The following is a 141,009-nucleotide window of genomic DNA, read 5'->3' on the forward strand; positions in this document are numbered from 1 at the left end:
GGCTGGGCCGGGGACGCAGCGTGAGTCTGCAGATACATTTTAAACACGCAAATCAGGAGCAGGGAAGAGAGCGGAGAAACTGCCAGTCGTGGACTCCCTGGGGGCACACTGGAGGGGGAGGGAGGCCCTAGGGGCCTGCCGCACCCCTGTCTCTGCTGCGCTGACCCGGTGCCTGCCTCCTCTCCCTTCCCCAAACGTGTGTGATGTGCAGGGGGAGACGCTGCAGTTGGGAGAGGGAAGCAGCCCACGCGGGCCATCCGGGTGTCGCAGGAATCACCACCATAGCCCACGGCGAGGGCTTCAGAGCCCCGACGCCAGGCCTGGCACCATCAGGAGCCCTCTCCGGGAGTCAGCACATCTCATCCTCACACCGTCTGGCGCTCCGAGAGGCATCATCATCCCCACTGCACAGACAGGGAAACTGAGGTTCGCAGGGAAGCAACGTGGCCACAGTCGCCCTGCCAACAAGAGACGAGCCGAGGGTGGACGTCTATGCCGGGTGGAGGCTCTGCACAACCCCTGGATCCACAGTGGCCAAGGAAACACACCAGGCCTAGGAGAACCGGCTCCAGGAAAGAGCTGGAAGCCCCGGACACACGGTCCCGAAAGGAAGGAAGAAGCCAAGCGGAAGGCTTGTCCGGGATCCAGATTTCCGAGCCCAGCGGCCCTCGTCTCCTACATCCAAGGCCCAACAGGTTTTCAGGGAGCTCCTGCCTTCGTGGGGGGACTCTCCTCTTAGGTTTGCGGTCAGGGCTCTGTCTGCTTAGACCTTCCTGTGGCTTCCCCTGTGACCTGGGGATAAAATCCCCAGAGCTCGGTGTGGCCTGGGAGGCCCTGCCCCTCGGCCCTCCTGGGGCACTGGCTGCTCCCACTGCCCCGTTCCCAGTCCCTGGCCGCCGCCCCCTGAGACCCCGCCCTGACCCCGCCACTGTCATAATCCCAGTGCTCACCTCTGCCTGATGTGTCTCGTTCATGCTTTCTCTCTTCTCTTTGCCGTCTCTCCTGCGTACTGGAATGTCGGTTCCCGCGTGCAGGGAACGTGTGTGTCCTGCTCCCTTCTATGTCTCCAGCACCCAGAATCGTGCCTGGCGCATAGTAGGTGCTCAATAAACACCTGTTGAGGAACGGAGGTGGACCGTGCCCAGCCAAGTTTCCCGCGTGAGGTCAGGGCTCAGCACACAGGGAAACTGAGGCTCCCAGAGGCTGCCCCACGGTGGAGGACAGGGGCTTGGGGGGCAGGCTTGCCACAGAGCTGGGATCCTTCCGCTGCCCCGCATGCCTCCTTTCCACGCCACAGCCCCTCTCTCCCAACAAGAGGCTCATTTGTCCTTCCAGCCTGCCCGTCCACACCCTCAGCGTGGCTCAGACCCCGGGTCATTCCTTCCGGGTTCCTCGTCCCTCAGCCCAGCCTGGGGCTTGTGGCCCCCACACTCGCACACGTGCACACAAGTGCGTGCATGGGCAGCCGCGGACACACACGTGCACACACACAGCTGCAGAGCTGTGCCCGGGGAGATGCAACGCTGGAGTGCTCACACACACACAACACCCACTCACATGTGTGCACACGCAGACACACCCGTGTGCCCACGCCCGCACACCACACCTCTCACAGGTGCGCGCACACATGGACCACAGGTGTGAGCGTCCACACACGCAAGCTCATCCACAGGAATGCACACACCGGGGCCCTCTTTTGAGGCCTCCTCTCCCTCACACACCGCCAGCCCGGCAGACCCTCGTGCACGTCGGTTACAGGGAGGCACACGCGTGATTCGTGAACACATTCGGCACCACGCAGGTAGAGCTGAACAGACGTGTGCCCTCCACGTACCCCTGCGGACGCGTGCCCACGTGTGCGTCTGCACAACCATGTTCCCCACTCAGCTGTGTGTCCCACAAGGGCCTTCCCCAGCATGGTGATGGGCCACAGAGGGTGTGCCCAGAGGAGACCCCAAACCCTGCCAGGCCAGACAGCCAGACTGCCTGGAGCCAGGAGCCCCAGAAACCAGCAGCTGCTGTGAGGCCTTCCTTTGCCCGGGACTGGGGTCAACAGCACCATCTGCTGTCAACTTCCGGAACTGTCCTTCAGAGGGCCTCTGGCAGGCCGGCCCTCAGCTGGCTTTCCAGAAGGACCTGGGTCAGGGTCACGATCCTGAGAACAAACTGGGGTTGAGGGGACATCCCAATACCAAGGTCTAGAATAAGGCTCATCATCAGAACCTCCCGGGAAGGTTCGTACCCAAGCTGGGCACCCCTCTACGTTTATGAATGGGGAAACTGGGGCCCTAAATCAGGGAGTCACGAGATCACTAGTTATCCTGGGAAGAAAGGCACGGCACTGTCTTTCTTTCTTTTCTTTTCTTTTCTTTTTTTTTAATTTTACAGAGAGAGAGAGAGGGAACACAAGCAGAGGAAGAGGGAGAGGGAGAAGCAGGTTTCCTGACAAGTAGGGACCCAATGTGGGGCTCGATCCCATGACCCTGGGATCATGACCTGAGCTGAAGGCAGACGTTTAATGCCTGAGCCACCCAGGTTCCCCTAGACAATTTCACCAATGGAGTGCTTTCTCAAATTCCTCATTTTGTCTCCCATCTTAAGACTGGGTTCAACCGACTCCTTTGGGGGAGCCATGTGATGAAGCCAGCAGGATGCGGTGAGGCAGCAGGGGACACACTGGGCCCTGCCCTCGCCAGGAAGGCCGACGGTGGTCTCACCCAAATGGTGCACACACACTTGACCCCTGTGAGAGGAGCCGCTGAGGTGGGGGGCCTGGGCAGGAAACCGTGGAGGGACGAGAGACGTGAAGAAGACCAGGCCATAGTCCCATGGCCCAGGACCCTGGCCCAGTGGAGGAGGCAATGTGGTCCCCCACTCGGGGGACGGGGAGCCTGAGACCCATACGGTGGAGTGGTTCCCAAGGTTACGGGAACCAATGGCCAGCTGGGAATTGGTCCAGTTCCTCTGACTCCCAGTCCAGAGCTCTTGCTTTCCACATGACCGGCCCCCTCCTTCCTTTGGGCTCAGAATCATCCATTCCGGGGACGAGCAGCTCTTTCCGCATCCCTGGCAGCCATGGCTGCATGAGGCCCTGGAAGGGTCTGGCCAGCCTCCCTCCTAGACCAGAGGGCTTTAATGAGCCTCACGGTGCAGAGGGCCTAGAGACACAGTGGCCTTGAGTAGGTTTCTAAGCCAAGCCCTAGGCCAACCCATATCCCTGTCCCTGGTGGCCTCCTATGAAGTGGTCAATGTCACGGACTCTCAGGGGCTCAGGGATTCTGAACATTGGTGGTTAGATCACGGTAGCTACTGGTTATCAGGGAGTGTGGGGTCATCTCCCCACATGTGCACCCTTCTATCCCACTTATAGACCAGGAAAGCAAGCCATGGGAGCTGCAGGAGCCGCCCACCTGCACAGTACCCCAAGTGACTGCACCAGGACTCAGGGCTGGGACCCTCGCCCCAAGTCCAAGCCCCCCTCCCCGGCCCCCTGTGCCAGACCCAGGCCAGGGCCGTGCTTGCTTCTTTGAATCCATTCAGTGGTGCTGATGCCCCACTTCCACACAGGTATGCAAACACAGAGAAGTTCATTAGCAAGTAGTTATTAAGCACCTGCTGTATACCCAGCACAGTTCCACATGCTGCGGATACAGCAGAGAAGTAAACCAATAAAACTCTCTTCTACTGGGAGACAGACATGCAAGATGAATCAGTGAAAGACATGCCCCATGGTGATACAGACCGTAGAGCAAAGCAGAGCATGGAGGCAGGACAGGGAGCACGTATATGGGGTATGGCTGTGACCCTACACAGGAGGAGGCTCAGAGTGGTGCAACTGAGAAGGGACTGTTAGAGCAGGGACCCGAGGGAGGTGAAGGAACCAGCCAGAGAGACGTACCTTCCAGGCTGAGGACCTAGCATGTGCAAAGGCCCTGAGGCGGGAGAGCATGTGTGGTTAATGTGCACAAGAAACATCAAGGGGGCCAGTGTTGCCAGAGCAGAGTGAGCAGAGGGGAGAACAGGATGGAGTGAGAGCAGGGGGAGCAGGTAGAGTCTTGTGGGCCCTCATCAGGATTCCGGCTTCCACCCTGATGGGATGGGGAGCCATTCTGAGCAGGGCAAGGGCAAGATCTAACTTAGGTTTCAAAGGGCACTTTGATATTGTGTGCTTAACAGACTGTAGAGGGAACACAGGTAGAAGGAGACCAGTGAGGGGCCGCCCAGAAATCCAGGGGAGAGACAAGATCATGTTCTGAAGGTAGACACACACACACACACAAACACACACACACACACTCATAGGGGAAGGCATGAATGAAATCACCCTCAGCCCTAAAGGAACCAGCTATACCAAACCAGTCACTCTCTCTCACATGGTCCTCATGTGATCAAACTGCACCAGGACCCAGCCAGGCAAGCTGATGCCGGGGCCAGACAGGGTTACCAAGGGCCCCCAATGTGGACTTCCTGGGTCACTGTTGCCCCAGAGGCAATCCTGTGCCACTGTAAGAAACAACTTAATCCTTCAGCTCTTGTCCCATCCCCTCATTACCTAAGTGGGGAAACAGGCAAAGGGATCTACCAGTCATTCAGGGAATCAGAACCAGGACACAGTCTCCTGGCTCCTCGTCCAGTGCTCACTCTCTCTGTGCTGTGTGCCCAAGGTCTGCCCCAAGGATTATGGTGACAGAGGTCAGGGGCTTGGTCAGGCCTGCCCACCCTTTTCCACAGAAGAAGACTGAGGTGAGGACTGAAAAGGAACATAGCTTTGTCCACCAGAGTTCACCCCCATTCTATACCATCCATGTCTTTTTTTTTTTAATTTTTTCTAAGATTTTATTTATTTATTTGACAGAGAGAGATCACAAGTAGGCATAGAGGCAGGCAGAGAGAGAGAGAGAGGAGGAAGCAGGCTCCCTGCTGAGCAGAGAGCCCTATGCAGGACTCGATCCCAGGACCCTGAGATCATGACCTGAGCGGAAGGCAGCGGCTTAACTCACTGAGCCACCCAGGCGCCCACCATCCATGTCTTTGCCCCAGCCAGAATCTGGATGGATCTTCTAATGACCCAGATCTGACAAAGAGCGAAGTCTACTCCCTGCTGGCGTAAGCAAAAACAAAGAAGTGACCTTGGACTTTGGCCTCTAAATCAGAGGCTTAATGAAGGCATTCAGCCAGAAAGAAAAGGATCAGCATTAACATGGTCTTCGCTGTCACCACCACCACCACTGCCACCATCACCAACATCACCAGGTTAGTCACTGACATCACCAATTCAGCTAAGCCCTCACCACCACCACCACCATCACTAACATCACCAACACACCCAGCCCATCACCATCACCAGGACCAACACCACCACCACTATCACCATCACCAATACAACCAGCCCATCATCATCACCAATACCAATAAAATCACCACCACTACTATCACCGATATCAACATCACCAACAGCCATCACCATCACCACCAACGCCAATACAATCACCACCACCATGACCAACATCACCAAAACAACCAGCCCATCACCATTACCATCACCACCACCAACATCAGTACAACCAATACCAACACCACCAATACAACCAACCCATCACCATCCCCCAACACCAACGCCATTTACAACCACCACCACGACCATCACCAATATCACCAGGACAATCCCTGACGTCACCAATACAGCTAACCATCACCACCACTACCATCATCATCACCATCACCAATACGACCACGACCACCATCACCAACACAACCAACTCCTCACCATCACCAACACCAATACAACCACCACCAACAACAACGTCACCAATACAACTAACCCATCACCACCACCACCACCATCACCACCATCACCACCATCACCAAAACAACCAGCCCATCACCATCACTCACAATAGCATGACCACCAACATGAACAGTCAACGCAGCCATCACTGCCACCACCACCTTCACCCCCAGTATAAACACCATCATGATAGTCATCTTCATCCTCATCACCATCCACACCTTCCCACCACCATTGCTGAGTAGACCCGAGTTGGGTTGCACCACGGAGCTGAGGGAGGCCTCTGCAGGTGACATTGAACCCAGAAATCTAGCTGGAGAAGTGAGAGGGCTGAGATCCTGCCCCCCACCCCCAACCAGGGAGGGCCAGATGGCCTGATTAGTGGGAAAGAAAATGGAGCTGGGAAAACTGGAAAAGCTTAGTGCTGGAACTGAAGAGTAGAAGAAGACAGAACCTCTCCAGTGCAGGTGTCAGGCTGACCCCAGGGAGGAAGAACTAGGAGTCTGAGTAACTAGAAAGCAGGTGACAGTGGTTCAGATGGAGAGAGGAGACCAGCCCCCCGGAGCCTGCTCACGAGGCAGGGACTCAGAGTGAATGGCTACTCAGTTAGGGTTCAGTGGGCAGGGAAGCCTATGCCAGGGGAGCGAATACCGACCTTGAATGATCGTGGCTTTCTACTCCTATCATGGCCATAACCAGCACCATCACAATAAGTGGCCTTGTGACAGCGCGGCATATCTCATTACCCCACTATGAAGCCCTAAGCTGGTTGCTACTGCCTATCTGTGGCCGTTCTCCCTTCTTCCCTTAATGTACTTGATGGATGCCCTTCCAGATTCTTCTCCCCAGAAGCAGAGCCTGAGATGCACATAAGAGGAGGTTTATTGGGCAAAGGAGTGGGGTTGCGCCCAAAGAGAGACCAGGCTGCAATGCTGGCTCCACAAAGGTCTCGGCAGACCCCCACGAGGACCTCTTCACAGCAGTCCTGCATTGTACCTAGGAGACTTGGCCTTGATGTTCCTTGGTATTCCCACAGCATCTAGTCCCAGCATGCAAGCTGCTCTGTGGGGAGGCAGCTCTCCAGCCCGGAACCATTCTGGAGAGGGCTGACTATCGGCCGGCAGCCCTCCCAGCAGCTGCAGAAAGAAGTTCTTCAGTCCTTAAGGGGAATCTGGATGACGCATTATAATGTCCACCACAGATGCCCACTAAATATTACATTCCCACCTTCCCTCGCAGTTGGGTGTACTTAGGTGAATAAACTCTAGTCAATGGCATGTGAGAGAAAATTCTGTGTGTCCCTTCTAGGTTGTGCTTGAAAGGGAATTGTCATGTACTGCCCTTCCTCTTCTCATGCTCCCTGGCTGGGATGCAACTGTGAGGGTGGGAGCTAGAGCAGCCACTTTGGGCCCAGACAGTTGCTACATGTAGAGGGTGGCAGAGTCACCCATCAGTTCTCCACTGCACACCTCCACATTGTTACCTATAAGAGAAACAACTTCTGTTGTGTTTAAGCATTTTTGGGGGGGGGTGTCTCTTTGTTGTAGTCTGTTGTAGTAGCCTCCCTTACCCTGTTTAAGCAGCCACCACCTACATCATGATAGTATGACGTGTGTTACAATGTGGCCATAAGGATGAAACAAAATCGTAAACAGATGACAGGATCAGAAAGTGTTGCCCTCCCTCACTCCTCCCCACCCTGTGGTCTGCTGTCTCCTCCATGGTGGCTGTTGCTGTGGGGACTTTACCACGTTGCGTGTTGCCACTGCATCACTAGGAGGGCCACTCCATGGGTATCCCCACCACTAGAAGGATCACTGCTCCTTTCATGTAGTCACACCTAGATCCATCACCCCACAGGGACCCAGGACATCCCTGAGCCTCAGTCCTCTCATCCACAAAGTGGGGATAAGAACCCCCCAGTGGGAGGCTATGAGATTAAACGGGATAATGTGGGCGAGATGCTAGACGCAGCCCTGGCTCTCGGGACACACTCATTAATGGCACCCACCACTCTTGTCGTGGCTCCTTCCCGCCCCAGAACACTTGCTTCGATCAACGTGGGAAAGCCGTCCCTCAGCATCTTGCTGGGCCTTGGAAGTGTGCCTGGGGAGGTGGAGCGGGGGCCCGAAGTCCCACAGCTGGAGCCCACACCTTTGTGTCGTGTGACCTCCCCCCAGAGGTCCCCAGGGAGTGAGAATGGAGGTCCCCCCTCCACCACACCGAGAATCTCTCTGACTCTTGGATGTCCCAGCCATGGCCACGGCCACCAGGAAGCCGCCCGCCCGAGCACTCCCCTCTCCTCCTCAAGTTGGAGCTCGTGTGGGGAGCGCCGGGCCCCCCTCGTCGGTGCAGGGGGCAGAGGCAGAGCCACATCTGCCGGAGCTTCAAAGGTCTTTGACACTTGTTAATGTCTTCCCGCTTCCGTGCAAGAGGGTCTGGTTCGCATTAGCACCCCGGGCCCCGCGGTGGTCGGACGCAGGGCTTGGGCTCCGTCCAGAGAGTGTCAGACTCTGCGGGGGCTCCTCTGACTACTTATCTAACACGGAACATCGAATGGTTTGATCTGCCAATTAGGCTCACCCAGAGCTGCTAACTGGAAGCAGATGGGTCTATACGTTACTGTATGGAAGCCCCACATCTCCCTCTCCCCTCCAGTAGCCCTTCTCCGCCCGCCCACCCTGCACACACCCCCGGACAGCAGAAGGTCTGAGGGCCTCCTGGTGGGGGGGGGGTTGTTCTGGGGTGGGACACCTGACCAGGGAGGGTCGGCCTCGTCGGCTGGTCCCAGAGCTGGAGGATGCTGTGGTTGCTGGACGGGGAGTGAGCCGGGATGAGAACCCACCCACGCAGCCCCCAATTCCCAGAAAGTCTACAAGCAGCTGCCGGTTCCTCCTCCCAGGGCTTTAGGGAGCAGATCAGCCCTGGCCACGGGGCTGGGCACTGACTGCAAAGAGGCAGCGGTGGTATGAATGAAGGGGACCCCCTGTGGTCCAAACCACCCACAGACCACTTCTCCGGCCGCTCCTACCCACTCCAGGATCCCTCGAGGGCCCGCCTGTCACCAAGGAACACTGACACCCCAAGTCCATGGCACCACGGGTCCAGGCCACCGTCCTCGCTCAGCTGGACCTGGTGGCTGAGCCCCAAGGAGCCTCCCGCCTCCTGTCTCAGACCCATGCTCTTTAGTCATCTCTTGTAGGATAAAGTCCAAGTTCCTGACAATGACTGGAGCTAACACGTGACACTCGCTCTGTGCCAGGCATCTTGTGTTTCCGTGGGTCGCTTGTGTGCGACTTGGGGGGTGGGCACCGTGAGCATCACCCCATTCCACAGAGGAGAAAACTACAACCCAGGGCGGGGAGGGGTGTCCAGTGAACTCCAGAGTCACGCAGCCAGATGCCCCTCCCTCCCCCTTCTGTCTCTGTCTCTCTCTGCCCCCTCTGTCTCCTTTCTCCCTCCCTCTCTCTTTCTCTCTTTCCCCCTTATATCCCTCCACCTCTTCCAATCTCTCCCTTCATCTCCCTCCTTTTGGTGTCCCAAGTCCTCCACTGGGCACAGGGACCATCCTCTTGGGCGACACTGTATGCTCCACGCTGCAGGGGCCTAGTAGGGCTCATGACCCTAGTAGGGCTCATGAACCACTAGTTGAGTGAATGAACTAATGAGTGAGGGAATGAATGCACAAGGGAATGCCCCTTCCAGGACCCCTCCCTTGCTTGTGGACCTGGGCCACTCACCTTGACCATGACCTTCCTCCCCTCCCGACCTATGCCTGGTTCTCCTGGCTTCTGTCCACACAATCTGTAACAGTTCTGGCCCATTTGTTGATTCCTGTACTCAACCAGCATTTGCAGAGAGCCTTCTCGGTGCCGGGCACTCTTCTAGGTGCTCGGACTGCATCGGTGAACAAAACAGACAAAATTCCCCGCCCTCCAGGAGCTTATGGTCTACTAGGGGAGGAAAACAACACACAAGCCAAAGAAGCAAAATGTATAGCGTATTAGTGGTGAGAGTTAAGGGAAAAGGCTAAGCAGGAGGAACCAGCCCTGTGACAATCTGAGGAAGAGCATTTCAAGAAGAGGGAACAGCCAGTGCAAAGGTCCTGGGGCATATACATGGCACATCTGGGGATGGTGAGGAAACCACCGTGGCAGTAGAGGGGTGTGTGTGGGGGTGTGTCCATAGCAAAGTGGGAGAGGTGGCAGGGAGCCCCGTGGGTCTGATGCCAGCACAAGGACCACAGATCTTCATCTGAGACAGATGGGGAGCCTGGGCACTGGGCAAAGGAGGGATAAGAAGTGACTTAGGTTGTCAAAGGAACAGCCTGCATATTGTGGGGGCCAGGACAGAAGGGAGAGCAGCTAGGAGGCTGTTGCTGGAAGGCAGGCTTACCCTGGGATAGGAGTCTCCTCTGAAGGTAATGCCAACCATGTTGCCGACAGGCAAGACACAGGATGAGCGAGAGGAGTCAGGTGTGACTGAAGTTTCTGGTCGGAGCAGTGGAGAGGCTATCAAGTCTGCTACAAACCTGTCTTTGCCTGGGAGGCCCAGCTCCAGCTTTCTGCCTTCCCTAGGTCACCCTCTCCATTCTCCCAGCCACCAGGGAAAGCACATGTAGCCTGGCCCGGGCGCTGGGCCCCAGACCGTAGCCAGCTGCCATCAGCTCCTACCAGCTCCCACCAGCTCCCTCCAGCTTGGTGCCAACACTGCAAACGGCCAGGCCACCAAGTACCCAGCACCTCAAGCAGCAAATACATTGGAGGGGACATGACCGGTGAAACAAAGGCCACACAGAGCACAGCCTGCCCCTGACTCAGGTGGCCCCAGACCAGAAAGGCACATCAGCAGGACGAACGGGAGTTAAACTCAAGCAGTTCCCGGAGTACCAAGGATTTCCTCCCCTCCAAGACAGGCAACCCTTCCTCGGGGAGGAAGCACTGAAACTGGGCGTTGAGGGACCCGTGTGAGGCCAGCAGAGAGAAGTGAGAAGGGACGGCTTGAGCACAGGGGTGAAGCCAGGCAGGAGCCATCGGGAGGAATAGTCAGGCGCCCACCTGAGCCCCGGGCAGTGAGGCTGGAGAGGCCAGCACGAGCCGGGTTTCAAACCACCTGAGCGACACGCGAAGGAGGCCCTGGGGTGTTGTGTAGGCACTGGGGAGCCACGGAAGGGGTCAGAGCTGGGAGAGCCTGTGGCCGGGCGGGGTTCAGGGGACATTGCTCTGCTGGCCTGGTGTGGGGAGAGGGTCAGGGACCCAGGAGGGGGAAGCTCAAGAGAGGTTTACAGGTCAGAGTGTGCCCCAAAGAGAGGACTGGGACGGCACCCAAAATTGGGTCCTAAGAGCAACTGATGACCTTCAGACCGAAAAGAGATGATCTGAGAACACAAAACCATACCCCCCCATTCTCCAATTCCCAGCTCCCCGACTTACAAGCTGGTTGACCCTGAGCAAGGGCATCAGCCTCTCTGAGCATCCATTTCCTTCTCAGCGGGGTAAAGATGTGTTAGGCTGCCAGGACAGAAGACCCAACTCCAACTACCAGAAGCAGTCACGCATGGGAAGGGACCCAGGAAGACTTCAGCGGGGTTGCTGGCTTCAGGCAGGATCCGTCAGCTCCAAAGCTTCCAAGGACCCAGCTTCTCCACCCTCCCACTTTACCTTCTGCAGAGTCCAGCTCCCCTCCATGGCTGACTTGCCCTGTGGCCCCACAGGGCTGCTGTGTCTCATCCTCACTAGTTCCTACAGAAAGATTCCCCGTCCCAGAAGTCCTGAGACTCCCTCTGCTTAGAGCCAACCCCTGCCTGGGTCGTCTGCTGTACCCCCAGGAGCCAGGACAGAGTCAGCTTCCCCAGAACAATGTAGATCTCTTTTGGGAGGACAGGGGAGGTCAGGTAGGATGGAAGAGAGGAGGATGCATCAGCATGTGGCCACGGATGGGCCCAGGTACCCATCGGGCAGGGGCATCTCGGGGAATAGAGCTCGCGGTGCAAGGCACCTGTCACAGGGTTGGCAACCCCGGAGAGGCAATCATTCTTGTTGCCACTACGTACAAAAGACCATCATGGGAAAGAGGAATGAGATTGAATTTGTGGTCCCCAAAGATGAAACTAAGGTCCATAAATAGAGATCCCAAAGAGACGGGTTTGATTCAATCTAACAAAAATTTCGAGCAGCTGTCGTTGTCCTCTGTGAGCCTCCCGTCACTGGAGGGGAACAAGGAGGATGAGGAGCTCAGCTCAGGGCAGCTGTAGAACGAGGCGTGGAGCAGTTCTCTGAGGTCGGCAGGATTCCGGGATTCTCGCTCTAAGGGCGGTCCGCAAGGCAGACCAAGGAAAAGGAGGTCATTATCTCGTAAAAAAAAATTTTTAACCAAGGCCTCAGAAGCATGTAAGAAAAGAGAATTAAGAGCTTAAAAGTCCCTGAGCCTGACAATCTGGTCCCGAGGGCGCGGGGGACGGGACACAGACACATCCAGGAGCAGACGGCAGAGCGGCTCGCTGCAAGCTTGGGGCTGGGTGAGGTCTCCTCCTGGGACCCAGAAGCAGGGGACGGAGGAGGGATGGGCTCACACCGCGACCCATCCTGGGGGGCTTCCCCTACAGTCTGTAGCCGGGAAGCCAGGCCAGAGCTCTGGACTGTGGGAAGAGGACAGAGGTGAGGGACAGCCAGGAACAGCCTCTCGGGGGACCCAGGACATGGTCCTGTGTGCACAGACGCTGGCGGTGGGCACCAGGAAGACAAGGTCAGATGTCCGGTCAGGGTCCCCAACATCTAGCCACAGCTAGCTTTTCAAGCCTGGTTCTCACACCGGCCACCCTCAGCCCCCAGCCTCCTGGCACCCCACCTTTGCCCCGCTGTCTCCACGAGCTTTCCCCCACACTCAGACTCCTTGACTTCCGGGCACTTCTCTGCCCTTCATTGCTTTTTCCAGATGCCAGCTTCCCCCAGGGTCTTCCCCGGGCACCGCATCCACCAGCCGTCTCCCTAAAATCGAAGGCTCCCCAGCACACCATAACGCCTGGCGGAGAGACTGCATCCCCCCCAAATGTGATTACAGCCCCCCTCCCCTGCACCAACTCCGCAAGCAGAGTGTCTGGGTCTTACTCCACAGCAGGTCATGGCTCCGGGAATGGGCTGTGAAGGGCTAGGGAAGTTACGTGACCTCTTGGAGGGCCCTTCTCTCCCCATCTACAAAACAAGGACTCTAACAGTACGGATGGATAGAGTTTGATGAGGAAAGAGAATGAGGTAGCAAAGCCCGCAGGGAGGGTAATTCACGTTCACTGCTGTCCTCATCGATGATGAGCACGAGTGTTTGTTCTGCATTTCTCAGAGCCGCTCCGGCACCCAAGGCCATGAGAGATGCATGGAATTTACGATGCCGTGGCTGGAGGGAGCGGTGGAGAAGGAGAAGGGCAGGGAGAGGATGATTTAGCTGCTCCGTCAATACTCATGGAGCCCCTGCTACGGGCCAGCTCTGGCGAGAGAAGCGGGGACTGTCCCCACCGTGATGGAGAAGCAGCCCCACAACGTGAAGGCGGTTCCCCCAAACTCCAGGGGGTTCAAACCAGGATCCCACCACCCACCTCCTTGAAGCATGAGAGAGGTAAATTCAGGACAAGAAGAAGATGGTCCTGCCCTCCCGGCTGCAGATGAGCTTCCAGAAGTTGCTCCTGTTAGGGATGGTGTGGGGTCAGTCCAAAAACTGCACCCGGGGGCATTCTGAGACAGTCTCAAGGTCACCCCAGTCACCGAGTCTTCAGGAAGCCTGAGGCTCTGACACTCCAGCTCCCACCTTCTGGCTGGCCGCCCCTGAGCCGGTCACTCAGCCTCTCTGGGCAGCCTCTCTGGGCAGAAGCCTAAGCCCTGACATTCTGGCTCCCTGGGGAGCCTAGGAGGCAGAAAATTTGGGGCTCCTCCTGCTGTTGAGGGTGATGGGCATGGGCACAGCCACACCCAGAATGGCACCTTCTCCAAGCTTCGGCAGTGCCGAGATGCCAGTGCCATGGCCCACCCTGGCTCCAGAGCACACGTGAGACCCAAGCACCTGCTAGACACCCAGAATTCGCTGGGGGCCAAGCTAGTTTCCAACAGAGGCTGGTACCATAGACTGGAGTGTGTTCCATGGACATCTGGGTGTAAAAAGGAAACACAGTCTTCTTTTGACCCTGATCATTCAAGGGACATGTGGATTTGCAGTGGTTGGCATTTATTGAGTACCTACTGTATGCACCCCACGCCCATTCTCTCTGTTCCTTCAATGCCCCCACGAAGCAGCTATTGTCCCTATGATAGAGACGGGGAAGTAGAGGAAAGAATAAATAATGGGCCCAAAGGACACAGCTCAGAAGTGGCAATGCTGGGATAGAAACTGAAGGAAATCTTCTTTTTTGGAGGACCTCTGGAAACGAGAGGGAAACTCATTCACTTCACCCAAGTGCGTTTTATTCCCACACATTTATGAAGCAGCCCCAATGTCCAGCCGTTACTCAGAGAAGCTGGGTCCCGAGCTCTGAGGGAGTCTGGGCGGTGAGGCACAGACATGTGGGCAACTAGTGACTGCCCTCCCCTGCCATATCGGGGAAGACATCCCTCCTCACCAGCCTCAGCCCGGCCCTCTCCAGGGTGTCCTTCCCTCACTATGCGAACAGGACTTAAGGGGAAGGAGCCTGAACCCGCAGACACCAACTGTGACCACCAGATGGCGACTGTCAGCTGCCTAAATCCATCTCTGCCTTGGAGACCAACAGGTCACCCTGGGCGGTTTTCCTAGAATGGGGAAGAGCTATAGGTATAGAAAGCGGGTAAACGTGGCCAGGATGCAGAGAATCTGGGGGAGGAGGTCAAATCAGAGCAGGGTGAAGAGGTGACTGTTAGAGACGGTGTCCCTGTGCCCAGCTGGTGTTGAATAAGCAAGCCCCCAACCCACAGGCTCCATCACCCAAGGCTAAAGCCTCCGGCCTCCTGGGCAGCTCCACAGTTGGAGCTAGTCCTTCCCCATGGTGTAGCCCTGAATCATGCTGCTGAAATAGACTTGTGTGTTGCGCTCCGGGTAGAAGAGGACCATGTAGCATTTGGGACCAAAGTAGCCCAAGCTGATGCCCAGAAGGTTGAGCACGGTGAACAAGAGGTCCAGGATGGTGACCAAGACCCCCTCGTAGACAGACATGAAGGTGCAGAGGGAGATGGAGGAGGTGAAGTAGAAGGTCATGCAGAAAGTGATGAACTTGGCCTCGTTGTAGTTGGTGGGCAGCTCCTTGCCCATGTAGGCAAAGCTGAAGCCGGCCACGGACAGGAGCAGGTCCAGGCCGGTGTTGAACAGCAGTGCCTTGCGGTAGTTGCAGGACAGAACCATGATCTTGGGGTCATCGGGGTCGGGGCGGGCGGTAGGGTTGGCACTCATGGCCAACACGTTGCCCATCGTGATGACCACCTTGAGCGCCGTGAAGGATGCCACGAAGACATAGGGCCCGTGGTAGCGCACCCAGTAGCCATAGGCGCGTGGGAGGCGCCGGGCCATCTTGAAAATGCAGACGATCTGGAATGAGCGCACGGTGATGCAGGAGATGCAGATGGTGAAGCAGAGGGTGAAGAAGGTCTGGCGGCAGAGGCACGTGAAGAACGTGGGCCGCCCTACGTATGTGGGGACCATGGCGTAGGCCAGCAGCAGCGGCACCAACATCAGGAAGCACATGGGACCCCCAGCGGAGCGAACCATGGGTGTGTGCAGGTGTCTCCAGAAGACCACCACGATGGCCAGGGTGCTGAGGAAGCCCAGGAAGGACAGCATGGCCACGATGATGGTGGAGGCCTCATGCCATTCGAGGAAGGCCAGCCGCCGCTTGAAGCAGGACGTGTCATTCCTATGGGACCACTCGTAACTTGGGCAGGACTGGCAGTCATATTCATCTGCAAAAGCCCAGGGAAGCTTCCTTCATCCACACCCACCTTGCTGAGAGCCACATCCTCTGCACCTGCACCAGGTCGGGCCTCAGGGATGGGGGCTCGGGGGTGGGCAAGCAAAGGGCAATGCCTACAGTCCTAGCCACCCCTCTCTGCATCCCTTACATCCACTAGCCCATCCACTCCTCACCGCAAGCCCATTCCACAGATGAGGAACCTGAGGCTCATCCAGGCAGCCACAAAAGCTGTAAGTTACAGTAAGTTACAGCCGGTAAGTTACAGAGGCAAGATTTGAACCGACGTTCCCTTGACTCCGATCCTAACAACCACAATTCCTTCCTTCCAGGACCTTATCCTATGGTGGGATAGACATTTGCACTTGGAGAAAGAATTCATTCAACCAATGCTTTCTCGAGCACACTCCACGGTGATGAGCGCCTGAGGTAGGAGGCCACAGATGTGGGTAAAACTTAGCCTCCTGTCTTCAGGCTACTGGTCAACCAGGAGAGGAAAAGCCTGTGAAATCATCCAGCAAACTTTGGTTGAGCACCTACTCTGTGCCCTGGGTTCACTAGGTACATGATAAGTCCTCTGGTCGATGTCTATATCCACTCAATTTACTAATCAGGGAAGTCATGAACAAAGTAATTGGAGCCCCAACTGTGAACCGTGCTCAACACTAATACGGACAGAGAGAAGACATTGTCCCCACCTTCCTGGACTTTATGGTCTATAGGGGGAACTATTAATTTGTCTAATCAAGGATGTCACTTAATAAATATTCACTGAGCCCACATTATATGCTCTGAACTACGCTAGGCACAGGGAGGTCTGAGAGATAAATCAGATCCTATCCCCACCTGCCGGAAACATTTCTTCTATGGACAGAGACATTCATTTATTCACTCGTTCATCCATCCAGTGGACATTCTCTGGTCTGACACCCCTGGGTCCTTGGTTGGCTACGTGTGTGTGGAGTGGGGATCAGTGACAGCCTTGCCTGGTTGAGGGCTGTTCCTTCTCCCACCCTCCCTAACAGTGTGCACTGATTTTTCCCTAACAGTGTGCACTGGTTTTTCTCTACACCACCGCGTAAGGAGATACCCTGGAATCAGACACGGTCCCTGGGTGAGATTCCAGAAACCCTGCCAAAGATGAAAGGCCCTGAGAGCCCAGGAGAGGGTGGGATGGGGTGGGGCAGGGGTGCAGGTCTGCAAGTCCTACCTGCAGTTCGGTTGAGGAAGGTGCCAGGAAGGCAGTCAAGACACTCGAAGCAGCAGGGATGGATGCCTATGGGCTTCTTCCTTTGCCCAGGTTGGCAGTCTTTGGAACACATGGACACTGGGATCTAGAGGGAGGAGGACAAGAGATCCTGAGCCCAACTAGTGGGATGCTCAGGGGAGGGGAGCCTGGCCCCTGTCTGGGATGGGGAAGGAGGAGGAACTGCCATTAGAACCAGACCTTTGCAGGGACCCTTTTAGTTTGGCCTGCCTGACACCTAAGCTACCTTCTAACAGCAAGCACCCCACTGTTGAGATGGAGACTTCCTGAGGTTGCCAGGCAGATAGGATGTGACTCTGGGCTTGCTGACAGTCGCCTGTCTCCATGGAGGGGGAGCACTCCCAAGGAAGGAAATGAGATCTGGAGAGAGACCCTGAATCCAGCCATGCCTGAAGTCCGCACGGTCTACCCCTGGAGTTTTCAATGATGGGACGCAACAGCTTCACACTCTGCTTCCATCAGCTTCTGCCATGTGGGTCCAAGAGTAGCGTGAACATGGCCTTTGTGGAGGGGCAGGGTTTTCAGATGAACAGAGAACAGAAATATTCCCTACTTCTAGAGAACAGAGGAGCCCCCACTGATGGTTTATAGAACACAGGAATGAATTACAAGCAGACGGGACAGTAAGGATAGGGGAATAGAAGGGAGTCAGGAGGTCCCAGGAGTAGGGTGGAGGGTGGGAGAGCCACATCTCGAAGTCTCGTGTGGGGCACACTAAGAATGAAGGGGAGGTGGGAAGCAACGGTGGCTCCTGGAGGGGGGCAGCCTGTTTAGATCCAGGTGGGACAAAAATCATTCTGATGCACAAATAAGAGGGTGTTACAAGAACACGTGTGTGAAGGGCCAAGACCCAGACAAGAGGAGCCACAGTAGGACCACTTGGCCCCAGAGTCCCTCCCTTCTTGCCTCTGACAGGTCACCTGCCTTCCTGCTCCTCCCTTGTTGTCCCTCCTCCTCATGGCCATCATAAGACATCTCCAGACGTCTTGTTCTCCTGCCTGAAGCTCCTTCCTGGAAGAACCTCAGGGGCTCTCCATCAGCCAAAATGAAACGTGATTCCCTGCCAGCCTCTCCAGGTGGTCGGCAGTCTTCTCTGCCACCCGCGGGACCACACACGTGCACCCCAACACACATGCGTGCCTTATCCAGAATTACAGCTCACCACACCACCCACCATTATTGGTCCCCACCACCACCTTCCAAACCCATCTCTTCACTATTCCCTACATGACCAACTTCATCCTACTCTCACTTGTGGACTCTCAACCTGCCATTCATTCATTCATTCATTCATTCATTCAAAAAGGTACTGAGCTCATATGGATGCCAGGCGTTGGGAATACAGCAGTGAACCCGGTGAGGCCAAGTCTCTCTGTTCTTAAGGAATGAATACTTTCATGCAGAAAAGACACTATATACATAGAAATGCGTAACTTGACAGGTGGTGATCAATACCGGGTGGGCAAGTAGAGCCGGGCAGCGGGGATGGAAAGTGATAGAGGGGCTGAGTACACATTTGAAGGGTGAGGGCAGGGCTGGCCTCACTGAGCAGCTGACCCTGGAGCAGAAACCCAAAGGCTGTGAGGGACCAACCCATGAAGAGGTCTGTGCAGGCCAAGGGAACAGCATATGCAAAGGCCCTGTGGCAATGGGCACGTGCCATGGTCACTGAGCAGGAAGCCCCACAGAAGTTGAGTACAGTGAACACGAAGGACAGGACAGATCGATTCAAAGAGGTGGCATCAATACTCAGGCTTTTACTCCAAATGAAGTGAGAAACTATGATAGGATTCCACGCAGAGGATCAGCAGGACCCGACTTCCTTTCCACAGGACTGTCCTGGGTTCCTTGTTGACCTTAAACTGTGAGGGACCAGAGCAGAAGTGAGGGCGCAGGTAGGATACCATCCCAATAGCCCGGGAGAGAAACGTTGGCGGTTCTAGCTAAACAGGCAGCCACAGAACAGAGAAGGGGACAAAACACTTGCAAAAGAGATGAAGACCTGAGTAAATGGGAAGACATTCCACGTTCATGCCTTGGAAGACTTAACCCATGTCAATACATGTCAATACCACCCAAAGCAACCTGCAGATTGAGTGCACTCCCTATCAGAACCCCAGTGACTTTATGTATGTATGTATTTATTTATTTATCTATTTATTTTTGCAGGAATTAAAAAGCCCATCCTGAAATTCAGATGGAATCTCAAGGGACCCTGAAGACCCAAAACACTTCCTGAGAAAGAACAAAGCTAGAGGACTCACATTTCCTGATTTCAACACCTACTATGATACTATAGTAAAATAATAAATATAAATAAATAAAAATATAGTATCAAAGCACTGGGGTATGGACATAAGGACAAACATACAGACCGATAAAATAGAACAGGGTCCTGACACGAACCCTCACCCATAGGGTCAAGAGATTTTTGACAGGAGTTCTAAGACCATTCAGTGGGGGAAAGATCATTTTTCCAATGAACGGTGCTGGGAAAACTGGATATCCACGTACAAAAGAATCAAGTTGGACTGAACGCCGTATACGATTACCTCAAAATGGATCCTTGACTTCAGTGGTAGATGTAAAACCACAGAAACAGTGAGAAGAAAACATAGGGAACAAGTTTCATGAAGCTGGATCTGGCAATGATGTCCTGGATAGGATTTTGTGAAAATTTAAAAACTTCTGTCCATCAAATGACACTACCGAGAGCGTAAAAAGGCAACCCACAGAATGGGAAACAACACTTGTAAATCATATGTTTGACAAGGGATTAATATCCAGAATATAGAGACAACTCCTAGAATGTAGTAACTCAATTCAAAATGGACAAAGCAGGGGCGCCTGGGTGGCTCAGTGGGTTAAGCCGCTGCCTTCGGCTCAGGTCATGATCTCAGGGTCCTGGGATCAAGTCCCGCATCGGGCTCTCTGCTCAGCGGGGAGCCTGCTTCCCTCTCTCTCTCTCTGCCTGCCTCTCCATCTACTTGTGATTTCTCTCTGTTAAATAAATAAATAAAATCTTTAAAAAAAAAATGGACAAAGCATTTGAATAGGAATCCCGCAAAAGAAGAGATAGAAATGACGAATGAGCACTTGAAAAGATGCTCAGTCGTTAACCAGTAGAAAAATGCAAATCAAAACCACAGCGAGAGATGCCTCCCACCCATTAGGATGGCTACTTTGGAAAAAGCAAAAAACCAAAAGAAAAACAAACAAACAAACAGAACACAAGAGGTCTTGGAGAGGACGTGGAGGAACCAGAACCTCTTGTCCATGGCTGGGAATTGTCCAGTGCAGCCATTGTGGAAAACAATATGGCAGCCCCTCAAAAATTAAGAAGAGAATTAACACATGATCCAGTTTCCACTTCCGGGTCATACTCCAAAGAATTGAAAGCAGGGTCTCAAAGAGATACTTGCACACCCAGGCTGACAGCGGCATTATTCACAATAGCTTAAAGGTAGGCGCGCCCCGAGTGTGCCCATTGATGGATGAACGGAGAAGCAAAATGTGGTATTTTTTATTGGATCATGATTATTCATAACCATATAATCATAATCCATTGATTGAATGGATTATTTGGTCTAAAAAAGAAGGGGATTCTGACACACACTACAAAATGGATGAACCTCGAGGACATGATGCTGAGTGACATAAGCAGGTCACAAAAAGACAAATACCATGTGATTCCATTTACAGGAGGTTCTTAGTCACATTCACAGAAACGCAAAGCAGACAGGTGGTTTCCAGGGCTGGGGAGAGGCGGGAATGGGGGCTTGGTGTTTAACAGGTATAAAGTGTCCATTCTGTTAATGACGAGGTCCAGAGGTAAAGGCTGGTGGTCCTAGCACAAGAATGTGAATGTACCCAAGACCACCGAACTGTGCCCTTCAAGACGGTGAAGATGTAAACTATTTATGTATATCTTGCTGCAATAAAAAAAATTAAAAAAAAAACTTTGGAAAAAACTGGACAAGAAGGTGAATGTTATGTTATAGGGGTTTTTTTTAACCATAATTTAAATTCGTTTCAATTAATATATACCAAAGCGAAGGGGTGCCTGGGTGGCTCAGTGGGTTCAAGCCTCTGCCTTCGGCTCAGGTCATGATCCTAGGGTTCTGGGATTGAGCCCCACATGGGGCTCTCTGCTCAGCGGGGAGCCTGCTTCCCCACTACCCCGCACCACCTGCCTCTCTCCCTACTTGTGATCTCTGTCAAATAAATAAATAAAAATCTTTAAAATATATATATACCAAAGCTTATAGAACACAGTGAACATAGCACTTAGAGGGATAGATAGAGCTCTAAATGCCTACTGAAAGCAGAAGAAAAGTCTCAGATCAGAGGGAGACACGAGAAGTAGGGGCTCCACCTGGGACCTTCTGCAGCAAGCAGGGGCTGTGGGGGGTCCGCTCAGTTCCCACTGGAGGGACTGGGCTGGCTGCTGCCCTTCCACTGGGCTGGGGGAAGGACAGCATCACGGTGAGCAGAGCAAGGTGCATACATCCCTGTGGCCTCCCTCACGTCTTCTCAAACCTCCTTTTAGTCCTGCCACAGCAACAGCGACAGCATCGTGTGGGAGCTGCCTATCGGCATCTCACCTAAGCAGCACTCAGTCTCTTTCGCTCTCTGCCCCGGGGCCGGGGTGTGAGATGCTTGTGGGAAACTGCTGGGCACTCATGCATGTGTGACTCGGAAGCACAAGGGAGTTAACGCCCCATGGGGTGACCCTTGACCACAGCAGAAGGGGGTGGGGTGGTACAGACCCATGGATGCATCCCATCCTCTTCCCTCTCTTGGGGACAATTCTAAAGTGGCGGTTCAGAAGGTCCTGGTAAGACTCAGCTCACAGCACAGCCAGAGAACATTCTCTTCTACTGATGTTCCCTGTGTCCCTAATGAACTCTCCCCCATCACCTACTCCTGTTCCCGCATATCTTGGAACAAACTGTCTGTGCATAAACCCTTGCCTCAGGCTCTGCTTTCCAGGAGAAACCCAGGCAAAGACACTGTTATTTGTTGAATTGCCTCCCCTCAAAATTCAAATGTGACCTTATTTGGAAATAAGATCATTGCAGATATAATTAGTCAAGATGAGGTTCTAGCAGAGTCAGGTGAGCCCCTACTCCAAAGCGACCAAAGTCTTTATAAAAAGGGACATTGGGAGACAGACACACCCACAAGGAGAAGGCCATATGGAGGTGATGGCAGAGGTCAGGGGAGTCAACCCCAGCCAAGGAAAGCTGGAAATGGCCAACCAACCACTAGGAGGTGGGAGAGAGAGGCCCAGAACATTCTTCCTCACGCCCTAGAAGAAACCAACTCTCCTGACATCTTGAGCTGAACTGCCAGCCCCCAGAACTGGGAGAGAGTACATCTCCGTTGTTTTAGCCCGCCCCCCGCCTCCCAACTGTCGTCTCTTGGGACCGCAGACTCATAAATTAATGGAGACACCAACCCAACTGACTGCATCAAAATCCGCACGAAGTGCAGGAACCAGCAGCACCCAGCATCGCAGAAACAGGGTGGAGAGTGTGTGGGGGTAGGGAGGATGCCGATGAAGGCCCCTCAAGCTTTTATATCCCCGCCCCCTCCACACCAGACTGGGTCTCCGACCCTCCCCCACACCACCGCCATCCTGACAGCTTGTCTAAGAGGGTAAAACAAAGGAGCTTTCAAATCACAGATGGCAGGCACAGCAGAGGGTCCGGCGACCGCACCAAAAGCGTGAGCATTGGTTGATACGAGAATTGACATCCTTAGCACACGCATGGCCAGCAAACGTTCACTTGGCACAGCTCCTGAGCCCCTGGGTCCAGAGAAGCCAGAAAGCCCTAGATGTCCCCAGTGCTTGGTCACTGGGAGGGGCGAGGCCCAGACACTCCCCACACATATAGAGCCCCCACCGGCTATTGATAAGAGATCTCCGGTCCAAAGGGCCCCGGCCACCCCAGCCCGAGCTGGCGCCCAGCCCCAGGCCTCGGCGCCCCCGCAGCCATCCGAGAGCTGACCGTGTTGTTGGCGGTGTGCCAGGAGACGTTGTGGCCCATCTTCAGCTGCCGCAGTGCGGGGTAGTAGGAGGCAATGCTCAGGAACGGGTTCTGGCTCAGGTCCCATTGCCATTGGATGACCTCCAGGCTCATGAGCAGGTCCCCTTGCTTGTCAAAGAAGATTTCGTGGCCCAGGAGGGTGAAGTTGACCTTCCAGATTTCCTGAAGTAGCTAAAGGGGCCAAAGGGAAACGGAGGGAGGATGGCATCAGAGCCCAGGCCAGACCTGGGGGAAGTTCTCCCACCCCACCAGCCTTGATTTCCACAGCTGCACAAGGGGGCCATAGGACTGTGCAGGTGGCCTTCGGGGGCAGTGGCTGAGAGGGCCGGCTCTGGTCTCAGATACCTCTGGGTTTAGACACCAGCGTTGCCACCTGCTTGAGGCCTTGGACCTGCCGCTTGACCTTCATGAGCCCCGGTTTACTCTTCAGCACAGCAGGACAACACAAACCATGTCTCCTGGGCTCTGAAGCCATCAGTGAGTTAACCTGTGTTGGGAACTTAGCACAGTGCCTGAAACTAGTAAGTTCTAGGGGTGCCTGGGTGGCTCAGTGGGTTAAGCCTCTACCTTCAGCTCAGGTCATGGTCTCAGGGTCCTGGGATCGAGCCCCGTGTCGGGCTCTCTGCTCAGCAGGGAGCCTGCTTCCTCTTCTCTCTCTGCCTGCCTCTCTGCCTACTTGTGATCTGTCTGTCAAATAAATAAATAAAATCTTAAAAACAAACAAACAAAAAACTAGTGAGGACTCACCTCCCGCCCAGGTGTTGATAATATCCCTTCTCCCTGGAAGTCACCTCGGCCAACCCTCAGGGACCCAATATCTGGATCCCAGAGCCTGCTGCTTCTCTTACGCACAAGGGTCAGCAGCACCTGTCCCTGTCCCCTGGGTGCTTCCTGCCTCCCCACCATTTGAGGCCACTCTCCAATCTCTCTCCATACCGTCCCCCATCACTCTGAGTAGGCAGAAGCTGGTACAAACTGAAACATGCTTTGAATTGGGCATCCTGGGGCCTGAATTCCAACCTGAGCTCTTTTCTCAATTTGCTGTGTGACTTTGGGCAAGTCACTGAACCTCTCTGGGCTGACCCCAAAAGAACTTCCAGTTTAGATACTCCATCAGTCTGGCTCCTAGATTTTCCCTCCATAAATTAGAGAGTCTATTGAGCTGTATCTCAGGAGTCCGGACCTCCCCTCCCCTCTGGGACCGACAGACAGATAGCCAAGGACTTCGGGGCCCTAGCCTTCTCCCCACCCTGCACGGGGAGTGAGGTCCTGGCTCTGGAAGCTTCTCTGGAATTTGCTCATGTTGCTAGGACTAAGGGCAATGGTTTTGGGAGTTGAGAGGAGGGAGGCTCCTCCCAAGTGGTCCTGACTCTTTGGACCGGAGTCAGAATGATGGAGGCCCAAGGTTCTGGTGTCCAGGTCATATCCCAACACTGACCTGGCCAGGCCGGGCTGAGCAACCTGGGATTCCAGGGCTCCAAGGTAAGGGGTCGCAAAGGATCATCGCTGGGATGTCTGGGTGGCTCAGTTGGTTAAGCATCTGCCTTGGGCTCAGCTCATGACCCCAGGGTCCTGGGATCCATCTTGAATCAGGCTCCTGATGCTTCTCCTTTTGCCTGCCTCTCCCCCTGCGTCTGCTCTCTCTCTCCCCAACAAATAAATAAGTAGATCTTTTAAAAAGGAAGAAAGGGAGGGAGGGAGGGAGGGAAGGAAGGAAGGAAGGAAGGAAGGCAGGCAGGCGGGCTTTTTATAAAACAAAATGATTAGACCTGAAGAGTCTGAGAAGTACGTGCAAGTCCCACCTCTGTGATTCCATAAACTTCTGAACGTTTTCCCTGGGACTGCCAAAGCCCCTCCCCCCCATTCACCAGCCAGGATTTCCCCAGCCTGCCCTGAGCACACCCCCACTCCCCAACGCCACGGGCAGTGCGTCCCCACAGCTCCATTCCCAAGTCTCCCCATCACCCAAGGCCTCTCCCTCTGCCTCATCCCCTCCACCCCAGGGCTGCCCTCCCCTCCAGCGCCCCCCCCCCCCGTCCCCGCCCCTGTGCATCACCACCCCACCCCCACCCCATCGCTCCCTAGCGAGGTGATCATCACTTCTTTGAACCTATCTGTGGGAGAGCCATCATCGACTCACTGTGTCTACTCACAGCGTGTCTGGGGATCCAAGGCAACTGACATTAAGGGGTTAGTTAGCACACAGTAAGTGCTCATTCACTCGTTCCTTCAGTAAATATTCACCGAGAGTCAGCTTTGAGCCAGACCCAGTTCTAGCAGCTGGGGAGACCGCACTGAGCAGGACTGAAAGCTCCCTGTTCTCTCGGGCCTACATGTGAGGGGAGGAAGGAGGCAGGGTAGGGAGTAGCCAATAAACACGAAAACAAGTAAATAAACACAGTAGAAACAATGTAGGGTACGTGTTATGACAAAAATCAGTCGGGTGGCTCTCCCAGCCATAGTGGAGGGTCTGGCACAAGAGGGTCCATTAAGGCAAAGCAGAGGGAAAGCTGGAGCCCAGCTCACTCTCCTACCGAGCCACACCCCCTGTACGGCATCCAGGTCTAACGTGTCCGCACAAAGGGCGTCATTTCCTAATTTCCACGGTGACACTGTCCATGCCCGTGAAAGGCCTGGGTGACATTCACACGGGCTGCGCTGGGCTCCCTGCTCCACCGGTAGGGGAGGAAAGAAGTCGACTGGTCCTTCATCACGGCTCTTGGCACTCATGGCTGGGAGAGCTGAAGAGTGCAGGGAGCGGGGGCCAAAGGGCCGACCAGCATTCAAAGCCGTGGTCTGCCCCTTACCACTGAAACCATCCCTCATGGGTCACCTTGACTCCCTGCCTCAGCCTTCCTCTCTGTAGATTACCAACCTCCTGGGACGGTCATGAGTTAGGGCGATGTATACCAGGCCCTCGGCACCTACTGAGGCTCAAAAAACGGTAAAGCACAAGACACGTGATAATTACGTATATTATTAACATAGCAGTGCATATAATAAAATATAGTATTTCGCTGGCTGGCACTAGAATTTCTTTTTTTTTTTAAGATTTTATTTATTCATTTGACAGAGAGAGACACAGCAAAAGAGGGAACATAAGCATGGGGAGTGGAGAGGGAGAAGCAGGTTCCCGCTGAGCAGAGAGCCCGATGCGGGGCTCAATCCCAGGGTACTGAGGTCATGACCTGAGCTGACAGCAGACACCTAACCGACTGAGCTACCAGGCGCCCCTAGAACTCCTTTTAAAGAATAATTGCATTTTTTAAAAAAAATCAAGCACTTAGGGTTGCAAGGTTGGGCTCTGAGATTATGGGGTAGAGGGATACAAATAAAGAGGTTAAGGGAAGGGGGAATTTTTTTACAGAATTAACTAAGTTGCTCTGTGAAGGAAGTGAACAGATATTGGGGATCCAGAAAAAGGGAGGAAGGGGAGAATAAAGACAGAATACAGGCAAAGTTTGGGGGAGCCTGAATGCCAAACTATGAATAAGCCAAGGGACCATTCAAGCAGAGAGATGCTGGAGAGCAAGGTATGAAGTGAGTATCTCTGATGTAAATCCCCTCCGCTCCGACAGAGCCTCAGGAAAACCTTCTAGCCCCACGAAGACTTCCTGGTTTAGAGTGTGTGTGTGTGTGTGTGCGTGCGCACACGCACGCAGAAATCAGAAAAACACAAATTGAAACTGCAAGTCTGAATCCAGACAACACAAACCTAGAACAAGAGAAGATCCATAACCCTGAAGCAGGGCCTCAGAGAGCGGAGAGAAAACACCAGTTGACCCCCAGGGTCTCCAGCCCGGTGGGAGACAGAGAGACGATGGCAGGGGACCTGGGACGCCTATGGCCTCCCAGACTTCCTTCCAGGGAATTTCACCCACCTCTCCTCCCAACACAAGCCATCTTGGAGGGCAATGATTACATAAATTGAGAAAAGGAGTTTTGTTACCATCAAGGACTTCTGTCCGGTTCTGTGCATCTGGACGCAGGGCGTGGTCCTATGGCCTCTCCCACCAATTTGCCCAGAACACAGCAAGAGACGGGAAGGCTAGCGCGGAGCACGGGCACCAGCGGTTTCCATGGCAACCACTCCATACCTGCCCCAGGGTGGGGGGCCCTGACTACCCACGGGCGGGGCCTCACCTCCCAGGGGTAGACCACCCTCTTGGAGCAGGTGGTCCGGGTGCAGCGGAGGAGACTGTGTAGAGCATGGGCCACGGCGTAGACAGCCGAGTACACGCTGTAGACCACGCGCTCGCCGGAGAGCGTGAGGATGGTGCTGAAGGACGCGGTGGTGTCCTGGCAGCTGTCGCACTCCTGGTTGCAGGTGGCCCCCAGGCTGGTCCGGGTGGACGCGGGCGGCCCAGCCTGCGGGGGGCGCGTGCGGAACTCGCTGAAGCCCGGGATGGGCACGCTCTGGGCGGTGATGCCCAGGAAGGTGCCCGTGTTGCGCAGCTCGGTCAGGTTGTGCAGGACCAGGTCGATGGCCCAGGACTCGGAAGCGATCCACACAGCGCCCGTGAAGTTCTGGCGGAGCACCTCGCGGAAGAAGTTGTTCAGGGCCAGGTCGGGCGAGAACAGGACCACGACGCGTGCCGAGCTCTGCTGTATCTTGTCCACGATGGCCTCCAGGCGCTGGCGCTCCCACTGCGTCACCTCCTGGTTGGGCTGTGGCAGGGGCAGTGTCTCCTGGAAGGCGATGCAGATGTCGCGGGTGGCCAGGCGCGCGTTGAGCAGCTGGCCGTTGTAGCGGCCATAGTCGTCGCTGCTCACCAGCAGGATGATCCAGTTCCAGCGGAAGTAAAGCATGAGCTGCACCATGGCCTCGACCTGGTGGTCCGCGCCCGGCACCGTGCGCAGCAAGGAGGGGAAGCGGTTCTTGTCGCGCAGATCGTCACTGATGGCGCTGTAGGTGATCTGCCCGACGGGACCGCCGCCGGCGTGAGCGAGGGGCTCCCCGGGCCACCGTCGCCCCACCTGGGTCCCCACAGCATCGCCCCATCCTTCCCGCCGCGGCCTCTGCTGACCGTGGCAGCCAGGGGACCCAGCACACAGGGGTCAGTCCCCTCACCCCTCCGCTCAAAACCCTTCAACAGCTCCAAAAGTCACTCAGGGACAGCCAGAGTCCTTACGGGCCCCCAAGGGGCTCCATCACGGACCCCAGCCCTCACCTCTCTGACCTCATCTCCTGCTACTCTCCCCGGGGTCCCAGTTCTGCTCACAGGTCCTGTGAACACAGTAGGCACCAACCGGCCTCCCCATTTTCTGTCTCCTCGTCCCGGAGGGCTCTTCCAGACACCCACATAGCTCCCTCCCCTCTTCACCTCCCTCGGGTCTTTGTCCAATGGTCAGCGAGACCCGCCTGACCACCCTGCTGGAAGCTGCAGTCCCCCTCTACCCGTTCTACCTGCCCACGGACCTGTCCAGCCTTCCTCACCCTGCTTGCCTTCTGCTTCTGTGCACTGCCCTCCCCACTTTCCAGCAGCCTTATCATGTGGTTACTGACATGGCCTGTCTCCCCCAGGAGATGGGCTCTTAGGTTTCGTCCCTTGCTGTATCCCCAGCCCCACAACAGTACCTCACCCAGGAGGGGCTCAGTAAATATTGGTCAAATGAATGAAAGAATGAGTTACATCCTGAACTAGATGCCTCACGTAAGTGTACTAACATTTACTAAGCACCTACCATGGGTCAGACCCTTGGAGTTTACATAATAAAAATGACAGCAAAAATGATAGTATTTGTACCTATCTACCTACTGTGAGCTGTCTTCTTATGCTAGCTGTTCCTTAATGCATGAAAATCTCAGGCCAATGCTGGTCGCAGTGTTTTCAATCATGAGGACAAAGACACCGTAACAATACCAATACGAATGGCCCTTTTTTGAGGACCTACTGTGTGGCAGACCCTATGCTAGGCAACCATATGGGATAATAGAACTTTATGAGTCTTCGTTTTTGCGCAAGGTACTTTACATAATGACCATTGCATCATCGACGAGCCATTGTACCCCACAGACTCCAGAGAGGTTAGACACTTGGACCTTCAGATAATCCTGGGATGGAACTCTTAACTCTTATCATCCTATTGTACAACTGGGGAAGCTGAGACTCAGAAGGGTTAAGAGATTCGCTCAAGGCCTCACAATAGCCAAGACTCAGAGCCAAGGTGCACAACATGAGCTCTTAACCAGTCAGCCAGGCTGCATTCCCAGGGCTGGGGTTGACATCCCAACCCTGCTTCCCGCCTCCTCCTACCCCCATTACTATGGGGGGCGCCCTCCCCACCTCCTTCCCGCAGGAGCCAGGGGCCTCACCTGCGGAAGGAGGAAGAGGGATAGGAAGTGGGCCACGATTGTGGCGGACTCGGAGTTGTCGGGGCCAATGACGGCCACCACGCGGGGCACATAGTGGCTGTAGTCCTCCTGGATGGGCAGGGAATAGTCTTCCCGAGCCAAAAAGTAGAGCACGGGCTGGATGTTGTTGGAGATGTAGCAGACGTCCACCATCTCGTAGCCCAGCAGCACACCCGGCAGCAGGCTGCTCTGATTGTTGATCTCCTCCACCGCAAAGCGCATGGCCTGCAGTAGGTTGTAGCCCAGCACCTTCATTTCATACCTGGGGGGGAGGGGCCACATGGGGTGGGGTGGGAAGCACGTGCAGAGTGAGAAGGGAAAGGGATGCGAGAGCCAGCTTGTTCCCTCTGCCTCCCATAGGAAAACCCGGGAGCTGTCCAAGAAGGAGCCGCTCCAGAAGATTCTGGCATTTTTATCACATCACGGTCCCCATACCATACCAAATCTCTAGAATCACTGTCATCCCTATGACCACCTCTGACACTGTGATCTACCACTATGGCCTTCCCCATGATCTCTACCACCACGCTACCAACACCCACCAATGTGATCACCATTACCCTCTACAATCTCTCATCCCTCGAGTCGCCGTCATACCTGCTATTCCTAGGAACAATATCATCACCTCTGCCGCCACTAAAACCACGTGTCTGTGACCACCACCACGAATGCCACCATCCCTGCTAGCACCATATCTTCAACACCATCATCGCCATCATCATCTTCACCAACATCGTCATCGTCATGATGACGTCATGATGGCGCATCACCGCCATCACCACCACCATCATTATTATCATCTTCATCACCGTCACCCCCACTGTCACCACCATCATCATCTTCGTCACCATCACTACCACCATCACCGTCACCACCGTCACTTCACTGGACTCCCCACCATTATCACAGGCATCGGAACGTTCAAGAATGTGCCCAGTACCATCCCTGGCACCATCACCCTCCCATTCCCAAACCAGCACATAACCTCCCCCACCATCACGTACAGGGTGCATTTCTTAGAGTCGGCCCTTTATCATCTCCTTTGCACACTCTTTCCTGTATCCCTCTCTTTCAGATTGCCTTCGCCTTCTCTGCACCAGGCCACTAATTCAAATCTCATGCTTGCATGAAGGCGGCTCACCTAATCTGGAGTGCTGCCGCCACCCCACAGGGCTCACAGGGGAAGGGCGAGCAAGGAAAATCCCTTGCGGTCCTGGAAACACCCCCCACCCACCACCACCACTGCCTAACCGCAGTCCTAGGGAAATGCAAACCTTCCCCTCCAGCCTGAGAACCTGCTACAGAAAAACCACATTCCTGCCTTCCAAAGGCATACCTAGACTGGACCTCGACACAGACTCCCTTGCCAAAGTAGATGGGGGTGGTTTGGATTGTCTCTACAACCCCTCGCCCCCAGGCTCAAGTATGCTAGAAGTCTTTTTTTTTTTTTTTTCTTTCAAGTATGCTAGAAGTCTTTACTGAGAGATGTGACACGGGACACCCAGGCCTCCGTGTTTCAGGACTCAATTGCCAAAGATCTTGGTAACGTGAACTGTGTGGGTTCCCCCTGCAGGCCAGTAGGGGTGATCCAGGACGAGGGATTGGCAATGAATGAGGAGGAGCATTTTGAGCCCTGGGTCACAGCTTGGTCCCCCAAGGACCACGGAACCAGCTCAGGCTTCCCACCCCATCCCCATCACCACATCCAGCCTCACATGGGAGACTCACTCCTTGCACTGGGGCACCTGCAGGAAGTTGAGGTGGACGATGCCCTTCACGTTGGCATGGAGGGAGAAGAGACCACCCAGGAGGTAATCCCCAGCCAGGTAGAAGTCTGAGTTCTCAGCCGGCGCAGGCAGGACCCACAGCAGGATGAACAGAGAGCAGACCGCCCTGGCCCGGGGTCCCATGGCTGGGAAGTAGGGGTCCCGGAGGTGGCCCTGCCTCATCAGAGAGCTGGCAGCTTGACACCAGGGGATTTGCACAGACATTTACATAGTGACCGCCCTGTCTTGGCCCTTGGGGCGGGGAAAGCACCTGGGACAAGTAGAGAGGTCTAAGAACTCAGGGAGGAAAAGGAGGAGGCTATAACTAGGAGGACTGCCTCCCAGGACATGGTGGGACCTGGGTGGTCTGGGAGAACCCCATCTGGAAGTAGAGAAAGCACGTCCTGCTAACTTGGACACTCCCTAGCCTGCCACTTGTTGAAGACCGGTCTTATGCCCCTAACGTTTCCAACATTTGGGAGTCAGGGACACAAATACTCACCCAGGAGACAGAGCAGGCCGACAAAAGGATCCCAAGCTTCAGACCCTGATCAAGTGGAGGCTGGCATGTGGTCATTCACATATGGCATCTGACCCACAGCAGGTGTTCCAGAAGTAACAGCCGTTGTCAATAAGAACCAGGCGTCGCGATGCGTGTTTGCCGTTCACCGTCTCGTTCAACGCTCATGATAACCAGGACCATTACCGGTCCCATTTCACAGATGAGGAAACCGAGGCACAGAGACGTTAAGAAACCCACCCTGGGTTGCACAGCCAGCAAAGCCAGGATTCAAATCCCACGTCAGATTCTAGGACCTGGCTCTTCATCTCCATCTTCACATCGTGAAGTTACTTCCTTTGAGAAAAAAACAGAGCAGCAGCAAAGAGAATGGAGGGTGGGCAGCTTCCCTCTACCAGCCCAACAATCAGTCAGTCAGCTCTGCTGAGTGAGCCCCCTCGGGGCACCCCCTTTGCACCCAGCTCCAAGAGGCAGGGTACGGTCAAAAAGGAAAGCTGAACATTTCTAAAGTCCAAGGTGACTACCCCATGTGGGATGGAAGGGGGATGGTTCCAGCAAACCAGGCACCGGTTTGAATCAGAGACCCTGTCCATGGAATGCCGTGTGGTCCTTGCCAGCCCAGACGATGCGTGGCCCGGCAGGAGCCTGGGGGCACCCAGGGGCTCAAAGCAGACAGGTCCCACCAGGGCCCCTGGGGTCCAGGGCTATGAGGAGAGGAGGCTTCAAGGCACCAAAAGCTGACCCCAAACCCCACCGTCCTGCCCTGTCCCACTCCAGCCAAGCCCGGCTCTTCCTTCAAGGGCTTCATCATGGGGCACGGGTCCCAGTCGTCACGGGGCACGGCTCACAGCCTTATGTGGCTGACAGGCTCCCACCGACGGCTATGTCCACATCGAGGCAGCTGGAGACGACATGACTCCGGCCAACCTGGACTGAACTTCAGCTGTTTGCTGTGCGCTCCCAGGTGGTACTAACCTCTCTGAGCCTCTGTTCTCTCCCGTCCCGAAATGGGGATAGTAATTCCAGCCTCGTGGGATGGGTGTGGGGATTACGTAAAATGGCACGTGGGAACTGCGGGTGCAGAGCAGACCCCAGAGAAAGGTAAATCGACCAAAGAGCAACATTTTCCTTTCCTGTAAAGGAAGGAACTGCCATGGGGTTCGCGCGGGGGTGGGCGCCACAGAAGCTGTACCTTGCAGGAAGAGCCCAAAGCTTCACGAAGCTTCCCTGTAAGGTGCTAGGTATCTTTGGCAACTTCAGGGGTGGGGCACCCCTCCCCAGGGGGGGCACCCTTCCCCGGGGGGGGCACCCCTCCCCACCCGGGCCCCTCCTGGGATGGAGTCATCCCACAGACATTTAGAATGACCGGAAAAGCCTCCTGGTGCTGTGGAAACGTGCAGATTTGCTGTGTGATCTTGGGCCTGTCCCTGCCCCTCTCTGGGCCGATGTCAACCAGTGCTCGGGAGGGGAGACCCAGCCCATAACACAAAAGGAAGAACCGTGCCTGGCTCTCTGGAGGGGTGGGTTCTGGGCCTGGCTCTCAACTCTCCGGGCCTCAGTTTCCTCGTCTGTACAAGGGGAAGCCCTCTTTGGATTGCCTTTATCCTCCATTCCCCCCAACCACGCCGTCAGCAAGTCAAAAGCCCCAGCCTGATTTCATCCTCGGTCCCGCCGACGCACAGGATTCTCTCCAGACCCCTCCCCCTCTTGCCACACCCAAGTTCAGACCCACGTCACCTCCTTTCTAGACCTCTGTCACCCGACCCTGACAGTTCGGAACACAGCTCTACCCCTCCTCACTCTACCACCTCCTGGATTCCCCATTGCCTGCACGATCACGGCTGGGCTCCTGGCCTTGGCGTTGGAGGCCTCCCCAGCCTGGCCCCAGCCCAGCCATCTTCTGTGACCCTGCGTGTGCAGCCTGCCCCAAACCACAGTGGCCTCCTAGGAATGGGGTCCCCAGAGGCTGTTCCCAGGATGGCCGGCCGGAGCCTCCGAGACCAGTCACCTGCTGGCCGGACACTTGGGCAGTGGGGAGGGTAACAAAAGAGCACATTTGCAGGGTGTGGTATAGGCCAGGCATCACGTCAAGCACTTTATGTACATTATATCATTTAAATCTCTCAAATACTCTGTGAAGCAACCATTATTATTTTTTTAAAGATTTTATTTATTTATTTGACAGAGAGAGATCACAAGTAGGCAGAGAGGCAGGCAGAGAGAGAGGAAGGGAAGCAGGCTCCCTGCTGAGCAGAGAGCCCGATGCGGGACTCGATCCCAGGACCCTGAGATCATGAACCGAGCTGAAGGCAGCAGCTTAACCCACGGAGCCACCCACCCAGGTGCCCCAAAGCAGCCATTATTAAATCCCACTTTAAAAACAAGGAAACTGGGGCACCTGGGTGGCTCCGTTGGTTAAGTGACTGCCTTCGGCTCCGGTCATGATCCTGGGGTCCTGGGATCGGGCCCCGCATCAGGCTCCCTGCTTCCCCCGCTGACCTCTCTCCTCTCATTCACTCTCTTTCTCTCTCTCTCTCTCAAATAAATAAAATCTTTAAAAAATAAAAAATAAAATAAACATAAAAACAAGGAAACTGAGGGGCACTTGGATGGCTCAGTGGGTTCCGCCTCTGCCTTTGGCTCAGGTCACAATCCCAGGGTCCCGGGACGGAGCCTCACGTCAGGTTCCCTGCTCAGTGGGGAGTCGGCTTCTCTCTCTCCCTCTGCCCCTCTCCCTGCGCATGCTCTCTTTCTCTCTCAAATAAATAAATAAATAAAATCTTAAAACAAACCAACAAACAAGGAAACTGAGGCTGAAAGGTTAACCAACTTGCCAAGAGTCACACAGCTAATAGGATTTAGAGCCAGGCCGGCGCTGGAGAAGGATCAGTCAGGCATTCCAGGGCACAATGACTACACGCGGCAGTTCTGAGGAGGGACAACCAAGATGCCGGTTGCTGAAAGACTCTGGAACATTCTGGAGACTTCCAGCAAAATCAGCCAGGCTGGGGGTGGGTTGGTGGGTGGGGAAGGAGATGGTAGAGAAAGAAAGCATCCCTGGGTGCAGGCCATTCACCCAGCCGGCACTGGCGAGCCCGCCATGTGGCAGGGCTGGGTGGGACCCAAGGGACGCAGCAGGGACACACAGGGATGGGCTTCTGCAGGGGAGGCAGGGTCTGCACCACATGGCCTGGGAGGACAGTGGTGGCGATGCGCACGGTCACCTCCTTTGCTAACATGTTCTGCAGGCTCACGACGTGCCGAGCACTGAGTGGAGCCCTCCCCATCTCCCTCATGCTTCCGATGTGCTACTGTTATGTCTCCACTTGGCAGATAAGGAGGATGAGGTTCAGAGAGGGACAGTAACTTATCCAAAGCCACACAGCGAATATGTGGACTGGAGCAATCCGAGATCCTGGTGGGGGCTTCTGGGGGTGGTGGCACCTGAGGGGCTCCAATGAGAAAGGAATAAGGGGCCCCCTTGACAGGGATGATCTCTCTGAAGGCCGAAGTCTGAGGAAGGAGCACTGGACAGAGAGTCAGGAGTCTTGGCTTCCGGGCCCGCTCTGCCCAACTACCCGTAGGCAAGTCACTGTTAGTCTTTGGGCTGCAGTCTCCCTCCCCGTAAAACGGACTCAGGGCTTCTTAGCATTTCAGGGGCGAGAATCCCTCTGAGATTCTGATGAAAGCCCCGGACACGGATGCATACAGAGGGGCAAGTGGGTGAGGCTGGGGTGCTGGCCGCCCTGAGGACAGGTGCCCGGGGACCCTGCACCACCGGCACTCTCGTTCGGGGTGCACACACTCCGAGGTGGCCAGGGCCCAGCACGACTGAAGCCCTGATGGCCCAGTCCAGGTCCAAGTCCCCACGTTCACACCTGCGTGGCCATCGGTGGCCAGGGTGGCAGAGACCATGACAGGTTTATGCAAAGGATGTGGAGGAGAGGGGACAAGGACACAGGGGTCAGGAAAAGCTGCCCATTTGCCTTGCATCTGCTTCCCCCAGGGCTCGCAGAAAGAAACTGGCCACATTTGCTTTGGGTTGGAAAGAGCTCCCTGAACCTCACTCCTCCCCCCATGGTGTCTGGAGGGGGGATGGGGCACAGGGGCCTCCCCGAAGAGAGGCCTGACCCCCATGACTGGGGCGCTGCCTCAGCTCCTCCCCTCCACCTGACCCTCCAACCTCTCTACAGATTTGCACATGGTTCCCCTTGCTGCTCTGCACCCAACCCCCTCCCACCCCCTCTCCCAGCATTTTCCTTCTCTTTCTTTCCTGCCTATGCTGCCTCCTCCAGGACAAAATTGGGCAGCTGGAAACCTAGCTCAGCGGGGGACACGGGCGGCAGGACCTCCGCCCCTGGGAAGGTCTGGCGGACGCGGGGCCCCAGCCAGCCTGGTTCAGAGACAACCGGGGAGAGGGTCCCTGGGCAGGGGAGCCTCGGAGCCAGTTCCCAGGGACCCCAGCCTTAATCAGTCACTCCTCTGAGAGACGTTCCAAAGGCAAAAGCAGAGCAAGCAGATGGTGTGGCCCCTGGAGAAGCCCCTGGATGGAGGAAGAAGCAGAAACCGTGTCCCGTGGGAGCAGATGAAGGAATGAGGACGTTGAACCCAGGGAGGAAGCCTCAGGGAGCTCTTGCCAGGAGTGGAAAGGGCCGGGATGGGGAAGGGGGCGGTCCTGTTCCTGCACCTGTAAGGGCCCAGCCTAGCCGAGGGGGACCAGGGGTCAGGCGGCGGCTCTGACTCCTCTCTGCTTCCCTGCCTCTGAAGCGGCCACAGCCACCGTCGGTGAGGTTGAGTAAATGAGATGAACACGTCAGAAATCTGCCTGGTGCACGAGAGCAAACACCAGAACCACAGTGTCGTGGCGTTCTTGATTTTAACCCGGATAGAAAGTTGGGCTCTAGGACTCTGTACGACCCTCCTAGGGCTCAGATCTGCCCAGCCTGGCTGCCGACCCTGGCTCTGCCTCTTACTGGCTGTGTGAACATCCCAGGCACGTCCCTCTCTGAGCCCCACTCTGCTCCCGATGCCTGCCTCGATGCGCATCATGGAGCGGGCACCCGACAGGTCCTCTGCTCCCTCGCCCTGCCCCGGCCCCTTGTGCCAAGTGCTCCAGGGACGGAGTGTGACTGCCTGGGCTCATGGGGCCTGGAGGGAGGACACGCCAGAGCCCTTGGGCAGAATTCCGATGTATGCCGGACACCTAGGGGTCATGTGGCCCGTTCCACCATCCAGGGAGGCTGCCGACACCCCGAGAGTGGAGGTGGGCCGCTTGTGCTTGGAGCCACAGGGACGGCCATGCCTCATCCGTCCCCTCCCTGGATGGTTCCCACCTGGAAGCTGCTGGGTTCCTGCAAGGGACCAGGCCAAAGGGACCACGGGGTGCTGGTATGGTCACCAGAAGAGTTCTGTCCCTGGCTCATACTGAGTGGGTCTTCCTTCTTGGGGGCTCTTTCCTCATCTGGGAAATGGCTAGAAGAACACTGCCTCCCTCACAGGCCCGTCTGGCTCCAGGTAACCAGCGGGAGCGGCTGACCCGGTGACAGGTGCTCGGTGGCGCCTGGGCACAGGAAACCAGGACAGAGGTGGGAGGCAGGAGTGGATAACAGGCACTTATTCACCCAGCACCTCAGTCTGTAGGGAACAGGTCACGTGATCCTCAGCTCCCCGAGAAGTGCCAAGCCTCAGGTTGGGCGTGGGGGCCAAGGCTCGGGGAAGGGGCACGAACATGCGTCGGGAACCCGAGCCCACCTGACCCCAGGGCTGTGTGCGCTCCCAGGCGCCGCTGCGGCACTTAAGAGCAAAGGCCTGGTAGGTGGACACGGGGACCACGTCCTGCTGGTGTGTAGTTACTTCACCCACCCATGCCTCGGTCTCCCCATCTGCAAAAGGGGAGTAGCACATGGACCTTCGGGGGTTGCAGTGAGGCTCTGAAGATGTGGCACAAGGCCTGGTGCACAGGCTGCAGCCACGTAGCATGGCTCTTGCTATTTCTCGAGCCGGCCTGACAGACCACGTGCAGGAACCACACCCGCAACAGCTTCATGGAAACAAATACACAAGCTGGTGCGAAGACGGTGGGTCTCCATCCTGCCTCTTCCTGGAGTGCCCCCACCCCCAGCCCAGGAGCTCGGGGTCAGCCTGGCGGCTGAGAGCCAGCACAGGTGGTTCATTTCCCTAGAGCGCACGGCCCGCTGGCAGCCCTCGTGACAGCGGTGGCAGGGACATCCGGCCTCAGTCAAATGGTTCATGCTCTGAGCCCGCACTGGTGGCGGCCCCCGACCACCGCAGGGAAATGAAGAGGTTCCTCGGGTCACTGCGGACATGGGCACTGGCTGGGTGGCCATGCCAGGAGGGTGGGCACCAGGTGACAGGCCCCCATCCCCATTAAAAGGAGGCAAAGGCACCCGGTACAGGGGTGGGCAGAGGAAGAGGGGCCACGGGCAGGGGGCAGGGCCTGTGGGCACCCACCCACGGGCTCAAACCCCAGTCCCCTACGAACCAGACATGTGACCCCTACTAGTCCTTCTACAGAAGGCAGGTAACGGCCAGTAAGGTCAATGTCAGGCTAGATGAGACCAGGCAGAGAATGCCAACTTGGCCGTGTCCGTGTGACCTTGAGCAAGTCAGTCCATTTGCTAGAAAACATTAATAGCTCTACCCTTCGTCTGTAGATGCAGCTGCCTCCTCTGTCACCCAGGAGCCCCAGCCGGGGCCCTCTTGGGGCCACCCTATGTCCCTGAGTGAAGCAGCCTCTCTGGCACAAAGCCCCTGGGGAAGCCAGGTGGGGGCACTGCCAAGGGCAGAGTCTCCATCCCTCCACACAGCTCTGGGATCCTGCCCCCAACAGCCCGGATCAGTGGGTTCCGGGACAGGGAGGGGTCACGTGGCCAGGAGCTCTTCCTCTGTCCTTTGCAGGCAGCCCAGGACAGTTTCCCTTCCAAGTCAGCCGGCCCATGTGGACTTAGACCCACAGATTCTGGGCACAAGCTAGCTGGCCGTGGTTCCTTGCCGCTCCCCGCCCCACCCCAATTTGGTCAGCTGAGGTCTTCCCAAGGCAGGTCAGTGCCATGTATGGACATCTGGGGGGAGGACAGGGAATGGGTTTGGGAATCAGAATCCCCACGACAGGCCACAGCCTTGGCAAGTCCCTTCACCCCCTCTGTACCCGTTTCCTCTTCTGTGAAATGGGGGCACAGCAGTGTGCACTCCACCCAGTTGCTGTGAAAAAACAAAGTCCCCCAGAGAAAACGGAACAGAATATAGACTTATTGTAAGGAAACTGCTAACACAATCTTGGAGGCTTGGTAAGTACAAAATCGGCAGAGCGGGTCAGTGGGCTGAAGGCCCAGGTAAGAGTCACAGCTGAGTTCAAAGGCTGTCGGTTGGCAGAATTCCTTTTTGCTTGGAGGAGGTCAGTCTTTGTTCTATGAAGACCTTCAACTGATTAGACGAGGCCCACCCACAGTACAGAAGACAATGGGCTTTAACCTGGGAGTCCATTGATTTAAATGTCAATCTCATCCAAAACACACTTTCATAGAAATATTCAGAATAACGTTTAACTAAATACCTGGGCACCATAGCCCAGCTCAGTTTTCACATAAACTTAAACCATCACAACATGGTAATGGTGGCTGTTACAATGTATACATGGCTGAATCATTCATTCTGTATTTAGCATTATTCTAAACAATTACATGAATTAATTCACTCAGTCGTCACGACAATCTGCGTGCATGTGTGCTCGTGAGTATGTGTATTATTACCCAGCTCACAGAGAAAGGGACAGATCAGAGGTCAAATAACTTTCTGGAGGCAGAGAGCCGGGATTTGAACCCACCCGACTCCAGAGTTCTCGTACCTCCAGCCCACATTCCCAAACCTCAGTGCCCGCCCTTCCCTCCACCCCACCGAGGCCCCCACACTCCTGGCATCAAGGACAGGGGAGCAATATACACCGCACACATCAGCCTTTGTCTGAAGAAGCTGGCCTCCCAGTCCCGCCAGAAACACCCACAATCTAAGTAACAAGCATTCACGAGGGTGTCTGCAGAGAGAAGCCCACCGCCACCTCGCAATTTCACATCCGTGGAACCAGGACCACCTCCAGCACCTCCCCCCAGGTGGCCTCTCCCAGCAGCCATGGAGAACTTGGAAGGAAGCAGAACTATGCCCTGTCCCAGCAGCATGCCCACCAGCCTGCAGGCCACAGTGTACAACCACGGTACTTGGGGACAGCCCCACAGGGGACCCGTGCCAGCTGTCCTCGGCAAAGGACCAGGACCCTTAAAAACGGTCCTCTGAAGTCACCCCTTATCGGTCTCCAGCCCCCTGCGATCCAATTCAATGTCCCCCAATTCAATCCAATTCTGAGTGTCCCCCCAGCTGGCTCTGTCGAAGATTGGGCCGCCTGGGGGCTAGTCCACACAGAGCTACTTCTGTGCCAGGGAGGGAAGGTTCTATGGGGCAATCCTTAGCCTGGGCTGGACGGGAACCCCAGGCTAGTTCTCGGGGCTGGGAGAAGGTGGGAGCAGTCTCCCCAGGCCTGTTCTACCATAGCTGGAGGGGACCAAGCTCCTGTAGGAAGCCCTGGGCCCACACAGGTGGGGAGCCATGAGCCAACAGCAAGCTGAGTTGGCATGAAGGCCCCCTCCCCTCCCCAGGGGTTTTACGAAACCACAGCCCAAACGGGAAGGCCCACCCAATCCTTTACCTCGACAGAGAGCCTCTGCTAGCCCCACAAGCCCACACAGAAAGACCGCCAGGAGTCACATGGGCCTCTGGAGAACATGGGCGCCCTGGACAAAGGCACAGGGGTGTCTACGGCACCAGATCAGGCCCAGGTACCCACTGGCCCAGGTGGGCATGGGCCAACTGCTGGGGAGGAAGGTGGGCAGCCCAGACCAGGGAGGGTCAGGCGAGCTCGTGCGCCCATGCCTACAGACACTCTGGGTCATAGCTAATCCTGGAGCCCTGGAGGAGCCAAGGCCAAGGCCAAGGCCCGGAGTCTCTGTGGATGCTCAGGTTCACCAAGGGGTCCAGAGCTGCCCTCTGGTCCCTAAGGGATCTTGGAAGGCACTTTACTGCCATTCCCCAGGTGCCCGAGCCACTGGGCCACAGTGCACAGAGAAAGAAGACAGGCAGAGAATCTGCCAGACAGAATCTTCAGGACAGCCGTGAGAGAAGGGGTGGCAGCCCCGTTCCCCTCCAACAGGTCTCAAATCAGAGCTGGCACCTGCCCCTGAGGGGTGTGGGACAGGCCAGGATAAAGCCCAGTCGGGGCAAGGGGGCAGTCCCACGGGGAGCAGGTCGAACGGGCCAGAGCGGGGCGAGGGCTCTGAGGTGGGTTGTCCGGACAGACAGGTGGACAGACAGCAGAGGCACCGGGTGAGGCTCACTGCATGTAGGCGTAGCGCCAATCCCCCAGGGGCTCGTGGGTCTCCTTGATGACCTGGGGCGACGTCCACCGCAGCACGTAGTGAGGCCCCCCCGGCTTGTCATTGGTTCCTGTGGGAAAGACAGCTCTGCTTGCCTCCGAAAAGATACGGCAGCCCCGGGGCAGTCCCTGGCAACCCAGCCGAAGGAAAAGGGAGTGGGTAGAGCTGACCGACTAACCGGGCACCAGCAATGGCAATAAGCAGCTCAACAGAAACTAAACGTGTCCATGAGGCCAGGGCTCCTGAGCAAGGCCAGGGGAGGCAGGACCCACGTTCCCCAGGGCCATGCGCCCTGCCTGCAAGGGGGTGTCCGGGAGCACCGTGAAGAACGCGCTCCACTGGGAGCCAGGAGCCCTGGGTCTGGCCCTGGCTCTGCGCCAAGGCAGCTGGGACCTCAGTTTACCCCTCTGTCAAATGGGAAGAACTACCTGCCTTAGCTCCGGCCCACAGTGTTGGCTATTACTCTTAACACTCCTGATGTGAGGGCTGAAGAGTCTTCTGACAGAACTTGCCCCCCACCCTTGGGGGGCACCCTTGCCCCCTTGCAGAGTAGGGACCCACTCACCAGAGGCTCGGGCCCCCCCAAAGGGCTGCTGGCCCACCACCGAGCCAGTGGACTTGTCGTTGATGTAGAAGTTGCCAGCTGTGTTCCTCAACAACGTTGTGGCCTCCTGAACAACATCCCTGCACAGTAGGGCAGTGGTCAGAGGGGAGCCGGCTTGCCTGCCCCCCCCGCCCCAGGTCTGCCCGCCACCAACCAGCCCAGCCCGCAGTGGCTCCCAGCTGATGGGGACCGGCCTAGCCCATACCAGCTGCCCAGCTGACAGGATCTGGCCACAGGGCTCTAGACCCCTTGGGCAGGGTCTGAGAGCCTCTGAGCACCCCCGTTCTGGGAAGTGGTTAGTACACCTCCCTCGCAGGGCTGCCGCAGGAGCTGAATGGGTAGGAGAGGGTCCTGCCATGGGCACTCAGGGAGTGGCCCATCCTGGTCCCATTTTCCTGTCCCCTCCTCTGCCCCGGGGAGCTGGAGGAACCCCCAAGACCCCCACCCCCCGCCCCCAAGTCCCAATCTCATCTCCATGATCTCGAGGAAGACGGGGCAGCAGCTAGTGCACGGAGGAAGGGAAAGCCAAGGGTTTAGCATTATGGCCTCCGGGTTCAAAGGCACCCTCGGCAGGTGCCTTCTGGGACCCCAGAATATGCATCTCAGTGAAGAGCCCGGGTGCCAGTGTCCCCGTGCTTGGGAGGCCTGCCTACTTGCCGGTTGGGGTTGAAGTGAGGGCAAGGGACGGCATTAGGACTAGGATCCTCATCCAGGAGGTTGGTTGAGGAACGGGATGGGGTGTCCTGACACCAGGCCAAGAGCAGAAGGGCGGAGGCGACTCACTTATCCTTGGCGAACACTGCCCCCGTGAGGCCGTAGCTGGTGGTGCTGTCGACCAGCCGCAGCGTCTCCTTGTACTCTTCGTCCGGGTAGACGTAGACGGTCAGCACGGGCCCGAAGATCTCCTGACACAAAAGCCCAGGTCACACCCGCCCTGGACCTGAGCCCCGAGGCCTCCCAGTCCCCCTGCTCTGGTCTCCACGTCTCCCCCGTCCCCCCGGCCTCGGGCCACAGCTCAGCACCTGTAAGAAGGGCTGGGTGCCTCCCACTGCTGGGCTCCCTCCGGTGAGCAACACACGGGTTCCTGCCATGCCAACCCCATCCCAACCTGGCAGGAGGTCCCAGGATACTTTCTCCGCGCCAGCCAAACCCCCACCCTGGCAGTACGCGGCACAGGAACAGCCCAGCAATATCACTGTCCTCTGGGCCCTGCACTGCCATCCTGGGCAAGTGCTTTCACCCCTCAGAGCCTCAGTTTCTCATCTATAAAATGGGTATATCAGCTCTCCTCTCAGTCCAGGGCCCAGCTGTGGCCGGCTCAGAGGTAAGATGGGGACTGTGGCCTCGTGGAAGTGCTAGGACACCGCCAGGCTCCGCAGCGTCAAAGACAGAGCCCTGGATTGGGGTCAGGAAGCCGGAAAGCCAGGCCTGGCTCTGTTCTCACTGGGAGGGAGAGACCCCCTTTCCAGAACCTCACACTCCAGCTGCGGGTTTGGGTAGCACCGCAAGCGGGAAGCCACACACAAGGATCCCACGTGCGCTGGGCTCAGCGGAAAGTCTGGTCTGTGCCCCCAGCTGCCCGCCCCACTCACTTCCTTCATGATGGGTTCCTGAGGGTCTTGGCTCTCAACGATGCAGGGCTCCACAAAGTAGCCCACGGAGTCGTCACACTTGCCCCCGGCCAGGATGCTGAGGCTGGGGGAGGAGCGGGCGTGCTCCAGCCATTTCTTGATGCGGCTGAAGGACTGCGGTAGGAGGGGAGGAAGGGAGGTCCGAGACTGGCCGGGAGGCTGTGCCCGGCAGCAGGGCCCCCAACACGCTCACCCCAGCACATCTGTCCCTGAAGGGTCCAAATTCTGGCATGGGGGGATGGGGAGAGGGCCAAGCCAGGGTCCGGCCGAGGCACGGCAGAAACAAGGGCAGACAAGCATGTGTGTCTGTGGACCACAATTACACTTACAGAAACACAACACACACAAGAATGTACACATGGGCATGTGCATGGCCACGAGCCTTCATGCTGAAGTACCTGTGTATGGGCAAGCCCGTGTTACACACACACACACACACACACACAACAAATGCAGACAATGCCCATCTATATACATACAGACACACGTGAACACACATGGGTATCATGTGTAGTGTATACACGGATGTATACACTATACATGTATAGTGTATACATGGGTAGTGTATCATGTATGTGGGTGTGTCTGCTCCTGCCGCTGACCCAGGTGACTGCCTACACACCGAGCCTGTCTGTGTTCATGGGCATGCACGCACACAAGTGTGTGGGCGCAGGCTGTGGCCCTGCAGGCCTGTCTGAGCACGTGTGTGGACCTGCACTCAGCGGGGGCTGGTCAAGCCTGGCCGCAGGAAGCAAGCTGTCTGCTTACGGATGTTTCTGCAGGTTTCAAAGCTCGGGGTTGGGGCGTCTGTGCGGCCGTCGGACTGCCTTGCCTGAGGCAGTGGGGCTGGGTGACCCCCATCAAGGCCCCCACGTCTTCTCCTCCATCTCCCACCCAGGCCAGGGTCTGCCCCCCCCAGAATACCTGCTTCTTGCCCGTACCTTGGCATCAATCACGGCTGAGAAGAAGGTCCCAAAATCCTCTGCTGGCTGGAGGACGGGAGGCCCCAAAGGAGCTCGAGTGAGTCACCATAGGCCCGAAACAAAGGGAGCCCCTTCCCCGAGCACCCCAGCCCCGCCCCCCCCACCAGCATCCAATCCCATCAACCTCCCACTGGGCTGCGGCAGGAGGACGCCACTCACGTTGCCCACTTTGATCCTGCCATGCTCCTCCAGCAGCCGCCCTTTGATCTGCGGCCACAGCGACCTGGGCACGTAGAGGCGGGAGCAGGCCGAGCACTTCTGGCCGCCGTACTCGAAGGCCGAGCGCAGGGTCCCGCTCACCACGCTGTCCACGTCGGCAGAGCGGTGCACGAAGTGGAAGTTCTTCCCGCCACACTCTGAAGGGGAGGGGGGTGTGAGGGGAGCCGGGTCCCCGGCCGGCCCGCCATCCCACCTGTGCACAGGTGCGCGCAGCCCCAACCCCGGGTCACGGCTGGACAGCGCCCCGGAAGCCGGCGAGCCAGACCCATCTCCCACCCCATGGCTGGGGAAACCAAGGCTAGGGCAGGGGCGTGCCCACCATCAAGGCAGGTGGACCAGCATCCGAGCCTCGCAGGAGCCAATCCATTCCCAGAAGCACACACAGCTTTCTCCGCCCCTTCCCGACCCCCAGGCCAGTGAGAGGAGAGGGCAGGGCTCCTCCACTCCACACTGGCTTCCAGGGTTGGTCCCTCTTTCCTACCCATGGGAGCTAACCAACTCCCCCCCACCCGTTTTCTCAGCCCCTGGGCCCTGGTTCCTCCCTCCCTGAAACACAAGTGACCAGCAGCTCCCTGACCAGCAGCTCCCAGTCACAAAGCACTAATCACCTGCCAAGCTCTGCTCAAAACACTTCCTGCTTTGTCTCAGCAAAGCCTCAAACCAACCCTCTTATCCCCATTTTAAAGACAAAAAAATTGAGTGCCTGGATGGCTCAGTCAGAAGAGCACGCAACTCTTGATCTCTGGGTCATGAGGTCAAGCCCCATGTTGGGCGCAGAAATTACTTAAATAAAAACTTAAGAAAAAAAGAAAACGGCGCCTGGGTGGCTCAGTGGGTTAAGCCTCTGCCTTTGGTCCAGGTCATGATCCCAGCCGGGGTCCTGGATTCAAGGTCCACATCAGGATCTCTGCTCAGCAGGGAGCCTGCTTCCCCCCCCCTCTCTGCCTGCCTCTCTGCCTACCTATCATCTCTCTGTCAAATAAATCAATAAAATCTTAAAAAAAAAAAAAACTGAGACACAGAGAGATTAAGTCTGGAGCCTGGGAGGTGGCAGGGAAGTGGTATGGTAGTCTCCCTTCCTTGGGGCACAGCAGAAAGGGGGCAGGGAACAGAAACCCAGATCCAGCGCACTGTCCCCACTTTGTGAAGGGTGGATTGGGGTAGAGATGCCGCCCCTTCCTTGAATCCCCATCAGAGCGCCCACCAGCTCAGGAGTGGGTCCAGTTTCCCCGTGGGCCCCACTTCATCCATTAGAGAAGGAATGCTGAACCACCAGCCCCTGCTCTGTGGCTGCTATGCTGTGCTGTGGGACCCTGGACAGCCCTCTCTCAGGGGCTCAGCCTTTTCCCCAAAAAAATCCTGATCCATGGGAGCCTCCACAAAAATGGGGTTCTGTGAGCCAGAGAGTGTGGGAAACACGTATCACTCCTGATTCCTAAAGAAACGTCGTACCTTTAAAAGCATTAAAGGCTCTGAAAAGTCCTGCAGCGAAGGATTCTGTTTTGCTTCTACACAGAAATCTCAACCATGTGGGTGTTTCTTTGTGGGAACATTCGTAGTATTGCTATAAGCTCCAGCCATGCTGAGCTCTCAGGCCCCTGTCCTGCTGGCCCCCTGCCTCCCTATGCCACCTACACTGGCCTCATTCCGACCCCCTGGCCTCCGGACCAGCAGGTCCCTCTGCCTTGATCCCAGTAAGTAGCCGCTGCCAGATGCATGTAGCCATTTATATTCACGCTAATTTAAACGAAGCAGAACAAGCCGTTCACTTCCATGGTCATACCGGGCGCCTGTCAAGTGCTCGACAGGCACCCGTGGGCCCCCGCCCAGGCCGCATGGACAAGGAACTTTCACATCACCGTACGAAGCTCTACTGCACAGCGCCGGGGCCCGCAACAGCTCGGCCTCCCCAGATCTTTGTCAGGCTGACTTCCTCTCTGGGTCCAGGTCTCAGCTCAAAGGCTCCTTCCTTGAGAAGGACCACCCCCCCAGCCACCGCGCCCAGCCCCAGGGACTCTGCACGCCAACTCTCTCTCTGTGGATTCTGCCCATCACTGTGTGCCCACTATCTGCCTGCTGGCATGGAACACGAGCTCCTGAGGGCTGGCTCTGCATCTCTTGCCCTCACAGCACCCCTGGTGTCCAGAATGCCTATGTAGTTCCTTAGTGTTTCATCTGCTGAATGACAAATGAATGAACTACACATTCGAGGGCACAGGCCCCAGGTCCTAGCAGAGCTGAGGCTCCACCCCTAAGGCCCCTCCCTGCTCAGCTCCTCCAGGGCTGGCCCCCCACCCTGCCATGGGGGCATCACCGTCTTCCTCTTTCATGAATCAGGGAGGGGTGCCCGGGAGCCACAGGGAGGGCACCAGGGAGAAGGGACCCTCACCTCCGGCCAGGCGTGGGAAAGTGCGGAACCGGTCCAGGTTCTGGGCCACCTGCTTCCACAGGTGTTTGAAGGTGCTGAAAGCAGAGGACAGGGCAAGGATTAGGAAGTGAGGCTCAGGCCCCTGGGACAGTGAGGGTCCTGGGGAGTGGGGAGAAGGCTCTACTAGAGGAAGGGGCCCCAAAGCCCAGCAGGTGGGGGCAGGGGTCAGAGCGAGGGTTGGACAAGGGAACGGAGTAGGCAGGGGCAGCTGGCAGAGTACATTTGGGACCCGTGGTGGGAAGCAAAGGTAGGCTTGGCTGCAAGATGAGGCCGACAAGGCCAGGGGCCCCGATTCCGACACCCATGGCCACGGGACCTCACACTCATCACTCAACCTCAAATGGCGCTGCTCCTCGGGGACCTGGAGAGAACATTCCCACGTGGCAGCGCTGCTCTGCCGTGGCTCCAGCGGGAGTCACGCGCCTCGGTCAGTGCCAGACACGCTGCAGGTGCCGGCCGGGGGACAGACACGGCCACGGAGAGTCGCGCCCCCAGCCCAGCGCCCCAGCTCCAGAGGCCAAACCAAGGAGGGTCCTGGGAGACGGAGCGCAGGCCCCCACCTCCTCCCCAAGCTCCAAGTGTGACCAACCTCAGCACCACAAAACAATAAAAATGCTAATCACCAGGCAGCCTGCGACACAGTAGCTAATACTAATTTATGACTTTCCTACCTTTACGCCCGCTGCTCATCAGAGCATGGCTAATGGGGGCCAGGCCTGCTCCGCCCGCTAACAGGCAGGGACCCGTGGGGCCCACGCTGGCAGAGGGGGCCTTTTTGGAAAACGGTCCTCCTCAGCAATTTTAACGCTGCCATCACGCCCGGCAAAGCCTGGGAAGGGGGGTGTAGGAGGGCCTGAGGCCAGGCAAGGGAGACAAAGCCACGGCAGGTGTCCCCAGGGTCACCAGGAAGGACCCCCTAGTGTAAACCCTGATATCGCCACTCAGATGACCCTTGGGCACCTCCCCACACTCAAAGTGACCAGCATGGGACTTGTCATGTCCACCCACGCCTTCCAGAAGCCCCTCCGCCCAGCCCCTGGACTTTCCCATGGACCCCCAGCCATCCACTGACCCAATCCCATGGACACACAATCGTGTCTCCCTGCCACCTGCTCACCTGAACCCAACCCCACCTCTCTACCCTGGTTTGGTCCTCTGCTGTCCCCTCCTGGACAGGGGTGGTCTCCTCACTGGTGTCCTGCTCTGGCCATTGGGGACTTATGCACAGAGAAGCCAGAACAATCATCTGGGACAGAGACTACAAAGGCAGGGCCCCAGTGGGGCCAGACTAGGAAAAAAATGACCATGTACGCAGAGGCCCTGGGCCCGCTGAGGCTGGCAGGGATTGGAGAGCACTAAACCCCTACCTCCGGCCAGGGGTGCCCCATGGACAAGCAGGCCCAGACGGGCAGGTTCTCAAAAGCAGCCTGAAATCTCAAAAAGATTTCTGCATGAAACCGTCCCAACTGTACGAGGTTGGTCCATCTCAGTTAGGGGTCAGAGTAGACAAGGCCACTTGCCAGGTCCAACTAGAGCTACTACCACCGGCAGACTCTGCTTGAAAAGCAGCTGCTTCATGAACACCCTGGGTGAAAACCTTCGTTGGCTCCCAATCACCTTTGGGATAAGGTCTAGACACCTCTGTGGGCTCACAGGGCCTTACAGTCATGGGACTCAACCCTCCGAGACTTGCCCACATGTTCACCGGACGTATATACCTGCTCGTTACTGAATAAACGATTGAACCGTTTCCTGCGCCCACTCTTCCCGCGGCCCCGGCACCCCACACTCCAGCCCCACGGAACCACCACCGGCTCCCCGAGCACGGGAGCTTTAGCCTTGAGGTCTTGCAGGTACTGTTCCCTCTCCCACAGCACTCTCCCTACCCCCTCTTTGCTTGGCTATCACCTCTGCCTACATACCACCTCCTTCAAGAAGCCTTCCTGCTTCCTCCAATCCATTCCAAGCTCCCTTGTGCCCTTCCCAGTGAGAGAGGTGGCATCAAAATCAGCACCACCAAACGCCTGTAGGCTGCTTCCAGCCTGTGACGTCCTTCCTCTTGGATCATTCACTGGAACCTCACAATCGCCCTGCGAGGTAGGGACCCTGTTCCTCTTGAACAGGTCAAGAAATGAAGGCTCAGAGAGGTGAAGCGGGCCACCTAAGGCCACACAGCGAGTCCGTAGGTATGATCTGTGCCTGACCTCTGGCTCCCAGATCGCCTGGAACGTCCCCATGCCCCTGGCCCACCATGCCCCGGGGACTCACGGCACGCTGCCTGTGAAGTTGATACCGCAGAGGTGCTCCGAGCTCGTGACCGTGTTGCCAAACGTGGGCCCGTCAGCTGGCACAAACTGGATGATGTTGGGGGGCAGGCCTGCCTCCCGGAGGATGCGGTAGACGGCATAGCTGGCCAGCATGGCGGTGTCGCTGGGCTTCCACAGGACCACGTTGCCCTGCCCGGGAGTCACGGCAATGACACACAAAGCAGGGGTCACCACCCTGCTGTCCCTCCACCCTGAAACATGGCTATCCCTCAAGTGGAGCCACCAGGCCCTTTGGTAGGCCAGGATGTCCCACGGTTCCAGGTGTCGGGCACGGTGTTCCAAACACCCTCGCCAGTGAGACCACACCCTGCCCCCTCTGTTCCCTCGCTCTGGCTAAGGTCGCCTTCTTCCGGAAGCCTGTACTGACGGGTCCTGCCAACGCGCCTCCGGCAGGTCTGTTCTGGGTGTTTCCACGCCGCTGGGTGCTCACTGGGCGTGGCAGGCAAGTGCTCACAGGTATGTCTCTGCATGTGTCCTGGCTGAGGACATGGGGGCACCTGGGTGTGTGCATGTCTGTCTCTGCACAGATGCACAGGATGAGGACAGCCCTGGGCAGAAGCAGCCTCGAGACTAGCCAGCTGCCCCATGGGGGGCCCAGGCCCCTGCCACCTGCCATTGCCCCACGAGCCACCCAGACCCTCCAAGAGCATGACCGCATCACCCCCCACTTTGGTGGGGGTTCACGAGGGCGACAGCCACCTTCTCCCTGACAAGGGCAGGGTAGCCAGGGACTTGGAAGCTAAGACCGAATCTTTACTGTGTGGTCACTTCCCAGACTTGACAGGTCACTTGTAGGGCACACAGTAGGCACTAGAAAGGGATCTGCCATCACCGTCAACCTTCCCTGAAGCCCGTACCAGGCCAGACATGTCCCACGTGCGTGTCCTACACAGGTTCCCCACAACCCTGTACTCTGGGCTCTCCTACTAGATTTCTACTTTAAGGAGGAAGAAACCACCTCAGAAAAGTTCGGGGGCTTGCCTGGGGATTCCCCAGCACGGGGCAGAGCTGGGATCCAAATCAGTCTTGGACCCCAAAGCCTTTCTAGGGGCCCGCACGGCTTCCACCTTCTGGGTGTCTCCCCACAGCTGGGGCTGGGCCACTGCTGTCTGCGGGGGCAGGGAGGAGAGCCGCCCGCCCCATCGCACCATCCAGGTCATCGGCTCACCATCAAGGCCGGCGCCCCCGCCAGGTTGCCGCCGATCGCCGTGAAGTTAAAGGGGGAGATGGCCGCCACGAAGCCCTGGGGGAGGGGGAGGTGGTGAGGCCAAGCTCTTGGCTTCCTCCAGCAGGTTTCTGCCCGCCCCACTGCCTGTGGGTACCTCCAGGCCCCGGTACACGACGCTGTTGGTGCTGGGCGGCACGCTGAGGGGCTGCTGGCCCTCTAGCTCCATGGCAAACTTGGCATTGAACCGGAAGAAGTCGATGAGCTCGGCCGCCGCGTCGATCTCTGCCTGGATCACCGTCTTTCCCTGCGTGCAGGACCACCAGAGGGTCAGTGGGGACCAACGTGCCTCCCAAGGGCTTCTGCCAACACCGACTGTGCGCCCATGGTGCTGGCGGCTCTCTTCTCCCAGGGGGAGCAGGTGCCCTCACTGGGAGCACTTGGAACAAACAGCAGGAGCCCCAAAAGCGGCCAACATTTCCTTCACTGCCCGTTCCTCCCGACAGACAGGAGGGTGCAGGGAGGACCTCTGGGCTGCAAGAATGGGGTTTTTCCAGATCAGGGCAGCCCCTCCTTGGCACACAGTCACTGTCAACAGCCACCCTGCTCGGGACCTGCAGCCACAGCAGCTAAGACGCCCTGCCCGGCTCTGTGAGGTCACCACGCTTCTGAGAAGCTCCTGAGACTTTAGTCCAATAAAGCACCTTAATCTGGCCGCCGAGTGTGTGTGTCACCGGGGACACTGCGGAGCCCACAACCACCGCACGGGCTGCTGAGAACCAGGAGACAGACTCTTAGCCGGCAAGGAGCTGTCATACCACCTCCATGCAGCAGAGGGGGCTCTCAGCACAGGACGGGGATGGGGCGGGGGGGGGGGGAGTGGGGGGGTGCACCGGGTGGGGTGGGGTGGTGGGGAGCTGGCCAGGACCAGGTGACCCAAGAGCCTAAGGCTTCCTCCTGGGGACAGCGAAATTAACCCTCTCCCCCCCCAGGCTCCCTTCCCCACTTGGAGCTGCTGGTGCTCTCCCTGGCTGCCCACGCACGCAATCCGAAAACATCCCTCAGGACCTATGACTACCGGAAGATGTGCTGTGAGCCCGGGAAGAGGGAGAACAGCTAAATCCATTTCTTCCCCCAAAAAAGCTTATAAAGAGGTGATATGCACACAGGAACTCACTGTACCCAACAGGACCTGAGCTATAACGGACAAACGAACAGCACACTATGGGAGCGCAGAAGTGGGATGAATCCTTTAGGACAGAGAAGATTCTGGAAGGCTCACAGAGGAGGTGATGTCCGGGCAGGAGCCCGAAGGGAAGAGTTCACAGGACAGAGAAGAGAGGGAGCATGCCAGGCAGGGCCACCAGGGAGAGGCAGGGAGAAGGGATGCCCGGGGTCCAGGATCTTGCTAAATCCAGACTGGTGACCTCACCGGCAGAGCAGTCGGCAAGTTGGACACGGGCCCGGAAACAGAGGGCCCTGAGCACAGGACTTGGACATGATTGGCAGTTTGTGAGCCTCTGCTAGAGGTGTCAGAAAGGCCCCTCAGAGGGCTGCGGAGGACTGCAGAGGGCTGACTAAGCCTAGAGGCCGGCACGGGGTCTCGGGACATCTCTCGGTCTCCAGCACAGAGCTCGGCCCGGCACCCAAAACAGCTCAGCTCAAGGCTACTATATTGGATGGTGTGTGACCACAGCCTCCCACCCCACCCCGACTGTGCCCACGGGCACCTCACCTGTCCCACCATGGTCTTGGCCAGGACCTCTGCCCGGCGCGGCCCGCTGAGCATGTCTGCCGCCTTCAGGAAGATCTGGGCCCGGTCTGTGACAGGCTTCAGGTCCCACTCTTTCCTGGCGGCCAACGCAGCCCCAATGGCTTTGTTGAGTACACCCTAATGAAGAGGAACAGGTTCAGGTCTGTCTCCCACTGCAGGAAGGGCCCCAGGGGAACGGGAAAGGGAGACTGGAGGTCCCCCTCCACCCAGGGACCCGTGGCTCCCTCAGCGTCAGTGCTCCCCCCGCCCCCACATACACAGTAGCAAACACAGTGTCCCACCTGCCAGCTCACCCCAGGCTCTGGGCCTTTCCTGCGGCCATCTGGAGGTCTGAAGGACCTGCCAGGAAGGTCTGCATGCTGGGGACTTGCTGCCAAGTCCCCCAGCTGATAAGCTAGCTCTGCTTTCTCTTGTGGTCTCCTTGGGGCCTCACCTTCTTCCCAGGGCCCCCAAGCCCACCAGCCAGAGCCTCCAGCCCTCAAGGTCAGGTGCACAGAACCACAGCCTGAGACTTTCATCCTGACACCAGCATGCCCTCGCTGCCCCATGACGCCAGCTCCTAGACCCCCTGCCACGGGGCACCCCAACCCCTCCAACTGCCCCCCATGATGCAGACCCTCTACCTTCCCATCCTTGGTGTTTCCAATGTCCCTGACTCAGCCTTGCAGAATCTGCTCCCCTTGGAAACCAGGCTGCCTCATGGCATAGGCATGTCAGGGGATGTCAGCCCCCGCCTGCGCAGCTCTCATCTGGCTTGAATGAAAGACTCCGCCCACCACGGCCAGAGAGGGAAGCAGACACTGAAGCCCGCCTCCATGCCAGCAGCCAGAAGGCAACAGAGGGCCAGCAGCCCAACCCGAAGTCGCCAGGGCCTTACCTTGTCTGCATAGCAGAACTTGGCCACCTTGTGTCCATGGTTGAAGGGCTGGAGACGAGAAGAGAGTGAGGTCACCGCCCAGCCGGGAGATGCCAGGACAGGTGGGCACGTGGCCGGCCACAAAGCTCACCTACCAGGCAACAGCCCTCAGCACCCTTGCCCTCTCCCCTCCGATCCCCACATCCGTCTCTCTGACTAAGGGTTACAAAGCACCTGCGGCTCGGTGAGTAAGTCCATCCCTGCTCTGGAAGGTTCACAGTCTCCAAGAAAGGCATGGACCACACAGTCTTTCAGGGAAAGTGTGGACTTTGTGGCCAGACAGACACGGGTTCACTCTCAGCTCTGCCGGCTGGAGGCCGGAGTAAAGTGAGTTCCCCTTTCCATGTCTCCCTCTGTGGGAAATGGGGACACTCCCTACCCCCACCCCCGCCTCACCGCATGGGGAGTAGGACCAAGTGGGTTCACAGGTGAAAACACCGCCAGAGCGGGTGTGGCTCGCGGCTGGGGCTCAGGTGTGGGCACGGTCCCCTGCGAGGCCCCACGCGATGCGTCGGAGTTGAGACCCGCTCAGGATTTCTGTGGTCCCCCCAGAATGCCTGGGGGTACAGGCCAACAGCTTCTCTAGCCCCTGGCCCGGGACCCAGATATACACTCATTGAAAAGACCCTCCACAAACATTTACAAACAGAAGCCAACAGCACCAGATGCTAGAGTGAGCAACATGACGGAGCAATTTCCCTTCTTTCCACCACACTTCAACACTTTTGCCACCAAGCAGTCTGCCAATGGGCCGTTTGCAGCTTTCCTTTCTAACACGGCAGCCACGAGCCATGTGCCTGCTGACATTTCAACCCCATTCCTCAGCCACACCTGCCACATTCCACGGGCTGGACGGCCACGCACCGCCCATGGCCGCGGTAGTGGGACAGCATGCAGATACTGGTCACCAGAACTGCAGAAAGTTCTACTGGGTGGTGCTGGTCTAGGGCTCAGGACAAAGTGGCCCTTTGCCCCTCATTCCAACCACCAGCAGAGTCACCTGTATCCTGTCTGCGCCCCGAGTCTGGCATGTCTTATGATGCTCAGGGCCTGAGGCGGCAGCTCGGACCCTGCCCCTTTGACCCAGCACATCCCCATGGACCGCAGCTCCCTGACGCCAGCAGCCACGTGCCAGCAACTACCTCCCATGCCTGGGCTCCCCCAGTTCCCATGTGGCCAAGTCCGTGAGGCACCACAGGCCGTGAGAATGGAAGTGCCCGCCCAGAGGGTTATCGGAATCCTAGCTGGCAGGTGGCACAGCGCTGAGGGACCGGGTGACCTGCGTGATGTGGGGCTGTGCTCCCAGGGCTCCAGGTGTCGTGCCCTCTGGTTGCTGACCCAGTAGTGGGCGCTCTGGCCAGCATGGAGTGACAGTGTGCAAAAGGCATCCTTTGGGCATGAGCTGAAACTCAGGCAGTTTGTCCTGATGCCCTCGGGAGCAATTTCTCTCCGGGCCTCCTATGGGGAAGGGCTGTACTTCTCCCAAGGTGCAGCTGGAATTTATTTCGAGAACACTCTGACTGGTGTAAGTGACATGCTGGCTTCCCTGCGGTCACCAGGAGGCCTCAAGGCAAGTCCAGGCGGTCTCCTGCACCAGGGCTTTCTATGACCAGAGGCCACAGCTAGATGACCCCACTGCACTTTGAATTACTATGCCCCTTCCAAATCCTCCCCAGAAAATGCACCAGAATCAACACCAACAGGGTGTGGTTCTGGAGAACAAGGATTAATCAGTCCTTTTCCAGATCTAACTGTGCCGCCCTAGCTGGGTCATTTAGTGTCTCTGAGCCTGACCCTTGATCTCCAAAATGGGCAGCTAACTCCCCTGCTCTTCCTCCCTCAAAGAGAAGTGGCAAGAGACGAGCCCCCGCAGATGGACAGACCTCTCAGATGTGTCTGTAGGAGTGTGGCTCCAGCTGGAGGACTTCTAGGAGGAGGGGACACCTGGCCGGACAACGGGCCCACGCTCTGGGGGCTCGCCTCAGAGGAGCTTATCTTCCCCGAGGGCAGCAGTTCCAAAATAGAGGGTAGGGCTTTGGAGACTGTCTGATTCTCTGGAAGGATTACCTTCAAGTCTGCCATTCTGCCCTTTCTCTCTGCCCTCTAGGTGGCCAATGGGTCCACCTTTCTAAAAAGACGGCAAAGCCGGTGGCCATCACCGTTTTAACTCCCTCTTGACTGGTGTGAAATCGGCATCTTTCACGACAAGACCCCCAAGACTACTTTTGGAGGTTTTATACTGGCACGCAGAATGCAAAATCAGGGAACGGACTATAAACTCTGCGGGCAGAGAGTCCCGTGGGATCTGTTTCCTGAGAGATGGGACCCCAGGTTCGGGGAGAAACTGAGCCCCGCCGCCCACAGGACTCACCGACACCTGGTACCGCACATCTGACGTCCACACCTCTTCGTCCCCCACCACACATGGAATGGCTTCCGTCCGGCCCTTCAGGTCCTTCAAGGCCTGCAGAGGGGACAACTGGGGGGTTGGGTATTTCCTCCCCGCTCTCTGCCCCACCTAAAAACCCCAGGGGCAGAGCGTGCAAACACAGATCCCTAGGCAGGAACAGAAATACTGAAGGGCCAGGCTCTGAGGGCAGAAAGCATCTGCTCTGCTCAGGGCGGGCAGCAGGACTCAGCCCCCCTCCACCGTCACTTCCTGTTCTGCTGGAGGGGAAGCCAGTGCCGTCGGGGCCTCGAATTATAAACAGAAGAGAAAACCCCGCATCTGAAACGTACATGACATCTCACGATTTTTAAAATGCTGACAATTAACGGGACAATGTTTGTAAGCAGAAAACAAACGTCTGTGGGCTGACCATCCCTAACCTGGAGGAAGCCCCAAAAGTGTCCAGACCCCAAAGTGGCCTGGCTTCCACCCCCCTCCCCCCATGCTGCCTCCAGCCTCTCCCGTCCTCCAGACGCATGGCCATCCCTGATCTGGGCTCCTTCCAAGGCTGGAGGCAGGCACATCAGCGGGTGAGGGCTGTAGGCACAGAGAGGCATCCTGGGGGTGCTGCTGGAGGCTGTCCTCACCTGCCCCCACTGGCCATTACCTTTTGTAGCGCATCTCGCTCGGGGCTACCCCGCGTGAATGCCAAGACCGGCTCGTTGGCCACCTTCGGTGGGGACGACGTGTGCTTCCACCACAGCCTGGGGTCCAAGGGCAGGGAACAGAGGCAGACAGGTCAGTGGTGGCCGCCACCAGACCCGGCCCCTCTATCTCCAGTGGGGAAGGGAGATGTTCTAGGTTGGCCCAGAATTCTGAAATCCAGAGCAAATATAGAACTGGGGGGCAAGAACTAGCCCTGGGGTCCAAAATCCAAGTTCCAGGCCTAGACCTGCCCCTGTGTGTCCTCAGGTGTGTGAGACCTGCCTCCTCTGGGCTGGTTTCTGTATCTACTAAGTGAGAACCATCCTACGAACCCACAAGGCTGTTTGAAGCTTAAGTTCAGTCAACACAAAACTACTTCTAAGTGTTTTTTACATGGAGAGACGGTGGACTCTCCCGTTCCTTCCCCACAATGCAGCCCTTATCCCAAAGGGCCCCAAGTGACTGCTTTCTCTGGGCTGAAAAGGCAGCCTATTCCAGAGCTCAGCCCATCAGAATGGGACCCGGCTGGGATTCCCTTGGCACCAAGGGCTGAGCTCCCGTGGGCAGGAACATTCAATGTGGGCCAGGAACTTGGAGGAGTGCCCCGACTTCAGCTCGTAGCCATGGGGAGGTGGCTATCGGGGTTCAGGGTCTGATGCCAGGGTCCTGAGTTTCAAGAGCTCTTCATCCCGGAAACCTTGTTCAGTCTTGAACCTTAGGACCTCACTGACGGGTGGGTCCTCCAGGCCTCTGTGTCACTTGGGCAGTGACCGCTGGGGGGCACTTTTTATTCCTTCTCCCTGGGAAGGGATCTGGAGGCTCACAGACCCAGTCTAGAAGGCCTGGAGGAAGGACAGGAAAGCAGGGGCCATCAGGACTGGCCCTTCATTCATTCTAGAAGGTTCCTGGGTATCTGCTATGCCTGACGCCGCTGTAGACACGGGGGACAGAGCAGTGACCGTGACACCAAGGCCTCGGGCCGCATGGGCTGCAGAATTTCTTTCCCCTTGGTGCCCCGGGCTTCAAAGAATGAGGAGGTGGACCAGCAGTGGTGGCAGCAAAGCAAGGTTAATGACATGATAGCAAAGAGATCACACAAAGCTCGGGAGGAGGGAGGGGACAGAGAGGGTTACCACCAGTTTCTAAGTCCAGCAGTTTTTACCCTGCCTGCAGTGTGGCTGTTTTAATGTGATTAACACTCTCTGAGCCTATCATCCAATCAGTTTCTTGCCCTCTACCTATCACCAGTGGGGAAAGGATGGAGGCCCCCTCAGGGTGGTGTAAAATCCTTTTAGGGGTAGTTTCCTCCTAGGGTGGGAGGACCCCTCCCATTCCTACCTGCCTTTCTTCCAACTACCCTTCAACCCAAGCAGCTGACCTCCAGTGCGGACCACGGACCACGGCAAAGAACACGGTGAGGACAAGGGGTGAGAGAACAAGTAAGGGGAAGGGCAGGGCTGCTCCAGCCAAGGTGATCATGGAGGGCCTCTCAGGGGAGGTGTCCTCTCCGAGCACCATCTGGGATCTGAGAACTGGGAAGAGCATTCCAGGCACAAAGGAGAGCAAGTACAAAGGCCCAGAGCAGGAAACCAGACAGGAAGCACTGAGAGGTCCCCAGGCGGTCCAGGAGGGAAGAGGGCAGGGCCGGGTTGCCCAAGATTTTGCCTAATGGCTCTAAGTGAGGTAGGCCTTCTCCCTCCTCCCCACCCCCCACCTCCCAGGCAGCACCCACCCCACCCCAGGAGGCCCGTCACATTCCTCGGGCCCCACCCATCCCCTAACCAGGGCTAGAAATGTGGGGCTAGGCCAGCCTCCCACCAGCCCTTTCCTTGGGTTCCTCTCAGGAGCCTGGGAGACAATCACACAAAGCTACAGGTTTACCCCATAAATTCAAGTCCACACCGACCACCCCTCCAACCTAGAGCTGGAGAGGAACAAAGCCTCCATACCAGTCAGGAAAGCAGGAGGGGCATGTACCCCCAAGGGCCCTCTGGAAGTTTCCAGCAGCAGCACATCACCCGCAAGCCGTCAATCAGCTATAGCCAGGAGGGGTCCCGCTGAGGAGGGGTGTGGGCTGGGAGCCTGGACCCCGCTCGCGGGGCATGCAGAAAGCCCAGCTCTGTTAGCAGACAGCTATGGGACCAAAACCCCCATGGGCTCCGAGACATCAGCCCACTATGAGAAACTCGGCAGGTCTCAGAATGCCCACCTGAAAAGTGGGGGCAGTCCGTGTGCCCTTCAGGGGCATTGTGAGGTTAAAAGTGCTCGCCTTTCCTCACCCCTTGGGCTCTGTACTTCTAAGAATACTGTCTTCTTAGATGCGTCTCACAGATGTGTACGTATATATGTATACGTATGTATACATACACACACCCAGAACGTTACCGCACCAGGCCAGGTGTTCAAGGGCAAAATGGTTCTCAGACACCCCCCAGGTCACAACAATCAGGCCGGCCTGGGCACTCACCAGACAGTGCTGGAATAAACTTAGCACCGCATTCCACCCAGCCTAAAATGCAGCAGCTGCCAGGGAACCCCATTCCTTCCCAGGCAGTGTCAGAAGCAGAAGTCAACTTCTGCATTCTCTCTCTACCTTCCCTAGGGCGGAGGCCCACTGTGACCTCAGGATCATCACACTCCCCGCTGGCTTCCCCTCTGCCTGGAAAGTCTCCAAGCCCCAGCCCAGATGCCCATCAGTCCGAATGTGGGGAACAGAATTCAGAGACGAGCCTGAGTCAAATCTGAAGCCAAAAATAACCCGAGGACACCTGACAAAACCAACCCCCCCCAACCTTTTGTTTTGGCTCATGGGCCATGTGGGATGAGCACGAGCTCTTCCCTGGGCTCTGGAGAGGCAGAGAAGAATCGCTCACAGAACCTGGAGCCTCTGCGAGGGTCCGCTTGAGGCCCTTCCAGGCGGGACTCATTCCTTTCTCATGCGCACACATTGAATCGCACATCTCAAGGGCACAGAGACAGCTTGGGTACCACCAGTGACACCTGCCTACTCGGTGGCTTCTCATCTCTTCTCCAACAAAAAAAACTGGAATCCTTCCTGAGGCCTCCAGGCCTATTTCCCTCACCCCTCCCCAGTGCCCACTTTGCCGCGATCCGACCACCCGGGTCTTTCTGGAGTCCTCCTCTGGGGACGCCACCCTCTGGCGCCTGGATGGGCTGTGTATCAGGTCATCTCAGAGCCTACGCTCTGGTCACCGCACCACCAACACTGCTCTGCCTGTCCGTGGCTCCTGCCGGGCCGTCAGCCACCACCCCCGACCCCGACCCCGCCACTCACCCACAGACACCCCACCTGGCCCTCGGGAGCACTGGAGAAAAACCTTTTAAAACAAATAACACCCTGATAAACCTTTTATCAGACTCATCAAGAAAAAAAAAGAGGGGGGCAGACAAAAAGAAAAACAAGGAACACCCAAAGTGTTGTTGGAACAACAACAGCCCCCCCCACCCGCTCCCCGGACTAGACTCCCAGGCCAGTGCTCTTCTGCTAACACCTGGGCTGGATGCAGGTCCTGAGTGCCTGGGGCCAGGGTGAGCAAGCACGAGGAGAGGAGGAGAAAGGAAACTACCCTTGCTTCATTCAGCTTCCAGACTTTCCCAGCTGTTATCTAGGACCTGATAAGGCCAATCCTCCTTATCGTGGAGATAAGGGCGGTGAGCAGAGAGAAAGTGCGGGGCCCAAGCAGATTCAGGCCAAGCTTTATTGCCCCAGAACTTTATTGCCCCAGAAATATCAAGGAATACAGATTAAGTGCTTACAACAGGCCTGGCGAGACACCAAGTGATTATCTCCTGAATCCAGCTCTGAATGCATGAGAAAGAAGCCTGGATTACTATTACTATTACTATTACTATTACTATTACTATTACTATTACTATTACAGAGGAGAAAACCGACTTCTGGGATACTGCTGCTCTTCTGGGATACTGCTGCTCGCGCATGGCTCCAGGGCACAGCTCCCCACCCCACAGAGCAGCACCTGAACCCAGGGCCTCCTCTCTCACACAGCAGAAGCTCCTGCTGCCTGTCAAAGAGACCCAAGCAGTGGGGCCAGGGGGACGGGCTCGTCCTCCTCTTCACCCAGCTTGTGTCTCCTCCCTCCCAGCATTTCCCAGCTCCGGAGAGAGGAGGGCGGTGGTTTGCTGTTCGTGGGCGCTGTCTACTCCGTGCCAGGAAAGGAAAGGTGGGGGCAGGGTAGGAAACCCCCAAGATGGGCAGCTGTCTGAACCCCCCCCCGGGGGGGGGTGAGCAGGGTCTACCCCAACAGAAAGGGTTCTGAGGCGTCATTAGTGAGGGACAACGGAAAGGCACAGAGGGCACCCAAGCTCCACACCTGCCTCCATCATCCCTGTGCTGGCTGGGACCCTCGAGTCTGAATCTTCCTGGTCCAGGGTGATCACTCGGGACAGCCCATGACTAGGGAGAGGGATCAAAACAATAGTCAGAGCGACATTGTTGGGGCACCTGCATGGCTCTGTCCGTTAAGCAACTGCCTTGGGCTCAGGTCATGACCTTAGGGTCCTGGGATAGAACCCCAAGTCGGGCTCTCTGCTCAGCAGGGAGCCTACTTCTCCCTCTCCCTCTCCCTCTGCTCCCCCTGCTTGTGCTTTCCCCCTCTGTCCAATAAAGGAGTAAAATTAAAGGAAGAAAAAAAAAGCAACACTGTCCAGGAACAGATACTCTTCAAAGTGGTTTGTGTGTATGAACTCATCTCCTCTCAAGGCAATCCTAGGAGAGGGCTACTACTGTCTTTACCGCCTGGGAAAATGAGGCAGGAGGGAGGCTGAAGAGCCTGCCCAGGACCACAGAGCTGCTAAGAGGTGGGGCCAGAATCCACCCCACGCTGTCCTCTGGGCCATTCCAACAGCAAGCATCCAGTACCTACTATGTGCCGGGCCACGGCGGGGGGGTACCAGAAGCAGGTGCTCAGGGAGCACCAGGGACAACCGCAGCCCTAGTGGGGATTCCGTCAAGCTCTGAAGCCAGTATTAGCATCACTTCGTGCTGCTAGTTACCTAGTGAGCCCCTGTCACACCATCTCTAACCCTTCTGCTCCATGGCAGATGGGATTCTCCCCATTATACAGACAGGACAATGAAGGGCCAAAGGAGAGCCATACCATCAATGCCACAAAGCGCTGGGTGTGGGCTCACCAAGAGGGCAGGGGAGAACATTCCAGGCGAGAGGCACTGCCTGGGCTCTGCTAGGAGGACTGAGAGCAAAGCTTATGTCCAGGAAGCAATGGGATGGGCCAGCCCCCTGCCCAGCACAGCCTGTGCCCATTCCAGGGACAGGCAGGCTGGGACATGTGTTGGGGAGTTCTGAAATGCTACAAACTAAGCAGGTAGGTGGGCTGCGAGGAGTGACCCAGGACTCTTGCAGGGGACAGGACGGTAGCCAATTCCAGCCCACCCACCCCCTGATGGTGGGGGGACCCCTGGCACCCAGCAGCATCTAGTACAAAAATAATAGAGAAAAATTCACCATTGGTATAAACCTACGATGTGCCTGGGCTACTTTTTTTACTTATTAAATCTATACATAAATATAAATATGTATCTTGGTTCTTTCCAACAAGAATGTACAGAGACATAACTGAGGATAACCCTGATAAAGTCAACGAAATAGAGAAAAAAACCAGGTCAGGGTCCAGGGAGACAGGAGGCAGTCAACTGGGGGCCTGGTGTTTACTAGCTTAAAGCCTTAGATAAGTTTTCCTTAATTTTCAAGGGCTTTAGTTGTTTAATCCACGAAATGGGGAATAGTAATGCCTATAAAACTATCACAGGCTGCTAAGAAGCTCAGTAAAATCATCCATGTCATTAAAAGGTACGAGGCCACGGAGATAGTAAAATGGACAAGTCTACGAAATAAAAGTAAACTACAAAAAAGTGTTTGCAGATGAGCCCACCATTATACTGTTGGGGTTTGTTTTTATTTTAAGCGTATATATTTATGGAAAGTTAAAAGGATATTAAACGAAGGGAGTGCAGTGGTTACTTCCATGTGGTGAGATTCTAGGTCATTTTCATGTTTTTTGCTTTATCTGCACTTTTTCCAAAGGACACACGTTAATTAAAAAAAAAAAAAAGAGAGAGAGAGAGAAGGCATGAGGGTGCCTGGGTGGCTCCGTCGGTTAAGCACCAAACTCTTGAGCTCAGCATTGTGAGATAGAGCTCCGCACTGGGCACGGAGCCTGCTTGGGATTCTCTCATCCCCTCCCCACCAATCATGCATGTGCACCTGCATTCTCTCTCTAAATAAATAAATCTTTAAAAAAAAGAAAAAAGGCGGGGGGGAATGCATGATTAAGAGTATTTTTAGAGGGGGGACGCCTGGGTGGCTCAGTTGGTTAAGCGGTTGCCTTCGGCTCAGGTCATGATCCCAGCGTCTTGGGATCGAGTCCCACATCGGGTTCCTTGCTTGGCGGGTTCCTTGCTCTGCCTCTGCCTGCCATTCCACCTGCCTGTGCTCACTGTTTCACTCTGTCACGCTCTCTCACAAATAAATAAAATCTTAAAAAAAAAAAAAAAAGAGTATTTTTAGGGGTGCCTGGGTAGCTCAGGCTAGGTGAAGTGTCCAACTCTTGATTTCAACTCATGATCTCAGGGTCATTAAGGTGGAGCCTGCTTAAGGTTCTCACTTCCTGGGACGCCTGGGCGGCTCAATCAGTTAAGCTTTTTGGCTCAGGTCATGATCTCCAGGCTAATAAATAAAATCTTTAAAAAAAAAAATTTCTCTCTCCCTCTGTATCTCCCCCACTCCTTTAATAAACAAATAAATAAAATTTGGGGGCAAAAGTTTTTGTTTTTGTTTTGTTTTTAAAGATTTTATTTGACAGGGGGAGAGAGGGAACACAGGCAGGAGGAGCGGGAGAGGGAGAAAGCAGGCTTCCCGCTGAGCAGGGAGCCCCACACGGGGCTCAAGATCAAGACCCCGGGATCATGACCTGGAGGAAGGTAGATGTTTAATGACTGAGCCACTCAGGCACCACCCCCTACAAAAAAAAAAAAAAAAAAGATTTTTTTTAAAAATTCAGTTGAGATTCCTGGCACTCCAGGCAAAAAGGGAAACACTATGAACATCATCACCCACACCAGGTTCCTCAAAAGAGGTGATTTTCCTCAACATTAGTTCTATGAACAGGACACGGAGAGATACTATTAAACATGTTCTAAACGGTTTCTCCATAAATGGCCCAGGAGCATCCTAAATATTAGTTGAATAAACAAAAAAATGGCCCAACATCAGACCTGTTTTTCTAGCACAACGGCTATCTGCTAGGAGCAATTTTGGCCTCAGAGACGTTGGACAGTGTCTGACATTCCTATATGGATGTGCCAACTGTGGAGGGCTCGTGGCGTCTTGTGGGCAGAGGCCAGGAAAGCTGCCGAAAATTCTCCAAGGCCCAGGACAGCCCCTAACACACAGGGTTACCCAGCTCAAAATGTGAACAGTGCCAAGGTTGAGAAACCCTGTCTGGGGCTCTGGGCCAGCTGCTCTATTGAAAGAGGTAACCTGAGCCTTCAGATCTGGTTGCAAAAAAACGCTTTAGCTCCACTCGGGAGGCTCTGTAATTAAGAGCAGGAAGCGGGAGCCTGACTGCGATTTTAGCTCTCCATTGTTTTTAACTGGCAGATCAGTTTCCCATCTGTAAAAAAATAGGGATAATACAGTGCTTACCAGCACACTGCCAGGTCTATGGTTCTTGATCGCTTGATAGAGATTACTGCTGTTGTAAGCTTTTTTTTTTTTCCCTAGAATATGGATTGCTTTCTACCAGGTATTATAGGTTTTTATGGCTAAGCCTTCTCCCCCGCACCATTAAACTGAAAACTCTCCGAAGTCCCCATCCACGTATAAGTTCCCTGGGTACACCTCTCTTCCAGGGTTTAGCACATGGCACATGGTAGGTGCTCAGTAAATACATGAACTTATGGTCTTCCTCCCCCATGGTCAGGGGTGGGGGTGGGGGCGGAGGTTGGTGTCCGAGTCCACGGAGAAGCTTGCAAAAGAGATTGCACTGAAGGTGTGGCAAGTGTGGCCCCCGACCTTGGCTTGGGAGAGAAGTCCTCCCCCACGTGCTCTTCCTGTGCCCTTACCTAGGAAGCCCCCACCCACAAAGGACACCCAGAAGTGTTGAAACTGACCCATGCCCAGGGTGCGCCCCCCCCCATCCCTTGGGAAACTGATTAACTCAGAAAAGGCATAGCTCAGCAGGGAGACAGAGTTGGTCACAGTCCTAGGGGTCAGGCAAACAAAACTCAAACTGGGGGCGGGGGCTGCCCAAGCCTTGAAAGAGAGACCCACAGAAGTACCTGCCTGTCAGACTGAGCCTCTCTGGGACAGGGTCTGCGTCCTGCCTACCTCCCTCCACCCTCCACCTAGGGCAGAGGGGCTCTAAGAACATGTCACTGAGAGGCACCTGGGTGGCTCAGTGGGTTAAGCCTCTGCCTTCGGCTCAGGTCGTGATCTCAGGGTCCTGGGACTGAGGCCCGCATCGGGCTCCCTGCTCACTGGGGACCCTGCTTCCCTTTCTCTCTCCGCCTGCCTCTCTGCCCACTTGTGATCTCCCTCTCTGTGTCTGTCAAATAAATAAATAAAATCTTTTTTAAAAAGAAAAAGAACATGTCACTGAGTGGGCACGGGTCCAGGAACTCAACTCCACCGCTCCGGCATTTCCAGGGCTGATCTACCCCAAAACTGCACCTTGGTTTCCTCACCTGTAATTCGGAGTATCTCCCGCACAGCTTAAAAGAGAGTGATAATCGACTCTCTGCGTAGTAATAACTGGGTCTTAGGTGCCAGGCACTGTTCGATGCACTTTCCGTGCAGTGTCTCTCTCTCAGCAATCACAGTGCGGCATGCATCGAGCCCCTCGCCCAGCGTCTGGCCCATTACAAGCACTCCCTAAGTATTACTCTTCCACCTACCGGGAGGAAGGGTCCCTTTTCTGCCCAGGACTTAATTTGGAAAAGGGAGAAGAGGAAAGAGCAGTCCCGGTAGAAAGGGGACAGGAGACTCAGGGACTCCCAGAGGCGAGTCTTGAATGTGAGACCGTGGGAGGGGGCCTGAGAAGCGCTGTGCAAAAAATCGAGATGCACTCTGTCGGTGGGTTCCCTGGGAGGAGGAAGACGCGCGCAAAGGAGGTGACTTTCCGAGCGTGGGAGCCAGGAGGGGTCCACCTCGCGGAGGAGACCGGGGGGTGGGTCGCAGCGGGAGGAAGGCCTGGGTGAGGGGCAGAAGGCCAGAGGAGGCGACCCCCGGCGTGGGGAGCCCTCGCGATCGTCGCGGGTATCTGGCAGGGAGGGGCCCCCAGGCCCGCCGCAGACCCGGGGCGCACTCACCCGGGTTCCCTCCAGGGGCGGGCCAGCAGGGCACGGCGGAGCGCAGGCTGGAGCGACTGCATCCCGAGCTCGCAGAGGAACTGTTCGCACACGGTGAGCCCCGGAGTTGCTCACAGACCTTGAGCCCCGGGCGCGGCCAGAAGGCGGAGACCCGCCCGGAGCGCACGACCTTGGCGGGCGGGGGAGAGCGGATCACGGGGCTGTCTTCCGCGTAAGACACACCCGAAAAGCCTCCGTGTTTCCTCTTGGTAATGCGATCACTCTGATTCGAAGGCACTGGAGATGCAAGTATGCGAACTAGGACAAGGCAGCCCAAAAGGGAAGCTTTGGTATTTACACGTTTCCCCCTCGTCTTTTATGGTATGGCCCAGCCGCCCTCCGGGGGGCGGGGAGAGGGGGCGTGAGCCCCCTCGACCAATCAGAATGACACACCGAAGACTGTGAGCCAATCGGGTGGGCGGTCCTCCTGTAGCCTGCTCCGGGAGGGGCGGAAAGAGCCAATGAGAGAGCCGGAATGGGACAAGTGTAAGGAGCCGCGGAAGGACGGCGGGTCGGTGAGTCAGGTGTGGTGAGCGTCCCCGCCTGACGGTTTGGTCTCCCGTTGGCCGGGTGGCCATCAGACTCTTGGACCCCGTGGGGCCACACCGCGGCCAGCCCCGTGCCTCCACCCGGGGGGCAGCAGCCCCTGACATGAGCCCACAGACCCTGCCTCCAGCCTCCGCCTGGTGGGCACCCACCCAGCCTGCACCTCCGGGCCTGGCGCTTAGATAAACCGGCCTGCTTCCTGGCCAACTAGGATCAGCGAGAGAGAAAACCCAGCCGGTCCATGCTTAGCTTTTCCTTCAAAGCCCCTGACCTCGTGATGAAGAACGGTTGGAAGAAAGGCAGGTCAGGGCTGATCAGAGTAAAACAGCCGGCCAACCAGCCCATAAAGCCCCTAGATGGCCACCCTATCGGGTCCCCCTCCCCGCCCTTTGGGAGCTTTGTACTCTATCATCCAATAAACTTTACGATCGTTCAATAAACCTTGCTTTGCTGCCCACCACTCTGTGTGGTCTACCTCTTCCTTCTTCCAAGTGGCCTGACCAAGAACCAGGGGCACTGGAGGAAAAGAAATCCTGTAACACTCAGAACTGGTTGTCCCTGCGCTCCATCCCACCACTCCCCACCCCCAACCCGAGTCAAAATTTTGGCTTTCTCTTGGAGAAGTTGTTTGATTGAACACTTTATTCAAAATTGGGATTCTGCGGGTGCCTGGGTGGCTCAGTGGGTTAAGCGACCTACTTGGGATTTCAGATCCTGATCTTACGGTGGTGAGCTAGAGCCCCACATCAGGCTCTGCACTTAGCTGGGAGTCCATTTGAGGCTCTTTCCCTCTGCCCTTCCCCCTTCCCCCCCACCCCACCCTACCCTACCCTACCCCACCCACCCACTAGTACCAGCTCCCGGTCTCTCAAATAAATAAATACTTAAAAAAAGAAAAAAACGGATTCTGAAGACTTCCTGATGGCTGGCTCTTCAGGATTCATTCCATTCCTAAATTAGTTGGAGCTTTTAGAGCTCTCTTCTGAATTACCCGTTAATATTTTCTCCAAAGGCAACGGAGAACCTGGTGAGGAGTGAGAGTGCTATTGCTGACTGTGGTTCCTCCTTAGGACATTGGCAAAATACCTTATTTCCCTGGGACTCAGTTTCTATAGTTGGGGGGGGTATCGCCCGCATTATTTCATGTTACTCCTCTTTCTCCAAGTCACACCCTTTAAGACACTTTGGGGAATTTAAAGAGTGAGGAGAAAAGGAAGCTCTGTTAAGTGTAAGTTGTTTTGTTTTTTTTTTTGTTTGTTTGTTTGTTTGTTTATTTATTTATTTGAGAGAGAGAGACAGTGAGAGAGAGCATGAGCGAGGAGAAGGTCAGAGAGCGAAGCAGACTCCCCATGGAGCTGGGAGCCCGATGTGGGACTCGATCCCGGGACTCCAGGATCATGCCCTGAGCCGAAGGCAGTCGTCCAACCAACTGAGCCACCCAGGCGTTTTGTTTTGTTTTTAAGATTTTATTCATTTATTCATGAGAGACACAGAAAGAGGGAAGCAGAGGGAGAGGGAGAAGCAGGCTCCCACAGAGAAGGGAGCCCGACACAGGGCTTGATTGCAAAACCCTGGGATCATAACCCAAACCAAAGGCAGATGCTTAACGGACCGGGCAACCAGGCGCCCCTAAGCGCAAGTCTTAAAGATGGTAAAGAAATAGACTGGAATTGGTGTCTGTCCCTCTGAATCCTTGAAGAAAACCCTAGTGGGGAGCAGGGCAGCTCACAAGAAGCAGGGTCTCCCTAAATTTGGCTATTAATAGGAAGAAACTAGAACACTGGACAGGGTCAAATCTAGAGTCCCAGAAGGTGGCCCCTCATGGGCACCATAAAAGGAGGTTAAACAAAGGGGGGGTTATGATTAGCAGGACCTCAACTGCAAACCAGGCGATGCCAGTTACTCAGCCTGCGATTGCTCTGGCTTGCTCTTCCCCTTCCGTAAAGTGTGTACGGTAATAAAGTCTGCTCTATCGCCTGCCCTCCAAAGATTTCACCATGAGGTGCCCATATAACAAGGGATGTGAATTTCCCCATTTTATCGCCAGCTGGCTAATGGCTTTGTTTTGGTGTTTATGCAGCCCTCAGGCCTCTTGCCTTTTGCCCATCACTATTTTATCCTCAGTTAAAAAAAAAAAAAAAGAAAGAAAAAGCACCATCAATTCTAAGACATTTCACTTTATTTAAAAGAAGCCAATATACAGGATATAAAGGGCATGATATTTACAACAGTACAGTAAACAGGTTGGTTTCCGGTAGGATCAGTAGTCTTTCAATGAGTATAAACGCCCCCCTTTCCCCTTGACACTAGACCCAACTGGCAGACAAAAAGCAACAGTGGGGTGGGATGGGACTGAGGGATATAAAGTTTCCCTGGATGGAGCTAAAAATCAGGTAGATGCTAAAACGTCCACAAAGGGGTCTTACTGGGGATGGGGATGATGCCTTGCCTCATTTCTCTTGAGGGCCCGGCGGCGGGAATGGTGAGGGATTTGCCCAAGACTAACACACAGCCCAGGGCCAGTCCCGAACCTGGAAATCCTCCAGTCAAAGAAAATTCCCCTTCCAAGAGAATCAGCCTTTACCCATACCCACCCAGCTGCCTCCAGACTCCCCATGTCAGGAGGATTGCTTGGGGGTCTCAAGATGGTGGAACCCAGGTCTGAGGATGTCCCAGCACCCGGGTTCCTGCCCCAGACCCTGGAGGAACACATCAAGGACTGCAGCCCAGGCCTCGGCCTGGAGTGGGCACAGCTGGGGCTGGGTGGTGAGCATCTCCCAGCCCTTCCATTCCTGCTCCAGTTCCCGGACCACCCGGGACTCACTAGGGTCCAGGTCCCAAGGAAACCGAGCGCCCCCTGAACCAACAGTCCCATAGTCATCCACGGTCTGCTGCTTCTCAACCTCTCCCAAATACAGCTGACCTGGCAATGGACCTTGGCACACCAGACCCATGTCGCCAGACAGAGCCCACCCTCGGAGGCGGAGCTTGTCCCCTACCCGGTGCCCCCTCTCCTGTCCTCCCCACCAACCTCCATTCTGAATTCCCCGCCGCCCACCCACTCCCACAGGGCCCCCCCCCACCCCGAGACTTTCAAGGACCGAGGAGCTGGAGGGTGTGTCAAGGAACAGGGAAATGGGGTGAGGTGGGACGTACATAGGCTCTGCTAAAGCTGCTCACAGGTGCAGGGGTGGAGGGTGGGGAGGCCCGGGAGACGGGAGAGGCACTGATCAAATTCAGACCAGCAGTGACACGCGTCTTGTTCACGGGAGAACACCGGGCTACCAGAACTGCCTACCCTAGATTTAAAAACCCTTTCCTTTCATAAAAATAGATGAGAATCTCTTACTTTATAAATAGATTACATTTAGCTTAAGTTACACCTTATATTACTCCCTCCCCCACACCCTCTCCCCCCTTCCAAGCCCAAGTGGTTTGCTTCTCTGAAGGTCAGAGCTAAGTCCACGATGGACTGGCCCTTCAGAGACCTCAAGATATATTGCTACAAGAAAACAAATTGTGTTTACTTGCCAATGTTTTGTGGGTTTTTCCCCCGTTTGGAGTCTCAGAGGAGCATGTGTGTGTGTGTGTGTGCGTGCGTGCACGTGTGTCTTCCACAACCAGGGAGGCAAAAGGAAGCTACTCTCCCTGTCCCTCCCCAATCCTCTCTTTTTATAAAACCCCCAAAAATAGGAGAGTGAGAGAGGGCAGCACAGGAGAGCCCATCTGAGAACAACCTTAAGATACCAATGTCAATATGACACCGGGCTTAGAAATAGAAATTTGAGTATTTACAGCTTTACAAAGGACGGAGCAGTTTGTCCCAACCAGACCGGGGGCTGCCCCAGCGAGTGTTGGGGTCTCTCTTGGCAAGCTGTGGGCTCATGGCAGGGGCACGAGCAAGGGCCCACTGGCAACAAACTCAAAAAAGAACCTGGTGGGGAGAGAGGCAGCCGGGCTGGTCAGCCACATCCTTGCCGCCCCCAACACCCCGCGTCCACCTGCGCCAGATCCGAGCTCCCCAGGGCAGAGCAGCTCTGGAAAACCAGCAGGAAAAAGCTGCATGGCCAGCGTCCATGTCTGGCTATTGCCATTTCCACACTCCCTGGCACCCTAGTCCCAGAGGCAAACGTCCTATGTACATGAGCATAAATAATACCACTGGACACCGACAGCCATGGTCCCCTTAGGTACCCCCGAATACTTACACTGCTGCCTTGTCTTAACACTACAGACAGCTCGGTCCCCCTCCCCACCACTTGAGGAGTAACCCAAGCCTGGCCTCTGCTCTGCTTCCCAAACCAGGTCATTCCATGACCCCCCTCAGCCCCAGACAGAGGAGGCCTGGGGATGCGGTGGGGGGGGGGGCGGGGAGGGGTCCTCCCGGAAACGGAAAATCTTTCCAGCAGCTGAGGTCCACGCCCGACTTTGGTTAAAATAAAACTAGAACTAAAACTACAACACTAAGTACAATAATAATCAGGTATGTTTGAACCCTGTAACCTTTAGAACAAGGGTCAGTGAGGAGGAGGGCCAGGGGCTGTCTCTCCTCTGAAACCACTGTCCCTCTGCGTACCTACCCAGGGGCTGTCTAGCTGGGAACGGAAGCCTCAGGGCCAGACTGCCACAGGGGACCAGCAGGTTCCCTCAACAACCACAAAAGAAAAAGAAAAAAAAAGAGAGAGAGAGAGAGAGAGAAACTCACAATAAAGGCCACCAAGTTCTGATAAATAAAAATTACATACGGTCACTAACACACATGCTCTCTCTCTCATATATATATATATAATATGAATATTATGTACAATGGTTTTAAGACCGCAAAACAGGTGGAGAAACGGAAGAGAGAGAAGGCCCTTACAGTCGCTGGTACCCTGAGGAAGAAAGACAGGGGGCTGCCACCCGATTTACAGTCAAGAGGCCCTCCTCCGCCTCCATAGGAGAGAGGTAGGTGGGGAGTTCTGGGCCTCGGGCGCATTTTGCTTCTTGGACCTCCAGGGGGAGCTCCTGGGCCAATTAAAAAAATTTTTTTTAATTAAAAAGAAAAAAAACACAAAAATTGGCAATCACGCCCCCAGGAGTAGGTACAGAAAGAATTTTTTTTTAAAAAAAAGCAAAACCTGCTCATCTGGCTCCACACTGAGATTTGGCGGGTGGCCTCCACAAGGGGCCTTCTGACCCAAGCATTGGGGAGATACTGGCTCAGGTTAACTCCCCACACTGGTCGGTCAATCAAGTGATATATGGAAACAGGCTTGCATATGTCCATGAGCAGAACAAAGGATGGTTCTCACACTCCAGCTCCACTCCTGCCTCCTCCGATCTGCCAGCAGCCTTGCTGCCTCTCACCCCCTCCCTTTCCAGTGCCCCCCAGTGGCCGAACAGCCTGCGACTAGGGGCCGTAGAGAACCAAGCAAGACAGCGGCAGGCGGTGCCAACCCAGCCCCACTGCAGAGGGCTGGATACCAGGCCTCGCCCCCTCCAGGCTTTCTCACAGAGAAATTACAAATCTGTAGCCCCTTATCACTGGCTAGGAAGGGAGAGAGAAACATCAAGTCATCAGGGCAATAAAAGACCCCTCCCACCCCACATAGGTCCCAAGAAAGCAAGCAGTCAGGTGGGCCGATGGCCTTGCAGACCCCCCCCATAGCGACCTCACTACCAACCTTGACAGAACCCCTACTCCCAAGTCAGTGCTCACCTTCAGAGGCTGCGAGAGAGATCGCCCTAGCCTCTGCCTCCCTGCCAGCTCCAGCGAAAAACCAGGAGTCTGGGCAACGGCCTACCTTCCACAATGATATAAGGCAAGCTGCTTTTTTTTTTGTTTTGTTTTGTTTTGTTTTGCATAGTAGTTTAAACACAGTGAGACTCCACTTTCCCACACAGTGCCTTGTCCCTCCGCTGCGCTACTCGATCCAGAAAGAAAATAAAATTTTGTCTGTTCTCCCTCCTCCTATCTTTTCTCTCTTGTCAGTAAGTGAAAACACTGGGGAGACCCCCACCCAGGCCTGGAAAGGTTGCAGAGGCAAACAGCTCCTTCCTAGGGATGGGGAAGTGGACCACCCCTAGGCCAACTCAGGTCAGGCAGAGGAGGGGAGGGCAGAGCTCAGGGCCAATCAGAGAAGCAGGTGGGAGGGGAGAAATCCACATTAGATCAGGCCAGGGGCCCCCCCTGTCCCCACCTTAGAGTTTTGTATAAAAACACCTGCTAGGAAGAATTCTTTGGAGCTCAAAGTGGCTCAGCTTAAGGGAAAAGGCACAGTTAACACTGCATCGTCCGGACAGAAGTCTGCATTTGTAACGTGGAGAACAATAGAAATTGACAGCACCATTCCTTGGGTGGGTGGATGGAGGCGGGGCACTGGTTGGTGGTGGGGTAGAAGGAAGGAAGCAGCGGTCCCTCGGGGCCTCCAGAGAAGGGAGGGCAGAGGGAGTCTGTGTGGTGGGGACTGGAGCCCCACTCCAAGAAGCCTTCCTGGCCCCGTGGGGAGAGGGGCAGAGGCGCCATCACCAAGACCAGCAGGCACAGGGGGCCTCCGTCATCAGCTGACCATGGGTTCCACATCCGCCTCCCGCTCAAACTCATCCTGGATCTCGTCTGTACTTCCTGAGTCACTGCTGGCCACGGAGCTGGGAGATGGTGAATTCCTGGAAGGCACAAGAGAACAGGGGTCATGCAGAGGGCAGCCTGGGGACTCCTGAAGGGATCCAAGGGGCGGGAAGGACTGAGCTGCCCCTTGCATAAAATCTAATCATTGGTGATCCCGCCCTGAGACCCCGCCTTCACTCTGCTCTCCTTAGAATCTTCTAAGCTCACGGAGTTGATTGTGGCCCTCAAGACCTCTCGGGTCCCCCGCACAGCCTCTAAGGGCGCGGACAGTTCCCTGGGAGCAGGAACTATGGATCGAGCTCCGGTCCTACTTTCTCACCACCTAATACAGGTCCAGGCACACAGTAGGTGCTCAGTAAACCCTAAATAACTCAGAGCTCAGCAGGAGGCCACACGGGACAGCGGCTAGTAGTACTGGGTCCGGATCCTGGCCCTATCCTGGATGAGCAGGGGGGCCAGGAGCCAGCTGTTTAACCTGTTCCTCCGTCAGAACACGGAGGTGACGACAGTGGATTCCAGGGACAACAATGAGCTAAAGGTATCACATCCTAAGTCCAGCCCCTTCCCCCACTGAGCTGCCCCTCCCTCTTTTATAACCTGAACGACAGTCATAATAATAAGAACACGTACAATGAACACATCTGTGCTTCCTGCCCAGCATTTCTCATGTACCATCTCATGTTATTACTGGCGTATCTGTTTCCCCTAAAAGGCTGTGTTCCTTGAAGGCAGGAGCTCTGTCTTTGTTTTGGCATTCCCTGGCAAGCACAAGGGGCCTGAGGCATGTCAGTGTCCTGGGGACAGACCCAGTGGCCCTTGGTGGGAGGACAGGAAAGGAAGGGAAATTGCTTCCCACGGACACCAGGAGCCCCATCAGCAGTGATGCTGAGGAGTGCCCTGCGTCCCTCTTCTACCCGGCGACTGGGCAGAAAGTGGGGCATGAGCCCCAAGAGGGCGGGGGCTGCAGCTGTTCTGTTCATCACTGTCCCCGAGGTCTGGCATAGAGCAGGCCTTGGAAATGACAAGCTGCTGAGTCAGTGGGGGCAGGGCTACTGCGGGAGGTGCGTGGGATCACACGCCCAAGTCCTCCCTCACACAGCAGGTGGCTAATACTGGATGCGTGAATGGATGGACGGATGGGCTGGGCAGACCAAATGGACCAGGTGATAAGACGCAGCCCCACAAATCCCGGCCAAGGACGCCGCCACTGCACCCGCAGGGAGGAGGGGCCGGGCACCTGTCCGCAGAGCCTTTGATGAGCCGGCGGCAGGTCTCCATCTGCACGTCCAGCCCGCGTTTCATGCTGCACATCTCCATGTACTCGTGCAAGTGCCGGTTCATGTCGCTCTTGGCCGTGGCCAGCTCCAGCTGAAAGGCCACAAAGCAGGAGAAAGGTGAGGCCAAGTCCCCCACACTCAGGAGCCCTCAGCCACTTCCTCCGCACATCCTTGGTGGCTCTGAGGCCACCCTGGGACACCACGCCCTGCACTCTCCCCAGGCTGGACCCCAGCCTCAGAACTGCTTGCAGGAAACAGGGAACAGCTGCCCAGTGACTCGAGGGGCAGCCTGTATGGGGTCCCCCAACTCCACCCCGCCCAGCTTCCTGCCCTGCTTTATACAGACTTGCTTAGGACAGTTCTCAGGTCCCTGTTATGTTTCTGACCCTTCTCCTCTACCAAAGACCGAGCCCCCGGGGAAGGCTTGGCCTTCTCCCTCTCCAGCAGTCACTCTCACTGAAAGAGATGGCCAAGCACGGGCTCTACGGTGCAGACAGCCGGCCTGCAGGGTGCTTCCCGACAGGAGACCCTGTGCCAGCCAGGGTCTCGGTCAGTCTCCTCTCCTCTGCTGCTCTGTGTAACAGGGTACAGTACCCACTGGGCAGGCCGGAGACGCCCAACCACCCCTAGGCATGGACAGGGGCCTGTGAGTACTAGCGAGGCTTCCTGAGGGCCTAGCGTCCCTCGATGTCACTCAAACGTCTTCTCTCGTTGTCTGGGATCACCCTCTCTGTTGCAGAACATAAAAAACTCTCTGGGACAGACACGGATCACCACCCCCATGGTGGTGGGATCTATCTTATAGATCCCCATGGGATCTATCTTATACCAGGGAAAACTGAGGCCCTAGGAGGGGTAGGACCCGCAGGGAAACACAGGCCTCCAACTTGTGAACTTGTGCCCACCCCACCCCACCAGCCCCGCCCCCCATCCCCCTCGACTGCCATCAAGACCTCACGTCCCAGGAGCCTCACCAGGGGCTCGAGAGCCCGAGCCCTCACCTCGATCTGGCCAATCGTTTCCTGGTACTCCTTGTCTCTCGTCTTGAAGAAGGATTCTGTCTCGTGGATCAAGTTGCCCAAATTTTCCTCTTGCTGCGGACACAGAACAAAGGGGACCAATGAGTCGGGTGGCGCAGGCTGCCGGAACGAGTGAGGACGGGGCGGGCTGGCCGGCGTCTGAGCAGCCGGGCTGGGGGCTCACCTCGCCTTGCAGGTCGATGCTTGGGTTGCAGTTGGTGAAGTCTTCCCAGAGCAGCAGCGTATCTTCGTTCTCCTCCCACGTCAGGCTGTCACAGTCATCGTCAAAGTCAAAGGTCTCCCGCCTGTGGGATCACAGCAGAGGGCACCGCTGACCAGGAGCCCGGCTGCAGAGGCCAGGACCGGGGAAGAAAGGGCGCCGCCCCGATGGGTACGCTCGTGCCGGGGGGCCGTCCCACACAGATAGGGGTGCCAGCCAAAGGGGACACGTGCCCTAACCAGCAGGGGTTGGGGTGGGGGGCTGGTCAGCTCTTTTAACACACAAAAAAGCATTGCTATATTACTTATACCATTTAAAATGTCTCTTTGTAAAGATGCCAGTCTTTAATCAGCGAAGACTAAAGATATTTTCCCCCCAAATCCAATCTGGTGACAGTTTCATTCACATGACAGCTCATTTCTGGAGCCCCTACTTTCTAAGAGGCGATTTCTATAGCCTTCTCCGCAACTCAGGTTGATAATATGCCCATTTTACAGATGAGGAAATTGCAGCTCAGAAGAATAACCCACTTGTCCAATGTCACACTGCTAGCCTGTCACAGAAACTGGGGTGGAAAACCAGACATCTCCTACCGCCTTTTCTCCCCTGAGTAGGACACACCAAGCACCCATTATGTGCTGGGTGTGGGACCGGCCGCCAAGCATATGTTACACTGCCCTTTGTTCCCTCCTCCCAATATGCCTATGAGACAAGCATGATTCTTGGACCCATTTTACAGATGAGGAAACTGAAGGCTGCAGGGATTAGGTGGACTTCTGGACCAATGCATGATGGAAACTGGGCCCGGATTCAAAGCCTGAGTAACTTCGGGGCTTCCCGATTCACTGGAACTGGAAGCAGGGTAACGGACCACACGGGCTTGCCTGGGATGGAGGGTTTTCTGCTCTTGTTCCCCCAGCTGAAGGGAAAACTCGATCGGATGAGATGGGTGATGTCTGCAGGGCTTACTTAAATCATTTGATCGATCGAATCAGCCACAGAGGAGAATGGGGGTCCTAGGGCTCTCAGCCGATGTCTCCCCACCCCAATGCTCCAGGCCACTGCTCCCTTCCTTCCCATGATGGATCAGGCTTGGGGGCCACGGGGCAGGGCCCAAGAAAAATTTCTGGTTAAAAGCTGCCTAGAGGGGCGCCTGGGTGGCTCAGTGGGTTAAGCCTCTGCCTTAGGCTCGAGTCATATTCTCAGGGTCCTGGGATCAAACCCCACACCAGGCTCTCTGCTCAGGGGGGAAGCCTGCTTCCCCCCTCCCCTGCCTGCCTCTGCCTACTTGTGATCTCTCTCTCTCTCTGTATCTTTTAAAAAATAAAATAATAAAATAAAATAAATAAATAAAAGCTGCCTAGAGCACCTCCTGGAGGCTGGTCCCCCACCGCAAAGCAGTTCCTGCTGGAGCCTGTAGGTGGCCCCGGGAGCCCGGGGAACCAGAGCCAGGCCAGGGCTGCTGAGGAAGGCGCTGCTGGCCTGGACTTGTTCCAGATTAGCCCCTGGGGTCCACCGTCTCCGCAACACATACTCGACCGCTGACTTCACTTCCTTTCTAGCGTCTGGGATCTGAAGGAAACCCCAGCTGAGGAATGGGGAGCCAGAAAGGACAGGAAAACGGGCCAGAGAAAGGGGTTGCGAGATGGAGAGGGCGGGGCTGAGGAGCTGGCCATGGTGCAGGGAGAGTAGTGAATTCCTCCCCTTCTCCTTGGTCTGAAGCCGAAGCAACAGATTTTGATCAAAACAAAACAGCCCTGACACGGGGCACATTATTCAAAGACTTCAGTGGGACTGGCCGGGGGCAGCCTCTGGCTTGGGTCTTAGCCTGGCCAGTAGCCGGTGGAGACGCTGGGGGTGGGGCCAGCACCCTGAGAGGAGGGGGGGCAGGGGTCAGCATGGCCTTGGCCAGCCCTTCAGGGGGGGGGGGCAATCAGAGGATATATATAGAATATATATTTATTATTATTATTTTATATATATTTTAACCCAGGCCATGTCACAACCCAATAAATCCCATTGGATACTGAACCTAATTCAGGCCGGTCAACCCCAGGCACCCCGACTTTGCATCAGACCTCCTCTGTACAGCAGTAGCACAGCTGGTGGAGGCCCCAGACTAGCTCTTGCAACTGTCCCTTTCAGCCCACCCCATTCCCAGGCAGCCTAACTATCCCTTGGGGATTTTCTGCAAACGGGGACCGTTTCTTCAGTGAAGCCCTTTAATTCACCCGAATGAACCCAGCCTGGGTATGTGGGCTGGACAATTCTGCCTCAGGCCCAGGAATGCCCACTGCCCAGTACCACGTTTAGAAAACCTGGATCCCACCAAGGGCTCCCTTCCAAAGGCCCTGTCATCACCAAAAGATTGAGAATATGACATTTGGAGGGGATGTCAGAAGACGGAATCAGGAGTCCGGGAGTCTCTTTGTCACACTCTAACAGTAAGCCCCCAAGACACAGCGTCACCTCAGTTCTGTTCCCAGGGAATGACAAGTACCAGGAAGTGTCACACAAACCCATCCCAGCCCGGGTTGGACTCCTGCCTCCCTAAGTCACCTGGCTCAGCGGCAAAGAGACCGGGCAAGGGAGGATGGTTGCCAATAGGGTCGAAGGGGACTCTCTTCCGAGCGCAAAGACAGCTAGCTGGGGACAGAGGACTCCACTGTGGGTCAGGGGCCCAGCTCTACCCCAACTCCTGGCATGCCCCTCTGAACCTGACTTTCCCCATCGGAATGTGAAGGGGCTGGGCTGAGTGGCCTTTGGACTCTGTCATGCTAAGCCAGCCCCACGGCTCTGCAGGAAGCAGGAGGGAGACCCAAGACCTGGCTTCTGAACCAAGCATGAGGTCAGAGGCAACTGCCTAAAAGACAGGAGCTCCTAGGGAGGGGTTCTGTGGGGTTTTGTGACGAGCCCAGGGCTCAATCGTAGCTCTGCTGTTGGAAACAGCAGTCCTAGGGCAGGGAAAGTCTGAGTTCTCAGGGCCCAGGGGCCCAACCACAAGGGGCTGCAGACAGGGAACAGTTGGAGGGGCGGGAGGAAATAAATGTAGGCACCAGAGACCCTGTCCCAGCCCAACCCACTAAGTCCAGGCCCTCAGACAAGTCCCCTAATGCCCGCAGGTGCACCCTCCTCTTCCCTCCTGCAGCCCAAGTTAGGGGACCTTGTGGATTAGCATCAAAGGTGGGTCTGGATGGAGAATACAGACTGGACAGACCGAGGACGCTCGGTGTATGTCAGGAGCCGGCCTCAGTCCGCATGGTGGGCCCTGGTGCGGGGATCGACCCAGCGATCCCACCTCGGGGACAACCAGTGGGAGTGTAAGGCTCGAGCCGACAGGACCCAGCACTACCATTAAGCCTCTTCTGAAAATGTGAAAGTCCCCCAATTATGACCATTGAGGATAAATCCAAATTCTTTCGGAACCCCATGCTGGCCAGTCAAAGCACTGCCAGAGCAAGCCACCAGTTGGCAAGCTGGTGGAGTGGAGTGGAGCCCCGGAGGGCTGCGGCCGCAGAGATACTCACAGCTGGTTAAACATGCGTTTCATCTCATCTGTGATGTTCATGGAGCCGACCTCGTCATCCGAGAACCGGTTCACCTCCCCGTCCTGCTCGGAGATATCGTCATCCGAAGCCACCTTACGCTCTTTCTTTTTGGGCACCACCTGGCAGGGGAAGGAAGAGATGGAGGTTAAGTGGGAGGCTCTGCCGGGAGGGAGGGGAGGCTGGGAAGGGAGTAGGCATCCCACAGGGATGGATGGAGCGTGGCTGGGGCGGCCACTGCTGGGAAAGATGCGGAGCTCCGCTAAGAAGCAGGTGGCGTTAGCAGGAAGCGTGAGGCGGGACACATGCAGGAGGAAGGACAGACAGCCTGGACCCTTCCCTCCCCCGGTGGGCGGGCTGGCTCAACTCGGCCCTTCACCAGAGCGGCAGCCCCACAATCTGGGGAGAGGAGTGGGCCAGACCGGGGCACAGAGTCCTCGGGGATGTCTCAGAGCCAGCCAGAGAGACAGGGAACCCCTCACAGAGGCCCGAAGGGCTCCACGCTTTCAGAGCCCTCCTGCTCACATGCAAAGGCAAAGGGCAGGCAGCCCGAGGGTCCCCAAGCTTCCTCCATTCCAAGCAGACAAGACACAAGCAAACCAAACAAAGCCTGAAATGGTCACCCCTGCTTCCCAGCAGAGGGGCAGCAAGAAGGCACGGAGGCGGACGAGCCCAGATCGCTCACGCTACACCCAAAGTCACACACTTAAAGCGACAACACGCTGGACTGCCCTGGGTTCAAGCAAAAGCCAAACCACAACCCAGAATTCAAGAAGCAGCCTTTGGAGAATGACACGTGCCCTTCGGGCTGCTGGACTGGCCCCCGGGCCCTCCCCAGAGGACAGCCCACCAGGACTAACTGCCCCACCGCCCTCTCTCGGGACACAGCCTTGCTCCATGAGAGCTGGGGGTACACCCTGAGGGACTCTTCGGTGGAAACGCAAACCAGAGGCCACCAGATCCTCTTGGGAATTCTGAGACTCATCTGCCCGGTGCTCCCACAGCCGAACCAGGGCTCTCGACCTTGGCGACGGTGCCCCGCAGGCCTGTGGACCAAGCCCCAGGGGGTCAGGAGACCTGAGTGCCAGCCCCAGCAGGGCCTGTCCCTTCCTGAGCCCGTCACATCACGGGCTCCTCAGCCACAGGATGAAGCATTGAGCCTGACGAGCCTACGAGTCGCCACGTCCCTGACTCTGTGTCATCCTGGGAGGCCAGAGCGGGGGCCAACGCTAGCTCTGGGGGCAGGGGAGTGGACGAAACTGGAGGGGAAGAGGGCCTGGCCATGCACGGTGGAGGCCGGGCACTCCGGGAGGGTGCGGTGGCGGGGGTGCGGGGGGAGTGGCGGCCGGTGAGCAGGGTGACCCTATTCACCTGGAAGATCTTGGACACGTCTTCCGAGTTCCGCTGCTGTGCGACATCGCACAGCTTGGCCGTGATATCGATCCGGCGACAGATGTCCATGTCCACCTTCATGGCCTTTTCTTGGATCTTTGTGTCCAGGTCTGTCATGGGCTGCAGGGAGGACAGCAGGGGGGTTATGTGAGCGAGGGCTGGAGCGAGCATAGGGGAGGGCACGGGGCGGGGGCGTCGCTCCCAGGCTCCTACTGGGCAGAGGGGTGCACAGCCCCGAGTCTGAGGGGGGGCCTGGAGCTTCTCCGGGGCAGGGAAGGCGGGGCCAGCGCTGCTCAGGTTGGGGGAGGGGGTGGAGAGGTCACAGGAGCTAAAGGCTTTGACTCCGAGTGGACAATGTGAGACCATGTTTGCCGGCCTCCCTAAGCGCTGGAAGGCGTTCTCTTAACAGACACGGTGCTAGTGTTTATTTTGTCAGAGCAAGGAAAAAAGAAAGACACCTCCCACTCTTGAAAGACTTCCCTTCTCCCACCTTGTGTGCCCTGCCTGTCCCCCCACACAGAGGGGGGCCAAGGTGCCGAGGTGGCGCGCTCTCCCCAGGATTCCTCCCATGGCTGACCGCGGGGCCTCACCGAAGACGAGGGGCTCCCTTAGGACCCCGGCGAGGGGAAGCCAGGTGGGCTCCCCCTGCAGCAAGCCCCCCCCCGCCCCCCGCCAGAGGCTTCTGCCAGCCACACCCAGCTCCACAGCCCCCAGGACCAGAAGCCACACCAGGCTGAGTCACCCGCCATCGGGCTCCTTCTCCTTTCTGGCTACCCTCCCTACGTGCTGCCGCTGCTTGAAGGTGGCCGGAAACCCGGGTCCCCAGCAGGAAGGAGGCTTTGCCAACAGCCCCCCGCACCTACAGTCACTCAGAGAGGTTCCAGTCTTCAAAAGGATGCCGATGCTGGGGTTCCCCAACTTTACAAAGCAGCCCTACTGCAGACCGCAGGCCAGGGGAGCCCCCACAGCTGACACAGACCAGACCCGGGGGCCTCCTTCAACCTGCCACTGGGCCCTCCACGGTGCCCAGACATCGAGGCCACGGCCACCCCCTGCCCTCAGCGTGGTGAGCCAGGACCAGTTGGAGCAAACACACAGACTGTCAGAGGAGCCCGGGGGGAGGGCGGGATGGGTTAAGCAGCAGATTGATTAATGCATCTCTACTCAGACCAAGGGAAGCGGAAGTGGGGTGGGGGCTGGTCTCCGATGCATCCGTCATCCTCACGGGGCAAACGCAGCCAGCCAGGACTCTAACTAGAAGCCGAGCTCTGGAGCCTCGGAGTGAATGAAGCATTTTGCATGATGGGTGTTGGGGGGAGGGGGCGTCATGATGCCGGGGCGGCGGCCAGTGGCACTTACGTCACTCATGAGCCCCTTAAACACCACTAGCTCGGCCTTGAGCCGCTCAATCTTCTCGTTCATCTCCTCCTGGATGGCTTCGGCCTCCTGCGCCGCCTAGGGAGGACAGAGATCGGGAAGGGTGGTTTAGGGGACCGGGCACCCTGAGGGCTGGGAAGGGCTGGACACCTGCCATGCAACCAGGCCAGGCACACGCGTGCCAGCAAAGGGGTGCTGAGGACCTCCCCCCAGCCCGGCTTCCTGCTGAGCCCAGTTCACTGGCAGGGTACCACTCAGCGTGAAACACTTCTCCAAGGAATATTTATCCTATGGAAAAATCCCCAGCAGATATTAAGGGAAAAAAAGAACCAGTTAATATAACAAGTGATTCCAGTAGGTTAAAATGTGAGGTGGGTCCCTGTGAAATTGCCGATATTTGACCATCTCCCACCCCCAAAATGGCAAGGCCACGCGTGCCCACCTAACCAAACAAAGATACGTGGAATACATGTGTGTTTGTACAGAAAAGACGGTCACCCGGCAATCTGTCAACTGGCTATGTGGGGAGGGGGGTAGAACTGGAAGGGAGTTTTATTCTTTTCTCTACATTTCTGAGTTTTCCAAATATTTGACCGTGAACATGTCATGTTTGTAAACAGAAAGACTTCTGTTACAAACAAACGGAGGGCAGACATTCATCTTTTTCCGTGTCTTGACATTACTTGATTCTATCTCTTAGAAGATCCGTGCCTTAAATATCGGAAAGCAATGTTTAGAAACGTTTTAAAGAATTTTTCTTGTCTCTTCATGGGGTCGCTATTCAGAGGCGGAGAAGGTGAAGTTTGCCGCCCAGTGCACCCAGCAGGTGGGTGTGAAGCAGAGCCCAGACCCAGAGCTCCCAAGCCAGAACCACAAGAGAATATTCGCACCGGGAGCCCCCCACTCCAAGGCATAAGGCATTCAGCCCCCAGTCAGTTCTTGCAAGCTGGGATCGGGCAGCTCAAGAGACCATCCAGTCCTGAACTCAGGTGGGGAGGTGAGGGTTGGAAAGAGTCACAGGACCATCGCCCAGCAAGCAGGGGTCAGTGCTGGGACTTAGACCCAGACTTCTCTACTCCCGTCCCCAAGCTTTTCTACAACACTGTGCCAGGCCCTTCCTAGGTCCGAAGCAGGGGACAAGGAAGAGGCCTCGTGGCTCCACTTAGGAGCGACTGAGAGAGCAGGGGCAGCACAGTGCAGGGGCTCAGCAGGGACTGGCCTCCGACTTTGCCCCTCGGAGACTGTGCCCCTGGGCCACACGATTCCCACAAGCCTCTCGTGGTCAGGACCTCCGGGGGCGCTCACCTCCTGCAGCGTGTCCACCATGGTCTGCAAGTTCATGCGTTTGGCAAGCTCCTCCTCCCACCTGCAAGAGCCAAGAAGGACAGGTGGTCAGACAGTGGCCTCCCCATGCCAGTCCAGCCCTCAGACACCTTGCCAGCAGCCACCATGGGCCTGTCTCCAGGCTGGGCAAGCAAGGTGCTGCCGTGAATCCCTCCCTGCCTGCCCTCCGGGAGCTCCCGGTCAACAGGAAGGGGACAGCCAGGTCAACACATAACCATAATTTCAGGCAGGGGTGACAACTGCCAGGTTCCCAGCATGAGCACTGCACCCCGGGGAGACGAAGGCGGGAGGGACCACCATCTCCCCTTCACACAAACTATAAAGTGCCCTGCAAATGCCATTGCTCCTGCCATTGCTAAATGATCCCGTATGGCAGTGGGTGCTCAGGAGCCGGGCTGTAGCCAGCGCCACAAGAAAGAAGCTTCTATTGTGCCAGTGATCATCACGGTCCGCAGAAGTCTTTCTGTCCAGCAGCAATCCTCACCAGCCAAGAAATCCCCTACCTAGCTAAATATCCCTGTCTCACAGAGAAGGAAACTGAGGCTCAGAGAGGTTACGTGCCTTACCCAAAGACACTCAGCTGGCTAGCACATGGGGCTGGACTCCAAGCCCAGGTCTGTTTTATTACATTAAAACAAAAACAATAAATATAGCTCACACTTAGCGCCTCTGCCAGGCCCCGTTCCAGAGCTTTCTGTGTATTGTCTCATTCCAGCACACGCTGGTTAAAGCCGGACAGGAAAGAATAAAGGGCAGGAGGCACACGGGGGTTAACAGGGTACCCCCAACATGAACTGGAGGTAGAATGGAATGTTAATAATCATAATCACTGGGGGCGGCTGGGTAGCTCAGTCAGTTAAGTGTCCGAGCCTTGATTTCAGCTCAGGTCATGGTCTCAGGGTCATGAGATCGAGGCCCACATCGGGCTCTGTGTTCAGCCAGAAGTCTGTTTGAGGTTCTCTCTCTCCTTCTGTCCCTTTCCCCCATCGCCTCTCTTTCTCTCTCAAATAGATAAGGCTCAAAAAAAAAAAAAAAAATCATCATTAGCCTCCCAGCACCAGCTCACCCTAACTGAGAGCTTACTTTGTACCAGGAACCATTCCACGTGATATCATTCAATCTTCCTGACAACCCTCCAGCACAGCTGTACGGCTAGCCCATGTCACGGATGCAGAAAGCCGGGCACGGGTCAGGGGCCCAAGGTCAGGGTGAAGACAGGTGGAGTCAGGACTCGAACCCAGGCTAGAGGCTCCAGACTAAGCACAGGCAACCCTGCCAAGCTCCCCAGAGACCCAGGATCCATCAGAGCACCCCCCACCACCGCCGCCTGCGCTCCCCACCCAGCTCCCTTCCTTCCCCAGAGGGAGCCTGGGACAGGTTCCTTCCCTCCCCGCATCCTGGGACAGACAGATGAGCTCCATGCTCTCCTCAACCTCTGTCCACCTCCCTACATGGCCTCCAAGCAGGCAAGTCTGGAAGCCTTTTAGGATGCTGTTGGGGCCAGCTAAAAATAGGCCAGAAGGGAGGAAGGGATGAAGGGTGCGTTACGTCACTGGCTTTTAGAAACAAGAGAAAATGGATACTGTTTGCACACACAGAGGAAAATTCCTCCTCTCCCCCGCACACTCCCCTTCTTCCCGTTCCCTCTCTACCAGTTCCCCCGGCATTGGCAGCCAGGCCTAGACTTTCCATGGGCTCCGGGGTCCAACACCTGGCAGGCACAGGGCCAGGGCACCTGCCAGGGATGAAGGACACAGAGGAAGCTGAGGAGGGGCAGTGAGAGAATGTGAGGGTAGAACCCAGGTGAGACCATCTCACGGAGCACCCCCAGTGTACAAACAGGGAAACTGAGATCCAGAGCGTACAGGCAATTTGCCCAAGGTCACCAGGTACGTCCCAGGCCCACCATGGGAGAGAGGGGTCCCAGGTGGGGAGAGAGAGGTTCACAGGCCGCCCTCCATCTGCCCGGCAGCACGGGGCTCCCGGGCCTTCTGTCAAGGGAGGCCAAGGCCCAGAACACGGGTCCGAGCTGAATCATCTCTCTGGGCCCTGCTGCTCTGAGGGGGGCAGGGGACTCAGCTCCAAGCCGCCGAGACAAGCAGGTGCAGGGAAGGGCTGCGACCTGCCTTCCACAAACAGCAGGAGCCACAGAGAAGGGGGCAGCAAGGGGCAAAGGTGGGGCACCCAGGGGCTCCTCAGCCCTGCACAGCTGCTTCCCAGACAGGCTCCTGGAGATGCAGCCCAGTCCCTCTCACTTTTCCTTCAAGCAGGCTTCTAATGAGGTGCCTCGGGCTCCACAAACCCTTGGTACAGAGAGGGAACATGAGGCCCAGAGAAGGAAAGCGACTTGCCCCCAGTCAACCCCGAGAGAAAACACGATCCAGGCCTTGGGATCTCCAGACAGCAGCAGGAGCGCCCACCCCAGATGGGCCAGGCCGGTCTGTGCCCCGTGCCCTGCGCCCCGAGCTCAGTGCCTCACACACATCGGTTCTCACGAGAAGGATTATTAACCCGCTCGGGTAGAGAATTTTCCCCAACTCCATCCTGCGGTGTCAGAGCTGAGGTTCAGAGAGGCGAGGCAACTAGCCTTGGGTCACACAGCTAGCGAGCAGGGACGGGACGCATGCGCTGCCCATGCTCCCAAGCAGCAGTGAGTCTCGGTCTATCTGGGCACAGCAATCCCCTGGGGGTCGGGTCCGGGCTTGGCAGGCCCGGGGTAAGACAGACATGCCGCATTCCTGATGAGCTGCCCCTGACACACGCCCCACATCTCACTGGTGTTTCTAAGCTGGCCCCCGACAGATGAGCTTTGCACCAGTGATTTCACGGGCCTTTGTATTTCCAAAGCCGGGCTGGGTGGGCAGCCGGCGGGCCTGCTCCCAGAAGACCTGGGGCAGAGCCCCGCGTGCCTGCGGCAGCTGGCTGGCGGGCCCCATCCACGGCCCACAGTGCCGCGCCTCCTGGCCGCGGTGGAAAAAGCTGGCTCTGCCCGCACCGGCGTTGACGGTGCAGAACAGCGGTGCCCTTCAGCTGCTCCGGCTGACTGCGGCGGAAGGACAGCAGTGACAGACTGCTTCAGGGATCCCAGACGCCCCACGCTCGCTGCAGCCCAGCGCCGGAGGGAGCAGGCGGCTTAACTGAAAACTGGTCAACCAAGCTGCGGCCGCTTCGATTTCAACACCTGTCCCAGGGACGGCCCCCTCCCCCACCCTGGGTCTGCCCCAGGAATGCGGTTTCAGTAAGGACGGGTGTTTGGGGCAGAGGTGCCCACATAAGCGAAGACGGGCAGCACGAAGGCCAGGGAGCAGTCACTGCCACGGAGAAGGGGACACACTCACTGCAGGTCAGGGCTGGGTGGACATCGTGTCCTTTGCGGCTCTCCCACCCGGCCCCTGCTGAGCAAAGGCGCTCACACTGTCGGCTGTGAGGGTAAGGGGAACCCCCTGCCCCGTTTTACAGGTGAGAAAATGAAGGCCCAGAGCATGGAGATAACTCCAGCCAGGGCCGAGGTGGCCTGAATCACTCGGAGCCACCCCTGCCCCCCACCCGACCCACTGGCTCATGAAACTTCCAACTTCCCACATCCCAGGCCGCATGGCCATGGGACCTCATCCCACACGGCTCTCACCCAAAGAGCCAGCCACGATGAGGGGGACAGGGACAGACGGCCCTCCATCTTTTCCACCTCCAGAAAGTGCTCAGGGCCCCACCCCGGCATGCGTCTGCTGTGCCCCAGCCACACCACGGGGACCTGCTCTCGCCCCCCACCGCAGCCTCTCCCTTCCCCCCCTGCAGACACCCTCAGACAGCGGTCTCCAAGGCCAGCTCCTCCGAGGGCTCTCCGTCCACAGCCACGCACGGCGGCACCTGCAGCTGGCAGCAGACGACAATGGAGGAGGAGGAGGGTGAGAACGCAAACAGAGCCGTTAACACGAACCAAGCACGCACCCTGCCACGTGGCCTTCCTAGGGGCGTCACAGGCAAAACTCACTTAAACGAAACTCACGGTCACCTCTAGGCCCCATTATTATCTCCATGTTACTCATGAAGAAGCTGAAGGCGAAGACCATTACCCCAGATCCCACAGCTAGGAAGGTGGGGTCGTGTCTATGTCATCCCTTTACTCAGAGCATCTCCAAAAGTGAAGTCTGGAAGGGGCCAGAGTTCACCTAGTCTAACGACTCTGAGGGTAGAGTTAGGGAAACTGAGGCCCAGGGTCACACAGGGAGTAGATGGCTTAGTGCCTCCATTCCCTTAGCCCGGGCCATAGCTCACAAGGAGGGAGGAGGAGGGATGTGAGAATGAACACAGACTCAGCCTCTCCGAGCACCTGCCTCCATCTCTCAGAGCCTGGGTCTCTCCACCTGCACATGGGACAGAATGTGGCCCCAGCACAGACCAGGGCCACTCAAGAAAAACCCATCCAGTTCCCACACTCTCTGAAGGTCACGTGACCAGCCCTCAGCTCTGGCTGGACTGGACCTCAGGGCCCATCTCCCAGCCCCAGCCCAGGTTCCTGCCCCCCTGCAGCTCATTGTCCCAATCTCTCCACTGGCCTGTGCTCAAAGCCTCCCACTGCCTTGGAGTGAACAGGAAATCAAGACCCCAGAAAGGAAGGGGCTGATGCATGGCACCCCCGGAGCACGGCCCAGAGTGACCCACTGCACGGCAGCCGGATGGAGTAGTGTGCAAGGGCCGCCCTGGTGAGGGTCTCTGCACCAGGGCAGCGGGTAAGCAGGGGTAAGCAGGGGTTCAGACCTAGGAGTCCACAAATCGGGACAAATCGGGAACAGTGTGCAGCAGCACAGAGAGGCCCTCCAGCTCCCATCACAGAAGTTTTAAGACCCCTGTGCCCTGGCCAGATGGGGCATGAAGGAAACAGGAGTGAGAGGCCTGTTCTGGTGGGCGGAGAGGCTCAGAGGAGGGACGCCATCATACAAATCCTCCGAGGAGTTGGGCCTAAGGCTGGGGGTCCGGCCCTTCTGCCAGGGCCGAGAACTGGCTATAATTACCAGTGCTGTGCCCACTGCCCTCCCTACTCATGCTCCTAAAACCAGCCGGCGCTTGATAAGGAGCCTAACGGTTGTATGGATTTATTGAATGAATGAATGAATGAATGAATCCGAACCACATCACTCCTCAGCCCTCCTGCTCACTTCTGTCTGGAACATTCTCTGCCTACACCACACGGACCTAGGGGCTCCCAGGAGCTGAGTTCCCAGCACTGGGCTTCCGCTCAGCTCTGTCCACTCCAGGGAGAGGAAGGCCGGGGGAGGGGCCACCAGGGCAGGAAGGGGGCAGGGAAAAGGAGAAAGCTTCCCTCCCCCACTTGCCACCACCCTAGGGGCTGAAGAGCGGAGGCAGGGACGTTGGGACAAAGAGGGGCCAGGAGAGGAAATGACCCTACAAAGTGACTCGGAGACTGAGGTCTGGGACCTTGGCACCTACCTTAGCAGAAGGAGAACACGTGTGAGGCCAGGGGCAGGGACAAGGGTAGCGGCACCCGCCCCACCCAGATGTGGTCTCCCCGCATTCCAGAGGAGCCAGCACCAACCACAGGATGGACGAGAAGTCTAGCCGGCCACTGGCAGAGGTGGGGTGAAGTTTCACCACCAGCCTCCCCACCCCCACCTCCCAACCCCCAGCCAGGGTCTCCCCCCACCATCAACTCCAATGACACACAGAGCCTCAGGAAAGGGGCTGACAAAGCCTGGCCTGTTGGGGGTGGGGCGGAAAGCCAGGCTGAAGTCACTGGCAGAGGGACTGACTCACAGATTTTTCACTTCCTGTGCCGTCAGAGAAAGGAGGTCTGGGGCCCCTGGCTCCAGAGGAAAGTGGGTACAGCCCCAGAAATCTAATTAAGGCTTCAGGGAGAGTCCAGGGGGCTGCTGGGGAGAAAGTCCTGGAGATGCCTAGGCACCAAAGGACTCAGTTTGAATCCTTCCCCCCTCCACTTCCCAGCGGTGTGACCTCAGGCAAAACAATCACCCTCTCTGGGCCTCAGTTTCCTTATCTCTGACATACGAAGCACTCGACCCCTTTGCAGGGTGGTTGTGAGCACTACATAAGGTGGGCAGTGGAGGCGAAAACACCCAGTCCCGCCCCCCGCGAAGAGCAGACTAAATGTCTGGCAGCTCAGTGTGAACAACGATGGAACGCCACAGCTGGCTCCAGCGCCCAGATCTCAGAGAGCAGGGAGGGTGGCCCAGGAATGGTCCACACCTTTTCCACGGAAGGTAAGTGGCAGGCACACCCTGGCTGACTCACTCAGGTGAGGCTAGGTTAGAGCCCACAGTGGAAAACTTCGTTCTGGGCCAAGCAGGAGTCTGGCCTCCGGTGGAGGGCCGGTGGCAGAGAACAATTTCCACCCAGAAGGACGTGGAGCTCACCCCTTTGCAGCACAGCTGGGTGCAGAATGCCGTGACAGCCAGGGGCATGCCGGGGCCATTCTCCTGCCCACCTGTCTCCCTGGGCTCCACCTCGCTTCTGTGTAAGCCCCACTCAGATGGACCGGGTCCCACCCCTGGCCACACTACAGAGCCGGGGTCCAGACTAGCATGGGGGACAAGCCCATAGGCAGACCAGGGGGACCCTTTCTTCAAATCCAGCCTCCCCAAAGCCCACGGGCAAGAGATCAGAGTGGGCCAATGGAGCCCAACTTACAGATGAAGATCCGGAGCCCCCCCACCCTCTTAGCTTCCGCTGAGCCCCTCCGGAGAGCATCAGTGTCACACTGAGTCAGCTTCCCATGCCCCAGCCCCCCCTTGTGTCATATCACAAACAATTCCCACTTGTGGCAGAAAAGAAACACAGATGAGCAGGAAAGGCAGTGGGGGTGGGCGGGGCTGAGAAGACAGCCCTCCCCCCAGGCCACTAACAGCTCAAATTCCCCTCTCCATCCTGACTTCTTCCTCTCCTATGGCTCCCTCCAGCAGGAGGAGGGCTGGGTGCTCCCCTCTATGAGCAGAGACACCCCCCACTTCCCCGAGCCCCATGCTCACAGGTACCTCCTTGGCATGGCTCCCCTGAGGCTCACTGCCCTCCCCCTGCCTGTGCTCAGCCCCAGACCCCAGGGAAGGGACCCCGAACACATGTGCCCATCAGCATCCTGTCTGCCCAGCTGTACTCCGCCACTCGGAAGGAAACACAAATTAAATGCCAACTGATTGTCTCCACGGAGGAGGTATTAAATTAATGTGCACACTTACCCAGGGCAGCCGATTCCATTACGGGCAGGCAGTAATGGCCCAGAGAAGGCCCCGCGTAGGCTATGAGCTGCTGGTGGGCCATGGAACAGCAACCATGCCACGTGTGCACCCCTGCCCAGTATGTGCATACACACACACACACACACACTCGTGTACACGTGCACATGTGCACACACAGGGCAGCTTTCAACCTGGAAGGGCGGTCCCATCCAGGGAGCCCAGCGGACAGGGCTTGCCAAGAACAGCCTGGGTCTTCCAGAATCAAGGATGACAGGAGTCTCTGCGGACCCCACTAAGAAGAGCAGGCAAATTGAGGACGCCGGCTGCTGCTCTGTGATTCCTGGGGGCCCGCTAACCACGACCTAGGAGCCTCAGGTGCCCCATCTATGAAATGGGGGTGCGGTCCCACCTTGTGGGGTACATGGGCAGACTCAGTAAGCTCAAGGGAAGGGACACAGGCATGCTTGACGGACGATGGCCATTCTTACAACTCTTGTCACCCTGCCTGCACCTGCCTGGGGGAGGGAAACACAGGGTGGCACGACCCAGGCCGTAGGAGCAGGGGCACTTCCCCACCCCACCCGACTCTGGGGATCTGGAAGCCCTGTAGTTCAGCTGCCCATAGTTCTGCCAGCAAGCTGGTGAAAGCAGACCCTTTCCATGGACTGGGAGGTGAGCTGCATGAACTTGTCCACACTCTCCCTCCCTGTTCCCAGTCGCCAGAGGCACCCTGTGCGGGGCAGCTGGCTGACTTCTGGGGCTCTGCCTGGGAGCCACCAGGCCTTGAGACAGCTGGGAGGGAGAGGCTGGCAAGTCCTTGACTGGACCCCATTCCCCAGGCCCACACGTCCTCAGGCAACACAGCAGCCAGCGTTGTGCAGGAAGCCCTGAATCAGATCCTGTCTCTGTCCCTAACCTGCTGAGTGACCTTGGGCGAGTCCCTTCCCTCCTGAAGCATCACTTGCCCACTCTTAAAGCAATGGGGTCCAGCTGGATATATTTGAAGGGCCCAATTGGCCAGGCCAGGAAACGTTTTCTGTGGTCCCCCAGCAAAAAGGCCATGCTGACCACAAAGTGATCTGATAAACCAGGAAGTCTCAAGCCAGCTGGGGTATCAGTCTTTGAGCTCAAACCAACATATACCAGCATATGTAGCAGAGAGAAGGGCAGGGGCTGGGAAGGTCCTGGGATCAAACCCCAGCCGCATATCCTGGGACAGGCGACCAGTCCTCTCTGGGCGTTGGCAAGACCACCCAGGTAGGGCTGGTCTCGCAGGGCTTTTTGCAACTGTTCAGTGGACTCGTGTATGATAAGAACCTAGAACAGTGCCTGGCACACACACTGTCCCATGAGCATGCACTCGGTGTCCTCGTCCTCCTGATCTCCCAATGACAGATGGTCAGGGAGTTCCAGAGACTGACGGAGTGGTCCTGGACTGCACGGCAGGTGCTACACCGGAACCCAGAACTGGCTGACTCCGGAGCCACTGTGCCGCCATAATAATCAGGATGTTGGTGATGATGACGAGCTAGAGGCCACCATCATCTGGCTGGGCAACTGGAGGCACCTGGGGGTAGCGGTGGCAGAGGGAAAGGAGCCAGAAGCTGGTACTGCCAAGTCCACTGCCAGCAAGAGACCCAGCTGGTGTCCTGCCTCTGCCCTCCACACCCCAAGACCCTCCCCAAGAATGAATGGGCATGTGACCAGCATGTCTGTCCCTTTGTCTGTCCCGACAAAGGCCACCTGATGGCAAAAGAGACCAAGGCAGGAGACGTCTCACCAGCCTGAGCCCAGCTAGTCTCACAACACCACGCTGGCAGGCACAAGGCATACTCGTGGGCTCAGAGAAGCCCCCAGTTGCCCACCCAATGCCAATCTGAGGTTCTGGCCGATTCTACGAGTCCCATGTTCCAGTTACCCAGCGTCCATATTCGCCCAGATTCCTAGCGCCACTCCCACTTTGGTGGCATGTACTGAAACACCTACAGAGACTGGGCAGCTCTGCGAGCCTGTAACCCTGAGCTGCGTGCCGGACAGCACCCTCCTTCCATCGCCGCTGTCTGAAAACCACACCCGAGGAGGCTCTACTGTGCCCCCCCATAAAAAGCAGACCACTTCCAAGAAGGAAAGTGACTCAAAAGGCATCTCCTGGAGAGGAGGAACCTGCATCCCAAATTGTAGGCCACTATTTCTAACCTCTTCCAGGCTCGCTACACCTTCATCACCTCCTCCAGGGAGCCCTTCCTGACTTCCCCGGGTGAGTCACTAAGTTCATCAGGGGGTTCCAGTCCTGGTACATGCCTTCCTCATGGCATCCAGGGAGCTGTAAACGGCTACTTCCCTGCCTCTCCCATCACACTCACTCTGCTAGGAGAAGGGGAAGACTTACACTGACTGGAAAATGCTTATTATGTGCTGGTCTAGTCACTGTTCTCCCACCTGAGCTCCGTGAGCTAAGCGTTTGCGTGCCCACTTCACCGAGGAGCAAACAGAGGTCCAAGGGCAATGCCTGGCTCCAGGTCAAGCCTAGCCCATCTGACTTTCCAGGCTCAGCAGCCTCTCAGGGGTCCAGCTCCTTGAACCCCTCTCCCCACCATGCCCTCCAGCACACCCCAGGTTACCACCCAGGGTCTGACGCACAGATGTGGACTCGTGGGGTCTCGGTCACTGACTTGGAAAAGAGTTGCTTACCTGAGGCACCTGCTTTGCCTGTTTACTCACTTCCAAGACCCCAGAACCCAGGCGGAGAAAAGCCTGAGCATTCCACTACCAGCGGCCAAGTCTAATATGCGGCAGCCCCACCACCCAGCCACCCCGACCACTGGCACGTGACCAGCAAAAGAGCTGCGTTTGGAGTCAGATTGAAACAGGTTCAAATCCCAAAATGACCAGCCACAGGCTTCCAGGCAAATGATTTCTTGCCCCCGAGCCTCCTTATTTGAACATTGCGACATGGGGATCATGAAGGATCCTCCTCGGGGCTGCTCCAGTCTAGGAAAGAGGTGATAGATGTAGGCGCTGCTTCCCTGTCCTGTCCTGTCCTGTCCTGTCCTGCTGCCACAAGCCAGCTCTGAGCTCTCCCTGGGTCTCAGTCTCTTCATCTGTAAAATGGTCTGTTTCCTGTGACTCTGGGGCTCTACGGAAACCGTTGGCTTGTCATCAGGTCCCCAGATGCTTTGCCTCACCAGCCTGGGATGCTGGGAAGGGCAGGTGTGTGCTGCTGTATCAAGTCATGAAGCACTTAGTACAGAGCCCAGCTCCCAGTAAACACTGAACTGATGGAAGCTATGATTAGCCATGGTATGGGGTCTTCCTGCCACGGAGAAGGGGTGGGTGGCAGTCCACTAAGTGAACTGGCCACGGTCCCGGGGCACCAGACAGGGTACATGGAGGTCCAACTGAACCCCTGCTATCAATGCCTGGTAACACACAGAGCCATCGACCAAAGACACAGGAGGACTCATCATCACTCTGGCGTCCAACCCAGTACCACATCCCAGCTGCGACAGAAGACCTGGCCAGTACCAGGACGCCCCAGGGGATGAATGCTGGGTGTCTCAGGGTGCCAGAGCCCAACAGCCTCACAGCATCCACTGCTACCCAGCTGCGTCTTGCTGTTGGCTTGTACACCATCTTCCTTCCCCCACGAGAGTTTCAACAAACATTTCCCAAGTGCCTGCTCAGGGAGCCAAGTGCTGGCGTTGGGGGGCGGGGGACACAAAGAAGTGGATTCAGGGTATCCCCTCCCACTGAAGCAGAGAGGCTAGCTCCAGAGCTCTCTCTAGCTGGCATCTCTGACTCCCTTACCCTCAGGTCCTCAATCCCTTGGCCCCCAGGGCAGGAAGGTCTGCGCACCAGCTGCCTTATGACCCGGAAACAGGGAAAGAATGGGCCGTGGCTCCCGGGCTGTTAGGGCCAGGCAGCATCTTTGCTCTGCCCACAAGTGGAGGGGACCTGCCCCTGCCCATCAAACCCAGGAATCTACCCCCACACTGGAGACAGAGGGAACCACGTGGCTGGGGGATAGGGCTGGAAGGGAGACTGATCACTCTGTCCCTTGCTGTATCGTTTTTTTCTAAGTCATGGTAAAATGCAAATATAAAATTGGCCACCATAACCATTTGTAAGTGCCCAGTTCGGTGGCATTCCGTATACCGACTGTCTACCTCTGGAAGCTCTACACCTGTTAAACACTAACTCCCCACACCCCCGGGCACCCAGCTTTCTACTTTCTCTCTGTGAAACAGACTACTCTCCTAGGGACCTCGTGGAAGTGGAACCATCCAGTATTGGTCCTTTTGTGATTGGCTTAATGCACTTAGCATAATGTCCGTGGGATTTACCCATGCTGGAGTGGGTATGAGAATTTCCTCTCCTGTGTCTTTTCCATTTTCAGTGATGCAATGTGTCCATTGGTCAAAAAAATCAAAGGCATTTAAACTTTAAAAACACAAGAACACCTGCTCTCTCTCTGTTTGCTTTAGGTTGCATGTGTATTTCACAACAATTACACAGAAATAAAAAGAAATCAGGTAAATGAAACAAAACAATTAAAGCCGCACCCAGTTCCCCCCTTCCCCGAGAGAATCACCTTCACATAGGCGGCATGTCCTTCCCCATGCCTTCTTATGAAAGCTTATCTTTCACAAGTGAAACCAGGATCAGACTGACGTGGCATTCAAGCATGGTTTTTCCACTTAATATACACCAAGCATCCTTCTGGGTGGGTCACATGGCAGGAGGCCGTGACCCCACTGATCTAACGGGTCCTGCACTATCATTCCCAAGTCCTAACAATCTGAGCAACACCGAGAACATCTTGGTGTACACATATCTGTATATCTGTCCAGTTATCTGGGTGGAGTGAGTGGCTGGGTCAAGGGGGGACTGAAAAAAGGCTTGTGTGCCCCTCTAAAGCGCCGAGTGTGACAAGGCTGAACTCATGCTGGGTTTGGCAATTAATGAAGCCTGGATAGTTGATTGGGGAGCCAAGGAAGAGGAGGGTCCCTGGGTCCCCATCCTAGTCCCTGCAGCAGTACACTTTTATGCCTCAGTTTCCCAATTAATCAAAAGGCTGGTGGGGAGAGACCCCGCCATAAACACTGCCCTTCCTTACCCTCATTGGGGTGGCATTCTGCAACCCCCCAGGAGCAACACACTGGGCAATCAGGTTCATCTGAGAAATGGACTCGACCCTTCTCTTCCAAAAGGGTAGAGGTTTTCTACCCAGTGTGTGATAAGCCCTGGAGCAAGCGGCCTTAGGCCAACATGGGGCAAGATAAAACAGCAACCCCCACGGCACCCCAATGTGCCCCCAGTATGCCAACCCGCCTCACACTAGCAACGCCTTTGCACATTCTGTACACGCTGCCTGGAAGGTTCTGTTCTACATGCCCCCTTTGTCATCTCTCTCCTCCTCATCTTATCCCAATGTCAGGACCTAGCTTATATACCTCCTCCTCCAGGAAGCCTTCCCTGACTCTGGTCAAGGTCAAGTACCCTACCTCTGTACTCCAAAAGCCCTAGTCGCTTGCTACTCAAGTAGCCTCCCTATTTGACTCTCACAAGATCAGGCCAGTCTCTGGCTCCCAGCAGCAACTCGAGAGCCCAGCACAGAGCCAGGAACTGTAGGCACCAAAAAATGTTTTCTGGATAAAGGGTGCATTGAAGGTCAACTCCAGGGCCTTTCTTGGGACCCCCAATCTGGAGTCAGCGCAGCACTGATTCACTGTGTGACCTTGGGCATGACCTCCCTGTCTGCCCCTCCCCATCAGCCTCAGTTTCCCCAACCTCCATAGTCCCGGCCAGCTCCGCTCCTGTCCTCCAACGATGCTCTTCTCCCACCTGGTCACCTGTGAGGCAGATGACAGGAAGGTGAGCTCACAGCTCTCCAGCCCCAGGACCTTGCCTTTCTGCTCGGGCCTGGCCGAGCCCCCAGAGAGGCCCCCCACCACCACATCCCTCCCCAGCATCAGGCACTCGGAGCAGCTCTCTGATGCTGGGGCTCTAGCTGTTGCTAGAGTCCTGAAGCCAGCAGGGGTTCCAGGCACCCAGGCCGGGGAGGCCCCACCCAGAGCTATGTTTACAGCTTGGAAGAAAAACAGCAACTCCTGATGCTATTTTGGAACCCTAATGTGCACTCTGGGTCTCCCATTGTTTATCCCAAGTGACTGTGCCGCCCCGCAGGTAAGCGCGAGGCACTGTGGGTCTGCCACTCCGTGTAATCGCCCCCATCAAAGCCACATCATTCACTGGGAGGGTTTGTGCGCCTGGAGCAGCCCTGGGCCCGCGGCCTCGGAGAACAAGTCATCCTTAACATCTGCGACCTGCACAAATAAGGGGCTGAAGCCAAGGAGAGCCCACTGGACAGGAGCTGGCACGCACCCCACCTTGGATTTAAACCAAGCCTCTGCCGCCTTGCGCAAGTCCCCTGCCCAGGCCTCGGTCTCCTCATCCATGAAATGGGGGAGAAGGACCACCATCTGGGTTCTAAGAGGACAGACAATCATGTGTACAAAAACAACAACAACAACAACAAAAACCTCCAAACATGGGACCCCAGGATGTCAGAAGGGGATGCTCTGAAGTCTAGCCATTAGTCCATGGGAAGTCTGAAGCTCAGGGGGTGAAATGACAAGCCCAAGGTCACACACCCCGGCAGCAGCAGAGCAGGAACCAGAATCCAGAGCCCGGAGGCTTCCTGCCTCATTGCAGTAAGGGGAGGAAGACGTTCCTGAGCAGTCCCCGGGGAGGAAGGAGGGAAGAGTGACACCGACCCAGGAAGCTAATTACACGCAGGGCTTGTGAAACTGAGGATGGGCCGGGACAGACACTGCCTGTGCACACAGCATCCTAATTGTCACAGCTGGCCAGGGAGGCTGCAAGCATGGCCGGACAGGTGATTAGTGTGCCCTTGTCTGCACCCAGAGAGGGATTAGTGACTAAACACAGCTCGAGGGGACAGACTCATTGCTTAATACCAGCCTCCTGTCGTCATGCAGGCCCAGCCAGTGGGGAGGACACTGGGACACTGCACATGCATGCACACACACACACACACACACGCACACAGTGTCCCTCTTGCCCATGCAGGGGGCAAGGGCACCCCTCTCAGAAAACAGAGAGGTCAGCTCCCCCAAGGATAGAGGGGAAAGAAATGGAGCAGACACCCAGAGAACCCTCATGACAGTCAAGCCTCTGACAGAACTTACTATAGCCTCTAGTGTCTGCTGATAGGGAAACTGAGGCTCACAGAGAAGAGGTGGGTTGTCCAAGGCCACATAATCAAAACGGCCCACGTCGTGAAGGGGTAGTTCACAATGGACACTAGGAACTCCTTCAGTCCTCGCGACGGGCTTAGGATGTGGGCGCTTATTCCTCTGCCTGTTTTACAGATAAGGAAACCAAGGCCCAGGGAAGGGAAGCGACTTGTGCAAAGGCACAGAGTTCGAACCCAGGCAGTCTGGCTCTGGCCCCCAAGCTCAAGAAACCAGGTTCACCTGTTTCTGCTGACCTGATGGCGTGGCAAATGCTGGGGGACAACACGGTTTCTCCCGTCCCAAAGCCTGGGCTCCTCCCTCTGTGCCAGCTGGCCTCATAACAGGAGGGAGACGGTCAGAAAGTATGTATCTCGGTCTCCCAGGGGTCAGAATGGACCCGGAGTTGCATCACCTCCAAACCTCAAGGGCAAAGTGCTGAGGCTTCCATGCTGACCTGCCAGGCCGGGCCCAGCTTGGCCCTGACCATGTAGCCCCGGAAGTTCCCACAGGTCTGGCTCAGCCTCCAGAGCCCGTGGATGGACAGGAAGTCCTTTAGAGACCAGAGATCCTCCAAAGGGGGTAAAAGGGGTCCCCCAAGCATTGTTCAGATCCTGCCAGGTGGCCCACCAAGGAGGAAGCAGAGGGTCACCAGCCCCGGTCCTGCCAGGGAACCAGCCCGGCTTCTCTTCTCAGCTCAAAGCCAACTGGGGCCTCTCTGCTCCCTGGACTTGGCCCCTCCCTCCCAGCCACATAACCCCTGGCCCAGACTGAGCAAGAAGCCAAAAAGGAGATGGTCCATGACAGAGGGACAAGAAGGAACAGGCTGGGGGAGGGGACGAGGCCCTTCACACAGATCCCCTGACCCTTATCTCAAAACTCCTGGACATCAGACATACTCAGCCACTTCTAAACTGGCGACCTAGTAAAGGGAGCTTTACCTCTCTGAGCCTCAGTTTCCTCATCTGTGAAATGGGGCCAGCAACAATTCCTCCCTCCCGGCCTGTGGGAATGGTACAAAACGGTGAACACCAATCGTCATCTTAGTGAGCGGGCCCCACTTCCAGCAGCTGGGAGGGTGGTTCCAGGCCCAGGGTCCGAGGCTTGGCTGGGACGTGCTATCCTTCCCCACAGACAGTTCATCCTCTGGGCTCCCCACCCTCACCCTGGGATGGGGGCGCTGTCCGGTATCCAGACGCTCTAAGTGCCCGGCAGATAGTAGGTACTCAACTGGTATTTACTGGATGAATCTGCTTGGGAGCTGGAGGCATGGGGTAGAGCAGCGAGAGGGCCCGGGTGCGAGTCCTGCCTCTCCACCTGCACTGACACGCCGTGTGACCCTGGCCCAGCACCTCTCTGGACCTAGCTGCACAAGGAAGCCCTAACCGCCCGGGGAGCTTGGGTTTTCCCTCCTCTTGCCTCTGGGAAACCCGTGGGCCAGCCACCCCTGGGGCAGCCTGCCCAGAGGTGGGCCCTTTCCCAGCAGGCCTGGCTTCCTAGGGACAGACCGCCACGTGCATGCCCACCCCTGCCAGCCCACAAAGGCAGCAGGCGGCTTCCTCCGAGTGACTTTGCCTGGGGACAGATGGAACACCGTGTGGCGTCTGTCAAGCCAGATGGCCTGGTCGGCCTGAGGGGCCAGGACACCAGCTGGGTGTCCAGCCCCAGCAGGCAGAGCTGCTTAACCCCTTCTAGTCCCAGCCGTAGGAGTCAGTGTCCCCTTGGCAACTTAGTCACTGTTGTACACCCGGGCCTCCCGCCCTCCAGCCCTGGAGCTGAGCAGCCTCCCTGGGGCCAAAAGGGAGTCAGGGAGGCAGTGGGGTGAGAGGGAGCTATGGGACAGGTGGGAGTGGAGGAGGAGCCGCCTCGGGGCCCCGAAGGCAGTCCCGGACCGCCAGGAATGTGCCAACCCAAAGGGCAAGCAGGGGAGGGCACTGATTTCCTGGCCAGGGCGCCAAAGGGAGTTGTGCGGAGCCAGCCGCCCTGCTTCCAGGACACCCATGTGGGGCAGGGACTGCCAGGCCAGAAGGCCACCAGCCACCTTTACTGGGCCAGGAAAGCCACTCCCCAGCCCAAACCCCAGAATCAGGACTGCCTTGGCAAAGAGAAGACCCACCAGGCTGGCTGAATGGTCCTAGGTGTTGCTCAGCCTCTCTGGGCCTCTGTTTCCCCATCAAGAAAGGGCCACTTCCAGCTCCAAGGATTCCATGACTCCAGGAGAAGGCATGTGCCACTCCCTGGGAACTGATGGGATCTCAAAGGGACCAGATCGTTCCTACCCCAAGAGCGTGCCCTAAGAAGTGTGCATGAGTCAGGAGGGATTTTAGGAGGGAAAAGCGTAAGCTTAGGGGTTCAGAAGGGAGTGGTGCTTCCCCAGGCAGTGGATGCCCACCCATTCCCCTACTCCGTGAAAGGCCAAACAGGGGGATGCCACAAATGGGATTATGGCCAGAGACCAGGAAGCATTTTCCAATGGAGAGAGCCACAAGGCACGTCCAGGGGAAGACTCTGGAATGCCCTCCCCAAGCAGTAAGATCTCTAGGCAGGATTTGCAAAGGTCCAAACCTCAAGGAGAAGGAGGAACAGGTGCCTCTTGGAGATCCCTGGGCATAGCAAGCTGGTGTCCACAAGGAGAAGTAAAGCAGGGCGTCAGAGGCTCTGCACTCGGGGACCCAGCCAATCTGGTGTTCCAGACAGGCTGTCATCTCGGGGCGCAGCACAGCCACACTCAGCTCCAGCCGGCGACCAGCACACTGACCCAGCAGGCATCTTTGGGTGTCTTTCAGGACACAGGCTGCAAGGGACTCCAGCAAAGCCCAAGAACACATCAAAATAGGCGAGGAGGCAGGGCTGGGCAAGAGAGCTGTTGGCCGGGAGTGGAACCTCAGCCGGGCAGGAGGCGAGAACACAGGGTCGGGGGGCCACAGGCCTGGCCGTGAGACCTAGCTTTTCCACCAAGTTGCTGTGCAACCTTGGGCAAGCCACTGCCCGTCTCTGAAATGTGTGCTGGGGGAGAAACAAAACATCTGTTAGGACTCTTGCAGCTCTGACTTCACAGTCATTTGGCAAACTGGGTAGGAATGAGTCTGCCTTCCTGGTCCATGCAGCGTCATGACGGGGGTCCAAGCACAGGGCCTGAGCACAAGGGCCCCGCAAACAGATGGATGGATGGGTAGATGGATGGATGGCCAAGTGGGGTAATTCCCAAAAAAGGAAGAGCAGAAGGTCCTAGGCGTCCCCTAGGATGATTCCTTACACTTGCCCACAAGACCTCCTTGGATCGTTTTCCCACAACGACCTATCCTCCAGCCACCAACCCCCTTCTCTGTCTTACACGAACACACGCGCCTACTTGAATTCGCAACACATGCTCCAAGCACAGTGGCCCAGCTCTGAGTCCCGAGGACAGAAGCTCTAGACCCCCCAAGCCATGAGACTCATCTGCTCCAGCCAACCCCCAGGGCATCTTGGCTCTCTGAAGTGCACTCCCGGAGCTGGGTTTGAAATAAGATGCAACATCGTTGGACCCCAGTGGTGATCCTTGAAGCCCAAGAGAGGCCCAAGTTCCCGCGTCTGCTCTGCCGCTTTCTAGCTATTACAAGCAGCAGGCCACTTCAGCTGCCAAGACTCTGCACCCTCATCTGTACAATGGGCACGACCACACCCACCCTTCAAGAGCGCTGTGATCTCAAGAGAACGCATCCGTGAAGTTTGGAACCACACTGGGCACAAGAGATGCTCCTGGGAAACCACGCGAGGAGCGCTCTGGCATAATGAGATCCCGGCTTCGTTCTTGGAGGCACAGAGGATGAGCCACGCCTCCCAGCGCTTCTCTGTCTGGGCCCTGCAATCCCTTCCGTCTCCTTTCCCACCTTGGGGGGTGATGTGCCTGGGCTCAAACCAGGCAGAAGCTACAAAGCAGCCTTTGTCTCAGACGAAACTCTATACCAGCGGCCCTGACGTCACCTCTGGAACAACAATGCTAACACGGCCTTCGACGTCATCTCTCTGCCAAGGTCTGAAAGCGCAGGCTTCACCCACAAGGCCCCACAGAGGCCATCTGTGGGCTGGATCAGAACCCAGAAGCCATCCTCCCGTGGCATTACAGAGTTCCAGAAGCAAGAACAGCTGCCCCCTCCCCCACTGCTGAGAGGCCAGGGAGGCCTCAAGTCCCTGTCTCCTAGCTCCTCCATCTCAGCCCAGGGGCCCGGGGCTTGGGGGATGGGGGGGAGGGGAAGGAAACGTGCAGCCCATTGCCCAGCCTGGAAGACTGAGCCTGTGAGAGTGACGGGAAATAGTCCGGAAGAACCTGCCAGACTCAGGTTCAAATTCCAGCTCCGCCCTTGCTTCATGGTGAGACCTCAGGCCAGGGATGTGACCTCCTGAGGCTGCCTCCACATCCACACAAGGAGTCTGGGACAGAGAGGGCCCCTCCTCTGGGTGGCAGGAAGAGGGACACACTCTCCCACCCAACAGGGCCCCCGGAAGCCACAGGCTCCAGGCAACACACTCTGCTGGGCGGCTTTGAATGCTAGGTCCTGCCCTACCGGTGACCCTGTGCTGACAATCTGCTGGGGAAAAGAGGGGATGTGACCTCCTCCTTGCTGGTCAGCTTTGCTGGGGAAAGGAAGCGCTCTGAACACAAAGGGCCAGGCTGTTACGGGAGGGAGGAGGTCAAAACCTGGCATGCACTATTTTGCTGAACCTTCATTACAACCTTGTGAGTTCAGGATATCATCCCCATTTTACAGATGAGAGACCCGAGGCTCAGGGTGGTCTCAGATCAGAGTCGGGGCTCCCACCCAAGTGAAATCCTGTGGATTTATTACGCCTTAAGGCACAAAAAGGAACAGCCTAGGAGTTGGGGGTCCCCTGAACTTGCCACCAGGCAAATCCTGGCTCAATCCAGGCTGAAGTAGGGCCTCAGTTTCCCCAGCTTGGATAAGCCGTGATGGATTGAGTGTCAGCATTTTCTTTGAAGACAAGTGTAAAACCAGTCGCAACAGAATATTAAGACTCTCCGTACAGATCGGCGCAAACACAAAAAGTACTAGTTACTGACCACATCCCCAGAGCGCAGAGCTCCATGGGGCTGTAGGACCCGGCTTTCCGGTTCACACAACTCCAGCTCAGAAGACAAAGTTCTCCCACTTTTCCACGTCAGGGCCCACCCCGGAGGAAGGAGGATGGGAACAACCCTCCTGGGGCGAGGCTTATTGACAGCCCTTGGGGGCAGGGGGGTCTCGTCATCCCATTTATACAAGAGGAAACTGAGGCACAGAGAAATGATACAGTGAAGCACAAGGTGGCAGACAGGGCCAGTCAGGCAGTCAGTCAACTCCCCAAGACCATCGGGCTGAGGCCAGGGAAGTGCCTTTTGTTCTAAGGAGACAAGCCCAGGCTGCTCTCTGATGTCTCCTCCACACGCCCACCTGCTCAGGGGACCTGCATGCTGCCTCGGGGGCGGGGCTCAGCCTCCGTGGACGCCGCCTCACAGGCTCTGAGGCTTCTTCACCCGGAGAGCCTCAGCCTCCAGAAGTTTTCAAAAGCCCTCCTCAAATGCCCTTCAGACCTGGGACTCTGCTGACCTGACTCTGCTGTGTGACCTCAAGAGAACCGCTCTCCTTCTCTGGGCCTCAGTTTTCTCATCTGAAAGTGGTCACAGGTACGTGCGTGGGGGTGGAGAGAAAACTATAAAACACTGAGGGACGGACTCTCAAAAGGTCTTTTTCCAAAGACAAAGGCACATCTACTCATCGGCCTGGAGGCAGGGGGACAGACGGACAGACTGACCTCGGAGAACAGCTCACACCATCTGGGCCCACTGGGGGGTAAGATGAAGTCACAGGCCTGAGGGAGCCGGGACAGGCAGGGTGGGCAGGCCTGGGAGGCACAGCGAGCAGCCTAGCCCCCTGGCCCTCATGTCTCTGCCTATGTCTAATCCCAGGCTCATCTTTGAAGGGGGCTGGGAGCTGGAGGCTGAGGTCTCCCATGACCAGTGTTGACCTCCAAGATGCAACAGCTATCCCTTTCAGCAGAGAGCCTCTCCTGCCCCCCCACTATGATATACGAGGGGTAGTACAAAGGGACCGGGGTGGCCGAAGGCAGGGTCCTGACCCCAAGGGCTCCAAGTCTGCAGGGTGCAGGCCGAGGCTCCCAGACACGCGCCCGCGCACACACAGGCTCACAAAGCCCCAGCATCAGACAAAGAGCCCCCCACAGAGGCCTGGCATCGGGTGGCCCAGGGATAGGAACAGGACGCCCCTCACAGCCCTCCCCTGCCTCACACAGGGGATGGGGAGGTGAGAACCAGCCACAGTAAATGAAGGCCAAAGCAAGAAAGAAGGGAAAGGGGGAGAGGAGAGCGGATGAGAGGCAGCAAAATGGAACAAAGAACACCAGGAAGGGCGGGCGGAGGAAGGGAAGACAAGAAGGGGAAGAAGAATGGGCGGGCAGGCGAGGTCCTGCCTGAGCAGCAGGGTCTGGACTGCACACTGGCATGGCAACCTCACTTCCAGGCCTTCGCACAAGCTGTTCTCTCCACCTGGAGCCCCCTTCCCTTCTCTTCCACTCTTGCTAGACCTCCAAAACCCAACTCAGGTGACAGCTCCTCCAGGAAGGCTTCCTTGACTGGCCCAAAGCTGGCTCAGGCACCTTTCACAATCCCTGGGTTTTAAGCACTGCAGGGTCCCACCCAGAGCTTCAGGGCTGTGGTCTGACTTTGCAACCAGCTTTCCCCAAAGCTATTCCCGTCAGTCTCCCCCATCGCCGCCCAGCATGGCCTTCTGCCCATTACCGCAGCAGGCCAGGGGCGCAAAGGAGGCGCGGCTGGGCCCTGGGAAGATGTGCCGACCCTGCCCCGAGAGGAGCCTGTCTGCCGGGGAATTTCACAAGGTCCACTTAGACCAGCGGCTCTTCCCCTCCCCCAAGACAGCAAACAGGCGGCAGCAAGCCAAGTACCGTCTTAAATAACCCAAGTAATAAAAATGGCCAGTTAAGAGGGTGGAAGGCAGTGTCTCCACTGCGGGGGCGTCTCCTCATCTAGCAGCAGATGAGCGGGGGGCTGTGTGAACGGGCACATCCCGAAGTCAGAGCACGCAGGCCGGAGTGCACTGAGCCAGCATCTCCGAGAGAACTCAGAGACAGCCCTCACCCAGTGCAGCCGTGGGGTGGGGGAGGCGGGCTCCTGCCCAAGCCGGGGTCCAAAGGCCATTCAACCCGACCCCGCACCCTTGTTCCTCTCCCCAGAACCCCTAGTCTCGTTTAATAACCACAATGGCAGCTGCCAGCACCGCCGTCCCATTCACTCTTCCTGCTGCCCACGCCCCTTTCTCAGAGAAGTAAATGACTCTCTAAGTTCACGCAGCTGAGAAGCAACAGAAACACTCTTCAACTTCCTCCCTTCGGCGCTTCCAACTTGCACACAAATGCTCTGCTCTAAGCCGGCGAGTTCTGCAGGTTTCTGTCCAACATCCCAGCACACAGCTAGTCCCAGGATCCAGGGGCCACAGGAAGGTAAAGGCAAGAGGAGGACGGGAAAGGCTTCAAGGAGCCCCAGGCTTCAAGGGAAGCTGGGGAGGAGGCAGCCGCGTGCGTAGGCAGGACCCAGGCTTTTAATCCTTTTGACCCCAAGGGCAACCACTTGATAGTTTATAAAGTGCTTCCACAGACATCGCTTCATTTAATCTTGCAAATAGCTCCGTGAGGTCAGAGGTACTATCCCCATTTCACAGAAGTGAAAACTGAGGCTCAGAGAGCAACCGCTGTGTACAGTGGGTGTGCCCCTTGCTGGGTTATAGCACAAAAGGCTCAATCTGGGGCCTGACTTCCTGGATGAAACCTTCGCTTCCCACCTCCTGGCTGCCTCTGGGATCAGCTCTGTCCACGTCTCTCTGGCTCCGTTTCATTCTCTAAAACGGGCTAACGACAGCCCCCAACCTACAGGTTATTATGAGATTAAGTGAATCAAACGTCCCTAAATGGCTTTCAATGCGGCCTGACAAAGAGTAAATGCTAATTAAATATTTGTTTCATTAATTAATTAATATTTATTGCACCCTTATTGTGCACAGGAACCACCTGAGCTGGTACCTGTCACATCTGCCTGTGTCCCCAGACTCGGGGCTCCTCAGGGCAGGGCCTATGTCTGCTCTACCCTGGTGCCCAGCAAGGGACCTGGCTCACAGCGCCTGCCCAGCCACTGCTGGGAGAACAGAGCCTCCGCTTCTCAGCCGTCCACACCCAGCAGGCTCAGCTTCCCCAACAAGAGGCACAGAATGACTGTAACAAGTTCACAAGTTCCCTGTGCTGAGACAAGCTTCACGGAACCAACCAAAAGCACAGGTTCTCGAGACCCAACCCCAAGGCAGAGGCCAGTTACCCTCCAGTCACCAGAAGGGTCATTGCTCTCTCTCCTGCTTATAGCAGTTCATGAGAATCCCTGGCTGCTGCCTTGGGCAGGATTAGGTGCTGGGCATGATCAAAGGAGCCTTAACTTAGAATCTGAGACCTTCATCCAGCCCTGGCTTTGCTGTGTGACTCAGAGCAAGTTACTTTCCTGCTCTGAGCCTCGGTTTTCATCTGCACAGTTGGCACAAGTGCCAGACAGGTGATAATCCATGCTCCCCAGCCTCCCCTCCCCCATTCCTCCCCCCTGCCAGGCCCACCAGTTACGGTATGCCGGCCTCTCTGGCTGATCAGGAGCTCCCCGCAACCCACAGTCCAGTTCCCACCAGGATCACCTCCAGGGAGCGGGGGGGTGGGGGGAGGCTGGGGGGGGGGGCTGGACCGCCCTCTCTGGTGGCCCAGGAGGCTCACCTGCCTGCCGTTGCCAGTGACTCACTGGTTTCTCAAGAAATAATTACTGTCAAGTGACAGCAGGAAGTCTTCCCAGTGTAGCAGCCGCCCCCTGTTCTGCCACCTGTGGTGACAATATTGTGACAGGCGCGGGGGACACCCCATGCCTCAGCCTGCCTCCTCTCCCCGGACCAACCTGCAGCAGCCCTCAGGTGGCATGGAACCTGGCCAGCCTGTCCCCACTAGGAAGAACACTGAACTTGGGGTCTAGAGACCCACCATGCACTTGCCGCCAAGATCCGGGGCAGAGGTCTTCTGCCTCTCAGAACCTCTCCCCTTGGCTCAGTTGAGCTTCTAACTCTTGGTTTCCGCTCCGGTCATGATCTCAGGATCTCATCAGAGATCGAGCCCTGTGTCAGGCCCTATGCTGAGCGTGGAGTCTGCTTGTCCCTCTCCCTCTGCTCCTCCTCCTCCTCTCTCTAAGAAACAAAAGATCTTTAAAAAGGAGAAAAAAAGAACCTCTCACCTGTAAAATGGGCATAATTCCCACTCCTTGGGGTTGTCTGTTAATTAAATCTCACTTAAAGAAGTCATCACAGAGCCCAGAGCATAGTAGTTACTCAATCAGTGGCGGCTATTAAGTCATTATGATTTATTTTTAAACCTTTTTCAAAAGGCTTTCACACCATTACTTCAGGTGATTTTTATAGCAACCCTGGGAAGCAGAACTCATAAGGAAACGCAGCCCCATTTTACAGAATGACAAACTGAGGTACAAAAGATTGTATGGTACGTGGATTCCAGACCACTCCGATGAAGTTATAGAGAGAACAGGAGTCCCAGGGCACAGGCCGATCTTCCCACCACGCCCATTCCCAGGGGGGCAACCGGAAGCTCAGATCCTACCTAGGACCACGGCCTAGACTCCACAGGGCTCTAGCTGCCCCGTGCCACCAGCCACGGGCTCAACTAGGCCAGAACCCCCCAAGGGGACCAGAGGCATTTGCCAGGTTTACTGCTGGGTGACAACTACTATCTCCTGTACCAGGAACTAGGGTAAGTAACCACATCTTGCCCAGCAAGCTGAAGGTCCCGACCCCACTGGAGGCGGGAAGGTATTGCTCTGGCGGTCAGGCAGCAGCGTCAGAAATCTTCACCAGCCGCCCCTCCTCTGGCCCCGAATCCTCTAAGCCAGCAATGCCCAGAGGCTACATGACACCCCGATGCCACTGGCAAAGGCACGGCCATTTCCAGACTGATTCCTGACTTCTTTTTTTTTTTTTTTAAAGATTTTATTTATTTTTATTTGAAAGACAGAGTTCACAAGCACGCAGAGAAGCAGGCAGAGAGAGAGGAAGGGAAGCAGGCTCCCCGCTGAGCAGAGAGCCCGATGCGGGGCTTGATCCCAGGACCCTGGGACCACGACCTGAGCTGAAGGCAGAGACTTTAACCCACTGAGCCACCCAGGCGCCCCTGGTTCCTGACTTCTGTCCACTTCACAAAGCCAGTCCCCCTGACCCCTTAGGGTACCTGCATCACAGCGCATCTGCCCTATAAATCTCTTTTAGAACTTCCCCATTTATGAGCTGCACGACCCCATTTACCCTGCCCACGACTCTGGGATACCGATGAGGAAACGCAGACCCAGAGAGGCAAAGTGGCTAACCCAGTCTGGCTCAACTTTTAATGCCCATGCCAGGACCCCAGGTGATGGGTGTTATTCAAATTTGTTAAAACTGATGTGTGTGGTGGGGGGACCAAAGCTCGGGTCTCCTGACTCCAAATGCCCATCACCTGCATGGTGTGGTTCCCAGCCGCCCTGGGGACCTAGCGGCACGCGCAGTTGCCAGACACAGCGCCCTCCCTCACTGCGAAATGCTAGCTCAGCATGGACCCTGGCCAGGCCCGGGCTGGGCTCTGCCAGTACGGCGACCCGGAGCCGGCCCCCACAAGCTTACAGTCGGTGGGGGAGCAGACATCCCAGGCCCCTGAGATTCACAGGGTGCGCTGCCGTGACGGGAGAGGCAGTGGGCGCTCAGGGACGCCTGATGCTGGGTGGATCCTGGTGCTGGGCAGAGGGGATGATGGCATCTCTTCCCTGCCCCAGGACTTCAGCCCTCCGTGACATGGGAAATCAACAGAACACCAGCCTGGCTTCACCTCCCCGATGTGATTAAAAGCCAGGACTCCCAATGCAAAGTCCACAGCTGGCGGTATCACTGACACACAGAGCAGTTTAAATCAATTCCCCTGGAAGTCGCCGCATCTCCTTGCAGCAAAGAGCATGTTCAAATTCTGGATCTACCCTTCTGTGTCCTTCAAATACCGACACGTGTGGGGAGGCGGGCCACGGGCCTAGAGGGGCTGAGACCCTGTGAGCCCGGGTGTGCGTGTGCACGTGTGTGCGCACGCCCGCGTGCGATGGTTGGGGCGGGGGGGGGGGCACGGGCCCCGCATCCGGTGGCCAAGGCCAAAGCCCCGCCTCACATTCCTCAGGGAAGGAATCTTCAGCGTCAGCTGTCTCCCAGCTTCCTGCTTCCCTTTCTTTTCTGGGACCTCATTCCCCAGCCTCTGACTTGAGGCTCGGAAAATCCCTCCCAAATATGTCCCCAAAGAGAATGCCAGCACAGCCAAGAGACTCTGGGACACTGAGGAGCTGGATGGAGGGGGTTTGTGTGTTTCTTTCAACAGAGGTTGGAAGAAAGGGCGGGGGGCGGGGGTGGCCAGAGATTTCCGGAGGCACAAATCAACCGCTAAGAGTAGGAAGAACACCCTCCTTAGACGCCGGACAAAGAAGTAGCCCTTTTTCCCTCCGCCCCCAACACCATGTCTGGCGCCTTCCACGGCACAGAGAGAGCAGCGACGTGTCCTGAAATGGATGTGCGGGGTAGTCCAGCGCAGTGCCAGGAAATCCCTATAAAATGAAGGCAACATTGTAGGGGGCAGAGAGGGGACCCACTGGAGCCTACCAAGCCCCAGGTGCCTTAGCACAGGACCTCCTTCATTCCTCCCCGACTCCTAGGGGAACAATGCTATTCCCCCTCTATTACAGAAAGTGGTGGCTCTGGCAGCTCAGAGAGGTTAAGCAATTGCCCGCAGTCACACAGAGTAGCAGAGCCTGGACGGGAACCCTTTCCCCCCCATCCCAGGCTGCCTCCCTGAAAAATCAGAAACAAAGAATCCGTATTGGTGACAGCTTCAGAGATAACAGAAGTGGCAGGGATTGAAGCCTTGCGACCAGCTTTCCGGGGCAATCTTCTGGCTCTGGGGCACTCAGGGGCCAGCACACACCTGCTCAAGGGCCTCCCAGGGCGTGATGAGGAAAGGCAGGGGACACTCCAGCTGGCTTACCCACCAGCCCATTTTGGAGCCTTTCATTCAGGCTGCCAGCCCAGCCCCTTCCGGCTCATGATCAGAAATAGCTGGGACAAAAGTCCCTCCCACCCCTGAAAGTTGCTTTTTAAAAAATGCTTAAAGGCAGACAACACAAAAAGGTAGAGGAAACTCTACCAAACCCCAGCAGAGGCCGGATGACGTGAGCATCCCCTCAGAGTCGTGGGGAAAGATTCCAACAGCAGGCAAGGTCTTCCCAACTTGGCTTTGTGGGTCAGCTCCCTCCGGGCCTCAGTTTCCCCATCTTAAAAATGAAAGTAACTCAGCTGAATCAGCATTTTCTCTCTCTCTCTTTTTTTTTTCTTCTAAGCTGTAGAACTCTGTTTTCCGATGGAAGCTTCCCCAGACAACCAATCTGGCAGTCATGGAAATAGGGCTGCTATGGTTGATGGGGGCCAGATCCCAGGTGCTCAGCACCCCCCACTCACTGTCCCAGAATTGCCCCCAACGCACCCAGCTCTGGATCCCATGGCTCTAAAGGGCCCGCCTGGGAACCATCAGGCTAAATGATCACTGTGGTCTCTCCTGGCTCTCAAGCAAAGCTCCGATCACCCAACCACCCCAACCACCGGGGAGAAACAAAGCAAGCCCTTCATGCTGACTTGAGTCAGGGGCACAGACACTTGGCAACCTGCAGAGGGAGGGAGAGAAACCCAGACAGTTCCAAACCACGCTGGGCCTGGGGGAGGAGAGGGGAAGAACTGCCAGTCTGTGAGACAGGAAGAACAGCCCTGGCCCGGACCCCTTTGAGTCACAGAGCAAAGTATAGGGCGAGTTGGGAGGGGTCACCAGAAGGAATCCCCTCCCGTAAAGGTGGAGGACCTAAGGCTCAGAGAGGGTAGCAGCTGGCCTGAGGTCACACAGCACCTAGTAGCAGAGCCTGACCTGGAGTCTGGGTCTCTGAGAAGCAATGCAGAGAAATCCCCCCTAGTTTAAAGTTCAGACAGACTCAGCAGGAATCTCCAGGGGAAAGCCCCCAGCTTGCAAACTCGGAGTAGGACATTTTGGTGGCACTGGGTGGTGACAGGGCAGAGATGTTTGTTTTGGTTTCCAAATCAATGCATGACAACCTTGTCCACGGTACAGTTTGGGCAACCACAGTTCCCTCATGGTAAAGAGCTCAGAGCTGGTTGGCCAGAGGGGAAACCCAAGCCGTAGCGAACAGAGCCCAGGGCCCAGGGCCCAGGCACCCCAGGCCAGGAGCTCTGGTTTGGGTCGGTGTTTCCAAAGCATGGTTCCCATAGCACTCAAGGCCCCTGAGACAATGTGAGGTGGCACAAATGACTCTTTGCATTTAAATTCTACAGACTGCAGAGGTGAACCAATAAACTATGGTTTGTCTGCACAGCGGAAAATTGTTCACGAGTCTAAAGGAATGTACTATTGAAACACACTATGACGTGGTTGAACCTACAAAACATTATCTAGGTGCAAGAAGCCAGACACAGAAGACTATAAATGATACGACGACACTGACTTGGAGTGTCCAGAAAAGGCGAATCTATAGAAACCGAAAGCACATCAGTGTTGCCTGGGCTGGGGTGGGAAGGGAGATTCACTGCAAATGGGCATGAAGGCTCTTTTTAGGATGATGCAATTTTTCTACAACTCAGTTGTGGTGATGGTTGCACAACTCTGCATTTACTAAAAAAAAAAAAAATCACTGAATAGTGAGCTTAAGAGGATTTTATGATATGCAAATTACACCTCAAGAAAGCTGGTGAAGAATGTTTTTCTTTTTTTTTTTAAAGATTATTTATTTATTTATTTGACAGCGAGAGATCACAAGTAGGCAGAGAGGCAGGCAGAGAGAGAGAGAGAGGAGGAAGCAGGCTCCCCGCTGAGCAGAGAGCCCGATGCCGGACTCGATCCCAGGACCCTGAGATCATGACCCGAGCCAAAGGCAGCGGCTTAACCCACTGAGCCACCCAGGCGCCCCAAGAATGTTTTTCTTAAGTCAAAATAGTGATGGTGGTGGTACATGGTTCTGGCCGCAGATCCCAGAGGAGGAACCCAAATGCCTCCAGCTTGGAGAACACAGAGTTACACGCACCAGTCACATGTACTCTGCAGAAGCAAGTGGGGGTGTCTGAGGCTGTGACTTCCTCCAGGTAGACGGGAGGAAACCCTAGAACCTTTCCTTTCCGGGCACAGGTCCCTTCCACTGGTCACTGCCTGCGGCTCCGTGCTAGGCAGCCCCAAAGCATCTAATGCCTTCGGTGGCCCAAGCAAACACCGTGGTCCCATCCCTTAGACAATGACTTCTCTCATGGCCAGGGCACCAGAAGCGGACTGGGAGCTCAAAGTCAAGATTATATTTTGTCAATGCTGGAAAGACCTTTTGAGATCATCTAGTCTGGCAACTTTTAAATTTTTTCTTTTAAGGTGTTGCGATGCCTGACCTCCTCCCGAAAGCAAATTCTCATGAGAAACCCAAATACAGAAAGAAGTAAAAACAATGTTATAGGTTTACGTTCACACTAGAAGTTCACATACAGAACAGTTAGTTACCTATTCTGAGTCCCATCAGTGAAGCTGATGAGGCTATTTTGGTTCATTAACATTTAGAACTGGGACCACAGATGACAGTACCATATTCTATTTAATCCTATCTCCAGCTTTGGCTGCAGAGTTTGATGAAAATCCTGACTCACACAGATAAGTAGCTACAAATGGGAACGGTTTTTAGTGGTTTGCTCTGCAATCTCAGAGTACGCTTCAGACAAACAGAGAAAGGCAGGCGGGTGGCTTTAACTTGAGGCCAACTACTAACAAGTTAACAATTAACCATGAGTTGACATGAAGAACTTAAAAGTGAGCACATTTTTTATAACCATATTAACACTGCAATATAATTTAAAATATTAAGTCTTGCGGCATCTGGGTGGCTCAGTGGGTTAAAGCCTCTGCCTTCAGCTCAGGTCATGATCTCAGGGTTCTGGGATGGAGCCCTGCATCCATCGGGATCTCTGCTCAGCAGGGAGCCTGCTTCCCCCCTCCCTCTCTGCCTGCCGCTCTGCCTACTTGTGATCTCTGTCTGTCAAATAAATAAATAAAATCTTTAAAAAAAATACTAAGTCTTACATAACAGTCCAGGAAACCCAAGGCAGCCTGGGGCTTCCAGGAGCACGGTGCTAGGCCACCCACCCCTCACTACACAGAAAGGGGAAACTGAGTCCTGAAGAAGGGAATATACTTGCTTTGGACAAATCCAACTTGAGCCCTGAATCGACTCCAGAAAAGAGGCACCTCCCCAGCTAACAAAAAAAAAAAAGGAGGAAGAGAAGGCGCTCACACAGCCCCAGGGGACAGGAGGACAGGCACCCACACTCCACCTGCCCCAGCAGTGCCCATCTCATTCCAGGCCAGCGCCAGAAGCTGACATCACACCCCACACCCTGGATGCAACTTGAACAGAACGTTGCTCAACGCCAACCTATCTCCCTCTGAGATTGGGCACGGTTTTTCCATCTCCTTAGTAGCCACGTCCAAAAAGCACACACAATAAAACAAACACAGCACAAGCCTGAGGCATGACGACACAATCAACAGTGGGACACAGAAGGGCCCATCCCTCCGTGTTTCACCATCGAGAACAGTGCCTGCTCCCCTACCCCACCCCAAGGAAGCTGCCCACAGAGGCAGAGGTAGCCTCCCCTTGGCCGTGGCGGGGCATGAATCCATTCTCAAGTCCTCAAGAGAAGACGGTCCGGGAGAGGGGCTCGTCCCCAGCACAGTGAAAGACCTCCCCACGGAAAGCCAGGCCCTACATGAGAGACCCGAGACTCCCAGGACCTCTGGTCCATGCTAGCCTAACAAAGCCTATCGTCTTGAATAACATCAACTGATTACTTTATCCCTTCCAAAAAGCATCACCAACCTCCTCTCCCCTTCTGCAACTGGGGGTAGATTTTATTATTCCTATCTGTCTAATGAGCAAATAGGTTTCCAAATGGTCCCACTATCTCCCTGGCAGGTGCTGGAGGAGACCCATGCCCCTGAACAGACCTCTGGGCTCAATGTTAGCACCAGGACTCAAGGAGTGGAAGGAAAGAGCCTTCTCACAACACCCTCCAAGCCCTAGAGTTTGGAGCAAAGCTCCCAATGTAGAGTTGCCCATGCTAGGACAGCACAGGGCGCTGCCCCCACCCAGGCCTGTGAGGCTACAGAGAGACCCCTCTCTTCTTATTGGAAAGCTGAGCCATCAGTCCTGTCAGCTGGACTGTGCGCAGGAAGCAATGTCAGTTTCCCAGCTGGGGAAATGGGACCCAGCAAGAATGTGCAGGCCGGGCCTGTAGGCAGTCTTCCCTGCACACTAGCCAGGGATGGTGGTCTGGGTCCAAACAACCTCCAGTCTTCCGCCCAAGGTTCTCTCCTCCTGCAGGCCTTTAGGGCTGCATCTGTTGGCACTCAAAGCCATGACAGTAGGGGGTGGGGAGGAGAGGGGTGAAGAGAGGGGTTTTTCAAAGCTTGTGGCCAGTCCAATGGTAGTCTGGTTATCCAGACCCAACAAACAGACCTTGCAGAGCTGGAGCAACATGGCAGACTCTGACCCCAGTGGATTTGCCCATTTTCAAACACATGATCTCATTTAATTTAAGGGACCAAAAAAAAAAAGGCCAGTGGGTTGGTTAAGAGTTTTTTTCTTTTCACCCATGGAGAGAAGGGAGCCCGCCTCCTACATCCCTGGGGAAATACCTACAGCGGGAGACAAACTAGCCCAAAGTCCTTCAACTCACTAGTTCAAATCCTGGTTTTGCCACTATCAGCAAAGCCCCTTTTGGCAAGCCCCTCGCGTCGCTGTGCCTCAGTTTCCTCATCTACAAAATGGGGATAAGAATGCCTTACGCTCTGCGTTGGTGTGAGGATTAAATGAGATCACATAAAACACCAGTGGTCATTATGCCACCTAGAAAACAACCGGCCCCGACCAGTGACTGCACAGACGTGTCCCCTACGGTAGTCAGCACCCGCCCCCATCCTTGGAACTAGTGAGTTTTCCATGCGCGTGTAAGGCCCTATGCAAACACAGCTTCCAGCCCACCTGCTAGGACCAGCTGGCCGCCCCCAGCCCCTCCCGAACGCACGCATTCCGCCGCCTCCTGGACCTGGACGCCCCCTCCCCGGGAGCTGCGGGGTGGGGGGAAGGGCAGGTCCCCACTCACCTCCGCTTGTACTCGTCGCGCTCGCGCTTCACCTTGGCCAGCACGTTGTAGAGCGCGCGTATCTCAGGCGTGATGGTGTCGATCTGCACGCCCACGCCGTCGGGGTGCACCCACGACACGCCGGGGCCCTGCACGGTCTCCACGCCGCCGCCGCCCGTGCGCCGCACCTGCGTGTAGCTCCAGATGGTCCCGGGCAGGCGGCCGTAGTGCTGCGGGTGCGAGCCGCCGCCGGGGGGCAGGCCGCCCAGGGCAACGGTGTTGGCGTTGGCGCCCGCCGCCGCGCCGCTGCCGCTGCCGTGCCCCGAGCCGGGCGCTGGCGGCCGCAGCAGCTCGGGCCCGGTCTGCACGGCCTGCTCTCGGGAGAAGGTCTTGTAGCGCAGCCGCCGCTCGCGCTCGCTCTGCTGCTGCTCCAGCTGCTTCTCCAGCAGCCGGTTGCGCCGCTCCAGCTCGTGCACCTTGGCCAGGAAGCAGCGGAAGCGCACGTTAAGCCCCTTCAGGAGGTGGATGTTGGAGCCCAGGTCGTCCCGCAGCGCCGCCGTCACCGGCGACGGCCCCGGCCCGGCCCCGCCGCCGCCGCCGCCCCCGCCGGGGCAGCTCCCGCCGCCGCCGCCGGGCGGGCAGCCGAAGGCCAAGGCCATCTCCCCGAACAGGAGCGAGTTCACCATGCGCCGGCTGCGCGGCTCAGGGCCCCGGGCCCGCGGCTCCAAGTGCGGCTCCAGCTCCGGGCAGGGCTCCCGGCGCTGCCGGGCCAGGGCGGGCGCGGGCTCCAGCGCGGCCGGCCGGGCGGGCGGTTCCAGATGCGCGCCAGATGCGGCCTCCGCAGCTACGGCGGGCCGGACCGCCCCCCGGATGTGGGAGCCGAGGCGAGGGACGGGACTCGGGCCGCGCTGGAGGCCGCGAAGGCTGCGTGAGGTGGCGAGGGTCGTGGGTCCCAGCTCCCCGGCTGTCAGAGACGCTGTGGTGGGGCCGCGGCAGCCGCACGCAGAGGACTCTCGGCCGGCACTGCCCCTCTGCGGCGGGCCCCGCCCACTGCAGACACAGGCCCCGCCCCCGCCCTTGCCCCGCCCATCCCACCTCCCTCTGCGGTGCTCCCAGAGCCCGAGGCCCCGCCCCTTAGGCCCGCAGCGCCGGGCCCCGCCCACGAGCCCGTGGCCCCGCCCACTCCGCTCTCCCCCGCTTTTCTGGACTGGGTAGAGAGGCTGTCTGCAGCTCTGGCTCCGCCCAGCTCCCGCCTGGACCACGCCCTCTCCCGCGCCGGGTCCTGCCGCCAGGCTCTACTCGGATTCTTTGCCTGGAGACGCGGACCGCAGAGCTGCACCAGGTCCGCGGTTAGCTGGAACCGCCGCAGAGCCAGCCCGGCCCCTTAAAGGAGCCGGCAGCCTGAGCAGCGCACGTTTGCCCGTTAGGGCGCCCCTTCCCCCCACGTCCTCTAACCAGGAGGCGCCTCTTCTCTCCCTTTCCCACCCCTATCCCCCCGGCCCTAAATTCCCAAGGCGTGTCCTGGAAGGGCTGGGGGGCCATAGCGTCCGAAGGTGCGTCCGCACCCCACCCCCACTCCAACCTGGGGTTGGCCTAGATCGACCTTCCCAGGATAAGGCAGCGCTTCCGCCGGCACGTCCCCCACGTGGTGGACCCGGGCAGGCTTCTCCACCGCTTGCCCGCACAGATCGGCGCGAGCCTGTAGTCCCGAGATCGGCTCCGGCACTGCCGATCCCTCTGGTCTCCCTGCCCACCGCGGCGCGGCGCCGAGTGGGGGGGGGGGGGAGGCAGAGCGAAGACCCTCCAGGAATATGACACCAGGGCAGCTGCGGCTCCCGGCCCTGAATGACCACCTCCCCACCACTGCACACTCACACGCTGAGATGCAGGGGACCCCACAGCTGGGGTACATTTCATCCAACCACTTAGGGGGCAGCATGCGGGCGGAACCAGCCTGGGGGGCGGAGCCAACCCAAGAATTCAATCATTCATTCCTTCATTCAATCTTTTCGGATCTACCACCCTAAAGACCAAGTTTCCAGGAACTTGAATCAACTTGCAAATATCTATCATTGTTTTCTTAATGATCATAATAGCTCCCGTTACTGAGCAATTCCTATATGTCAGGTGCCATACATTTATTATCCCCATTTCACAGAGCAGGTCAGTGAGACCAGAGGAGCAACAAACCATCCCAAAGCACATGCTCTAACCCGCAATCCCACACTGCAGGCCTCCTGTGCATTTTCCCATTTGATCCTTTCCATAAACCTCAGAGGGGAGGTGACCCACACCTTTGAAAGCCTGTGGCTTGCACTGTGCATACTTAATCAGACATGCGGCATGTTCCGGATTCTTCCAGCTGCATTTGTTGAATTGCAATTTAATTTTGTCCTATTAACTTTTGTGTTTTGCCTCATGTGTAAGCTTGAGGGCAGGTACCGTGTCTTACAGGGACAATGGTTTGGTGTTCTCAGTGACAAAAGAAACACAAAAGGAGACTTGGGCTTGCTCTGGGATGAGGTTGTGGCTGTTGTGTTCATCTCCTGCTTTTGATTTAGTCACAAGAGCAAATCCTTCCCGTGTTTCCTTCCCTCAACCACAGCTCCATGCTCCCTGCCAAAATGGGCTCACCTTTACAACACTCAGCACCGAAACTCACCTGTCTCATAACCTTCCTCTGCTTCGCCCAACCCAGTGTGATCACTGTTCTCCACTCTTTGTTCCCTCGGTTCTAGGTGATTTTGTTTATCTGACCAAAAGAATCAAACCCCCTTTGCCTTAAAGCAAGACTTCCGGGACTCCCCGCTCCAAGAAGTTCGAGGATGGAATTTATAACACTGAGATGGACAAAAGTTATATCTTTATTTTCACTTATCTCTAAATGATATTTAGCATCGCCTTTGATCATGAGTGCAGGCAACCAGTAAAAGACCCTGCAATTTTGTCACTAATAGAAATCAAAGATATTTTCCTATCAATAACTACGGAGACTGTAGATATCTCAAAATACCATTTAAGCTACCACAACTCTGAAATTAAGATCATATTAGACTCACCACTAAATCTTATTATTTTTTTAAAATCTTATTATTTAATGTGTTCATAAGAAGCACCTATATCACAAAATTTTTAAATATTTCGATAGATGTATTTCAGTAAAAATTGTTGCTATTGCAATCCTAACGCTTTTTTTTTTTTTAATTATTCTGCAAAGAGGTCCACCGGCTTTACCAGACACCTAAGGGGCCTGTGGGACAGAAAAGATTAAGAAGCCACACACCTGGGGAGTGGCTCCCCTTCAGCCTGGTTCCAGGGAGGATATGTCCTACCCAGCAGTATTGCCAGGAGTTGGTGTGGGGAGGTGGGGAGCCAGGGAGCATCCAGCCCTGTCCTGGGCATTGGAGAGATTCAGACATTCCATGATCATTCATTACCTGAGGGCTTGCTTCAGCACAGACCCTGCGCTAATAGAAGGCAAGAGTTTAAGGAGTCCTGGGAGAGCTAATGAAGACAACCGAAAAGATGCTCCTGAAGCGAGGGGTTGGGGGGCGGGGGGGGACAAGAAGGGACACCTGGCCTGGAAGAGGTGACCGGGCAGAGACCAGAAGATCTAAAGGAAATGGAGGAAGTATAGTACCCAGGCTGAAAGGAATTTCCATCGGAGCCATAGAAATATGATATATACAAACAAAATGGCTAAAAAATAGTGCTGTGGTCACATAGGAGCAAAAATGAACTGTTGTGTATCTTGCTCTTTGTGGGTAAGATAAGAGGGGAGGCTAACCTAATGTCCCTCTTTTAATCGAGTAACCAACCATCTTCATTTGCTCAGGACCAAGAGTTCCCCCTTGATGCGGGGTTTTCAACGCTAAAACCAGAAAGTTCCAGGCCCACCAAGACAAGCCCATGGAGCCCCTGAGACTTCTGGGGCTAGTTCCTTCCAGAGACGGGTAGGAACTAGCCCCAGGTCACCCGGAAAATTGGTGGCAAAGCTTGGTCTCAAATTTTGGTCCCACTACCCAGCCAATGTTCGGTCCTACCCCAAGCTGCTCAGGGAGATCCATGTTTCCATCCCCTGGACACCTACACCTCCTCCATCTGTCATCCGAAGGGAGCACAGGTGGGTCCTCACTGGATGGGGGGATCGCTCACACAGACAAAGGAATATCCCCAAGAGGAATGCCAGCCTCCCTCCACCTGCTGAACAAGGATGGGTTTTTTCATCAGTGAAAAGGGCATAACTTCACCCATGAGTCCATTTTTATAGCCTCTGCCTGCCGTCACGGCCATGCTGCCTGCTCTGGCAAAGGGCTGCGAACACATGGTACGCTCTCGATAAATGGTTGCTGAATGAATGACTAAAAGAATTAGTGAATGGACAGGGGCGCCTGGGTGGCTCAATGGGTTAAAGCCTCTGCCTTCGGCTCAAGTCATGATCCCAGGGTCCTGGGATAGAGCCCCACATCGGGCTCTCTGCTCGGCGGGGGGCCTGCCTCCTCCTCTCTCTCTGCCTGCCTCTCTGCCTACTTGTGATCTCTGTCTGTCAAATAAATAAATAAAATCTTAAAAAAAAAAAAAAGAATTAGTGAGTGGACAAACAACCTCATTCTCTCCACCCCACTCCCCTGCCGTTTCCCCTGGTAACCACCCCTCAGCCTGCAGGTGCCAAACTTATGCATAACACCTCTGCTTTCCCAGAATCTTCCAGGTCCGGGGTGGAGGGCTTCCTTTAGTCTCCATTAGCACCACGCCTACCTGCCCCATGACAGCTCCAGGTACCCTCTCTTGTTGTTGCCGGCGTTTTCATCCAGATCTTTACTCCATCCCCATCCCAACCTTCCAACACTTGCTAGACCAACTTACATAATTCACTCGTTTCAGTGGATTTCAGTAAATGGACCAGGTGGTGCCACCATAACTATAAATCCGTTTTTGGAATGTTTCATCTCTCCTAATAACATCCCTAGTGCCCATCTACTGTTATCCCCGGTGTCTACGCCCTGTCCCACAGGTCCCTTGGGCATCTGTCTCTATGGATTGGCCTTTTCTAGTCATTTCACATAAATGGAGTCCTACAATATGTGGTCTTTTGTGTCTTACTTCTAACACTGAGCATCACGTTTTCGCCATGTTGTAGCATTCGTGGATGATCACTCCTCGTTATTGACAACCTCTTTTTAGACTTTGATGGTCTGGATCCTTCATTACCTCACTTACACTTCTGCACTTCAGCTCTTCCACTGGAAATAGGGCCAAGTGAGAATATCTCCCTTGCAAAATTAAATGAGCTAATACATGTAAAACGGGCATGTAGTCAATGCTCAATAAATATCAGCTATTAGGGGCGCCTGGGTGGCTCAGTGGGTTAAACCTCTGCCTTCGGCTCAGGTCATGATCCCAGGGTCCTGGGATCGAGCCCCACATCAGGCTCTCTGCTCGGCGGGGAGCCTTACTGCCTACTTGTGATCTCTGTCTGTCAAATAAATAAATAAAATCTTTTTTTAAGAATCAGCTATTAGCCCCATTATTTTTTTTTTCTGTTCTTTTGCTTATGCGCCTGCAGAAAGCCTACAAATATATAAAGAGGTAGGGGGAATGAACATCTCCCACCATCCCATACCCAGGGACCCTCTCTGGCATCTCACGTCAGTGCTGCTGCCAGGGAGAAGAAACTGCTCCCTCTCCCCTGTGTCCTCCTCCCCTGACAACCCCTTCCCCCGCAGCTGCAGCTTCTAGAACATTCCCATCCTGTTTCTTCCTGGTAAAAGGAAAGAGAGCGGTAAAATGTGATGGCACAGACAAGAGGGAGTGGCTGTGAGCTCTGTGTGATGCTGCAGGTGAAAATTAATTCTTTCAGCAGCACAGGCAAATTCTTGAGATGTCCTGTCTCTCCTCCCAGAAAACAATAATGACAACAACAGCCAAAAAAAAAAAAAAAAAGAAGAAGAAGTAGTCTTGGCAGAAGGGTGACTTTGGCTGTGCCCACAGCGGCAGCACATTGCCAGGCCTCATCCCTCCTGGGCACCTCCGGGCTTATAAGCGGCTTAAGCTGCATGTTGTTTCAACAATTATTCTGGGTGGGTTTGCCTTCCTCGAAAAGGGCGTGGGTTTCATCTCCATCAGGCGCCAGGGTGTCCCACTGGCGCTGATCTTGGTCAGCAGACTTGGGGGAGCCCCGGTTGCTTCCAGAACCTTCTCCAGACCTGTCTCATGAAGGCCAGCCTGGGCGGCATAATCTCCCTGTATGGCAGTGAGGGGAGGAGGAGGGGATCCAGAGCCAGGCTCCATCCATTAACCGTGTGACTGTGGACAAGTCACTCAGCTGCTCTCTGCCTCGGTTTTCCCCTCTGTAAAATGGGAGGGTGGTCATTGATGAGGTTACTATGGGCATTAAGCAAGTCCATACGTGTGAAGAGCTCAAAGCGGTGTCTGGCAGGTATAAGTGTGAGCTATCATGAGCCAACATTCCTTGAACCCCCACCAGGCGCCATTCTAGGTGTTGATCTGAGTTCCTTGTAACATGAAATCAAGGCAAGTGTGGCAGAGACCTGACTATCACCATGCTGCATCACCAAGGGGGAGCCGTGACTTTGGGTGGCCCTCGCTTTCAAGCTCTACTGACTGACTCCCACGTGACAGACATCTGTCGAGCATCTCCTTTATCCTGTTACCAAAACTCCATGTGTTAAAGATTCTTCTTACAGATGGGGAAACTGAGACTTTACTGGGGGCTGGGGCGTGAAGGAGCTACCCAAGAAGACAATTCATGTGTGTTGCCCTTTGAACCCAGCTTTGAACTCCAAGACCTGCCCATGCCACTCTGGCTAGAGCTCCCTCCTCAACAACTCAAAGGAGGAACGCGCCAGTGTAGACCAGAACGGTGAGCTATTGTGGGGATTTCGGTCAATCTCTTCCTCAGTGGAAACCTGCCAATGAGCAGAAAGAGGTATAGTGAATGGAGGTCCAGGGGCATCATCAGATCAGCCCAGAGCAAGATGAGAAGCAACACCATGCTCTCCTGCCTCCGGGCCTTTGCATATGCTGGGTGCACCTCCAGGAGCACAGTTCCCCTTTCCTACTGGCCAGCTCTTACTTACCCTTCCGATCTTAGTTTGGTAATACCTCTCCTTCTTCATCTGCTGTCTCATTTTGACACTGCAAGGAGGTTTACCTTACGTTCAATAATGGGAACAAATGTGGCATGTCTGGCCCAGTGCATTTCTTCACATGCGCACCCCCAATGGACCCGTCCTCCTAGATCATTGCCCACACACCCGAAGACCCCCAGAGGGAAATCAGATTCTCACTTTTCTCCCCAGGATGCCCTGCCAGCCTCGCGTCTGTGGACTCACGCAGCACATTTTGGGCTTCTCTTGCTCGGTCTTGTCTGCGTGAGCTCTACCTGTGGAGCTCCATGTAGCACGTTGTTCTCACCCTTTGCTGTATACGTAGTCTGGGGTCTGAGCTTTTCCCTGGTTATTTATCTTTTCCGCCGCAGGTAGACGTCGGGGTGGTTTGCAGCTGGGGGCCTTTCAGGGTAAAACTGTATGTACTCTCTCATATATGTCTTTTGGTGAACGTGAGCTCTTGTTCCTCCGGGGAATAAGGCCAGGGACAGGACGGCTGTGCCACAGGGCGTGTGCATGTTTAGGATTCATACGTACTGCCAAACAGCCTTCCGAGCTGGCTGTGCTATTTACACCAGGGCGTGAGGGTTCTGACTGCTCCATATCCTAGTTCCTCTTAGTTAGTTCGTCCTTCTCATTTTAAACTTTCTGGTGAATGTGAAAGGTAGCATGGCCCCTGGAAGCCACTTTGCACACCCCAAACCAGATTAGGGGGCTCCTGTTCTTCCCCGTGTGGGTTCATTTGTCTGTGGCCTTTCCACTAAATTACTGTCACCCTCATGTCCTGGAGGGAGGGCTCACTCAGGGAGGGAGGACACCATCTGTGGGGCTCTTTGCTCCCTTGCCAAGAAGCTAGACCCTGTCACCCCAGTCCCCAGCCACTCGTCGTCTTCCAGGACAGCCAGAAGCCCAGGACCGAGGACACAGGGCCCCTCTCTTTCAGGGTCCCTAATTAATTTCAAGCCCAGTGCTCCAGGAGATGGCTCCTTAACGGATGTGGGAGATCAGACGTCTCTGAGCCTCAGTTTCTCCACCTATAAAATGGGAAGGATACCTCTGACCCCTAGTGCTCTAGCAAGAGCGAACTGAAATGCCACCTGTTGAGTCCTGGGAAGGGTGCCCCGGCAGGGGGTGGCTCTCCGAAGTCACTCTAAAACCTGCAACTTCTCAGAGGAGATGCCTCTCCTGGCTGTCTTGTCATCGCCAGAAAGCTTTATAAAGTGCCCAAGTCATCCATCTTTGCACCAAGAGATGGGTCCCTGATGTCAAGGACCGACGGCTACCAAGAGCCTTCTCCCTGCTCCCCGTGCAGCATCTCGCTCATTCCTCATGCTCCCCTGTTTGGGTCAGTCCCAGCAGCTGACTCTGCGTGCAGGGCCTGGCACGTGCATGGTCATTTTCTACCCCAGCCTCATCAATTTGGGGGAAGGACCTCCATTCCTCTCTTACAGATGTGAGACCGAGACTTGGAGGGAGCAGCTAGATTTGCTGCCCCTTTCCAGGACCCGGAGATCATAGGTCTGAAACCTTGGGTGCGGGTCCTGCGTGGAGACTGCATTGACCACACCCACATCAGGGAGCAGAGCCCACCAGCCGCGTGGAGACCAGGATGAGTGGATTTTGTAGGGAGGTCCCTGGCAGTTCCAGAAACCACATGGCAGGGAAGAGCTGTCCCTAGCCCCTCTGGAGTCCCTCCTGTGTTCTCCGCCAGCTGCTTTGCTCCCATAAGCAGCGAGTGGGATAAATGTACACTCACATCACCTCTGACTTCTGGTCTGCAGTCAGCTGCCTCACGTGTCAGGGAAAGCCCTCACAGCCAGGCAGGGCAGGTCCTCGGTGGCCTAATGGACCTATTTCTGCTGAAACAGATGTCCCAGCAACGGAGACACCTCCTGGGAAGTCACCTCAAGAATGGGGTGAGTCAAAGGCCTTCTTCCCAGAGGACTGCCCCTTCCAGTGCCACAAAAGGAGGAATGTGTCTGAGCTCATCCCGGGCCCTGATGACAGGACCAGCTCCCTAATTGTCCTCAGCCCAACTTCGAAATGACTCTCTGTAAAAGTCACCATGTCAGCTTTGGGGACTTCCCAGATGGCTGTTTCATAACCATAGGGTGTCAGCAGCCTTCCTTGGTCGGCACCGGCCCTGCACCTTCCAGCCCAACTCCGGAGAAACATAGGACCAAATAAGGAAGCCCCGGTGACATCGAAACACGGGACCAACTGAGGAAGCCACAGTGCATCAATAACAAGAAATACACAAACAGGGGCACCTGGGTGGCTCAGATGGTTAAGCGTCTGCCTTTGGCTCAGGTCATGATCTCCAGGTCCTGGGATCAAGCCCCACGTAGGGCTCCCGGCTCAGCAAGGAGTCTGCTTCTCCCTCTCCCTCTCCCTCTGCCTTTCCCCCTGCTCATGCTCTCTCTCTGTATCTCTCTGTCTCAAATTAATAAATAAAATCTTAAAAAAAAAAAAAAAGAAAGGGAGGAAGGAAGGAAGAAAGAAAGAAATACACAAACGATACAGAGGCCAGAGGCCAATACACGCTGGTATAGCATAGGAAGGGGTCCATCATTTAGCACTGAAATGAAGAGGCACACAATAAAACACTATACAACCCATTTTAAAAGTGTTTATCTTCTAGGGGTGCCTGGGTGGCTCAGTCATTAAGTGCCTGCCTTTGGCTCAGGTCACAATCCCAGGGTCCTGGGCTTGGGCTCCTTGTTCATTGGGAAAACTGCTTCTCCCTCTCCCATTCCCCCTGCTTGTGTTCCCTCTCTCACTGTGTGTGTGTCTCTCTCTCTAAGAAATAAATAAAATCTTAAAAGTGTTTATCTTCTTAAAAAAAAAAAAAAAAGAAGTGCTCCTCTTCTATCTGTGGGGCTGCCTGTGTGTATACACAGAGAAAAAAGTCTGTAAGGACATTCTAAAGGTCAAGTGATGGTTCTTACTTCTTAAAAAATATATATATATCATTGTGTATTTTCTGAATAATGTAACAGTTGCCACAAAGCTCTGTGCCAGGGACAAGGGTAAGCACTTCATCGGTATTCTCTCATTTAATCCTCACATCAAGACAAGACCAGTAAAATTCTTTCCCCATTTTGCAAAGAGCACGTATTACTTTTAGAAAGAGAAAAACAGAAAATTGTTTTCACTTTGAAAAAGGAATTGATTGCATACAGTGACATAAAAGGCCCTGGCCCCGGTGGGAGATCTAAAGACGTGCCGGTGTGACCCTTGACTTCAGGAAGGATCCAGCCCTGGGTACCCAAACAATCCTAGCTCGCATCTGGTAAGTGGGACAGAAGAGGCACGGGGCACGGTGTTAAGAGACGATGGAACGAAGGACATAGCTCTGGGGGCGATGGAACAATTTATTGAGCACCTGCTATGTGCCTTCTGCCCTGAGCCTCTTAACTTCTTTCAGGCTCACGGTGGCCCTTGAGATGGGCATAACTCCTTTCATTGCCCTCACAGGAAACCCAAGGCTCAGCGAGGCTCCAGAATCTTCCCAGAGCCATGAAGCTAGTGGCAGTGGAGACCAGATCCGGACCCCAGGCCCCAAAGCCAGCACCTTCTCTCCCATTCATACACCCCCACCAGCCAGCCCCAGCAATGCATTCAGGACAAAGCAGCTTTTGAGTTCAGACTTGCTTCATAAGTAATATTCCCACAGCAGCAGAGGCAACAGAAGGCAATTCTCTCCGCAGACCTCTGCTTTTTCACCTTGAAATTGGGGGCAGTAGTACCCCTTCACAGGGATGGCGTGAGCAAAGGGAATCCGGTGTATTACAGGGCAGAGGCGGTCAACATAATTACGTATGTAAAGCATCTTGAAAACATGTTTGGTGTTGGGGGCTCTAGACTCGGGCTGCCTGGGCTTCGTCCCTTCCCTGCCACTTGCTGTGCCACAGGGGACAAGTTACTCAACCCCTCTGTGCCTGACTTCCTTCAGCTATAAATTGAGGGTGGTAATAAAAGTCCCACCCTCATGCTTGTGTCGGGCTGATTATATAAGGGAATGCACGTAATAGTGATTCGAAGCAATGCCTGGCACATAGTAGGCACTTTAGGTAAATAGCTGTTATTATCATTGTTGCTATTTTGTACTCCAAAGACTTCTGAAGTCATCAGACTCTGACCCTTGCTGTTGGGGCTTTTCAAGCATCCCTTTAAATGAAAGCACCCCCTGGGAAGGTTAGCAACCACCTCTTTCCACCCCGACCTCTTGGAGAGGGGCAGGAGATGGTGTCACAAAAAATGATGAGAGATGGAGGCTGGGGGCAGAGGGACCTTGGAGGGCAGAACCTCTCTGAGGAGAGCCTCATTTAGGAGGAAAGGCCACCATTTAGCACCTCACTCAGCCCGATCCAGCAGCTTGCCCTTGGGGGAAAATAGTAATGATGCTAGCTGACCTTGCCCAGCAAGAGTTACGGGTCAGACATATTGCTCTGCTTTACTCGTGCAGGAAACCATTTAAACCTCATAGTGATGCCATGAGCACGTGCTCACCTCCCCCTTTTACAGACAAGGCCACTGAGGCCCAGAAAGCTCATACAACCTGTAAATGACACACAACTAATTTATGGTCCCGCCATAAAGGACTGTACCTTGGGCCCTACAAAGTCCACATTCTCTCTTGAACCCCACACTCCGTCCCTTTGACTTTTCCCCCTGATGCAGTGGCTGGACATATATTTCCCTTTACCCCCTGCTCCCCAAAGTCAGACAGGTCCCCACCTCCCCTGCCGCTGAGACAAACCTCTGCCATTGGGCTGGAACCCATCCATGGGACCATCTGATCTCCCACCGGTGATGCCCACAGCAGGTCAAAAGTGATGAGTGACAAGGTCCAGGGTGCCCTGTGAAGTCAAAGGTAGTCGGAGCTAGGCGTGAGTACACTGGGCCAGGAGAGGCAGCGGGGGCAGGATGGGATGTTGTTCTGTAAACCAAAGTCCTGGGGAATTTGAAAGTAAGGACAAGAATCATGGGGCTGCTGGGAATCTCGGGAAGCTTCCTGGAGGAGGTGGCCTTGCACTGTGTCTTGAAAGAGGCAAACGTGGAATGCTTCATGGGGACTGCAGCCTTTTAGCAACGTCTCTGCTTAGGCCAGATGTAGAGAAGAGTTATTTGTGGAATGTCTACCCAACACCTAGATAATTCATTCCCAACAGCGACCCTGCTGTCATTGTGCCCATGCTATAGATATATAGGGAGGCTTTGTCTCACAAGGCTGAGTTACTTGTCCGGGGTGGCCGTGTGAAGGCTGAAGCCCAGACCTATCTGACCTCCTAACCTGTGCCACTCCCCAGTACGAAACTGCTCCCAAAGGGTTACAACTGTTCCCATGCCCCATCCCACCTAGCGGTCCGGACTCCATTAGCTTTCTCCTTTTCTTGCTACATCGCCTTGGGAAATGTGCTGAAATTCTTTGATCCATCCTTTCCTTACCAGAAAATACAGAGCATAGAGTCCTTACTTGGAAGGATTTCTGTGAAGATTCTTTTTTAAAGATTTTATTTATTTATTTGATACTGAGAGAGAGAGAGGTCCCAAGTAGGCAGAGAGGCAGGCAGAGAGAGAGAGGAGGAAGCAGGCTCCCCACTGAGCAGAGAGCCCAATGTGGGGCTCGATCCCAGGACTCTGGGATCATGGCCTGAGCTGAAGGCAGAGGCTTTAACCCACTGAGCCACCCAGGTGCCCTAATTTCTGTGAAGATTAAATAGAATACTGTATCTTATATCTTCAATATAATCCCTGGCATGTTATAAGTACCCAACATGGATAGCTACTTTATTATTATTACTATTATTACTATTACTACTATTAATGATGATGGCAACTATTTCTATTACCACAAAGACAAAGAGCAACTCTAAATCAGGGATCACCCCTTCAGATGCCTGTTGAGGCTGAGCCAGTAACGCGAATCTATGAACTGGGCACGTGCAGATCAGCGGGGGGTGGGGATCTGCCGCAGAGTGGAGTGTGCGTGCCCCTGCTTAAAGATGGTCTGCGCGGTCTAATAAAAAACAAATATTTGGTCTTTGTCTGTGGTTCCTCATTCTTAGGACAGAGCTCCCAAAACCCTTGGAATTTACTATCCCTTGTACACTTAGGAGATGAGTCATGGGGGGAAGGAGGGCAGCATAGCTTCACGATAGGGGGCTAGTGGTCAGAAAGCCCCAGGTATGATTTAGAGGGTCGGGACTCTGAGTCTGCCCTCCCCAAGCCCCTGGGGAGAGAGAGGGGCTGGGAGATGGACTGCAATCCCCAATGGCCAGTGATTTTATTCCCTCACACACCTAGCTGATGAGACCTTCATAGGACCCCTTAGCAACATGTTTCAGAGAGCTTCCGAGTCTCCGAGCACGTGAGCAGTCTCTTGCGCGTCTCTGTCATTCGCCCATTCCTGAGTTGTCTCCTTTAGAACAACCCAGAACACGTAAGGGAAATGTCTCCCTCGTTCTGTGAGTTGTTCTAGTGAGTTATCACACCTAAGGAAGGGGTCACTCATAGACCCCCCACTCATAGACCATTGGTTAGAAGTGCAGGTGCCCCCCAGGACTTGCGATGGGCATCTGGAACCGGGGCGATCTTACGGGACAGAACCGGAACTCCAAGTACTTTCGTGTCAGAACCGAACTGACTTATTTGTTGCTTAGCTGCTACCAGAGGATTGCAGGATTCGTGTGGAAAACCCCCACACCGCTCGGTGTCAGAAATGGTGTCAGAAAAAACACTCCACATCTTGAAAAATGTAGAAAGTGACGAGAAGAGGCACAAGGGGCTTCTTGGGGCCCTCCGTGCCGGGCGATCTCCCTTGGCCCCGCTGCTGGTTACCCAGCTGCTCGCCATGTGACGGACGGATGAGCTAGTGGGTTGCGTGTTGTGCGTGTTTCTGTCTGTATGTCAGTACCTCATAATGGGTAATAAATCCCCAAAACCGCTTTTTCACTTTTTAAAAAAGATTTTATGTATTTGACAGAGAGAGAGAGAGCACAAGCGAGGGGGAGCGGCAGGCAGAGGGAGAGGGAGAAGCAGGCTCCCCCACCAGTAGGGAGACCAATGCAGGACTCGATCCCAGGACCCTGGGATCATGACCTGATCCAAAGGCAGACACTTAACCAACAGAGCCGCCCAAGGTGCCCCTGTTTTTTTACTTTTAATCTTCCCATTTAAATAAAACACAGCTAAGGGCCAGATCTGGGCCCCAGGCAGCAGGTTGGCCACCCTGGAGTTTAGATATGTTCTCCCAGATGGGGAGCACCAGGACCCAAGATGACAGGACACATCAGGAAAGACTTGGCAGGACTGGGATGAGAGCTCAAAAGCTGGTCTGGTCCAGTCCCTTTCTCCTGCACACAAAGTATAATTATACCCATTTTTCAGATGAGGTCATGGAGGCCCAGAAACCTCCGACGAAAGGCCTGTGTCAGAAGCCACCATCTTACCAGGGGCCTTAAAATTCCCAGCCACTTGACTGCTGTCTCATGTCCTGAGCCTCCTGAACCCCTAAGTGGTCTCTGCCTGGAAGGGGCCACTGGGGGCCCGAGGCTGTTCCCATTGGCTTTTCCACCAGGGCTAAGATGCTCTTCTGAACTTGACTTACCCTTGTTGCAATTTTAATTCTTACTTTAGAGATGCTTTTAGAAAAGATGCTCTGAGACCTTTGGGCACTAACGTCTCATCACTCACCATGACCGTGATTTGTATTTTATTAACAATAGTAATCCTCTGCTCTGGACATCATCTTGTCTTCAGGTGATTCCAGACAGTTAGGAGGGGTTGACTCCCGCCCAATGGGCTGGTCCGAGGCGGCATTTTTCTCCAGAGAAGGTCAGTGACCTTGATACTCACTCAGAGCCATGCTGCCCAGCAGCACCCAATGCCACCCCCAGACACGGTGCTGGACGCTTAGGAGACCACATCAGCACTGGGCCATAGGAGACACAGAGGCAAGCAATCTTGGCTTCTACAAGGAAGTACCATCTTATTCATTCCTTTTCCACCTTGTCCTGAGCTGGACCTGGAGAAAGTCTCGGTCTTGTCTTCTTTTGTCCTTGACACCTTTCTCTAGCTCTAACCAAGACAGAAGAGCCCTCCAACCCCCAGCCTTGGGGCTGGATCTGGTGAAAATTTAATGATGGCCATTTGCTTTTTTAGGCTATTTTTACAGTCGCCTCCTATTTCTGTTAAGGCGTGTTGGTGTGATGTAACGTTTCCTTCTCAACTACATACAAGCAAGGAAAGGGTGACTCTGAAGAAGGTATTAAAGAAAGCATAGTCTGGGTTAAGGTTGGCAGTCTGGGGCCCGAGGGCCAAATCCAGCCCACTGCTTGTTTTTGTACGGATCACAAACTGAGAATGACTTTTACATCTTTTTCAAGACTTTATTTATTTATTTGTCAGAGACAGAAAAAGAGCACAAGCAGGGGGAGCAGCAGGCAGAGATAGAGGGAGAAGCAGGCTCCCTGCAGAGCAAGGAGCCCGATTCAGGACTCAATCCTGGGATCCTGGGATCACCACCAGAGCAGAAGGCAGACGCTTAACCAACTGGGCCACCCAGGCTTCCCTTTTACAATTTTTTTTTAAAAGATTTTATTTATTTATTTATTTATTTGACAGACAGCGATCACAAGTAGGCAGAGAGGCAGGCAGAGAGAGAGAGGAAGGGAAGCAGGCTCCCCACTGAGCAGAGAGCCCAACCGGGGACTCAATCCCAAGACCCCGGGATCACGACCTGAGCCAAAGGCAGAGTCTCTAATCCACTGAGCCACCCAGACGCCCTTTTACATTTTTAAGTGGCTGGGGGAAATCAAAAGAAGAATACAAGATACATACCTGAGATTCAAATTTCCATGTCCATACGTACAATTTCGCTGGCACACATCGGTGCTCATTCATTCTCATTTTGTTTGACGGCTTTCACACTACGATGGCAGAGTAATTACAATAGAGACCGAAGAGGTCGCAACATCTGAAACATTTGTTATTAGATCCTTTACAGAAAAATTTTGCCAGCCCCGTGTGGAGGTGATTGGCCAACATGGCAATGACCCTCATGATGGTACCAGACAGAGAGAAACCCTCATCTGGACTCTGGGAGGTTATGGTCATTTCTTCCCACCCATTTTATAAATGAGAAGGAAACGGGCTCAGAGAGGTTTAGTGGCTTGCCTGAGGTCTCCCAGCTGGGAAGCTTCAAGCTGGGATTTAAACCCAAGTCAGACAGCAAAGGGCTTTAGGTAGGCAGGGCTGAAGGTAACATATGCTTTGTTGACTTTCATTGCATACCCCCTGCCCCATTATCCTCTCCACGGCCCCAGAGCACACCTGGTACTTTTGTGCCTTTGTCCATATACTTCTTCCTCCTATTACGAACCCCTCGCAAAATGGTGCCTCCTTGAGGAAGTCTTCCCCATGGCCCATCCCCCCAGACCCAGGGCAGGCTCCCCCCTCTGTCCTCCCCACATGTGCACCTACAAGGCCGTGGATTATTCATCCTCATTTCCTGACGATATGGCTCACCTCCTCAAGCTCAGGTAAGGCCCCTGGAGGGTGGGGACTGTGACTTATACAAAGAACAAACGAGTTAGCAGGACAGGGCAGGCCCTCCGTGCCTAGAACCTGGACTATCGCCTCACCTCACCTCTCCCCTGCTTAGGTTTTATGCTCCAGCGATACAGAACAACTGGTAACTCCCCAAACCCATCATGCTAGCTCAGGCCTATCCACCTATGCACAGTCTCTTCCTTTGATGGGACATGCTCCCTACCCATTCTGCCTCCAACTCCTATTCATCCTTCAAAGCCCCAGTCAGGCGTCCGTATGAAAACTGCTGTGTTTCCCACTCCTACCCCCAACAGACCAGACTCCCCTAGGCTGCCTCCATGCCCCCAGTTCTGGTGAGGCTATAGAGGGGGAGGCTTGCAGTCAGACAGCCTGGGTTCAAATCTGGCTCTTCTCAGTTCTAGCTCTACCGATGGACAAATGACTGAGCCTTGCTGTGTGGCAGCAACAGGTGTGGGCCAGGGTGAGGACTGGATTACAGAATGCCTGTGAAGCTCCTACATACAGAAAGTGCTCACTAAATGCAGCTATGGCTGCCCTGTCTTTGTAATTGGCAGTTTCTTTGTCCCCGCCCTCCAAGTGTCGGGGGTTCTGCGGGAGTGGGAACTGGCTCTCAGCGCTTAATACAGCAGCGGGTCTAGGCCAAGTGCAGCTGAACAGAGTGAACTGGCCTGGGGGTGGGTTGGGAGGGGTTGGCACTCCTCCTGCCCAAGTACAGCTCTGCTTTCTCACTGGTGTAGGGAGTGGTGTCTCTGACCAGAAACCCGGAGCCCCAGGCTCCAGGGCCAGGCCAAAGACTGCCCTCATAGCAGCCCTTCCAAATCCCGAGGACGATACCCCATAAACACAGTTTATGGGCCGGGAAACAGATTTAGAGGCTTGTCCTGTTCATGAGTCAGTGGGACCTCAAAGGAGGCCAGACTAGCGTCCTTGATCCCCATCCAGTCCCCAGGTCCTCTCCTGAGAGCGGGTTCCCCCAAACCATAAATCTGGAGAAAAGCAACCCAACCAAAGACACGCCTGGAAGGTGTCCTTACAGCTGGGTTCGGGGCCAATGCCACAGCACGCAGAGCAAAGCGAGACCTCCCCAGTAAAGCCGGGCTCCCATAAGTCTAGATGGAAAAAAGGTGGGTCCCTGCTGAACAGGGCTCTGGGAAAGGCAGAGTAGTGCAGTGACCAAGAAGGCAGGCCCTGGTTTCAAGTTCAGACATCACAGCTAATAGCTGTGTGACCTTGGGAAAATCATGTTACCTCTCTGAGCCTCGGTTTCCGCCTCAATCAGGTGAGGCCCAGAGCCACTGTGAGGATAACACTTGGGAGGCACTTTGCTCACAGGGCCAGGCACCAGGTAAATCTTCAATTTATCTAGTTCTATCATCATCTGGAGAATCGTTGGGTTCTTCTCTTTCCCTCCCTGGACCTCAGCTCCTTCCAGGACAAGGCCTCCCTTCTCAGAGCAGAGCAGAGCCGGAGGAATGGAGAGACAGCACCCCGGGAGCAAGATGGAGACAGGCCAGCTGGGGTCACGAGGGTGGCCTCCTTAGGACTGTGGTCATAGCTAGAGCTTGGGAGGGCTGTCTCCGACCCAGTGTAAGGATTCACTGCCTGAGCCCGTAGTTTCCTAGAGAGATCATCCCAGGAGATGCCGGTGGGGGATTGCGGAAGGCAGCCACCTAAGCTCTGGGCAGCTGGAGCTCAGCACCAACCGGGAAATTCTGGGAGTCAGTATCAACCCCACGCTGGGCAAGGCAAAGTCTTCAGACACCAACCCATGGCTGTCATCAAGTGTGTCAGGAAGAGGGGTGAGGGCCTCCAGGGGCTGCCACTGCCTCAGCTGCGAGTGACGATTCCCTTCCAGGCACTCGGTACCCTCTGCACCATTTCTCACTCGGTCCCCCCACAGCCTGGCAAGGTGGACGTCATTACCTTCCTCCCCTTCTCTCTCTCTCCTTTTCATTTTTTCCTGATTTTCCATCGATCACAGCGAGGGTCCCTCCCCCTTTTAAATAGCCTTATCGAGGTATAACTTACACGCCACAAACGTATACACCGCAAGGTATTTTATGATATTTACAGGATGGGATGTCATGACTGCAACATAACGATGGAAAGCTGCGCATTTACAGTCGCTCCCCCCGCCACCGGCTCCAGGCAGTCACAGATCCACGTTCTGTCTCCATTGTTTTTTTCTCTTTGCACATTTCATGTAAACGGAATCATACCCTGTGCGATCTTTCGGGTCCTGGTTCTTTCACTTGGCGCGATGTTCTTGAAGTTTGTCTGTGTTGTACATGCTTCGGTATTTCTCCTTTTTATTGTCAAATGGTTTTCTGCCGGGTGGATATGCCACATTTCGCTTTTCCATTCACCAGCTGACTGACATTTGCACCGATTGCATTTTTTGGCTATGTCGGCGCGAATGTTGCTGTGAACACTTGAGTACAAGTTTTTGGGTAGATATATGCTTTCATTTTTCTTTTTCTTTTTTTTTAAGATTTCGTTTATTTATTTGAGAGAAAGCAAGAGCATGAGCAGGAAGAGGGGGAGGGACAGAAGGAGAAGGAAGGGTAAACTCCCCTGCTGAGCAAGGAGCCTAAGGCGGGGCTCAATCCCAGGACCCTAAGATCACGACCTGAGCTAAAGGCAGACGCTTAACCGACTGAGCCACCCAGGCGCCCTGCTTTCATTTTTCTCGAGTCGGTCCTGAGGAGCAGGATTGTTGGATCCTACGCTAACTTCATGTTTACCATTTTGAGAAAATGTTTCTCCAAAGACACCATACCACAGGGGACAGCCCCAGCAGCAATGCAAGAAGATTTCAATGCTGGACTCTTGCCCAGCGGAGTGAAGGGGTATCCCATCGTGGGTCTGATTTGCCCTTCCCTAATGACCACGGATGGGTTGAGCAGCTTTTTGGTGCTTGTTGGCCAAGTGTGTGATTTCTTTGGATCTGCATCTATTCCAATCATTTGCCCGTTTATATTAATCAAAGCATAGCTGACATAGAAGATGACATTAGTTTCAGATGTATGACAGAGTGACTCAACATTTATATATATTACAAAACGCTCCCCACAATAAGTGCAGCTACCATCTGTCTCCATGCAAAGTTCCTAGAGGATGACTGACTATATTCCCCATGCTGTTCTTTTCATCCCTGTCATTTACTTATTTTTTAACTGGAAGTTGGTACCTCTTAATCCCCTCCACCCTTTCACCCATCCCCCTACCTTTACCCCTCGGGCAACCACCAGCTTGTTGTCTTTGCTTACGAGACTGTTTCTGGCTCTTTCTGCTCGTCCATCTGTGTTGTTTTTTCAGATCCCACATGGAAGTGAAATCATACGGTACCCGTCTGTCTCTGACTTCTTCCACTCAGCATAACGCCCTCTAGGTTCATCCACACTGTTGCAAACTCCTTTGCCTGTTTTTAATTAGCGATGTGTCTTCTTTGACATCCCCCCTTTGACAAGAGAAAACTGTGGCTCAGAGAAGCAGAGCCGTCACCCACAGTGCCAAAGCTTGGGGGTGATGGGCAGCCTGACCCCTAAGCTCTGTCCTTGGCGTTACTCTAGGCTGTGTCCAGACGCCCATCTGACCTCTTTCCCCAAAAGCATGCTTGGGGCTGTTGGGAGTTGTGCATTTGGTACTTTGGAAAGGAGGGGCTGAGGCCCCCCCTAACATCTTTCCTACCTTTAGAAAGCTAAGATTCCCAGAAACAAAGGTGCTTTTCTGCAGCCCGCGCCCCTCCCCAGCACAAGAACCAGGTGACAGCACAGATCCCCCCTGCCAGGTGCTCACTGGTTGAAGATGTGTGTCATGGACCATAAGGCTCTACCCCACCTGCTCCCTGCTCGCTCCCTGCTTGCTCCCTCAGCCTCCCCTTCCGCTTCCCTCTCAGCCCTACACTTGAGAGCCTGGCCTCCTTTCTCCTGACCTCAGGCTTTGGCTCAGCTTCCTGGCTAATGCTCTTGTCTCTTCCCTGCAGTCCAGTGATCCCACTAATGGCCCTTTGGGTAACACCCCTGCTGGCCTGACCCAGCTCTCCTCTAGAAGCCATCCGTCAGTGCTCTCAGCGGACACTGTCTTAGCACCTGCTCGGTAGAGGATGCCAGGGACACAGAAAGGACAGGATGCGGTCTGTGCCCTCGAGGAGGTGGACAGGGCAGAACCATAAATGATTGATGACCAGTGAAGTTTTCTTGGGGCTGTACCAGATGAGAAAATTCTGTCCGGGGAACCATGGGGTGAGGGACAGGAGGCGGAAGTGAAGCCGACTCCCTGGGCAGACTCATTGTTGGAGGGGAGCTTGCTGTGGCTGCGTGAGGCAAGGAAGGGCGTTCCAGGCAGTGGGAACAGTAAGAGCCAGGGCAGAGAAGTGTGAAATCTGTCTGGCGAATTTCAAGTAGCTCTGAATGGCTGAGGTGTAAAGGGCAGGATGGGGACGGAATGGCCCTAGGGTCATGGATGACTGGGGTCATGGACGCCACACAGAGGAGTGTGGAGCAGGGGAGTGAAGGAGGGCTTTAAGCGAGGGAGGGACATGGTCAAATCCATGCTTTAGAAAAATACAACCACACTGATCAGTCTCTCATTAAGTTCAACCTACTAGCATCCAGTGTGTTTTGTGCCGCTGAACAATCCATTCCGTTCAAATTCCCACTCTCATAGATGACCGTGTTACACCTTCTCTCTCTCATAGCTTGGGGACCTCCTCCACATTTTCCTTCTCAGCTGATGACCTTCTTTCCTGTTTACTGAGGAAGCAAAGCAACCAGAAGAGATGGCACACAGCTATCCATCACCTCCTTCCAACCTACCTGACTTTGTGCTCTTCCATTCCCCAGTTGCCACAGGTGAACTCTAAACTCTGTCTGAGCCCCATAGCTCCCCTCATGCCCTGGACTCCTTCTTCTCTCCCCTACACAAGGACATCGTCCCATGAACTGACTCCCATCTGCTAGGTCATTCTCATCACCATATAAATTTCCATCTTCCATCATCATCATCATCATTATGATTATTACTTTAACCCTACACCCCTCTCCAGCCACTGACCCTTGTCTCTGATCATTTCCACAGGAAAATTTCATTAAAGAGTGGTGAATTTTTCTCCAGCCACATTCAATGTGAAGAATTGAATCAATTAAAAGGAGAATCAAACTGGCATGCCTGGGAGTGCTCAGTTGGGTCTATTCTTGGTTTTTGGTTTTGGCCCAGGTCATGATCTCATGGATCATGGGCTCAAGCCCTGGGTCAGGCTCCACGCTTAGTGGGGTGTCTGCTTGAAGATTCTCTCCTTCTGCTCCTCCCCCAACTCACACACACGTGTTCTCTCTCTAAAATAAATAAATATTCAAAAAAGTTTTTAAAAAGAGAATCAAACTGAGCAAGGAACAGGAGATTATAAAAGTGACCAGAGAGATTTGAAAAAGAACTAAATAGAACTTCTAGGAAAGAAATATATGTTAAGTGAAACTGTAAATACCAATGTCTGGATTAAATAGTGGATTATACACAGCTGAAAAGACCATCCAGGGAAATGGAAGCCATATCTAGGGAAACTACCTAGAATGTAGCACAGAGGGACAATGTGATAAACTATGAAATAAAGACTAAAGACAAGGGGGCCAGAGGGAGGGTGTAACACACATGTCACTGGTAGACTGAAAATAGCCCCTCCCAAAAGATTTCCTTGTCCTCATGCCTGGAACCTGTGAGTTTAACCATACACGGCAAAAAAAAAAAAAAAAGAAAGAAAGAAAGGGGGGGGTCTTTGCAGAGGTAATTAAGTTAAGGGTCCAAGGATGCAGAGATTAGCCTGTATTATCAAGGGTCCCCAAATGCAATCACATGTGTCCTTCTAAGAGGAACACACAGAAGAGAAGTCAGTATGAATGCAAAGCAGAGAGAGGTTTGAAGACACTGCCCTTGAAGCCTGGAATACAATGGCTGCCAGCCCCAGCACTGGCAGCCACCAGGAGCTGGATGAGACAAGGAGTAGATTCCTCCCTTGAGCCTCTAAAGGAAACATGGCCCTGCTAACATCTTGATTTCAGCCAAAGCATACTGATTAAGGGATTTGGGCCCCTAGATGGTGAAAGAACGAATTTTTTTGTTGTTAGCTCCCAAGTTAGTGGCTGTGGGAAATGAATGCAATGAGAGAAAAGCAATAATCAAAAAGATAATGGCGAATAATTTTTCAAAATTGGTGAAAGATGTGAATCATGAATTCAAAAAACACAATCAATCTCATGCAAGATAAAAGTTCAAATCCACATCCATATAGAACATAATGAACCTACAGGGGAGCATGGGCAAAGAGAAAATACAATCCAAGAAAAGAGGTTTACCAACAACAACAAACCCAAGAGTTTGTGGACAGCTGACTTTTCAACTATAACAACTGGAACCAGAGACCAAGGAAAAATAACTATCAACTAGAATTGTATACCCAGCAAAACTATCTTTTGAGAACAAGGACAAAAATTTTCAAACAAGCCAATATTGGATGTGTTGACCACCAATAAATCTTCAACAAAGGCACTTTTATTTTTTAGTTTTTAAAAATAATTTATTCTTTTAGAGAGAGTGAACAAGCAACAGGGGTGAGGCAGAGGGAGAGGGAGAGCGAATCCCAAGTAGATTCTGTACTCAGCATGGAGCCCAATCCAGGGCTCAATCCCACACCCCTGAGCTGAAATCAAGAGCTGGATGCTTACCAACTCTTTGAGCCACCCAAGCACACCACAAAGACACTTTTAAATATGTATCTCAGGGCACCTGGGTGGCTCAGTTCGTTAAGTCACTGCCTTTCACTCAGGTCATGATCCTGGAGTCCCAGAACAAGTCCCCCAGTGGGCTCCCTCCTCAGCAAGAAGTCTACTTCTCCCTTTTATCCTCCCTGCTCTCATGCTTGCTCTCTCTCAAAAAAATAAATAAAATCTTAAAAAGAAAATTAAGATTTATCTCAGGAAGAAGGAAAGTGGTCCCAGATGAAAGGTTAAAATGCAAGATAGAATAATTAGAAGAAAAGAAATAACCATGCTGATAAAATACAAATAAATATTAACTATATAAAATACATTTTTACACAGATCCATTTTCATTCAGTGCAATTCCACATGAAATCCAAACAAAGTGCTCCTGGCATGTGACAGTCTCTTTCTATACTTTATAAGGAAAAGCAAGAGGCCAAAAAGAGCCAAGACATTCCTGAAGAATTACAAGGTGTAGACTTTGGTTTACCAGGTATCAATATGCCCAATACAAAGTGATTGTTAAGACTCGTTTCAAAGCATTAGTAATTGAAGTTGTGTGGGTTTGGCTCAGGACAGACCAGTGGATCCAACTAGAGATTCTACAAGCAGACTCAAGCATAAACAGAAATGTGATCAAGAGAAGAAGTGGTTTTGCAAAATAAGGAAGAAAAGGAAACATTCCATAAATAAAGCCAGGATGGTTGCTTATCCACATGGAAAATAACTGAAATTGGATCCTTACTGATACAAAATCAATTGAGGGTGGACAAAAAGACCTAAATGTGCAAGGCAAACTTTTGAAAGAAAATATAGGATCTCAGGGGAGGGAGAAGTTTCTTTAAAAAGACACAAAAAGCTCACATCATAAGAGAAACCTCGATATGTTCTCCTATGTTAAGAAAAGGAACTTCTGTTCACAAAAAGTCACCACTCGGAAAGTGAAAGGACAAGCCATGGATTTGGAAATGGCATTGAAATGCAAATAATTTAGAAAAGATTAGGGCCCTAATATATAAAGAGCTTCTAAAGAATCAATAAGAAAAAGACAGTACGCTAGAAAAAGGACTAAAGAACATAACCAAGCACTGTGCAGGCAAGGAAACAATATTGCCAATAAGCATGAAAAGACACCCAGCCTCATCAGGAATGAAAGAAATGCAAGCCTAAAACCTCCATAATATGCAAACTTACACCCACCAGATTGGCACCGATGTTAAAGTCTGACAACACCAAGTGTTGTCAAGGCTGTGGAACAATGCAAGCTCTTATACGCTGCCTATGGGAGCATAGATTCCTACAGCCATTTTGGAAAGCAACTTGGCATCATCGGGTCAAGTTCAGGTGCACACACCTTATTATCCAGCATTTCCCTTCCTGTGTGCCTCACCTGAAAACCCTTCCATGTGTGCATCAGGAGATGTAATCAATATGGACGGCAGCAACCGTGTGTCTATAAAGAGGAGAATGGATTGATGATTTGTGGTTTATTCATACAATACGGTGCATTAAAGCAGTAAAAATGAACGCATTACAGCTGCACTCAACAACGTGGGTGAGTGTCACAAAAAACAATCAAAAAATGCAACAAACACATGCCCTGTAGGAAAAAGCCATCTAGTGCTGTTTCTCTAAATTTCAAAGTCATGCAAAGCTAGACAATGTATTGTTCAAGACTGCATCCAACTGTGAGAAAACTGTAAAGGAATGATAAATACAAAATCCAGGGTAGTTATTGCCTCCAGATGGGAGGGAGAGGAAGAGCTGGGGAGGCACAAAGGGGCAGCTTCAGAACCTTGTAATGTCAGCCCTCCCAAGATGGATGTGGGTATACGAATTTATTAACATTATCACCATCATCATGATCATCCTTATTAATATCTCACATTTAAGGTATGTTTTATATGGATGAAAGGTTTTCATTTCTTGTTTTGAAGATTTCATTTTTGAGTAATCTCGACACCCGACATGGGTCTCGAACCCACAACCCCGAGATCAAGTGTCTCAGGCTCCACTGTCTGAGCCAGCCAGGAGACCCTGAAAGGTTCTTAATTTCGAAAAGGAAATGCAACTCCCACACCTGGGCACCCATACTCCCAATGGTGAGGATGGTGTGAACTGCGGCCTTGAAACTGCTGTGGGACTGCCATCCTTTCGGGGTCTTATGAGTGAAATCACCCACCATCAGCTTTATGCGAGTCTTTGTTCTTATGGCGATGATGAGTGCGTGGCTGGGGTGATGTAGCAGGTACAGAGGGAAAAAGGAATATGTTTGAGAGATCTTTGCAGTTCTGCAAAGTAGGTCAAACTTGATAAAGTCAAACTTGATAAAAAGGGGTCAAACTTGATACTATGACTTCATGGCACTTACCAATTCACTTAGTATTCGCAGAAAACCGAGCAGGGATGGCAGAGGAGAAGCAGTTATGGGCTGCAGGGGTGATGGCTGTCCTGGATGTATCTTTGAATCATGTGGATGGTTTGGGGTGGGGTTTGGTTGGGGCGGGGAGGTGCATATGGAGAGAGAGAATCCCAAACAGGCTCCCTGCCCAGCATGGGGTCCAACATGGGGCTCAATCTCATCACTCTGAGATCATGACCTGAGCCCAAATCAAGAGGAGTCAGACGCTCAACCGACTGACTACCCAAGTGCCCCTCATGTTTTATTATTAATTATTATTATTATTACTACCACTACTGCTATCACTATTATTATTGGCGTGTAATTGACACATACCATTACATCACTTTCGGGTGTAAAACATAA

The 141,009-nt window shown here is 55.2% G+C and overlaps 3 protein-coding genes across 4 annotated transcripts; all 3 read right to left on the bottom strand.

Moving 5' to 3' along the window:
- Positions 1-14,776: 14,776 nt before the first annotated feature.
- On the bottom strand, positions 14,777-31,292 carry TAS1R2 (taste 1 receptor member 2). Its single transcript, XM_044236300.1, has 6 exons — positions 31,111-31,292; positions 29,344-29,644; positions 27,171-27,944; positions 22,989-23,198; positions 16,918-17,041; positions 14,777-15,699 (listed from the first exon to the last, which is right to left on the bottom strand). The coding sequence occupies exons 1-6, from the start codon at positions 31,290-31,292 to the stop codon at positions 14,777-14,779; spliced, it is 2,514 nt and encodes an 837-aa protein (XP_044092235.1).
- A 7,622-nt stretch (positions 31,293-38,914) lies between these two features.
- ALDH4A1 (aldehyde dehydrogenase 4 family member A1) lies at positions 38,915-65,768 on the bottom strand. Its single transcript, XM_044237281.1, has 15 exons — positions 65,616-65,768; positions 56,212-56,308; positions 55,527-55,619; positions 53,117-53,164; positions 52,201-52,356; positions 50,623-50,772; positions 50,469-50,543; positions 49,242-49,429; positions 46,935-47,008; positions 44,486-44,682; positions 44,285-44,332; positions 43,305-43,457; positions 42,496-42,617; positions 41,674-41,792; positions 38,915-41,178 (listed from the first exon to the last, which is right to left on the bottom strand). Exons 1-15 carry the CDS (start codon positions 65,675-65,677, stop codon positions 41,066-41,068), a joined length of 1,695 nt encoding a protein of 564 aa, XP_044093216.1. The 5' UTR covers positions 65,678-65,768; the 3' UTR covers positions 38,915-41,065.
- A 5,154-nt stretch (positions 65,769-70,922) lies between these two features.
- Positions 70,923-115,744, bottom strand: IFFO2 (intermediate filament family orphan 2). 2 transcript variants are annotated; one of them, XM_044237282.1, is made up of 9 exons: positions 114,803-115,744; positions 82,946-83,006; positions 81,623-81,718; positions 80,243-80,383; positions 78,854-78,993; positions 75,291-75,411; positions 75,089-75,181; positions 74,048-74,178; positions 70,923-72,848 (listed from the first exon to the last, which is right to left on the bottom strand). In XM_044237282.1, exons 1-9 carry the CDS (start codon positions 115,465-115,467, stop codon positions 72,743-72,745), a joined length of 1,554 nt encoding a protein of 517 aa, XP_044093217.1. In that variant the 5' UTR covers positions 115,468-115,744; the 3' UTR covers positions 70,923-72,742. The 2 variants fall into 2 exon arrangements, with proteins under 2 accessions (XP_044093217.1, XP_044093218.1); XM_044237283.1 differs by lacking the exon at positions 80,243-80,383.
- Between the last annotated feature and the right edge of the window lie 25,265 nt (positions 115,745-141,009).

This window comes from Neovison vison, chromosome 2 (genome assembly GCF_020171115.1).
Source record: "Neovison vison isolate M4711 chromosome 2, ASM_NN_V1, whole genome shotgun sequence".
NCBI lineage: Eukaryota > Metazoa > Chordata > Mammalia > Carnivora > Mustelidae > Neogale > Neogale vison.

Coding starts and splice junctions, on each gene's coding strand:
- TAS1R2 (XM_044236300.1), bottom strand. CDS start 31,292: ATGGGACCCCGGGCCAGGGCGGTCTGCTCTCTGTTCATCCTGCTGTGG. Junction 27,945..29,343: donor CCCTCTTCCTCCTTCCGCAG/GTGAGGCCCCTG, acceptor CCCGTCGGGCAG/ATCACCTACAGCGCCATCAG. Junction 15,700..16,917: donor CTTCCTCAACCGAACTGCAG/GTAGGACTTGCA, acceptor GGGCTTTTGCAG/ATGAATATGACTGCCAGTCC.
- ALDH4A1 (XM_044237281.1), bottom strand. CDS start 65,677: ATGCAGTCGCTCCAGCCTGCGCTCCGCCGTGCCCTGCTGGCCCGCCCC. Junction 53,165..55,526: donor ATGTGCGGTACCAGGTGTCG/GTGAGTCCTGTG, acceptor TCTCGTCTCCAG/CCCTTCAACCATGGACACAA. Junction 49,430..50,468: donor CGGGGGCGCCGGCCTTGATG/GTGAGCCGATGA, acceptor ACTCCCGGGCAG/GGCAACGTGGTCCTGTGGAA.
- IFFO2 (XM_044237282.1), bottom strand. CDS start 115,467: ATGGTGAACTCGCTCCTGTTCGGGGAGATGGCCTTGGCCTTCGGCTGC. Junction 80,384..81,622: donor TTAAGGGGCTCATGAGTGAC/GTAAGTGCCACT, acceptor TCCTCCCTGCAG/CCCATGACAGACCTGGACAC. Junction 75,182..75,290: donor GCATCGACCTGCAAGGCGAG/GTGAGCCCCCAG, acceptor CTGTGTCCGCAG/CAAGAGGAAAATTTGGGCAA.